Source organism: Magnolia sinica, chromosome 16, assembly GCF_029962835.1.
Source record: "Magnolia sinica isolate HGM2019 chromosome 16, MsV1, whole genome shotgun sequence".
Classification (NCBI taxonomy): domain Eukaryota; kingdom Viridiplantae; phylum Streptophyta; class Magnoliopsida; order Magnoliales; family Magnoliaceae; genus Magnolia; species Magnolia sinica.
The window spans coordinates 67,427,016-67,571,194 of record NC_080588.1 but is presented as its reverse complement, the minus strand read 5'-3'; the positions used below and the strand labels follow the sequence as shown (position 1 = coordinate 67,571,194).

At 39.5% G+C, this 144,179-nt stretch overlaps 2 protein-coding genes and 1 long non-coding RNA gene across 3 annotated transcripts; 1 reads left to right on the top strand and 2 right to left on the bottom strand.

Moving 5' to 3' along the window:
* Positions 1 to 6,832: 6,832 nt before the first annotated feature.
* LOC131229347 (probable 1-deoxy-D-xylulose-5-phosphate synthase 2, chloroplastic) lies at positions 6,833 to 12,613 on the bottom strand. Its single transcript, XM_058225285.1, has 10 exons — positions 12,439 to 12,613; positions 12,113 to 12,268; positions 11,143 to 11,307; positions 10,890 to 11,040; positions 10,031 to 10,302; positions 9,655 to 9,928; positions 9,033 to 9,340; positions 8,217 to 8,498; positions 7,838 to 8,122; positions 6,833 to 7,371 (listed from the first exon to the last, which is right to left on the bottom strand). Exons 1-10 carry the CDS (start codon positions 12,526 to 12,528, stop codon positions 7,225 to 7,227), a joined length of 2,130 nt encoding a protein of 709 aa, XP_058081268.1. The 5' UTR covers positions 12,529 to 12,613; the 3' UTR covers positions 6,833 to 7,224.
* Positions 12,614 to 57,928: 45,315 nt separating this feature from the next.
* Positions 57,929 to 138,141, bottom strand: LOC131229700 (protein SABRE). Its single transcript, XM_058225689.1, has 23 exons — positions 137,797 to 138,141; positions 130,267 to 130,378; positions 119,467 to 119,733; positions 112,103 to 112,365; positions 111,604 to 111,802; positions 104,580 to 104,753; positions 104,397 to 104,474; positions 103,890 to 104,141; positions 97,958 to 100,072; positions 84,888 to 86,760; positions 84,158 to 84,258; positions 83,673 to 84,029; positions 83,341 to 83,459; positions 77,299 to 77,554; positions 73,206 to 73,430; positions 68,165 to 68,304; positions 63,992 to 64,064; positions 61,473 to 61,574; positions 61,205 to 61,387; positions 60,138 to 60,482; positions 59,882 to 60,049; positions 58,874 to 59,258; positions 57,929 to 58,555 (listed from the first exon to the last, which is right to left on the bottom strand). The coding sequence occupies exons 1-23, from the start codon at positions 137,865 to 137,867 to the stop codon at positions 58,446 to 58,448; spliced, it is 7,968 nt and encodes a 2,655-aa protein (XP_058081672.1). The 5' UTR covers positions 137,868 to 138,141; the 3' UTR covers positions 57,929 to 58,445.
* LOC131229701 (uncharacterized) lies at positions 136,122 to 137,637 on the top strand. Its single transcript, XR_009163549.1, has 2 exons — positions 136,122 to 137,089; positions 137,123 to 137,637. It is a non-coding gene; the product is annotated as an uncharacterized LOC131229701 (long non-coding RNA).
* Positions 138,142 to 144,179: the final 6,038 nt, after the last annotated feature.

The following is a 144,179-nucleotide window of genomic DNA, read 5'->3' as shown; positions in this document are numbered from 1 at the left end:
GTCAGAAAATCGACTACTCAGATCTATGCATATTTGGTTGTGAGGCTTACTTTCATGTACCGTCAGTTGAGAGAGATAAGCTAGACCATAGGGCCAAAAAGTATATCTTTGTTGGCTATGACATTGGTGTAAAAGGTTATAGGTTATTCGACAAGGTCACCCACAAGGTCATCACTATCCGTGATGTCAGATTCGATGAAAATTTCCTATTTCGCAAGAATGATCAAAATGAGCAAGAGGAACAAGAAAGAGTGATCGTAGACATCCAGATTGACACAAATAATACTCAAGCAGAGACATATGTAAAGACAGGTACAAAATCAGGTGGAGCAGCCAGTTGTGAGAAGGAATCCACCGCGTGATCGCAGGTTACTGGTAAAATATAGGGATGACTCTAATATTGCATATGTCCTCATTACAGATGAGGTTGACCCGTCCACTATTCAGAGTGTAACACCCTGAAAATCGAGGGTCGCGCATACGCTCGACTCTCGAGTTCCCGAGAGTCACTTTTAATCGATTTCATTAATGCGTTTAATCAGGTTTAGTTGCGCAGCCTGGAAGTTCCTGGAACATGAAACATAACCACACCAGTCTACTGAAATGAGCGAAAAACAAACATACATCCATATACATGTCCAAAAGTATAAAAGGGGCGCATATGACGCTACCCAACAAAATTTCAAAAGAATAGCAAGTCCAAAAGAATAGAACTGAGCCCCCCGCTCAGTGATCCAATCTCGCCAATCAAGCTGGCGGAGAACCCTCCATCAACTGGAAGTAAGATAGCTCGTCCTCCTCGTCCAAGCTCGCCTCGCCAGGCTCCTCCAGCCCCGAGTCACCTGCATCTATGAACGGGTCTGGTTGGTGTTTTAAAACACCGTCCCAGAGTGGGAGTGAGTGATCAACTCAGTGGGTGCTATTAGTCTCAAGTTATCACAGGCATCAATTATAATATGATCTTAATGAAAAGCAGTCAATCATAAACACCTAACTAGTCTTATTAATGCGCATGCATGCAAGATGATATGATGCATGCCCTCGCCACAACGCTCCCTCGAGCGACTCCATCTAACGATCGCAAATGGTAACACTCCCTCAGTGCCACCTCGACTGCCGAGTCGCCACCCTAACTAGTGCGATGCAATGCAATCGTGTTAGCCGAGTTATTAGTTAGATCCGTTCATTCAGCAGATTGGGGAATCTGGTACACCCCACGTATCAACGCCCTAATCTGGTTGCGAGGCCAAGACCCCCCAATGCGTGACGCCGAGACCCCGCGGTCCGTGATCCCGTCGGGTTCCTCATCCCTGACTTCAAGCACGTGAGAAGTGCCAAGAGAAAGGGATCGCTCGCGGTCACTATGGGGAGGCGCGGTACCCCAGCATAGGCTGACAGATCAGACACAGTGTCTCATTCCACCATGTCCAGCTCACGAGGCTGTGGACCAATTTCAAGCAGGTTATTGATGAGCTACCACGGTTGTAGGGTATTCCAGGTTTCATACATGTGTGAGCAAAAAGGGTTAACAATCAAGGTTGGTTAGATAGTAGGCTAGACCGCACGAGTCAGGTGAGCATGAGGCGAGTGACATCGGGCACGAGGGACCCATGTAGTCGAACTACTGCCACCCGAACACACCCGCCCAAACCCACGAGTCCAACCATAGCGTAGTCCTACCGATGGAACTACCGTCTCTCTTCAAGTTCCTGACCAACCCAAGAGGGTGAGGGAACCCATAACATGTCAACTATCCAGGTTATCAACAAGCATAATAATATTATATTCCCAGACATCTCAACCATACAAAAATGGATATTCCAGCAAGCAAGCGAACATTATTAAGATCAAGTGCACGTGATAGTGTGGGTTTGTGAGGAAGTTAAACACTTCCTCCATCTTGAGAAATCACATGTACAAGGGAAATAAATCATACATCCTATAAAGCAACAACACATGGGGAAAATCAAACAAGGCATGAACATGTATCATCCATATACCAAATCATGTGAGAGGCAAGAACAATCATTATAAGAGTCAAACCAACAATTCCATACTATTTCAACAAACCTATAATTCCTAGGGTTCCTCTAGATTCTCCGAATATGACATCCAAGCAATCAAAATCATTAATCTCGTATTAAAATTGGTGCTAGGCCACCTAAGAACAATAGTCCGCACCTTCGGATTCGTTAAAGGCTTGGGAACGACCTGGGAGCGTGGATTTTGGGATCGAATTGTCGGAATCCCTAAAGCATACATTGTATGTTAGAATCTCATGTAAGTCCCTCCTCTACACAAGGGTTTTAAGCAAAAGGGATGAAGGATCATACCTAGATGATCAACGGACGATCCTTGGGGTTGTAATGTTGAGTTTTTCCTTTGGAAAAAGGATAGGAAGATGCAAGATCGGCTTCCTTAATCCCCACCTCGACCTAGGGTCCACCTTGAATCTCATCCTCTCCTCTTAACTCCACTCTCTCTCTCTTGGTGGTTGTGGCAAATGAGGGAGAGTTATGAGAGCTAGGGTTTATTCTGTAGACTTGGGCCATTTGGCTTTAAGTTTCCTCAAATTCCTAAAATAGCCTACTAGGACTCACTTTTGGAGTTGGTGTGGCCCTAACACTCCTTTGGCTACCAAATTTGGTGGGTAGGTGCCCTATGGCCCGATTAGGGCCCGTGTAAAATTTGGGAGTAAACGGATGGACGGTTGTAGGGTTTGAGCCAACGGTTCTGATCTTTAAACGGCCCTGAGGGGTCCATTCTAGTGATTGGAGTGGTTCTGGTGGCTCTCTGGCTATGAAATTTATAGAATAGTTGCTTCATGGCCTGATGAAGGGCCATGCAAAATTTGGGGACGATCGGATCTGGGGTTTGGTCGTACGGGTTCGATTTGTGATCGACGGTCACCGTTCCACGATCGGGTCCCAGAGTTTGTAGACGGGTGTAGGAAAATTTATTAGACCTTCACCGCAAATGTAGAAGAGATCCGACGGTTGAATAGCTTGGTACATCGGTTTCATTGCAAGCACCAGATTCCGGTCTTGGCATTGGTGGAGCGTATTTGGTCAGTGCCAGATCCCACTTCTGGGTGTCCACTGGGTCCGTGTTCCGCGATGGTCTACAAGCCTAGTGAGATTTATGGTTTCCTTCATTTTTATAATTTTCTGACCTTTCTGCGTCACGGTGTAGCCCATATGGGCTGTTGTTAAGTGCAAACGAGCCATCTGGCTTGACGGCCCGCACCGGTCCTATCATGACCCGACCGGTTTATTCTAATGGGCTAATCCTAGGTTGATTTGCTTGTGATACCTCACCGCGCATGGTTTAAATGATCGGTCCTGCGAAAAATCCTACGTGGACGCCCAAGGACACTGTACTGGTTGGACGGGTTGTTACACAGAGGCTCTTGATGAGCCTGATGCAGAAAAGTGGAAGACGACTATGGACGATGAGATGGACTCATTGCATAAAAATCACACATGGGAGTTGGTGGAGCTTCTCGTGGGCTGAAAAGTGATCGAATGCAAGTGGTTATTCAAAAGGAAACAGGATAGATACAAAGCAAGGTTGGTAGCGAAGGGTTATGCTCAGAGAGAAGGAATCGACTTCATAGATATATTCGCGCCGGTGATTAAGCAGATATCTATCAGATTCGTGTTGGCGCTGGTTGCCCAATACGATCTTGAGCTGGAACAGATGGATATGAAGACTGCATTCCTATACGGGGAATTGGAAGAGCAGGTCTACATGAAGCAATCAGAGGGCTACGAAGTTAAAGGGGCAGAGAAAAATGTTTGTAGGTTAATGAGGTCGTTGTACGGCCTGAAACAGTCACCTAGGCAGTAATATAAAAACTTTGATTATTTCATGGTGAGTAAGAAATTTACTCGAAGTGAATACGATCACTGTGTCTATTACAAGACACTGAGTGATAAAAAATTCATCATCCTAGTACTGTATGTTGATGATATGTTGATCGCTTGTCATGATATGTCTAAAATTAACGTATTGAAGACTTAGTTATCAGGGACATTAGAGATAAAAGATCCAGGGGCTGCAAAGAGGGTTCTTGGCATAGATATTCATAGAGACAGGAAGAGGAACAGGCTTTGGTTATCACAGGCAGAATACCTTGAAAAAGTATTGATCAAGTATGAGATGGATCAGGCAAAGCCAGTGAGCGTTCCCCACGCAGCTCATTTCAAGCTTTCCTCAGAACAATGTCCTAAATCCAATGAGGAAAAGCAGGTTATGTCTCATGTGCCCTATTCGAATGCGGTTGGCAGTTTAATGTATGTCATGGTCTATATGAGACTAGATATTTCACAGGCTGTCGGTGTTGTGAGCAGATACATGTTAAAACTCGGTAAGCAACATTGAGAAGCGGTGAAACGGCTACTTCGATACATTCGAGGCACGAAAGACTATGTCTTAACTTTTGAAAAAACAGGGACAAAGTTGGTAGTGTATGTGGATTCTAACTACGCAAGCAGTATAGATTACAAGAAGTCTACTTGAGGATACTCGTTTGTACTAGCGAGTGGAGTAATTACTTAAGATGTCAAAGCTTCAGTCCATGGTGGCTCTTTCGACGACCGAAGCAGAATATATGGCAGTGACGGAAGCGTTTAAAGAAGGTGTTTGGCTCAGAGGCATGATAAATTAGTTGAGACTTCAGCAGGAGGCCGTGTCGGTTAACTGTGATAGCGAGAGTGCTATCAATTTGGCTAAAAATTATATTTATCACTCACGTACTAAACACATTGATGTTCGTCATCACTTTATCCGACAGGTGCTTGAGGAAGGAGGCGTCACATTGAAAAAGATTCACACTAGCATGAATCCAGCAAACATGCTCACCAAGGTCATTCCTAGAGAAAAGTTCAAGTTCTATGCAACTTCTCTAGGCTTGACGATGGCGTAAAAGAAGGACGGAGTGTGCACAAAAAGCATTGATTGAAGCTATGATACGATATAGAGATAAGAGAAGAGGTCAAGGAGCTATATAGTTGAAAATTGAAGGCATGGTGGAGATTGTTGTCAAATGTCTTTAATCTGGGCTTGACCGGTCGAGAGTCTGGCTCAACTGGTTGAGTGAGCCGCTCGACCAGTCGAGCACTACTCGACTCAAAGTCCAGCGTGCTATTATTTTTGGTGTCCGGGCTACTCAACCGGTGGAGGGGGTCCTTCGACCAGTCAAGGCCTTGGCTCGACCAGTCGAGGTTACGCAGATCCTGCACGGACTGCGTAAATTTGAGGCGGTTTTCGGACTTTTCCGGACTAGGTGCGTAAGTGGAGTTTCCAAAACTATAAATAGGAGTCCCTAGGGCTATTCTAAGGAATTCTAAAGCTTTCTAAAAGTTTTCTAAGGGTTCTAGGGTTATCAAAGGGTGTAGCAAGAGTGAGATTCGAGGTTGTTCGATTCGGGTAAGTTCTTTCTATTGTAATTTCTATTTCATAGTGGATTTCTGTCGCTTTGTGCCGTGGTTTTTTCCCACAAGGGTTTTCCACGTTAATTATGTTCTCTTGTGATTGCTTGACGTTATTGGATTGCTATCCTAGATCTAGATCTGTGTGATTCCGCAGCTCAAATTCCCAACATCTTCATATCCTAACTGCACTGATGTAAGCCAAAATATCAGCCGGCGTGTTTGCTTTTTTGTACACCTGGGTTGCCTTCCACCTATTCATTCCTTGCATGGCTTCGTTCGCATCATCCAGCAGATGTACCAAAACTGTCCAGTGAAGGTCGTGCCTTATGATGACCGACACAAGTTTTGATTGGATGGTAAGATCATTCGATAACTGGTTTTGGGCTGTGGTTCATCTGAGAGGTGGTCCATCTGTTGGGACCAATGTGTGTGAACTGGCTGATGGGTAAAGATAATGTATAGATGGGGTTTTGGCATGTAGTAAAAAACTCTCTCATGATCTCCTGAATAGTTAAAGATTTGGTTTATGGAACTGACAAGGAGTTGGACATTTTTTTCTTGCTTCAATGTTTCAGCTCAGTTGTTTTCTACCTACTTTTATTCTTGTGCAAGGTAGGCATAAATCACTGGTTAGAAAAAGGGTGCTTGGCCTTTCTGAGAAACCATGGCAAATTTGGGATGTGATGTTGATCTTTCATGCTGCTCTATGCTCATGGTTTTTTTGAGAAACCATGAGCATAGATTTATGGTATTTTGTGTTTTCCTTGAATCATTTAATGAGGGACACTGACGGGCCCCGTCTTTAAGGCAGCATAGCCCCACCTGATAATACAAGGCCTGTGCCGAGCTTGACCCAAGCCCAAGATGGGTGATGGTTGCTGAACAGATGCTTATGAACAGCCAATTAATGTGATGTTTTGGGTCAGGTCCCATCTACAATGGAGCCTATGATTTGGACAGCTTAGATGGAGATACTGTTTTTGTTAACTGTTGAAATGCACAGGCGATATATTGGACAGCAATAACCCACTGCTGCAATTATAAGCTATGTCTAATCTAAGGGCAACCATCGCTTTTACAGAACGGTAATTGTACAAAGGAGCAAAGAAAATAGTTTGATATATTATCATATCAGATTCTTGAGTCGGCATTACGCGCCATGGACATTTCCGAGGTCGAACATCTGATCTGCATTTGGACACTAGCATCAGTTTCCGCATTTGGACACTAGCATCAGTTTTGATGCCTTGATATGAGCCATTGATGTAGACACATGCATTATGATAATTGGTAGACGGATAAGATCCGTAGGTAGTCTGATGGATGCCATAATTGAACTGAATAAAAAAACCACACATTAAGAGAAAAAACGACAATTAGTGGACCTTTGCTTCCCATTAAAGTTCAAATGCATTGATTTTTCTATAAGATTTCATGTCTTACACAAGGACCATTACAATAAGACAACAGAGAATCTACAAGATTACAAACAAACCCCCATTTTGATCCTTCCCAACCAAACAAACCCATCTATTTTTTATAACATCTTAGTTGGGAAAGGAACATATATATTATCAATCAATCGGGTATTGTTTTAGTTTAATCATTTTCCAATACCCAGGTTCCCACTGCCTGTTTTGGTTTCCTACCCCAAACTCCATTTTTTTTCCCAAAAAGCAAAAAACACAGAGCCTTCAAAGAGGAAGGTGACTAAAAAACAGATGAATGGATTTTACAGTCTGGATACTGCATTCTATTTCCTGTATTCGTAAATACGATTTGGACTGGATCACTTGAACTGAAGAGCTTCCTTGGGCCTACCTAAGAGAGACATTACTGTTGCAGCAATGTGCCTTGAAGACAGGCCTGCTGCTTCCATCTGGTCTTGGGGAGAACCATGGTCAATGTATCTGTCTGGAAGCACCATTGATCTCAGCTGGAAAGTTGTAAAATTGTATCAGAATCAAGGAAGATAAATAGGCATTCATCACAATTTTGTACATGTGCACACAATAACACAGTCCAAACCATTCATTTCATGGGTCCTGCGATGGATAGGAAATAGCCAAAAATCCATGCTAACTGCATAATCCTAAACCTTCAACTCAAGGGATTTCTGGGGGAAGAAAATACATGGTCAATGAAAATTTTAATTCTTTTATCTTTGTATTTCAATCACCCATTTTCTTTCCTCCATGGTCCTTGAATTGAATGGATAGGATGCTCTCATCATTGTCATTTTTGGATGTGGCCCATCCAAGATACGGGCAGCCAGATAACTGGCTTGGGCCTCTTACACATGTGCCATGAGTTACTGATAACTTGAAGGGGTGAAAAAGTGATAGACACTCTAACCTTTGTCACAAAAAGAAGTTTTCAAAGATTTATTAAGGAAATATTACCTTGAGATTTCCATCTAGAAGGCCATTCAGGCTTAGAAAATGAGAAACATGAGACCCAAATCCACCAATAGATCCTTCCTCTGCTGTAATTAAGATCTCATGCTCATTTGCCAGTTTTCTAATGAGTTCTACATCAAGAGGCTTGCAGAAGCGAGCGTCCGCGAGTGTCACAGATATATCATAGGATTTCAGCACATTGGCAGCTTCAACACACTTCTGAACTATTGAACCAAATCCAAGAATAGCGACTCTGTTGCCTTCCATCAGAATTCTTCCCTTTCCAATCTGGTCAAACACCAAAGAAAAAGATTAGACCTTTTGTTGTTTTGTTTCCTTTTCTTTGTAAGCTGATTTCCTTAAGAGTGATTGAGATGCTAACCTCTAACGGGGTGCCTTTGTTATTAGGAGGAAGCGTGGCTCCGATCCCATTACCTCTGGGGAACCTGAAGCAGCTAGGCCGGTCATTGATGGCTGCTGCTGTGGCAACCATGTGCATCAACTCAGCTTCATCGGAGGGAGCCATTACAATCATGTTTGGCAAGCAGGCCATGTATGTGATGTCAAAGGCCCCACAGTGAGTTGGCCCATCTGCTCCAACCAGACCAGCTCGGTCCACTGCAAATCGTACGGGTAGTCTTTGAAGATCCACATCATGTACCACCTTCACAGGATTCATCAAAGTCATTACCATTCATTCCTGTAGATCATGGAAATATTGGCATGTATTGCAGGAGGAATTGTATGATCTTTGACCCGAGTAATATGCATGGTGTCCAGCCTTGAGTTTGTAAAAGCAGTTTGCCTTCCACAGTTATCCAGACCGTTGATATGATGGGACTGAATGTGTATATGCCATTCCCCCCAAAAAGGTCCCAGATTGGGATTCACCTAATCATCCAATCTTTGGCCTCTCTAATGTCACGTGGTAGCTAATCCAAGGGTTAGGAGTGTTCCATTGGGGGGACCCATCAGATAAACAGTCTAAGATATCTAAGGCCACGCCTCCACTTGCACAAACTCTAGCCTCAAGGATAATATGCATTCTTCAGGTCAATGATCATATAATTCATCTATTCACATGTCATTAAAGAAAAAAAGATACGATAAGCTGCATAAATTTGATAATGTGTATAGCGGAAATGGCTCTTCGATAGGAACTATATGAACTCCGTTTCATCTTTTTGTGCTAACCTACCTGATCATAGCCTCGTTGGAGAAACGATGAGTAGATGGCACAGAAAGGCTTCAGGCCCTCTGTGGCTAGACCAGCCGCGAACGTGACAGCATGTTGCTCAGCAATGCCCACATCGAAGCAACGGTCAGGAAACTTTTTTTGGAAGTAATTAAGGCCTGTCCCACCACCCATCGCAGCATGGATGGCTACAATCTTGCTGTCCATCTCCGCTTCCTTTATAAGAGACTCGGCGAAGTACTGAGTGTAGGAAAGAGTGGAGGATTTCGGTTTGAATTGCTTCCCGGATTCTGGGTTGAACTTCACAACCCCTAGAAAAAGAAAAAAGAAAAGAAAAAGAAAAAGAAGAAGAAGATGAGAATACATAAAACTCTTCTAGCACAGGTTGCAGGTAATATACATCTACAAGAGGAATTCTACCATGATGCGCATCCAGATGGTCAGAGTTGTCCACAATTACGAGTAATGGTCTATGACCCATCCACATGGTGGCCCACCAAACAACAACTCTGTTCACCACATTTGCCACATGTATGGTGGTGGAAACGTTACTTCATACAACTTCCATGGCGCATCACAATGACACTTCTCTACATGTACATTAATTAGTACCAGAGAGCCTTACCATGCATTTTGTCAGCTGCAGCTTCTGCAGGAGGATATCCCTTTCCTTTCTCTGTGACAATGTGGATTAAGACAGGCCCCGGGGCAGGCATTGCCTTCACCTTTTCGAATATCGTGACTAGATCTTCGACATTGTGCCCATCCACAGGACCAATGTAATACAACCCAAGCTCCTCAAACAGACATGACCCAGAAGCGCTAATCATCCCCCTTGCGTATTCATCCACCTTAGCTGCGACCTCATGAGTCTTCCGTCCAATCTGCTTTGTAATGCTCTGCAATAAAAGAAAAAACCCAATTCAACCATCTTCAAAACTCTAGACCAAAGACAAGAGATCGACCATGAAAGAAGAGAGAATCAAGGGGCTCTAGCCAACCTTTGCTGCTTCCCGGAGTTTACGGAATTCGGTGCTGGCTTGGAGCTTGGTGAGAGTGCTGCTGAGAGCTCCGACAGGAGTTGCAGGGCCATCAAGTGTGGCAGTTGGTAGAGATACTTGCTTGTTGTCATTCAATACGACGATCAGGTTGGCATCGAGGTAGCCAGAGTTGTTCATGGCCTCGTAGGCCTGTCCTGCTGTCATGGCCCCATCTCCAATCACAGAGATGACATGGTTGTTCTTCCCCAGAAGATCTCTAGCAACTGCCATTCCTACCAAATTAGGAAGAAAAATAAAAGTATGATTAGTCAAAGAGTCATATATCACTCTTGGTTGAAAGAGATGACAGTCGATTGTTTAACCGATCAATCGTATGGCTCAAGTACACCTTCTGATAAACTGAGATGATGATCTGTTGGGCCCCATTATGGAGCGGCCGTGCCCTGTCCCCTTCCAGATGATCCTAGCTATCAGATGCAAGCGGACAATTACAACCAATCATCTACATTGAACGTCCCAATCGGATGGTTAGGACGATCCAATGAGGGAGATTTTTCTGGGTATCCCTCATCCACCACAGGACCCCCTGCCAGACAATCTGGATGCCCAAAAGGTGTGTCCCACACATAAAGTTCATTCGTCCAAGTAAATGCACAATCGAATGTTTTAACATTAGCAAACAAAGGTCCTCATAATCAAATACATACACAAGCATCCACATAAAATATAAAATACACCAATAAATCAATTTTAAGAGTTTGAATCTCTCATCAAAATTTCTATCCATCAACATCAACATCATCATCATCACATGACATAAGAAAAAAAATGCCTAAAGGGTTGAGATTTCAAAGATTACCAAGACCAGCAGATATACTTGTAGAGCTGTGTCCTGCACCAAAAGCATCATAAATGCTCTCATCCCTTTTGGGAAATCCTGCAAGCCCTGATGTCTTTCTAATGGTGTGCATTTTAGACCTTCTGCCAGTCAAAATCTTATGTGGGTATGCCTGCAAATTCATCAATTGCAGTCCATATCTCTCTCTTCAAAAATTTAAAATTCAACCAAAAACAAAAACTACTTTGTTAATTTTCAATCAAGATCTCCTCACCTGATGGCCCACATCCCAAATGATCTTATCATCAGGGGCATTGAATACATAATGTAGGGCTATAGAAAGCTCCACCACTCCTAGGCTTGAGCTCAAATGCCCACCTGTCTTTGATACTGTATGCACAATATCTGCTCTCATCTCCGCTGCTAACTGTTCAAGATCCTAAAACAGGAAAAAAAAAAAAAAAATCACATAAAAGCTATAACTCTATTTATTTAATGGCTATATATATATATATATATATTGGTGAATAGTCCACTCGACCTATCTGGACTGTCCATTTGGTCCAGCAACTATTTCATGGGCTATGATGCAAAAATCAAGCCGATCAGTTATTGATCCTATCCATAAGGTACCCTTTTTAGCCATTGGTTTTCCAAGCTATGGATGGGATGGTTAGGATTGCTTGATAAAAGTAATTTGTTAGAACCGTAAGCAATATGTGATGGGCCTTGATGAATAGATGGCTCAATTCGTTGATTGGACTGTGCGATCTCTACTGTTCATTTTATAGCCCATTAATTGGATGGTTAGAATGGTTAATAGCTATCACTTTCTTTTTTTTATTGAACACATGAAAAGGGTACCATACCTAATGGACGGTCCGGATCAATCAATTTGACTGACCAAATGCCCAGATGCAACTCGGAGCACTATAACTTAATGGTGCTCTAAGAGCACTGGATCATTTCTCTTTACTTACGTAAATATGTTCACTTTTACAATTATTAGAGATTTAGAATAGCACCTCATCTTGGCTAGTATTCCACTACCAAAAAAGAAAAAAGAAAAAAGAAGGTGTATGTATTGAAAAAAATAGGGTGTACATATCATTTCCCTACATGTATGTATGCACATCTGTATGGATATGCATACGTATGTCTATATAAAATTATATATAAGAACACAAATCAAAATTCATCGGATAAAGACCATGATAATGACCATGCATCATGCATGTTCTCACCTGTACTGAAAGATTCTTCATATGGATTGGGAAATTGATTGTATCCAACAAGGGAGTGGCAGGCTTCTCTCCTGAGAAATCAATCTTCCAACCGCCCTTCTCCTTCCTAATCACCACCTTCCCTTCACTATCTGAGCTATTAGCCCTCACACAGCACTGAAACTGCCCACACCAGAAAAACACCAAACCAAGATCAAAAACATTATTTTTTTTCATTGAATCATCAAGCCAATGTACAGATGACCAAAACCCAGATGGGATTTTTTTTTTTAATGGAAAAATGGAAAAAAAAAATAAAAAAATGAGGAAGATTTTGATGGACAGACCCGTCTTTTGGAGGAGGTGGTTGGGCATGGAGTTTGTAAGAAGGGAGAGAATGTTGGGAGCCTGGATGTTAGAGGCCTAACAACTGCCATCAGTCACAAAGATAGATTTCGATGCCTTTGTAATCAAAGCAGAGAGAGAGAGAGAGAGAGAGAGAGAGAGAGAGAGAGTTCTGTTTGGAGATGCAGACAGGAAGCTGGGACGAGGTTTATTAAGCGTGGGGAGGGCTGTCTGCGTGGGCCTGGCACCACGATTATTCGGCAACCATTTTCTCGCGACATGGAAACTGAACGAGAAATGACGGTTTTTCAGATCGCGATATTTTAGAGACGGTGAAGGAAGATCAAATCACTTACGGTCTCTCTCTCGTCTGAGTTTTGCACCATTTAAAAAATGGCGGTGACTCATGAGGCGTTAGACGCTGACGTACAAGCATCCAGACCATCCAAATTGTTGGTCCCTTTGTGGATGGAGTATATTCCTAGAATCATGCTGGTAAAGCTATCGTAACTATTCAATTCATGGTTATCCAATAGACGGTTACAATTTAAATAGTGAAGGGTCCACATTCGAATTGAAAATCAGATGGTTAAATATTATCTTATTAAAGAATTCTCTTTTAGATTCTGTTTCATCCACATTTGGGTTTTAGCTCAGCTGTTTGGAAGGTCTGGATTTTCGTACGCCTTGTCGTGCGTATGTTTGAAGGCCACCACATTTTTAAATGGTGCAAAACTCATACAGAAACTTTCCCACGCATTGCAGCTGTCCCACACGTGTCACGATTATATGACATCCCAGCCGTGAGTAAGGTGGCCACTGCATGGAGATCATCTTGCGCATAAATCAGGACGCTTCGGTAGTCCAGTGAGCCACACATGCACGTTGGATCATTCCATTTGCAGGAAGGACCTCAACCGTCCATGCTTTTGTATGGTGCAGCCCTCTTGATGAACGGAGAGGATTGATCCTTGGATGTTGATGTTCACGGTGGGGTCCACCTCATGCATGGCTCAGATGTACCACATCCATGACATGCAGGTAAGCGAGCTAGGTTGTACATGGATGAATTTCATGCAACCGGCCTGCCCTGCACGAAGGATTCGGAATGGGGACCCCCTGCCTGTTCCTAGCTAGGAATGGACGGCCTCTGAGGGGCTACCGTAATGTATGGCTTTCATCAACACTGTCCATCCATTTTTTCATATTATTTTAGGGTATAAGCCCAAAAATGATGCAGTTCTAAGGTTTAAGTGGACCACACTTTAGGGATTAAACACTTACCATTGAAAACGTTTGTGGCCAATGAAGTTTTAGATCAAGCTGATATTATTGTTTTCCCTTCATCCAGGTCTACGTGATATAATGAATACGTTGGATGGCAGTTAACCATCACCGTAGGCACTAGGAAGGTTTCAACGGTAGGTGTCATTATCACCGCTGATTTCAACGGTGCAGTCCATTTGAGCGGTGGATCTATCTCATTTTTGGGCTTATACCTAAAATGGCATGGCAAAATGGATAGATGGTGCCGATAAAATACATACATCATGGTTGAGAGGGCTTGTACTTTTCTAGCGAGGGACAGGCAGTAACGAACGCGGATTGCGTCCTACACCCGCCCATCTCCAGCTCGAAACGGGCAGGAGGTTTGAGTGGCCACAGTGATGTATGTGTTTTATCCACACCGTTCATTAATTTTTTTTCTTATCATTTTAGGATATAAAATCAAAATTGAGTTATATCCAAGGCTCAAGTGGACCACACAATAGGAAGCAGAGGTTATAATAATTCTCACCGTTGAAATTTTTCTAAAGCCCACTGTGATTTTTATTTTCCATCCAACCAATTTATAAAGTTACATAGACCTGGATGAAGAGAAAACACAAATATCATCTCCATCCAAAACTTCCGTGGCCCCCAAGAAGTTTTCAACAAGAGTTTAATCCACATTGTGTTGTCCACTTGAGCGTTGGATCTGTCTCATTTTTCCGCTTATATCCTAAAATGATACAAAAAAAAAAATAGAAGGATGGTGTAGATAAGACCCATACATCACTGTGGCCACTCAAAGCTCCTGCCCAGCGGGGTAGGACACAATCTGCATCCGTCCGTAACAAGTTTTTGCTAATGAAGTGATGTCACCAAATTCTGTGGGCCCACCACCATAATGTATTTGTTATATCTATACCATCCATCCATTTCAAGAGATCATTTTTGGCATGAGCCAAAGAATGAGTTAGGTTCAAAGTTTAAGTGGACCCCACACAGATAATAGTGATGACAGTGACACCTACTGAAACCTTCCCAGCTCCACTATGATTTTTTAAGATACGGACAAAAGGAAAACACAAACTTCCGTGGCTCCCAAAAAGTTTTTAATGGTCCAGCTATTCCAATCTTAGTAGTGGGCCCACAATAATCCTAGACCTTACAAAAGAGAGGAGCTGTACCGTGATGAGAAAAAGAAAGGTTGGTCTTTTGGCTTGTCCGACAAGACACAGGTTGTGGCCCACCTTTAGCTTCGGTTGGCCGACCAAGACATTGTCTATCTAAAAATAGCCGTTGGATACGCACATAGATGTTCTAAAAATCAGGTTTACAGAGAAGCTCGAACTGTAAGGGAAGTGGATTGCGTCGTGTGCCACACCACGACCTCAATGGTGTGTTGACGTCACCCAGTTCTACAAGTTCCATGGGCCCACCATGATTTATGTTATATTTACACCATTCATCCATTTTTGCAATATCATTTTAAGAAGGGCTAAAAAACGAAGTGGATCGAAAGCTTAACTGGACCACACCACAAAAAGCAGTGGAAACCATGATGTCGACCGTTGAAACCTTCTTAGGGCCCACCATAGTGTTTATTTTTCATCCAAACTGTTCATAAGGTCACACAACCTAGATGAAAGGGAAACACACATATCAGCTTGATTCAAGACTTAGGTGTGCTTAAGAAGTTTTCAATGGTATACGTTTAATCCCCACTGCTTGTTGTTGTGCGGTCCATGTGAGCTTTGGAATTGCTTGAATTTTTAGCCCGTGCTTTAAAATGGTTCTGTAAAATGGACGGACATTGTGGGTATAACACATATATCACACACACACCACAGATGTCAGTGGTGGGTGGCACACTACACAATCGGCTTCCCACTATAATTAACAGTGATGAGAGTGGCAACCACCATTAAAAGTCTTTGGGCCCACAGGTGATGTTTACATGTTGGGTGGCTACGGTGGATCCAAATTGGGCACCGAGTACGTCAATATACTACTGTGTACTTCGTAGATTTTTTGGAGCCCATCATAATATACGTGTTGTAACCATGTTGTCCATCTAATTTTTCATATTATTTTAAGGCCACCAGCTCAAAATTAAAATTAAAGCATATTTAAAGCTCAAATAGGACACATCACAAGAAATAAAATAGAAATTGAATATTTACCATTGAAAATTTCTTAGTGGCCAAAATAGTTTTGGAACAAGCTGGTATTTGTATTTTTCTTTTATCTATATATGTGAATGATAAATAAATACCGCTTTTAGGTCCTAGTAAGGTTTCAACAGTAAAAGTTATTATCCCCACTGTATCCTGTAGTGTAGTCCACTTAAGTCTCAGATATAATGCAATTTTAGATTCATGTCTTGAAATAATCTATTAAAATAAATGGCCGTCCTGGATAACACACATACATCACAATGGGCCCCATAAAGTTTACTCCGTACGATATAGCAGGCACTGAGTAACTCGGCATGCAATCCGCATCCGACAATGGCCGGACTACGGATGAAATTTGTGCCAGTCCTGTAAGTTAAAGTGAAAATTAAAAGGTGATGTAGATGGGATATAATCTAAATGAAGCTTGTGCGTGAAAAGGTTCACATGCAATTAACCCACAAAATCTTACACTTTAATAAGTGCATATATTATCATATATAGAGTTATTTTTACACTTTTTATTGGCTGGCAAGTGGAATGCATATTACCATACTCTGGTTGTGTACAACACTTGATACACAAGAGGGAGGTTAATTCAAATGAAACTTGGAAAACTGTGGAAATTGGTGTCGCGATATCATATTTTGAAAATTAGATTGGTCAACAAATTTTAACCATAGATTTGTGGACATTGGTTTACTAAAATATGATAGATGCATCATTTAATTTTCAATCATCTAATAGCTGTCCACCAATCATGTAGGTAGCTAATCAAACAAGTGGATTTATTTTCATGATACATCTAAATTCAAGTCATGTAGTTTAGAGATTTTAATTTAATTTATTTGTATGGTAGTATGTGATTTCTAAGTAAATTATGAGTGAGCTGTGGACCATCCACATACTATATACATTAGGACCCAAGGATCGGGGCCAGGTCGGGCCGGGCTATTTGTCATTGGCCTGGCCCAGCCTGGCATGGACCCCAGGCTGGATTTTTAGTTTAAGAGGCCTGGCTCTGGCCCTGGCCTTGAGTAAAACTTCAGCCAGCTCTAAGAAGGTTTCAATGGTGTGTGTCACATCACCACGGTTCCCTGTGTGTGGTCCACTTAAGTTCTGGATCGGCCCGAATTTTGGGCTCACAGCCTACCATGACTCGGCACAAATGATGGACGGAGTGGATGTTAGATAAACATCACCGTAGTCCCATGAGGACTATGGCATTTTTATTCCTAGACCACCTTATTTTAATTAAAGAGGGGAACACACGTGGGAATAACAGCAGGAATCGTTCTGGCAAATCACGAGAGACGATGTTCCTTCCATTGAGAAATAGCATGGCTTCAATGCAACTCAGGAGTACTAAGAGTTGGCGAGAATAGCTAATCATTTCCAAATAGGCTGTCAACGGGCCGGGCCTGGGGTTATTCTCGGCCCGGATTTTGAACTGTTTCGGGCCGGGCCGTCGGGGCGGCTTATTCAAAATTATGATTTTGTAGGCCCGAGGCCGGCCCGGTGGGAACAGATTGCAAACTAAGTAAATTGTGGGGCCCACCATGATGTTTTGTGCCTTGTCCACTCTGTCCATCCATTTTACCAACTCGTTTTATGGCATGTGCCCAAAACTGAAGCATATCCAAAGCTCAAGTGAGCCACACCATAGGAAACAATATGAATTGAATAACTACTGTTGAAAACTTATTAGGGCCACATAAGTTCTAGATCAAGCTAATATTTGTGTTTTCCCTCTGTGACCTTATGAACAGGTTGGATGACAAATAAGTGTCGTTGTGGGCTGTAAGAAGGTTTTAACAATGGATATCATTATCCATCTTTCTTGTGGTGTGGTCCACTTGAGCTTTAGATATGCTTCATTTTTGGGTTCATGTCCCAAAATAAATTGATGAAAGGGATGAATTATGTTGATCAGACACATACATCATGGTAGACCCTATAGAGTTTACTAAGTGGGCAACTAATTTCCTTCGAAATGAGAAGTTGATCACCTTCTAGCAGGGGGTGTTAATGGGCTTATGCCAGGCCCAGGCCTGAAAAACCAGAATTTTGAATAGAGCCGGCTTGACGGCTCAGTTCAAAAAATCCGAGTCGAGACTTACCCTAAGATTAGCTGGTTGACAACCCCACCTAATCAAGGTACTGTAATGCCATGAAAAATTGGAATTTAACAGAGAGATTTTGTATCTTATATCCAATCTTATACCCTATATTATCTCTATCTAATCTATATCTTATCTTTATTCCTAATCATTCTCCCTTATATATATATATATATATATATATATATATATATATAGAGAGAGAGAGAGAGAGAGAGAGAGAGAGAGAGAGAGAAAAGGTACTGTGCGCTCGAGCTAATGGGAACGTCCCATGAGGTCGAGCTGTGTGGGCCCCACCGTGATGCGTTTTGAACATCTACCCCATCAGTCAGATGCACCATTCCATCGTGGGCCTAGGTTTCAAAAATCAAGTCAATCCGTGACTTGTGTGAGCCACACCACATACAGAAGTGGGGAGGGGCCGTGCACCATTAAAACATTCATAATCATTTTTTGGGCCCACCGAGATGTGGTTTGCAAATCCAGCCCATCCATTATGTGTGTCCCACTTGGATGAGGGTTCAGACCAAGTTTCAGCAGCATTTAAAACTCAAGTGGGCCCCACCAAGTGCTTTTATATGTTTTTGGCATGTCTTCACATGATTTTAGATGGTATGGCCCACCTGAGTTTCGTATACGGCTGATTTTTAAGATATCCCATAATTTAGAGGGGACCCATCAAATGCACGGTGTTGATGGTTGACACACATCACAGTGGGGCCCACACAGCTCGACCTCACGGGCGCTTATCGTGAAGTCGAGCGCATAGTACCTTTTCCCTAAATATATAATGAATAATTGTATTAGTTATAAGATTTTAAGCATTTGATTGATTTTATTTAATTGAATTGTTCTAGATCTATAGTAAGTATGTAACGTCCTGGATTTTCACTGTTTTGGATTTTCAAAAATCCTTAAATTTTTTTAATGTAATTAACTTATATTATCACTTATTGACCATTGGCACTCAATGTTAGTTTATACACGGGTGGTACCAATAAACAACTGTATAAGTCTGATTAATCAACCGTAGGAAGCCAACGAATCCGCCGTTCACTTGAACATCAAGTTTAGCCCCATGATTTACTCACATAGGACCCAAATCTAACCGACCCGTCGCTAACTAATCAAGACAATCATAATTAAATTAAAGATCAAATCGAAGCTGAGTAAGATAAGGCCCGGATCTTAACTAATAGACCAAATCAACCTCGTTACTCTTTTAGCCTAAAACCGATGGTTTCAAGTAATCATGACCAAATCTTCACTTTCACTAGTTATAAATAGGTCACACTATGAACATAGTTAATCCAAACCCTAATCATTGTCAACGAGAAATCTCAATATCTAATTCATTCCGGAAATGCTCCGATTTTTCGAACAAGCTTTAGACCGCTCGTTAGTGGGTCACTAGTTCCAAAACTATAGAACAATATCCGTCTTACTGGGTTCAACGTCCATCGCCGGAGTCGGACCTGGGTAGTGTCTAAAATCGCTTAACTTGAGCCGAAGGACGAGTGCATGAGAAGTGTAAATACCCTAAAGGAAGAAGCGAAACTTAAGTGAATTGGCTCGTCCACTCTTATGCAAAAGTGAAAATTTTGAACCGTTGGTTTATGACCAAACTTCACACATAGATTAAGGATATTTTCCTGCTCATATCTGTATAGTTGCGGCCCCGATCAAGGGATGATAACCGTTGATCGCAAATCGGACCCGTGCAGTAAAATCCCGTGCCCGTTTACCATCAAACTTTGTACAACCCTTCATCGAGCCATGGAGCATTTATCCTACAGATTTCATGGCCAAGGGGGCATCAAAGTGGCCCTAGCAACCAAAACTGGGCCCTATAAGGCCATTTGAAGATCGGACCCCTATGATAAAATCCCATGTCTGTTTGCTTTAAAATTTTGCAAACCCTTCATCGGGCCATGGGACACTTATACTACAAATTTGGTGGCCAGGAGAGTGACAGGACAGCCTCAACAACCAAAGAGAGGTCCCATAAGGCCATTGGAGGGATATTATGAAACTTAGGGCTAATGGATTTAATTCCTAAGGTAAATATGACCCAACCCTCTCCCATTTGCTGATTTTTCAGCAGGAGAAAATCTGAGAGAGAAAGAGAGAGAGAGAGTAAGAGAGAAAGTGGGAGCCACCACCTTGTATGCACCCCCAGCGGCCGGATCTCGTCTATTCCGACATCTTTTTCTCCTTTTCCCTCAAAATCTCCAAATTTCTTGCTGTTCGAAGAGGGATCTCACCCTAAGTAAGGTAATGTAAGGCCCCAGTACTTCAAGCCTACGGACCTAGCACCGTTAGGATCGCCTCTTCACTCTCCGATCGTAATTAGGTGAGGACCATTACTTTGACGTAGTCGATTATCGCACCTAGTATAGGTTTAACGAACGTACTTAGTGTATGTGGTGCAAGTGAGCTTGGAGCTTAAGATGTTGAAGTAGGATTCCAACCCATCTAAGGTAAGATGGGGTCTTAAATTATATCTTTCCTGATTTTTGCAACATGAATGCATCCTACCACCATTTTCTTGTAACGCAAGGCCCCATCACGTCGAGTTTGCCGACCCGGCGATGTTAGGACGCTTGCAAAGGCTTTCAGTCGATAATAGGTGCGGACCATTATCCTTAGGTGGCCAAGTACCAATTTTAGGATAAATTTAATGATTGTAATTGTTAGAGTGATGTGCATGAGTGATTTGGAGAAAAACCTAGCTAGAAACCTATATAATAGGTCCACCAACATCCATACAACGATAAATTGATGTTTGATTGGTTTTCAATTCTTTTGGGCATGAAATTGGTGTTGCATGTTCATCTCACATCTGATTCTTGCATGATCTTCCTTGTAGCATGTATGATTACATTATTTCTTGATGTATTTATTTGTACTATGAGTGATGTGTTTGCCCTTGGTCTCTTAGGTAATCCAGCACCACACACACATACGTTTGACTTATACTAATAAGAGTAGTTGCATTTATTTTAATATCCTGAAATTTTATACTCGATGTATTGTACGCATGATTCCACCTGTACTAGAAGACGACCTCTTAATTGCTAGATATGTTATTGAATACAACCCACTTTCTGGGTTGGTCAGGGAACTAAGATTTGTGAAGGTGATTCCATTGGTTGGACCGTCTTGTGACTAGTTCGACTGATTTTGATGGACGCGAACGGGCAACGGTAGCAGGACTACATGGGTTGCTTGTACTTGATGTCGTGCGTTGCGTGTTCACCTGAACTTGGGCAGTCCAGTCCACCGACTGACCAACTATGTTTGTTAACCATGTTTGTTCATGCCTGTTTGGAACCTAGAACACCCCTCGCTCACTGACGCCCACTTACAACAGCTAGAAACTGATCCATAGTCTCGTGAGCCGGGCATGATGGAATGAGACATTATGTTTGAGCTGTCGGCCTATGCTGGGGTGACGAGCCTCCCCGTAGTGATCGCAAGCGATCCCGCTTTCTAGCACTCCCTACGTGCTTACAATCAGGGGTGGGAACCCCGATGGGATCAAGGATTGCGGGGTCCTGGCCTCGCGGGTTGAGGGGTCCGGGCCTCGCAAATGGATGAGGGCATTGATATCGTCGGGGTGTACCAGTTTTCTTAACCTGTTGGATGAATAGAATAACTAAATACTTGGCTAACATTATTCATGCATCGCATTAGATAGGATTTGGCGACTCGGCAGTTGAGGTCGCAATGAGGGAGTATTAGTCATACACGACGGTGAGACGAAGTCGCTCGAGGGAGTGTTATGGGTAAGATCATACATCATACACAACTCATGCATACGCATTAACAAATACTAGTTAGTGATTTATAAATGTGTGTTTTTCATTAAATTCATCATGAAAATGTTATTTGATGTAACTTACGACCGATGACACCCACTGAGTTAGCTACCACTCCCACTCTGAGACGGTGTTTTAAAACACCAACCACACCTTTTACTAGATGCAGGTGAGGCGGAACTCGATGAGCAGAGCGAGGTGAGCATGGATGAGGAAGAAGAACTTCTTACTTTCAGCTTATGGGCAGATCATCGCAGATTGTGTGGGTTGATTATGGGTTGCTAAGCTGTGGATTTAGCACACCATTTCTTTTGGACATTTATTTTATAAATTTTTTTGGGCGATGCCTTGTGTAACCTGTTTGATATTCTTATAGACTTGTAGTTTTTAGTCGCATTTATTTCAGTAGATTAATTGTAGTTATGGTTTATGTTCCAGTCGATTCCTTTATTGCTCATTTAAACTGATTTATGTAAAAATCACTATAATTAGGATATAAGTGACACCCGAAAATTTGGAGGCCGAGTTCCTACACGGCCCCTGAAAACTCAGGGTGTTACAAAGTATTCATTATTAAGCTATATTGACAAATGAATTATGCCTAATTTATGCTGATTGAATGTTTATGAATGTTGAGAATGTACAGATGTTGGTGATTAAATCAATTTGTGTGAATGATTGTGAATGAAGTTAGTTGGAATGTAAAAAAGAATATTACTTTTGCTTCTGAATAATTGTATAATGGAATGAGTTAGTAAACTTTGTGTACGAGTTACGACTCGAAACTCGGATTTGAGGGTGCACACTCTGTACTCAAATTTCGGGGAGTGACAAGTATCACAGCTTCTGGTACTAGAGTATCTTTCCCCTCACCATACCACTTGTGTAAGGCAAACATCACCATGACAGTGGGGGGACCCGCCTTAAAGATCTCCTAGCACAAAAATAAGGTAGGTTTACCTATCCAACGAGACACATTGTTGGAGTTGATGGACAATTAATAGTTTGAGTCTCACCGTAATTAGCAACATTTTGTTTTAAATTTCATATTTTTTCAGATAGAAAAAAACTAGTATAATCGATTAAATGTTTAAGATCGTATATTTCGAAAGATAAGCTAAATATCTATAAAAAAATATTTTATTAAAAAAATCAATTTAAAAATAAAGATTGATAATCACTATTCATTGTTAAAATAAGTAGAAGGTGAAAATGCTTAAGAGTAATTGATTTATATGCAGACTAGCGGAAGAAGGATTTGAAAAAAAAAACAAAGAACACCATTCAACAATCAATATATATTATTTATAAATATGAATTTTTTAATTATTTTAATTAAAGATAGTTATTTTAACCTTATTTATATATAATATATACACAAAAGTATGCACATATGTGTCCATTTTTTTCACCCCATTTTTTCAAGTCCCAACTATATTAAACTAGAACTTTTCATTCTTTGAATTTTGATTTTTTTTAAAAAAAAATTTATCAAATTTTTTCTGTGGATAACTAAATTAAACACAAACATTTCTAATATTATTTTTTCCAACAAAAATTTTCTTGATAATTATTGTCATATATCATACTAAAATAGTGGCACATGTGAGATTCTCGAAGATGGATATTAGCACATGTGGAACATGGGGAACACATAATACATGTTTTATTTTAGTGCAATTATTGATAATTATTGGCACATATTATACAAGAATAATGGCACATGTTTTATTGGCATATGTCAAAATAGAATAATGATAGATCGTTTTTGCAACTATTTATAACAGTGTAATCAAGAAAATCAAACAGGCCAAAAAAAGTGGTATGAGACTATATATTTTGAAAGATAATTGATTAAATATTTAAAACTCTGTATATTTTGAAAGATAAGCTAAATAGCTATTTTTTAACCAGATAAAAAAATATATAACATGTTTTATTTTAAGAAAATCAATTTAAAAATAAAGATTGATAATAACCGTTCATTGCTAAAATAAGTAGAAGGTGAAAATGTTTAGTAGAGCGATTGATTTATATGCATACTAGAGTAAGAAAGATTTGAAAGGGGCAAAGAACACCACTCAACTATCAATATATACTATTTATAAATATAGAATTTCTAATTATTTTAATTAAATATATTTATTTTAATCTTATTTATATATGATATATAAAAAATTATGCACATGTGTTCATTTTTATTTTATTTTTCACTCAGTTTTTATAAAGTCCCAACTATATTAAGCATGAATTTTTCATTCTTTAAATTTTGATATTTTTTTTTCAATTTTTTCATCGAATTTTTACTGTGGACAACTAAATTAAACACGAACATTCCTAATATCATTTTTTCCGATGAAAATTTTCTTGATAATTATTGGCATATATCATATTAGTATAGCAGCACGTATAAGATTTTTAAAGATGAATGATAGCACATGTGGAACATGGGGAACATATAACACATGCAACTCATTGATATAAATGGGCTTATGTGGGGTACATGATGTTAGATGGTTACATGTTAGGCACGAGACATATGGGTATTGTTAGACATGTGGGTTGCTTGAAGCTAGATGGTTATCTTAGTTGATACATATGGGCTTACGTGAGGCACAAAACTTGGGTTTGGTCACATGTGTCGGTTGCTAGAAGCTAGATTGTTGTACATATGCGAATTCATATAAAAGAACCCACGGCATGTAGCTGTATGTAGCAATTGAAGATGGATGACCAGTACCATTTTGTCATTGCCAAACTAAGAACATGATTTTTTAGTCAAATGCAGGTGTATTCTAAAGTGGTAAAGGAATTTGTAATCATTTTTTCTTATAATTTTATCGGTGAGAAACTAAATACAATTAACAGTCAAATATAAATATTATTAAGAGATAAATAAAATAATTTGTAATCATTATACATGGTTTTTTTTTTTTTTCCTTTTTAACATTATAATAATAATTGATCAAAAAGATCATGCTTGTGAGATGGGACACACGTATGTAAAGAAATGGATGGCTAAGGGCTTGTTTATTTTCACATTATAATATAAATACATTGTAAAATAGCCGGCATTACTTACACTTGTAATTACCTCCCTTATCCAACTTTGATGCTGACGAGTTCACTGTATTGCGGTGCATAACAGAGGTATAAAAACATTATGGGCACAAGAATTTTAACACCCACCGTAGTGTACATGTCATATATATCCATGCTATTCATTTGTTACATTGGCTCATTTCAACGCATGATCTGAAAAATAAGACAAATCCAAAGCTCAAGTAAACCACACTACAGTAAACAATGAGAATTGAATACCTACCGTTGATAAATTCCAAAGGCCACAGAAGTTTTGGATCAGGCTGATTTTTATGTTTTCTCTTTATCCATGTATCTACTACCTTATGAAAAGGTTGGATAACAAATAAACATCATTATAAGCCCTAAGAAGGTTTTAGCTTTCAACCATTGGAGTCCGTTAAAAGTACATATGAATGTGGTCCACTTAAACTTTGGATTTGCCTGAATTTTAGACTTATGCATTAAAATAAACTTGTGTAAGCAGCGTATACACAACATATTCATCATATGGACCCATAAGTTGGTGAGAAATTATGATGGCTCGTTTGCTTCTATTTACAATGTAATTAAGAAAATCAAACAGGCCGAAAAAATGATCAATGATTTGCACCAGTTACCAAAGTGTGGCCCACCTTATGAACCGCCTGATTTCAAACGAACAGCAGATATAGTGTGACCCACTTATAGAACGGCCACATCGAACAGGCGTGCGATGCTGGTACCTTGAGAGTCGGACGCAGATTTTCCGTGAAAGGGTAAGTTCTTGGGCTGGAAACTTAGGTGGGTCCAACGTCATGCTTTTTAGAAGAAAAAATTAGCAGGGTGGACGCTTACCTTTTACGTGTTTTTTTTTTTTTTTTCTAAATGGCGGAAAACTTACGTTAAGGAGGGTTTTAGATAAAAATATTCCTAATTTTCAAATAAAAGTAGCTGAAAAAGTAGGAGTATTTTTGTTTTTATTGATTTATCCGTACAGGTAGAAGTCTAAATTGATAAGGTAAGTTTTGTTTATGGCTGTTCACGAGTCAAGCTAGCTCGAAAAGCTCGCTCGAGTCAGCTCGAGTCAGCTCGGATTGACTCGGCTTGAATGGCCGATTCAAGCCGAGCCAAGCTAATTATTTGAAGCTCGAGTTGAGTTCAAGCCAAGTTTGACCAGGGGACATTTCAACTCGACTCGACTCGAAGCTTGAACTCGAGCTCGATTGACTCGGCTCGATTAATAAATATATTAAATATTATATTATATATATATATATATATATATATATATATATATATATATATATATATATATATATATATATATATATATATATATATAATATAAGTTTTAAGTTTAAACTTAAAAATAAAAAAATAAAAAACAAATCCTAGAGTCTCTACCTTGCACGCACCCCCTTCCCTTTCCCTTTCTTCTCTTTCTCTGCCCACTGCTAGCCGCGCGCCCACCTCGACCATCACCACCAGTTTTCATTTCAGCTCCACATAGTATGATTTCAATCTCTTGAGATCTACTTCTTAGGCGAGAAACCCAAGAAATTCGAGATGGGTTCTTCTCAGATTTGTTAGAGTTTCAAGGAAATCCAATGATCTGATTGGCTAGAGCTCTTTACTTAAATTTCTAATTTGTGTTCTGCTCTATTTCTTTTCTAGTACTTGGATTTCTGCTGGTGTAAGAAAATCAAGAACAGATTGATTCTTACAGGTTTCCTCATCCGATTTGAAGTTTTGTTTAGTTTTTTCATCGGATTTTGCTTTGATTCTCTTAAGATTTTTGAATTTTTCATTAATAGAGGAGGATCAAGAACAGAATCCATTACTCTCTCACCCAACAAGTTCAAGCTCAACTCGAGGTAAACTCGACTCGACTCAAACCACTAGCTTGACTCGACAGCTTTGGCAAACAAGTCAAGCTTCAATCTTGAGCTCGAGGCCAAGCTCAAGCTCGAGCTCAAACTCGAGTACATTATGGACAAGCCAAGCCAAGCTTGGCCCACCTCGACTCGACTCGGCTCGATGACCATCTCTAACTTTTGTTGAGTAGGAGAAAAGAAAGTGGATGAAATGTGGCGTATATAGCAAAAGTTACTCTTTTTAGAAACCCACCCCACCCATCTGTTTTTTAAGATAATTTATTTTTTTAGAAATCCACCTCATCCATTCATTTTTTAAAATAAGTCACGTCACGTGGTTTAGAAATCCACCCCACCCATCTATTTTTTTAGATCATTTTAAGGCATGCGACTAAAAAGGAGCTCGACCCAATACTCAAGTGGGCTGAAAACGTGAGGATTGAACATCCACAATTGAAATATTCATCGGCGTAAGAAGTTTTGACTGAGGGCAATATTTATATTGGCAGTTCATCCTAGTAGGAATGACAATATGAACCACATGGATGGCATTTAAACGTCACTGTCAACCTCAGCGAGTTTACACTGGTACAAATTTCCCTACCCAACTTTTCCTTTAGTGTGGCCCACTTGAGTCTTGGATCCTGCTTACTTTTGATCTCAAGCACTAAAATTATCTCACAAAATGGATGGACGGGATAGATTTCTCACAAACATCTCGGTGCCCCATCTAAGCTTCCGGTGCACCAACTTCCCGCGAAATGCCGTAGGAAATCCGCGCCCTTGAGAGCGTCTCCAACGGACGCGGATTGCGTCCTACCCCGCCCGGATAGTAATCCATCCGGACAGGATCTATGGGCCTACCGTAATGTAATTGTTTTATCCACGCCGTTCATCGCTTTGATCATATAATTTTAAGAAATTATGTTAAAAATGAGATAGTTCCACAGCTCCAGAGGATCACACCAAAGGAAACTACAGTGATAATGACACCCACCGTTGAAAACTTTCTGAGGGCCACCGTATTTTTTTTTTTACCATCCAAAATATTCGTAAGGTCATGTAGACGTGTATGAAGTGAAAATACAAATATCAGCTTGATCCGAAACTTCTCAGTCTTCAGGAAATTTTTAATGGTGTACGTTCAATCCCTACTTTGTGTACCACTTAAGCCTTTCACAAGCCTCAGGTTTTGGATCATGCATTAAAATGGTCTGAGAAAAACGATGAACGTCGTGGATAAAACACTTACATCACGGTGGGCCTCACAGAGCTCTAATTGTCCGGGCGGGGTAGGACGCAATCTGCGTCCGTCTCCAACCGCATGTATGGCTCCCAGCCCAAACGTCGCAAGCGATTAAAAAGGGACGCTGATTTCCTTTTTAGGAAGTTACTGCGCTGGGAACCAGGTGGGCACACTGTCATGTTTGTGAAAAATCCTTTCCCTCCATCCGTTTTTTGAGTTCATTTTAGGACATTTTGCCAAAAATGAACCGTAACCAAATCTCAAGTGAGCCGAAAACTTGATAATTGAACGTCTACAGTTGAAATATTTGTGGGGTATTTTTGTTTTCAGTTCATCTCAGTAGAAATGACATTATTAACGGTATAGATGGCATCTAAACATCACTGTTGAACCCAGGAAGGTTTCAACTATAAGAATTTCCCTAACCACATTTTCCTGTAGTACTGCTCACTTGGGCTTCGGATACGGATCATTTTGGATAACATGTCCTGAAATCAACTTACAAAACGGAGGGACGGGGAAGATTTTTCACGGACATGACAGAGGGCCAAACTAAGTTCCCAAGAACTTCCTGCGAAAGAGGCTTTCGCAGTAAATCCGCGTCCATTAAAAAGTGACTGCATGGATATCGATGGTTGAAAATACCAGCCCTCAATTGCCGATCAATTGACGATATCATAGGGGAAATCAATTTATCAGGAGATGATAAAACGTCGATAAAATGACGTGAAATTGGACGCGGATAATGAGGTGCCGTTGGGATTTGATGCGCTGTCTTTCATCAGCTAGGGAGGAGGAATCTATGGCATCCACAAAACAACAGGTACTGCCGAGATTGACCATTACAATGTGCGTTTATTACAAGAATACCCAGCTGAGGCAGCTCATCAACGTACTCCTTCAAGCATGCCCGTCAATCCAGATGGTTGAAACTGAGAGGGGCCCATTAGGGGTGTAGTAGCATTGCCCCAAAACACTTGAATTTGGATTGATGGGTGTTTCTCTTTCAACCGTCCATTTAGTGGCCACCAATTGGTCGTCTAGGATACAAGTTCAGTATGTTTTAGGTGTGCACATCCCATCATATTAACGGTTTGGATCAACTACCGGTTGTCCCGCTTGCTCTAAATCTCTGTGACTTCAAGTGGTAGGCCATCTTAGAGAGATAAAAGGTAGATTTGTCTGGAGGCATCAGTCAGCCGGCAGAGAGTTTCGGATACCAATGAGATGGACGTTTGTCCTTTCCATTCTCTACTTTTCCACCCATATCACTGGCCCTTTTCAATTTCTCGTGAAGTTATCATATCACGAGAAACTATATCTTTCATACTCTGGCAGAGTGTGGTGGATGATACACAGGCACTTGGAGTTTATTTATAAATTGCATACATGGGTGGCAATTGGATGTATCATAACCAACGTCATTGTAACTCAGTTATCTGAATAGCGGATTGGTGCCCGTTTATTTGGACGGTTGAAAATGAAAGCATCCAACGGTCAAATAAGCGCCAATGAATCAGCGACGGGATATTTCAAACAATCTGATTTTTTGGGACTGTAACTTAGTGTCGGTGGCTCCCACAATTTATTCAGTTTCATTTGAGTTAATACATGCCACGTGGAAAAAGTCCGGGTGCCTGCGTACCAAGCGTCACACTCTACCAGGCATCAAATAAGAGATAAGCCACAGCAGGATGGTTTTGACCTGGCCGTTATAACGGCCATTTCATGGTTTACAGCCGTCTCCTGGGTCCTGCAATGTACCATGCCTGCTGCACACTAGACAGTCATCCGTACGCTTGTAATGAACTCGCCTAACACGTGGAAACGAGGCACGTGTGTGAGCAGTACGTGAGGCGATCCCAATAACACATGAGAGGCCATATGTAAAATTCGGGCCTAATCTGATAATCATGCGGGCCACACTGGTACGGGAAATAAATGAACGGTTAGGAGAATTCACCCTCATATTTTCAAATTAGACGAGAGTTTGCAATTTTTATAAGTGGAGCCCACGTTTTAAATATCCAGACCGTTGGTCTGTTCGTTCCCATCACGGTTGGACTAGAGAAAAGCTCTGATGCTCTGGGATAGTGTTGGGGTTGATGCGCATGCACTAAGATATTACACAAGCAGTTGATGGACATATTATGAACGGTTGAGATGAAAATTAGTGAATTGTCCGGCATCAATAACCACGTCCATTAATCAAAGTTTTAGTGGATGACCTTTGTACATTGTGTCTAGCAATGTTTGCAGATCCCGGCATACAAATTTTAGAGCCTGTGCATCAATTATGCTCTACAGAGTATTAAATATTTCCACTGTTAGGATTTAGGAAACAGCTTACAGACAAAAGGTTAATACAAATATCACGAGAACTTAGATACTCTGGCATAATGCGATGGATAATCTGCTGGCACTTAGAAACTTTACATTTGTCATAATTCATGTAGTGGATCCAAAAGATGATCTAAATCCCCCGTTCAAGTGGGCCACAAGCCAAGAAAGAGTGGACCATTAAAAGCCACCGTATGATATCTTCCTGCTATGGAACACAGCTGCGCATTGGATTAGTCTGGATTTTGGGGCCACGCCCAAAAATGGGATGAAAAAAAATAATGAACGGATTAGATTTATAACAAGCATCACAAACGTGGCCCCACTTAGGGAGAGGCCGAGGGTGCTGCCGTTAGAGCTGAAGAAGATTGAAATTGTTTGTAAACTCGGGTCAAGCTAACAATCTTTTGGACATCAAGCCCAATCTAATTTAAAAAAGGGTCTGAAGTTTAAGCCCAAGCCCAACCCTGCCTCTATTACTCTATTCAAAGCTTGGCATGAGGTGGGCTGATCTTGGAAGCCCAACAAGCCAGCCTGGCCCATTGACACTCGTATGTGCCAGACAGACTACGACAGCTTTTGGGACTACCGGTGAAAATGTTAGGTGACCTTGAAGATTAATTTAAAAGTAAGAGAATATCAATCCATAGACTAAGCAAAGACGGCTTATGAAAAGTAATTCTAAATTAAATTAAACTAATCAAATTCTATTGAAATTTATTATATTATATGCTGCCTTGATACTAAAAGGGATCGAGTTCGAATCTTCTTGGAAATGGGAAGCCATCTAAGATAGGCAGTCAATATCGTGGACCGCTCATCGGGGCTAAGAGGTGGTAGTATCACATCCTTCACATCCTTCTTAGAGGAATCGTACGTGACCATGGGTTTGCCTCTATGATCTATCAAGTATATTGTCATGCTATGAAATTTGAGTACAGAAAGAGTGCACCCTTAGAGATGGGCTTCAAGTTGTAATTGGTATAATATGTGTACTTAACTTATTCCATTATACAATTATTCGAAGGTAAAAATAATATTCATTTTACATTCCAACTAAATATATTTATAATCATTCACACAAAATGATTTAAGCACTAACATTCGCTCATTCTTCACATGCATAAACATTCAATCAGTATAAATTAGACACAATTTATCAGTCAATATAACATAATAATGAATACTTATTACAGACTTCAAATAATTTAATTAAATAAAACCAATCAAATGCTTAAAATCATACAATTAATACCATCATTTATTATATATAAATAAGACCATCTTAACGAGTAAATTTTCAATTAAATAATCAGTAATAGTCCAATGCGGCCAGTCCCTCTTCTGATAGGTACGATCACGTCTCATGTGAGTCGTTCACCAGTTTAGCCACAACTTGTTCCCGCACCAACTCATGAGTTAATTGCTCATTTGTATGATTTTTTCATCAATAAAAATGTAATTAAGCTGACCAAGCTTAATAAGAAAATCCAGCATAATTCATGCTTATTAAAATGAAGATAGAATATAAACATAGTATGCACAATTATATATATGGATGCATCAAATAGGATGATTGTCCATCTGCTTGACTTGTATAATCGTCAATTTGCATATACTAGTTAGGTAAGCTTCCACCTTTTGGTATGCATGTGCATGAACTATATCTGTTAGTGATTCTATCAGGATCAACATCCTTCTAGAGAGGTCCCCCAAGATCAATAATAAAATATGTTTTAACGATGAATGATGTATTGATGTATCATTTTCATAACTGCTATAGATATTTGTCTTGATCAAAAAATTCACTTGTGAATTAAACATACAATTACTATAATTTATGCAATTTGGCACATGTTAGTATGTGATTTACTGTAACATACATTCACAATAGTTAAATCAACAACATCATAATAAAAATAATCCAAATAGTAAATCAATCAATCAAGTCATCACAAACAATCTATTTTAATTTCAATTAACATGAGACATGATGAGATTACTCGCATGTGTCTAGTAGCAATGAATTCTCACAATAGTTAAATTGATTTGATAATTTAAAACCATATTCATCATATAAATAAAGTTACTATTTGATCCAACTTCAACAGTCAACTTATAAAATTTGAGAGTTTTACTTACTCGACGATTTATGGTCCAATTTAGGCATTTTGAATAGATCTATACCAATCGATGGTTCTCTTTAGATTGATTACAAGGGAGAGGCCCGTTGGTTGGTTGATCTGATCCATATATACATTGTTTAATTCATATTATAAGATTAACGGATTGTGAAGAATCCGATCGGTACAACCCACTAATCGATTAGTTTAATTAGATTTCTAGGGATCTAATATAATTATTCCCAACAATCGATTAAACTTATATGATGAAATCATTTTTCACAAAATTGGAACTAAACATTATTAACATGTCAAAATATACCTATCATATGATTCAAATCAACGTCGCCTGCCTACAAATCTGATCATCCAAATAATTAGGGTCCCAACATGATTTGGCTTTAGAATTTGAATGAACGGTGTGGATCTCATCACATACAACAAGATGGCATATTTCAACCCGCTTCATCAAGGAATATCATTACTTGTGTAAAAAATCTAAGCTTTCCTTATTAAACGTTTCTAGATTGACAACACGATAGTCTTATAGTCGATTTGGCCCGTTCATTGCGTTGTCTAGTTAATTAAATCTCAAAATTATCAAAATTGATAATAACTAATTTACTTTCCACATATGAATTTATCATCATATATAAATAGTAATTCTTTGCGTGAAAACCATAGAGTAATTGTATAGAGAATTGATCATCTCCATTCAAGCGTATATGGTGGCCGAAGGAATAATCTAAATCGTCCATCGTACCCATATGACCACATATTACATCAAGTAAAAGAAGTGTGAGGAACCTCTCTCTCTCTCTCTCTCTCTCTCTCTCTCTCTCTCTCCACGCAAAATTTTTCATGAAGAGATACTAGAGGAGTTAGAGAGATAGAAGGGAGAAAAATCAGGAATAGATAAGATAAAAAGTTAGAATTAAATATGAGACTATAGATATGATTTTGGATAAGAGAGTGAAATCTCTCTCTCTCTCTCTCTCTCTCTCTCTCTCTCTCTCTCTCTCTCTCTCTATATATATATATATATATATATATATATATATAGGCATGAGATATTTTGTGCACTAACCAACACAAGTAAAAAAGGATGGGCTAGGATTAGGCCCCACCATGATGTATTCATGAAATCCACCCGATCATTAGGTTTGTGATAGAAATTTAGTAGTATGTCTTAAAAATTAAGTAGATTCGTGATTCATATCGGTCACACTAAGTGAAACCATTTGAATAGTTGGCATCCCCTACACTGTTTTTGCTCATGTGGCTCACCAACATTATAAATGTGGCCAATCTTTTATCCATATGATTAAATTATTGTCACACATCTTATAGATGGAGTGGATTCAAATAAACATCAAGGTAGGCCAACCCCTAGCTGACTCAATAGTGATTGGGATGCGTCAGAGACGTGGATTACATGCCTACCCTATCAATAACTAACAATCTTGCTGCCGGTTGGTGCTAATGGGCCAAACGATGATGTATATATTTAATCCAAGCTATCCATCCATTTTTCTATCTCAATTTATGGCATGATCCAAAAAATGCATAAGGTCCAAATTTAAAGTGCACCATACTACATGAAAATAGTGGTGATTAAACGGATTAAACACCCATCATTAAAAATTCTTAGGTACAGTTTATCTGCCATCCAACTTATTGATTAAGTCATAGAGACTTGGATGAAGGAAAAACAAAAAATATTAGCTTGATCAAAAGCTTACGTTAGCCTAAAGAATTTTTTAATGGTGGGCTTTCTAGCAATCTTTCTTGTGGCATGATCCACTTGATATTTGGATTTGACTCATTTTTTGGAACATGCCATACATTCAAAAGGAAAAAATAGATGGATGACTTGGAATAAACACATACATCATTGTTGGGCCGACTAGCACCAACCAATTGTTAAGTGGCTAATGGCCATCACAACATCTAATCCATAGCCCAGGACAAAGTCCCAACTAATACTGGGTCAACTGGCGGTGGGCCCACCTTGACATGTATGTAAAATCCACTCCAACCATAATGAGTCAATATGATAATTTAAGGGTGTTGATCCAACATCAGCCACATCTACAATTCTAATGGGTCACATGAAGGAAACCGTGTAGGGAACACCCACTGTCAAAATCACTTCACTTGGTGTGATCCACATACATCAGGCATGGTCTAATGTTTGGTCTCCATGAATTAGCCTCTATGAGGCATTTAATGGATGGAATGGATTTCACATAAACATCATGGTGGGCGTTGTAAAAATTCAAAGGTAAGCTTTTCCTCTCCCACTATTTTCTATTTTGTGGCCTAGTATATCACAAATAAGCCATATGTTTTTGCACGCTACGGTTCAATTGATATCACGGACTGAATTGTTGAAATGGATCACAAGAAAACATTATGGTGAGGCTCACTTACAACATACTTGTTTAAGTTGGTATGGCCGGTGGTAACTTGGTAAGCAAAAGTTCTCCTGTGATTTGATGCGCACACACACATATATATATATATATATATATATATATATAGCCGGCGTTAAAGATATCCTCAGTCAGACAAGGAGACGTCAAGCATAAATACTTTTTATAATCAACAGACGTCATGTTGGGCCGAGCTTGAATCATACCAACCACTTCCACTGTGCACATGTGGTGCATATGGCACGCTTGCCACTCAAATAGAAATCCCAATTCTTCTTGAATCATCAAATGAACAAAATCTAAATTTTTTCATAGCGCCTTAGAAATTAAAAACAGGTTTCAAATTGTGATTTGAAAAGTTAAAAAATGAAGAAAAAGAAGAAGAAGAAGAAGAGAGACTTGGAACTCAAAACACGAAGGGCCCGCTTGGTATGTTGGCTTAAGAGGGATTAAGTTGGATGGAATTGCATTTGGTTCCGTGCAAATTTCATCCTACATTTGGAGACCATAGGAAGGGAATGAGATTAGATGGAATGGAACTGCATTAGGAAGGAATGAGATTAAGTGGAATGGAATTGCATTTGGTCCCATACAAGATTTTTGGTGGATTTTTAAAATCCATTACATTTGTGGGCCCCACATTGATGCATGTGTTTCATTCATGCAATCCATATATATGCATCCTTTACATGTGACATTCGAGCTCTATATGCGTGCAAGTGACCTGTAAGTGACCGACATCAGTTGTAAATCTGCTCCGTTGATTGCAATTCGATGGTCCACCAAACATGAATCTTGCTTAATCTGGTATTTTTACCTACGGAACAATATGATCCCAAACATGGGAATTGGATGGTTAAATACCATGATATTTTCAAACATACAATCATTGTGTAACAATGGTGTTAATCCCATCTAATACAATTCCATTTAATCCCATGAACCAAACAGGCCCAAAGAGAGGCGAATTGGAGCTGAGGGAGATTGAGATTGTTTGTAAACTTTAATGGGCCAGGACAAGCTGATGGGTTTTTAGGCATCCTGTCCAAGCCCAGCCCAACTCTCAAGCTTATTACTCCAGTCCAAGCCCAGCCGGAGTAGGCAGTCTTGGAAGCCTGACAGGCCAGGCTGGCCCATTGATACTCTGTATGCTAGACACTGACAGCTTTGGAGACTAACGATGAAAATTATAAGGGATCTTGAAGATATAATTTTAAAATAATAGATTATCGATCCAATGACTACAGTAGAGGCGGCTTATGGAAAAAAAATAAAATCTAAATTAAATTAAACTGTCCAAATTATATTGAAATTTATTATATTATACATCCTATGAATGGTTATATGATCATCTGACATTGGAAATTTATTGTAATATTGAAAATATCGACGGTCCTATTTTCCTGAACAAGTGTCCAGTAATCGGAAACAGGATTAACCAATCTGATTTTGGGACTGTGATTCAGCCAGAGTGGGTTCCCTAGCTTGGTCAGTTTAATTTGAAGTAATGCATGCCACGTAGATAGTTTTTTTTTTAAGTACCTGCGTATCAAGTATCACTCGTTTGGCACTATGGATTTGGAAGGATTTGAGGGGATTCGAACGGATTTCAAATCTGCTGGTTGTTTGGCAGCATAAAGCACCCTGCGGTTTCAAATCCAGGGGCAGGGGGTTTCAAATCCAGGGTTTTAAATCCCCTTAAAGAGAGGTTTTGGGTTTGTAATCCTGGGTGAGAGCTTGGATTACACCTAAAATCCTTTTAATAGTTGCTTGTGTAACATGTGTGTCACCATACTATTGTTCTATTGGGGACATGGTCCCGTAAGGGCCTGTTTGGCCAGGCAGATTAGAAGGAATTGGATGGCATTGGAAGGGATTGGAAGTTAAATCCCGGGATTGGCCGGGCGTGCTAAACAGACTGGGTGATCTAATCCCGGGATATAGCAATCCCATGGATCTTAAGACAATACACTGACAACAGCATCATTACTTTTAAATCCTATCCAATCCACCCTAATCCGTTCAAATTTGCCTGGGACATGTTTGGATCAAGGGATTGGAAGGCATGGGAAGGTTTAATCCCGAGATTGGCCGGGCATGCCAAACATACTCGATATATCCCGGGATATAGCAATCACATGGATCTTAAAACAATCCACGACAACACCATCATTACCTTAAAATCCATGCCATCCACCCTAATACCATTCAATCCCTTCCAATTCCCCCTACCAAACAGGCCCTAATGATATCTAAAAACAATTAGATTATCAATTGCATGACTATAATTACTTTAATATGATGATCAGCATGGTCCAAACATTGTCCATGTAAATCAAACGGCTAAAAGTCACTAGTTAGTCACTCTAACATGATCTTGAGCTTGTGGCTCATTTGGGACTTAAAATTTCATCATTTTCAAGCAAAGCATATATTTCACCGGGCTTATTATAAGTATCCTATCAAACATTAGATACATCCCTAATTAGAGATATTAAAGTTGATTTAGTAATTAAATTCAAACCCCCAAAATTGTACATGCACTACTTTTGGATTAAAGTTATTTTTCAAGGATTTCAAATCCAGGTTTCCGAATCAACGCTCGCAAACGGGCCCCTCTGCTAAAATGCAGTAAAAAGTGGTATCCGAGAAATTGGAAATAATTCATCTCTTCTTATTTTATCGCGAGAAAATGGTGGTATCGCGCTTTGCGACCACTTCGCGTCCCTCGACATTCATTGCTTTGGATTTTTGCATGATCTCCGGAAAGCCCCAACTTATCACATAACAACAAAACGCACTTTCAAAATGCACTCGTCTAAAACGTGTGAATAAGAACACGTGTCAGATATCTAATCCGTTCATCGGAAAAATCACATTAATTAGATTGTACGTTTCTAAAATCAGATACGTAAGATTATCATGTGGTCTACATTGCAGACGAAGCAGATGACGGTTGATATTAGTTAACCAATGGGCCGAACTCAATGTACAATTGTGGCCCACTTGATGATATCACACAGATAATTATCGTATATAGTATGAACACGATGAGAATAGCTTGACGAGAGGTTCCGATCTATCACACGTGTTTTCAATTAACACGCGTAAGAAGGTTCAGTTTTGATTTCTCATTCTGACGTGGAGAAGGGAATGAATAGGGACCCGAATCATCTACAACGTAAACACCCAATCTCTTTGGGGCCTACCATGCTATATACAAAATCCACTCCGTCTATCAGGTTCCCTGCATGATTCTAGGCCAAGGAAAAGAAACATTATCTAGATTCACGACTCAAGTGGGCCACAAGACAGGGAAGCCAGACATAGGTTTGTGTGTGGGGTCACCATGGTCGATATCTTTCAGCGAACCCGTTGGTCAAGTGCAATCACCATGATGTACGGAAGAGACAACTAAGCCTGATCTGAAATTCAGGTGGGCCACAACACATGAACTTACAAGACCAATTTTACATTCTCCCATTGGTGTGTCTTATCTGCGGTTAACATAATAATTCTCACCTGATGTACGGAGTAGATTTACGTCTCTCTCTCTCTCTCTCTCTATATATATATATATGGCGGGCTCCACATAGCTCTGTGTTTTACCCGATGCGGAAACACAGGTGCCACGGACCGACGCGGATCGTTAGGTGGAGTTGCCCACACCACCCCAGGAGTGGCGCGGTGATGTGGAACCCACGGTGAGGTCTATGCTTTATATCCACACGATCCATTTGTTTTTTAGCTTATTTAGCCCATGAACCAATAAATGAAGGATATCCGAAGCTCTAAGTGGACCACACAATAATAAACTGTGGCGATTGAAACATTTCTAGGTTGTGGTCCACTTGAGCATCAGATATGATTTGCTTGTTTTACTCATACCCTAAACTAAGCTGAAGAAATGGATGTACGGCGTGGATATAAAACAAATGCATCACGGTGACTTCCACGGAGTCCAACACATCACAGGGTAGTGTGGGCAACACTCTTAATCCGCGGCCGTTGTAGACGATTCCGGTCCTGAATGGGCCCGACCCCGGGGGTAATCATTACATATGGCAGGATTGTCCCTGTTATGATGGGATAAGCTTAATTTTATGCTATGTTTATAATAAGGTGGTACATTTAACAGATATACCCACCTTTATTTAAAACTATTGAGAATAACAAATATGTGTTATATCCAAACCGTTCATCTGTTTTGTAACCTCATTTTATTGCATGGGCCTAAAAATAAGGCAGATCCAAAACTTATGTGGCCCTAAAGAAGTTTTCAATAATAGGTATTCAATCCCTACTGCTTTCTATGGTGGGGTTCACTTGAACTTTAGATCTATCTGATTTTTTGGCCCATGCTCTAAAATGATCTCAAAAAATGAGTGGATGGTGTGAATATGGCCTACACATCATGATAGGACCTACACAACCTGCTAACACAAATGTAATTCCATGTAATGTAATTCCAAGCTTTTACATTCTTCCTAAACATGAGTTGAATTGGCAGGGAACAAATGCAATTCCATCCCACTTAGTCCCATGCGCCAAACGCCCCACGAGGGTTGACTGGAAGCGGATTGGCTGGTGTGCCTGTGGACGCCCTACTGAAGTGACGTCACCAAGGTATGTTGTTCTCACCATGATGTATGTGTTTTAACCACACCATCCATACATTTGGAGAGATCATTTTACACGATGATTCAAAGAATGAGGTAGATCCAGAGCTATAATGGACCCCACCATAGAAAATAGTTAGAGAGATTGACACCACCGTTGAAACATTGTTGAGGTCCACTGTGATGTTTATTTGAGATCTAATCTGTTTGTGTAAGTTACCAGAGACATTAAATAAGGGAAAACACAAATATCAGCTTGATCAAAAACTTTCGTGGGCCTTAGAAGTTTTTAAGGGTGAGCGTCACTCTCTCCACTGTTTTAGCTTATACCCTAAAATTTTTTCTTCAAATGGATTGACAGTGTAGATACAAAACATAGATTATGATGGGATCCACGTAATTTGGTGACATTACTTCAGGAGCGAGTTTGGCTACTCAACCTGTCAGTAGCTGATCAGCGTCCGTACGCCGCACCCTCACCGGTGTGTTGACGACGTCATCAAGTTTTGTGGGTCTCATATTGATGTGGGTTATATCCTCACCGTCCATTCATTTTATGATATTATTTTAGGGCATTAGCCAGCCAAAAAAATAAAGCAGATCCAAAGCTCAAATGAACCATATCAAAAGCATTGGGGATTGACGGCCTACCAATGAAAATTCCTTTAGGTGAAGCTGATATCTGTGTTTTCCTTCAACCCGGTCTATGTGACCAGAGGTTGGTGTTGTCTACCCTAGCATTGGATTTCCCTCATTCTCAGGCCCTACCTTAAAATAATCACTTTTGGAGATCGGTGTTGTAGAGATAACACAGATCATGGTGGCCCACTGAATTTGGTAACGACAACACACTACCGAGGTCAGTGGTGTGCTGTGTGGTATATCACGCAATCCTCTTCCGCATAAGCGGATTGGCTGGTGTACCACGCAAACTTAGCTAGTGTCTTGACATCACCAAGTTCCGTGGTCCCTTTAAGAGTTATGTGTGATATTCAAATCGTTCAGTCATTCAGCGAGTTCGTCCTAATGCTTGAGACTGAAAATAAAAATAATCTAAAGATCAAGTGGACCACATTGTAAAAAAGCAATAGGGATTAAACATCTATCATTGAAACCCTCGTGGGGTTATCGAAGATTAACATAATATTTGTTTTTCGTTTTGGTCCAGGTCTATATGACCTGATGAACATACTAAATGGGAAACAAACGTTATGATGGGCTGTATGTATGTTTTAATGATGAGAATCATTGTTCCACCGCTATGATGGTGTGGTTCACTTGAGTTTTGACGTATGACTCAATTTTAAATTCACACGACAGTTACACTCGGGTCGCCAAATCCGCTTCCCTGCCTGAGTGGTCTTTTAAGAGGAATCGTATTTAAAGGGACGCGGATTAGATTTTGAGAGGTTGAGAAGCGAGACTTGCTACTGAAGTGATGTCACCGAGTTCCGTGGGTCCCACCATGATGTATCTGTTGTATCCACACCGTATATCCATTTGGACAGATCACTTTAGGGCATGAGCGAAAGAATGAGTCAGATCCAAAGCTTGAGTGGACCCCACCATAGATAATAGTAGGAAGAGTGATGCCCACCATTAAAATTTTCTAAGGGCTACTAAAGTTTTAGATCAAGCTGATATTTATATTTTACCTTCTTTCATATCTTTTTTAACTTACGAACAGGTTAAGTATCAAATAAACATCACTAGGTTAGATCTCAAATAAACATCACGGTGGACCTTAGGAAGGTTTCAATGATAGTCATTATTCTCCTTACTGTTTTCTTTAGAGGGGTCTACTCTATATTTGGATCTACCTCATTATTTAGCTCATGCACTAAAATGATCTCTACAAATGGATGGACAGTGTGGATACAATACATACATCATGGTGGAGCCCACATAACTTGATGACGTCACTCCAGTAGCAATTTTGGCTACTCAGCGTGTCAGTAGCTAATTTGCGTCCTATTTAAAGACGCTCCATCTTCAAGCTTACAACACAAGCACCACACGTGCCAACCCAGCACATGTGCTAGTTATCTGGGACGTTCATCAGACAGGCACATCAGCTCATGTATCCCATGCCAAAAATAAACTGGCCATACTTCAGGTAAGTGGAACATGCATGTTGAAAATTTCCTCTGGTTGTCATTTTTCAACTGTCCATTTCTTTTATAGTGTGGTTCAAATTACAAGTTAACGGATAATATTTTTAAAAAAATTAAAGTATATTCATAACAATTATCACCTTTTTAACGGCATAAATTTCGCACATATGTTCCTTATCAGCAAGGGAAGAGCGTTTGTGATTCGCGCTTGATCATGACGCGTGGAATTACCATTTCATTGTAATTGAGCAGGGCTTTGTGGAGCCCACCTTGATGTATTAATATTATCTAAGCTGTTTGTTCACTTTTGGAGATCATTATAGGATATGAAATAAAAAAATTTAGGCAGATATAAGGCTTAAGTGGACCACGCAATGGAAATTGAACTCTTACTATTAAAAACTTAACGTGAGCTACAAAAGTTTTGGATCAATTTTATATTTGTATTTTCTTTCATCCACGTATACGTGACACCCTGATATATTTTTACCATCCAACCTATTCATAAGGTCACGTATACGTGGATGAAGCCAAAAAATAAATATCAAAAACTTCTCCAACTCTCAATAAGTTTTTAATGGTGGAAATTCAATCCCCAATTTGTGGTCTACTTAAGAATTTACCCTGCCTCATTTTTTGGATCATAAATTAAAATGATCTTAGAAAAATGATTAACAGCGTAGATAAAATACTTACATCACGTTGGGCCCCACAGAGCCCTGCCCGGATGGATTACCGCGAGGGCGGGGGTAGGACGCAATCCGCGTCCCGGTTAAGCATTGGACCTGCATAATTAAGCCAAGATGATGTAAAAAACTGAAAGGACACTGCGGATAAAATACATACAACGAGGTGGGGCCACAAAGCTCATAACTTAGACGTATTAAGTATTTAATGCGTTTAAACCTTTAAAAATGCTACTGTGATATTTATTTTCCATTCAATCTATTTATAAGGTCACACATACAAAAAAAAAAAAAAAAAGTATTTAATGCGTAGACGTGGGTGCAGACACAATCCGATCCTGCCTAATTTTTATGCTGACAATCCGATCCTGCCTAATTTTTATGCTGACATGATCTGAAAAAATGGGACGCCGATTGTGTCCTACCATGCCCATATCTAGCCATGAACGGATAGTCTTGTGGGTGGACCTTATGACTTTCTATTTATAGCTTGCATACGATCCTCGACCTTCGTTTTATTGGATATTGGTCAGGTACAATGGTTACAGCTGGACGTGGATTACATGCCAAAGCCTTTTGCATGAAGTTCGTGGGCAAGGGTGTTGGATGCGCACACCACGATGTTTGTTAGAAATTCAGCTGGTATATTCGTTTTGTGAGCTAAATTTTGGACGTGCAATCAAAGATGAGGTGGATTTAAGATTTACGTAGGCCACACGAGAGGAATTACTTGGCAATCAGTGAGCACCGTTGAAATATTCTTGTTGGTGCAAAAATTTGATCGCTGGTCCGCCCTCTTCTGACCTTTGAGTACCTGCACAGGGATAAGACAAAAGAGACCCTAACTAGAGTAGAGGACCCTCTGATGCCAAAGTCAGGATAGGAGTCCAGGCCTAATTGTATTAGGGGGTTTTGAGAGAGATTTTGCGTACCTTTCACCCTTAGAAACGTTCCCATTTATAGGAGAGAGAGAGAGGATCCTGTAGTACGAGGATTCTTTCCCGATATTTTGGAGATCTGTTACGATCCAAGATCTTCCCGATATTATAGGATCCCGCGATCGTTGGGATTTGGTATTATCTTCTGGAGATCTTGGAAGAGATCTTTGAGATTTAGGAAGATTCTTCAGATCTATAGCTCGGCTTTAGGTCAGATCCCAAAGCAAGTGCTGAGTCGGGCATGAATGAGGCCGACTTGATCGACAAATTAGCATTCATCATCAGTTGAGCCGGAAGATTCGTGTTTACTTTACCTGGGTGTTGAGACCTTTTGACCTTGTAAGGGGTGTTGTTTAGTTTTCGGTGATCTATGACCGAACTAGGGCCGGTTTGTGATCGTTCTGCAACTGATCTATAACCGATCTGTGGTCGATCTATAACCGAGTTATGGTTGGTCCGTAATCGATCTGTGACCGAGCTATGGTTGATCCATAATCATCCATTCCTATAGATTAGGTCGGTCTCTCAACCACTTGAGTGAGTTTAGAAGCTCTTCGAGTGCCCTTGCATTTCCATCACCCTTCTTGAGGGTCAGCCCACCGTTGTTGGACGTAGAAGCTTTATCAGGTTCGGGTTTTACTAGGCCTGTGCTTGTTTAGTAGAGTTGGTCCATTCCATAAGCCGACTTATTGACTTGTCCATTTTTTCCCTAATAATTCTCATGGATTTAAGATTTAAATAGGCTTATTTTTTTTATTTTATTTTTTCACTTCATTTTAATGGTAATGACTTATAAGTTGTTTGGATGGGCATATAAACACAAACAAGGTGGAGCCCAAGAAAGTTTCAACATGGACATTTCTTTCTCCACTTTTCCCTCTTGTATGATCCACTTGAGTTTAGGATTTGATTTTTAGTTGTGTCTTAAAATAACAGATGAACTGGGTGGATTTCTCACAAATATTGTGGTGGCCCCACCCAACATTCCTATGTAAGAATTTTTAGGGCTTGTTTAATTTTTCAAAGCCCATGTAAGTATCTTGTAATTAGGTAATTATTACTATTTCACTAGTTTGAAAATCTATTAGAATTTATACTTTGGAAATCAGTTTAAAAGAGTTAGTTTAAAATTTTGGACTCCATGATGATGTATATGATACATCCGTTCAGTCTATCCGTTTTTTAACAACATTTTAAGGCATGATCCAAAAAATGAGGTAGATCCAACACTCAAGTGGCCCACATGAAAAGAAACAGTGGCCCTAAGAAGTTTTTAATGGTAAGCGTTCGATTCCCTTTTTCCTGTGGTGTAGTCCACTTGAGCTTTGGATATGCCTTATTTTTTGGATCATACCATAAATTCAACTGGCATAATAGATGAACAATTTGGATAAGCAACATGCATCATGGTAGGACCCACAAATATTTTATAGCTTTTTCGATTTTTGCATCTAAAAAGTAAACAGTAAAATCAAGCATTGGGAAAAATGATGTAAATACCTGAGAAAGTAATTATTACTCATTTACAAGGTATTTACTAGGAATTTTAAAAAATATATATATCAAACGAGCCCTTAGGAAAGGCTTTCCCAAGAAATCCGTTTTCATTACAACTCGACCACAATTCACTAAGAACCTTTCCCTTGTCCTTTTGACAATCCCATCAGCTTTAGATGTTGACTTCGTAGGTAGAATCGTCGTCTACTTGTTAGACAAAGACAATAGTTTCTTAGTGGACAAATTTCTTCTACAGGACCTCGCTGCAAGGTTGTTTGCTTTATCTTTTGGCTATGTTGATTGTCCCCTACAATTTCTAAGGTTAGATTTTATTGGAGTTCGGGCTCTTATTATCTCATACCACTGTGGTGATCCAAGCCACAACAAACCAGATCTACCCTAGATTAGAAATTCAGATCTAACATCAATATTTTCACGCTTTGCGAAATCACATTTAACGAAGATAGAATAATCACAATAAAGCAGAATAACCAAACAATCAAGTAAGCAACTACAGAACACATGATATTTTACATGGATAAACCCTCGCAGGAGAAAACCATGGCACAAAGTGATAGAGATCCATTGTAATCAAAACCTTAGAGTTTACACCACTCACCTTCTTCGATTACAGGATCGCTCAATCTCTCCTTGTAATGTGCAATCCTAGGAAAATCATAGTCCCTTGAGAAGATCCCTTCCCAAGTCTTTAAAAGTATTTAAAAACACTCTCACCTCGCAAATCCTTGCCCTTAGAGAGAAAACACTCATCCGTACTAAGCCCTAATCAATATTAGAACTGATATAACCCAATTTCCACAAATTCGCCTAACTCGTTCGGTCGAATCAAACCGAACCGACTGCACTTTTTGGTCGAACTAAAAATATGTAAATCTTCATAATGTGCAACCTGAAAATCCACCCAATTTTCGGTTGGACCAAATCAGAGACCGGTCGAACGAAACATGGATTCTCTATTCAACAGATTGGAAGAATTCAAGGCATTGTGCATAACAATCGCCACCTTAACTTGCATTCTGCCAAGTCACCCTGAAGACCTCCCATGTAATATCCACCTTGAGTGTAAACCATTCCCTATATTCTTCACCTACAACACAGCTCCATCCGCACTCCTGTGCAAGGTTGCCCAATTTCATCAATGGATGGAAAGATTAATGAAGTCCAAGCATTGCTTGAAATTTTCTGTGGTCACCGACTTTGTTAACATGTTAGCAACATTTTCAATCATATCGACATGCCATTGATAAGACTCGATAGAATTAAAGACAAGCTCAATACAATCGAAAAAAATAGTCCAATAACCATATTGTAAATTTCTGAATTTTCTCGATGGGATCATATACCAATTTAATCCTATCGAAAGCTCGTTCGATCCTATTAACAAAGTCGTTAACTAGCCGTTGCAAACTTATATATATATATATATATATATATATATATATATATATATATATATATATATATATATATATATATATATATATATATATAATAATGTCATGTTTTTGGAGAAAAATATGATTTTTTTTTTCTTGCAATTAGAGTCTAGGTGATTCCCCACTCATTATCCCACTTACAGATTCTAAACCAAAGAGATTCATGGCACCATTTTTGTGATTAATCACTCTAATGAGCATTTCGAGCTCCATTATAAAGGTGTTTATGTTCTCTCCATTTTTTAGAGATTAACAACCAATTTTATAGGTAAATCCATATCTAAATTCTCTATAATACCCATTTAGGTGAAACTCTAATTGAAAAACAACTATCCCACAGTTGTAGGAGATTCAATCATCTTCTCACTACCTTGGTCACCTCATAGGTGTATCAAATGTGAGGTGTTTGATCGTAGAGCTAAAGCATTTGCATCAATGATCATGGGATCAAATGAAAAGTTGATTCAACCATGAGAGAACATTAAAGAAGTATTTCAAGAAGGTGCATCAACGAGATTCAATTCAACAAGTAAGGTTATCATTTTTAGAGTCCACTTACTTTTTCATTGTATAGGATTGAGTATAGAGTTTGCGCCCCAAACTCACGTAGTTCCTTTTATAATATCGATACCAACATGGATGAGTACATGTGTAAGTCCTTGTATAAGCCTTCAATGGGAGTGTACATGTATTAAGTTCTTGTGTAGGCCTCTGACGGGAGTGTACATTTGTTTAGTCCTTATGTAGGCCTCCGATTAGAGTGTATGTTTATAAGACCTTGTATAGGCCTCAGGTGGAAGTATATACTTGTAAAGTTTATGAGTGAACCTATTGAAAACTCCTATGATAGTAAAATCCAGTACACTCGAGGAGAATGCGTCCGCTAGGAGCGGAGTAGAAAATTAACCGAAGCACTATAGATCCTAGTGTTTGAGATTGTTAATATTTGTAATTCTATTTATGCTTATGTGTTTAACTAGTTGAATTATATGAATGCTTGAATTGGATTGTATACTAGGAACTTAACTTGTAAGCACATATAAAATTACCATTTCACCCATAGACTAACAACTCAATTAGTTGAATCTTTTATAGTCTATGAGAATTAGACCCTTATGCCTTAATTATATTTAATTGCTAAATTAGTTTAATTAGGTAAGAATTTTAAGTTGTTCTATTCACTCCCCCTCTAGGACTTAGTCATAATTCTACAGTAAGATTCATCGGGAGCTTTAAAATTATGCCTACTCATAATAGGAGTGTCATCACACGATTACATTATTTTGATGGGTCTAATTACACTTATTGGAAGGTTAAGATGAGGGTATTCTTGAGATTTATTGACCCTATGGTTTGGTCAATTGTTGAATAAGGATGAACTATGCATATAGAACATGTTGTGGTTGACGATAAAACCATTAGCACTCCCAAAGATATCCAATTCGAGTGTTGATGAGAGAGTTAGGTATGCCTATGATGCTAAAGCTCTCAATGCGAAGTATGCAATTTTTTCTAATGAATTTAAATGCATTTGCACATGTGAAACAAGAAAGGAAGCATAAGACATCTTAAAAACCACCGATGAGAGGAGTCTCATGAAATTGCGTGGAATAGTCTACCACAACGCGTGCGGAAGCTTGACAGAGCTATAGAATTATAGCTAAGTCCTAGAGGGGGGTAAATAGGACCAATTTAAAATTCTTGCCTAATATAAACTAATTTACCAATTAAAATTGGTGATGTAGAAATCCGGGTAACCTTCCCTGGACCTTTGAGTACCTACAAAAGAACGGACAAAGGAGACCCTAGCTGCAACATGGGACCCTTAGCATTAGGGGTGCTCCTATTTATAGGCGAGGAGATGTGGTGACGTATAGAGATATTCCTTATTTAGTAAGAGTGTATTGTAGTATGATTCGGATCCCAAGTTGTAGTGAAATTCGTATATGAGAATGCCATTATATCCGCCGAGATCCTAAGCTGAAATCCTAGAGGGGATCCGTGTTGCGCTCGACTTCCAAGATCCTCAGCTGGAATCTCGGATGAGGTTGGTCGGGGCCAGGTTGGAACTAATGGAGGCATGTAGTAGGAAGTCGAGGTGGAGAATCTGAAGTGACCTATATGGTTGTTCCAAAGGTTGGTTCATCAACCTGAATTCTATGGTGAACCATGATCGTGTTTTCCTTTAGCGTTAAGTGGATGACCGATCTGCCATCCTGCCTTAAATTGTTCAGACCGAGCTACTTCATTACTCAGATTGAAGATGTGACCGAGGTCTTTATCATAGTCGGGTCCAAGCTTCCATGTGGTGCACATGGATGTCCGACCTGACCTTATCTTATTAGTTAATCTAATTTTACCCATAATAAAAACATATAAGGCAAATTAACAATGCTTCCAAGCCAAAGTGGGTCTGATCACATAGACTATTAATAATATGTCAATTATGCAACTAGTTTATAAGGCGATAGTGAACTGGTGTGTGCATTGCATGTCAAGTGCCTAGGATACAATCCAATTCAAGCATCATATGATCTAATTAATTAAACACATAAGCATTAATAAAATTATGCTTAAATGACAATCACAAATATAAGCATTTATAGTGGTTATGTTTACTTACTCCACTACTGGCGAACGCACTCTCCTCAAGTATACTGGTATTCAATATTGGAGTTTTAAATCAGGTTCACCTATAACTTTAATAATCTTACATAAGGATCTAGACAAACGTACTCTCTCATGTTGGTGACTCCCACAAGAGATTTTATTTAGTTTTCTATATACTAACCAACAACCACTAGTGGTCATAATCCAATGACCTATTTCACTCTTACCGTAGGCACACACAGAGTGTAACACGTACCAACTTGTGCCCAGTGGACCACGTTCACACCTGTGTTGGTGAATTCGGCCTTCCACAAGAGCCTACGTCTTACACAAGAACATATTAAAGTTTAGGTCATAAATTCTTAGACTTAATCCTATACAAGGAAAGAGTATATGGACTCACACTTGACAACTTGTCGGATTGAGCCCCGTTGATTGTTATGCTTGGGTTGCTTGATTGATGCTATTTCGTGCTTCAATAAGTTTCCCATGTGCTTCTATAACGTCTCGAAAAATCCATACAAAGACTCGAGTACCACCTCAGGCAGAAATCACTGACCAGATCCTTTAGAAATTAGACGAGAAATAGCTAAGTGTTAAACCAGATTTCTTGTGAAATTAGCACTAATCGTGTTAAATATGATCGGTAAGACCCAAAACTTGTAGAATCATGAACGCTACTTTACCCTGAAATCTAGAATCAATTTCTAAACCCGTTTGCTCTCAGGAGCACCTTGAAACTCCGTATCGGACTTGGACCGCGCGTCGACAGTCCGATTACTGCGAAACCATACGATTAGGACCGTATTCCTGGACTTGACAACCACCTCAGAAATCAAGTCCTAATAGTATCCAGAAACGCACAACTTGAGTCCGGAGCGAAGTGTGTGAGAAACGTGAATATCTTTAGAAAATGAACCAGGACTTAAGTGAATTGAGTCGTTTCGCTTGTAGCCCAAATCTAAGGATTCAGACCATCAGAATCTAACCCAATTACACCCTCAAATCAGGAGAAATTTTCAACACATGTCAGTGTACTTGTGGCCCTGATCGAGTATCGGTGACCGTTGAATTGAAACTGGTCCACCACGGTCGATCTGTAAATCCGATCGGACCGAAAACTTAACTCGACCTAGATCCAATGTCAGGGAGCTTAAGTCCGACCACATGCAGAAAATGGGCCTCCATAAGTGCTCCGTTGAGCCAAAACAGATGGGTTTTGGCTGTAACTTAAGTATACCATGGCCCTGTGGCCATTGAGCTCACGTTTGAGCCTATATAAGGGTCTTAAACCCTCTCTCTCTCATTCCATACGAATTTGGAAAACCCTAAGAGAGAGAAGAGAGAAAAGAGAAGGAAAGAGAGAGAAAGTGAGAGAGAGTCGATGTTTCTTCTTAGGATTCAATCCCATTACTCCACGTGCGTATCCATCACTTCCTGTATCGCTCTTTGGGCGATTCCGATCCCGTTCTTAGGTAAGAAAATCTAACCCTAATCTGTTTTAGAGTTTCAAATAGAGTGAAGGATAAATTAACTAACCTATTTCATAGTTAGGTTGCCGTTGTGCCGCAAACGACAAATTAAAGAACGAACTGAATTCGTTACGAGTTTACCGGCGAAAGGTGCGGACTATAAGTGTTTAGGTTATGGTTTTCAAGGCTTTCAATGTCAGTTAATGATTTATGTCTGACTTGATTGCTATCACATGCTTAGAAACGATGTTTCCCGTACTTTACACATGTATATGAACTATATTGAATATAGTGAAATCCATGTGTTTGTTGATATGCTGGAATGAATATGGAATTATGATTCGTGCTTGCCATGACTATTGATTGTAAATGTATGATCGTTGTATGCGGGCATCTCCTTTGTGAGAGGATTTGCTATAATATGTGCTTTAACTAAGTTATTACATGTATGTTATATGTGTAGTCTAAGTGTTTGATAAAATACCTGAATGTGAAAATACTTGTTTAAATGCATGTAATGAGGATGTTGGGATAGGATTCTCAATCCCTTTAACTATGGTTACAGTATTCTTTATATAAACTTATCTTACTACTATGTGCGGTATGGATGAAATGTCTATGTATGGTACTATGTGTAGTATGTATTTATTAAATTACTCAAGTACAACTTACACATGATCTCTATTGTCACATGTTGTTTTGGATTACCATACGTGAATGCTATCTTTGGAATGTGATTGGGGCTACGACGTAGTCCAGGCAATCGGTAATGGTTTACGATAGGTGGCCGTACTACTTAGCCATGACAGACACGCCTGATGAATCCGAGTCGTACGCTGCTAGTCGACAGTGGTTAGGCCACGCAGAGTGCTTATGCACTCCATGTCAATCGGCTCGACGTACGCTCGTACTAGTCGAGCTCGTCAAGTAACTCGATTGACCCAATGTATGTTCACCATGTATGGACGCTACTGCTTGAACCTAACGTACCAAACTCACCAATGAAAACCCCGTTTAATCTTGGTACCTCGATCTGTTAAGACTCATGAGCCGGGTATGGTGGTATGGGACACCGTGGTCGAGCTGTCGGCCTACGCTGGGGTGACGAGCATCCCCGTAGTGACCAGTGAGCAACCCAAACTCGTGAGCTGAATATGGTGGTATGAGACACTGTATTCGAGCTGTCGGCCTACGACTAGGTGACAAGCCATTCGTAGTGACCTCGAGCATATTTTGAGACTGCGCTGAGGTGACGAGCCTTTCCATAGTAAACTAGAGTATAAACTAGGCCTACGTTGACGGTGACGAGCCTCTCCGTAGTGACCTAGAAACCATCTATCGTATGTAGCTACTAGGATTGACGACCCTAGATGGATCAATGTTTGGGTTATGATATAAAGGGAGGTGTCTTAGCTTCCCAATCTTGCTGTATGAAAAGGACTAATAAGAACTCGGTAATCACGCTCATAACATCGCACTGCATGTGCCTTTAGCGTTGGTGTTGAGCACAGAAGAAGCGGTAGCGACCGTAAGAGGAAGATCGCAGAGGGAGTGCAGGTGAGGGCATGCATCATTAATACATATCATATTTGCATTAATCAGAGTACTTAGAGATGTTTGGTTGTATTGCTTTATCATTACTGTTTGATTGAATTGATAACATGTTAACCTTTTATCTATAGCTCCACTGAGTTAATCACTCACTCCCACGTTCTGGGACAATGTTGTTGTCTTAGCTACAGGTGATGGCGATGCTTATGAAGCAAAGCCGGATTATTTCGATGACGAGGAGTTCTCCTATATGCAACTCTCTGGCAAGTCTCTGTAGACCTGGAGTTGCGCTAACGGGGCTACGGGGTTTTAGACTAGATGACATTACACATTACCATCTTGTATATTTTGAGAATTTACATGTAATTATTGACCTAGTAAAATGATCATAATCTAGAGACCTACGATTACTTATGCGTTTTATATACCTATTACAGTCTTCCGCTTGCCTAAATTAATTGTCTTTGGAGTATGATATGCTATTTTAGCTTAATCTCATTCATGTTTAATGTGCTAATACAGACAACATTTAACCATCATTATCTATGTTGCATAAGTGACGCGTTAGAACTCGGGAGTTGAGCTCCTGCTCGACCCCTGATTTTCAGGGCGTTATAGCTTCCCTGATCAATGACACCGATGCTTCAACTCATATGATCATTCGCTTTACATGTAATGTGCCAATAAGGTGACCAAGGCAAGAGATGTGGTTGAATCCCCTACAACTAATGGATAGTTGATTTCCTACGAGATTCACTTATGTAAGTGCTATAGATGGTTGAGAAAATAATTATACATATTTGCTTGGGTCTAATCTCTAGAATATGAATGAGATCAAGTTCATCTTCAAAGGGAGCTTCGCATGCTCATTCAAGTGAGAATCACCTAAGTTCTAATTGTACAAAAAATTCATCAAGATGCCCAAGAATCAAATGTCATTTTATAAAAACTGATTTATAAAATATGTCATGTAGTTGCATATTGTGCGAGGGATTATCTCCGGAATCCTAGACGTTATCCTTAGCATGATTCTCGGTGAAGATATCGGGGAATTAGTCTTCCCGGCATTTGAAGGAAACCTTCCGAAAGTTAGCTTCCTAGGAGATTGCGATGGATGGTCGAGGCCGACCTCCGCGTTGGGTTGGCAAAGGTCCTACAGACGGGGTTGAACTGTCGATCACTGCCAAGGTCCTCTTTAGGATGATTTGGATCAATACTTATGGTCGTTCACTGGTCGTGACAGCAAGAGCTGACCATAGCCTAGCCCACTATTGGTAGCCAATGCTAAGTTGTGTAGGTCTTGTTTGTTCATTTGGATCGAGCTCTTATCCAACCTCTATTTCTCTCGCTCCAAATTCTTCTTCATTCCAGTTGCATTGGTCTGTTAATTTTTACCCATAACATATATTGAATATTTTTGAGTGTAAGTTTTTAAAATAAAAAAATATCATTTATTTTAATTTTAAAAGATATATATTTTTAAAATTTGAAAATGAATTTCCTACCAAAAGTCAAATATGAAAAGTTTATATATCCTTGATATTTTGTCATTCAAATCCACGTGGAACTGTGGTGCAAACTTATGACCGACCAAGGGATCGGGTGGTGTAGAATGATGGGTAAGTGGACCAATCTGCCAACACGGTGCCTAGGTGGCTGTTGGCTTTGCCTATGTGGCGAGTTTAACATTGACCATTGGGTGAATTGCATTTATACTAATTAGTATGAAATTGGTCAGGAATCTTGATTTAGCAAACTCGCATTTAATTGGTTAGTTGGTAGGGAGGCAAAATGGCAAATGCTGACCGGAGAGCGACTAGATAGCACGTCATAAACCTACTTTACCATCACATTCAATTGCCTCTCTATCATTATTCTTATTATTATTATAATAACCGTACAGAGAAATGGTAGAAATGGGCCACGTATGGGAACTTAATTTCTCAACTCCCGTAGAATTGATTCGGTCTCATTTTTAAGCGTCATCCAAACTGTGCCCCATGTTGGACTTTTGGTTCAAAGAAAGCAGCCGACGGCTACGAGAATATATATATATATATATATATACAAAAAAAAAAAAAAAAAACCAAAAGTTGTATCGCAATGTGGCATCGTATAATAAGATCAGGCCTGGGGTTGCGAACTGGACAGCACATAACTTTTATATATATATATATATATATAAATATAAATATATATATATATATATATATATATATATATATACACACACACACACAGTACTTTGAGGTCTCATGGATATTTCCCATGAGGTCGAGTTGTGTGGGCCCCGCCATGATGCATGTCGAACATCAAGATGGGTCCCCTTTAAATCATGGGATATCTCAAAAATCAGCCGTATACGGACCTCTGGTGAGCCATACCATTTAAAATCATGAGAAGACATGCCTAAAACATATAAAAGCACTTGGTGGGGCCCACCTGAAATTTGGATGCGTTTGAACTTGGTCTGACCCCTCATCCAAGTGGGACACACATAATGGATGGGCTGGATTTGTGAATCACATCTTGGTGGGCCCAAAAAATGATTATGAATGTTTTAATGGAGGGTAACCCCTCTCAACTTTCGTATGTGGTGTGGCCCAAGCAAGTCACAAATTGACTTCATTTTTAAGCCCCGGGCCCACCATGGTATGGTGCATTTGACTGATGGGGTAGATGTTTAACACGCATCATGGTAGAGCCCACAAAGCTCGACCTCATGGGGAGTTCCCATGAGCTCGACCGTATAGAACCATTTCCTATATATATCTCTATATATAGGTTGACCTGATGATACTTCCCATAAGATCGAGCTGTTTGTGCCCCACCGTGATGTGGGTCGAACATCAATTCCGTGAAGCCAGATGCACCATCCATGGTGGACCAAGGTCTTAAAATTCAAGTTAATCCATGACTTGGATGGGACACACCACATACAATAGTTAAGAGGGGTTACCTTCCCATTAAAACATTCATAATTATTTATTGGGCCCACCAAGATGTGTTCATAGATCCAACCCATTCATTGTGTGTTTCCCCACTTGGATGAGGGGTTAGACCAATTTGACCCACATCCAAAACTCAAGTGGGCCCCACCAAGTGCTTTTATACGTTTTAGCCATGTCTTCACATATTTTTAGATGGTATGGCCCACCTGAGTTTCGTATACGGCTGATTTTTGGATGTACCCTAACCTAAAGGGACACATCAAATTCACGGTGTTGATTTTCGACACACATCACGGTGGGTCCCACACAGCTCTACCTCATGGGAAGTTGCCATGAGGTCGACCGCATAGTACCATTTCTCTCTTTCACTTTTTTTACAATTCCCTAATATCGTATATGCTAGTTTGTTATGGCTGCCATACGCATCTAAGAGGGACCGCCATTTCCACACCAGTTTTAGTCAGCTGCGTAGAACACCGAAGCTGTGTGGACCACTATTTTATTTTATACATAAATCCACTCCATCCATCAGGTTGGAATGCTTATTTGAACGTTACAACACCGAAGCTCTGTGACCCCACCATATTTTTATACATAAATCCATTCCATCCACCAGTTGGGAATCCTTATTTGAACCTTAAAACACCGAAGCTCTGTGGGCCCACTATATTTTTATACATAAATCCGCTCCATCCATCAGGTGGGAATCCTTATTTGAACCGTACATAGAAAAGATGAGCCTGAACTATGGGCTACACCAACGGGAACAATGTAAAATTTCTCCTAAAACTTTTAAGTTCACACGGTGTGACCCGTTTGATATTTGGATCACGCTTATTTTTGTTTTTTCACTTAGATTTTCCTAGCTGAGTTACACCTGATTAACGGGGTTGATGAAAAATATACACCATGGTGGCCCTTCACGCAAGGTTATGGTTGGCCCAGCCTAGTTGTGGGTCTCATCTATATTTTTCCTGGGGTGGTAGAATCAAGGGTGGAATCTGATGGACGGAGTGGATTTTACGGATAGAACGTGATGGCCCCAGAAGCGTGGGGGGTGGGTAAAACAGGTGTTGTTGAGAATTCATGCACCTTAGAGCAGGCAATGGAATTTGAGAATTGAAGTACTGGTAGTCGGCCTTTGAATTTTGAAGCGAACATGTCGTGAGCTTTGAATGGAAAGAAGGCTTGGTCAGTTTTCTCCCACTTGCTAGTCTAGCCATCATAGTATAATTCATGTCGTTCACATTGATGAGAGAGAGCGTGTGTACGTAGAATCAATTGAAAACCCAGCCATCCGATGAATGGGTAGGAAAATGGACGGTCCGTATCTATTATATGATATTCCTTGTTCCTGACCGTCCATCATGTGGGGCGGACCACTTTTATTTCATTTGCATGTCAGGAAACAATTTAGTTACTTGAGAGAGAGAGAGAGAGAGAGAGAGAGAGAGAGAATTCTATTAGATCATCCTAACCATCCAATCCAAGAAAATGCACGGTCCACATTGACAGTAGCAAGGAGGGTCCAGTCGTTGACACGGAGTTTTTATAATGTGGGGTCAACTCTTGATTGCATGGGCCTTTTGTGAGACAATTCAATTTAATCAACCTAACGTTTTCAATTGAAGGGGGTTCAAAATGATATCAGGAAAAAAGTATAATCATGTGGGCCCCCACTTCGGATTTAGCACACTTGCGACAGTTTTGAAATATGGCGTGGCATGTAAATAGCTGTATCGAATCCATTATGCACGTGTGCTCAGCAATGTAGCTTGCGTGCCCCTATACCTCTACCATATATAGCCAGCAGCTTTAGACAATATTACCCATGTGGTTGCCTTTGTATGGTAAACCATGGATTCTAGAAGTATATTAGAAGAGGCTTGGAACACAAGGGTCTTTATGTAATTTGAATGTTTGTACTTATTCAGTGTATTTCTGCCATTTTATTCATGCGAGTCTTTCATACCCCGGTAGTCAGATTCACCATCGGATACTCTGGTAAAGTATGACATTTGATACTCAGAGACAAGCATCGTTTTGGTTCATGATACATCAAACTGGGTCCCATAATTTGGAGAGTTTAGTCATAATTACTTGTACGCCGGTCTATCATCCATCACTCCGCCAGTGTATCAAATTTTCCTCAGCAGAAAAAGTAGGGCTGTCAATGGGTCGGGTTCAGGCCAAGCAAAATTAAAATGTTCGCACAGGCCCAGCCCAAACAGTTCAAAATCAGGGTCCAAACCAACGCCAGGCCAACCCTGTTGACAGCCTTACAGAAAAAGTAACATAATTGGGTCTTTGTAGCAAGTAAAGTACAAGTGGACTCCGTTGCATACACATGATCAATCTGGGCTGTCCAGTAAATAAATTCACTCATCAGTAGCTGCCTTGAAAAATTCATCCAACTGGATTGATCCAAACCGTAAAGTCAGTGACACGCAAAAACGGATGGGTGAGTTCGTTTGTCCAAGATAGGTCCATTTGCCGGTGTCTACGACCATCAGATTGCAGTGATTTTTGCATAGTAGAATGAACCTAATGGATGGTCCAGATAGGCAAAGTGGATGCCAACAAGTCCTAATGCAACTAGGTGCATGGTAAGGTCAGCCCACTCGATTAGTTATGACGGATAAATAGTGAATCCTGAGAAGTGTAATGCGCTGGTAGGGATGTCAACGGGCCGACTTATGGCCGGGCCAACCCCTACCCAAACCCAGCCCGATATCCGGACCCGTGACAGACCCAAAAAATCCAACCCAAGCCCTGCCCGAACTGTTTCTGCTGGGCCCGAGCCCGCCCTTTCCATCCAAGAAAGAGAGGTTTTTGAGGATTTGAAGAGAGAGAGAGAGAGAGAGAGAGAGAGAGAGAGTTGCTAGGAGTGGAGAAGGATTTTCCAATTTTACCCTAATGGGGTCAGGCTGGGCTGACTAACCGTTCCGCGGTCAAAGCCCAACCCATTTACAGAACCCCAAGCCTGGCACTTCGGCCAGATACCCTCAGCCTAAATCCGCCCAAAGCAGGAGGTATGCACTTTACATTGTAAATTACTGTTGCATGCAATGTTTTGGAGCAGCACCACAGAAACTACATCTCAGTGGCTGAGACTGCAAATCCACTGGACAAGTATTAGAGAAGATAAGCTTGTGGCCTTTTATTTCTCGCCAACAATTAGATATATACTTGCAAAAACATAGAATTCCTGGAGAACCCAAGAATCCCTTCCAGCAGAGGAGATGAACAAAAGGTTTACATATAGATAAGCATAAGAGATGGAAAAAAGAGGGAATAAGCTCCTCTGACGTTGACAAAACATACAATAAATCTATCTGCTCCCATTGATCAGCATGGATGCAGAGCTTAAAGATGCCGAATGCAGGCCATCCTCTACTGGTTCGCCAGGGAGAGAGAAACCCAGGCAATTATTTGAGATCACTCGACAACCATCTCGATTCCACCCATCTTCGATGATCGCCGGGTCGATAAATTAAGATGACTTCTCACCTCTATAAAGCCTCGCAGCCAATTGCAGACTGCTCGGGATCTAAAGAAAACTCCGTGCGGTCCTGTTTGTGCCTTTTCACAAACAAGGCTGCCGCCACAAACAAGAAGCGTTCAAGGAATCCTATCCATGCCAGGCTTCTGCCTACTCATGGAAATCTTCATAGGGAGAGGAGGCACTTGAGGAATCGCTTTGATATGGCGTGGTCTCCCTTGGAGATGATGGTAGTGATTCTCTAGACTGAGATGTTGTACCTGAAAGAAGAAACAGCAAAATAAATAGAATTGGAGGTTATGGACTGAATTGGAGGTTATGGACTGGTTTATGGCCATTTCAGGTACTCTCCCGCAGTTCAGAAGCACCATAAATGTGACAAATTCCATTTTAGTAGAGACTAACCAAAGACCCAGTAAGAAACTCAATACACATGGTAGATCGAAGGGGCAGTTTCAAAATTCTTGGAAAATCAAACAGGCACTAAAAAAAATCAAGTGGACTTTACGACTTCATGGATTTTTATTTTTATTTTTACTTTTCTTTTCTGTAATGATGATGAAGGAAAAGAAATTTACCTGAACCCTTTTGCCCTCTTGAGCGGAATTTCTTTGTGTGCCGCCTAATGAGTTTTTTAGCTTTTGTTATGGTCAGTTGCCTTGCAAAGGGAGAAAAATCAGCATCACTTTCACTCCACTCGCCATGGAACTCGTTGTCTGCCTCACCCCTCATGGTCCGCAAGACAAAGGCCTTGGCCTTGCGACGCTGGGAATTGAACAATCCCCTTACGGACGTGACGAATCCATCACCCGCTCCATCACTTGGCCGCTTGAGCCAAGTTATAGGGTGATCTGATTTCCCTGCCTGACCTCCATCACTCTCACTGGAATTAAGGTCGCAGTCAGGAACAGCAGCCACAATGGCTTCCCTCTGGCTTTGAGCCTTATCTTTGAATTTCTTACCCTAAATGAATTGAGAGAGCACAAGTCAACTGATTGCAATCAATATCAATGACATACCATAACTAAACACTCAACATATTTGGGATATATAAAACTGGAGTCAATGGGAAGCCAAAATAGTCTTCCTCAAGAGTCTCCTTACTGAAAACACAAATATCTAGTCCCTAAACAGCTATCCCACCAAATGCAATCAAGATATGGGAGTACAATTAATTCTCAACCTGGTAAGAACATGATCCACCATTGATTGACACAACTGTCGCTTTCCACAGAGATCTCACATTATCTTTGGAAAAACAAAGATCACTTGTTCCCCCAATGCTCCCCCAACCGGTCATGGTGGACCACTAACCGATCATGGTGGACCACTCTCATCCAATCTCCCTCTTAAGGCCACTGACACACACACACACACACACACACACAGAGATCACTTGTTCACCCAATGGTCCACGTATTGGTCATGGTGGACCACTCTGATCCAATCTCCCTCTTTAGGCTGCAAGCACGCACACACATGCAGAGTCTCCTCTACCAAACACATACATGCATGCATAGCCATCTCCACAACAACAACAACAACAACAAAAGGAAAAAAGAACGGAGCATGTGAGGATAACTTGCCTGCATGCCAGTTACAGACTTCAGGACTCCCCAGATAATATGCTTTTTAACTCGTGAAAACAGTCTCCTCCAGGTGCCAGTAAAGTCAACACGATGGAACGTATCCATCAGTAGTCTTAAATCACTTACTGCAAATCTTGATCCTTCATAAGTAACAAGCAACTCAACCTAGAAGATCACCATGAAAAGAAGGGTCAGTCTAAAGATGATCACTCCAGAATTTGAATATCTGGTCTTTGTGCTGAGTCTCACCAACCTGACTTATCTTGATATTATGAAATTCCATCATCTTTTTTGGAGCCCTAGATCTTTTCTCCTCTTGCACTTTACCAACCTTCTTTTCTTCGTGGGATGAGCGTCCGGGCTTCATTAGCTTGAAATCTTTTGATTTATTTCTGGTCTCCTCATTAACACCGTGCTGATTCTCTGGTGTCACACTAAGGGGGCCACTTTTCGTGGAAGACATGCTTTGTAAGACGAGTTCATTAGCTACAGACTCAGCAACAGTTTCTTCCCATGATCGGTCAAAGGAAGATGTTCGTCGAAGCTCTGTACTTGAACCACAGACAATATTTGCTTTTAGGTTTTGCAACTTTGATACCTGCATGCAGGAGCAACCTTGTTACAAGGAACACAGACAATTTATTATGACTCTATTCTAAACAGTATCATCATCTTGTCTTCTTGAACAACATTCATCATTTGGCATCACTGGAGATGTCCCAGAATGATAACCTACGCAGCTCAACTGGTCGCATGTTGACAAATGAGGACAGATTGGCTTGTTTTCCTTTCTCTAGTCCAATCGGAGCTCGACTAGGTCAGAGGATTGGCCCTATAGAAAAGGGTTGCAGTTTTTCACCAACAAGTGCTCCAGTAAGACATCATGGAAGGGACTCTCACAATCTCACTAATGTGATAAACTGGGTTAGAAGGGTTTCCAGTGATTCATGGAAGCTAGCTCATCTATGTATGAAATTCATCTACTCTCTGAAAGGCTAAACATTCCATTTGGGGACACTGGTAGAGAGGAGAACATAATGACTGATGTTTTAGCTAAAGAAGGAATTGTTGGGAATAGGATAGGTAGTGCAAATTGAGGGTGCAAGCTATGGTATCTACAACAGGAAATCCCATCCATAAAATAAAAATAAAAGCAAATGTACTCTCATTGACTCCTTGATATTCAATCCACTGTCACTTATCAGCTATGTTTCCTAGCAGATAAATCGCAATTTACAGATCAATTTAATTTTGTATACATGTGATTGAAATAGAGGAATTTAACTAGAAAGCGCTTTTAATGCTCCCGCAGAAACTCACTTGGAAAGCATCACCATGAGCAGATTGACCAACTCCAGCAGAAACTGAGGACGCTGCAGGAGCACCTGCTCGGGAGGGAGCCTCAGATTCTCTTATTGGATGCCCGCTTGATGCAGCTGATTCAGAGACAGACGCACTTTTCTTTGGACGTCTTGACCCAGCAGTTGAGACTTTCCAAACTTCCTGCAGGAATCAGAAGGTATTCAAGATTGCAAAATAATGTAGAAGTAACACCATATCAATTAGAAGAACTGAGGATGAAGCTTACCTGCCGTCTTTGTGAATCTTGTTCTTCTTCTGGGAAGAAATAATCCCACATCATTCTATACATTGTTTCAGTCAAATGTATCTTCAATGGATAAATCTCAACCTAAGGTATGAAAAGAAGAAGATGCAATTAATTATTGTAAGCAACAGTTAATTCATCGAATATGTTCAACAAATTCCAAATAAGATTCACAGAGCAAACCACATTATTTCACCAACTGTAACTACTCGATAAATGAGACAACATAGTATTATTCTCACAGCACATAAAAGGAAAAAGGACCCATTGGAAGCTTCCTTGGATGCCAAAACAGGACATTCTGATCCTAACTAATATGTTGCAAGTGATGACTTTCAGGACTTCTGCATAAAAATGATTGTGAAACAAGAACAGCATAGTTCAGGAGATGTGAATAGAAGCAGGGCATTCATTGTTTTCTAGATTTATTTTAACATATTCATAATTTGGTCTCTTAACATATTCATAACTTGGTCTCTCAACAAATTTGAAAATCGATCTTGAAGGTTCTGCAAATCAATCTCATTGTATTGAAGAACTAGTCACCCAAGGTTTGTGGTATGATGCCTCATCATCCTTCTTTTCTGTTTCAATAAAAATTTTGTATCCCTCCAACAAAAAAGGTCCAGAAAAAGGAAAGAACAGTAAGATAGAAACACATGCTTAGATCTATGGGCAACAAATTGCAACATACCAAAGAGAGACCGTAATGCCAAGTGAAAAGTCCAAACTGCTCTACATAAAGACTATCTTCTAGTAATCTTAAGCAAGGGTATTTCCGACCTTAATTCAAGAACACAAAATGAAAGCAATTAATTAACATTATCTTCTTCTTTTTTTTGAAAGATCACTGAATTATATTAAAAGGAAAGCAAAGAAACAAAAAGGAGACGAGGGGAAGCTGAGAAAGCAAGCCCATCTAAACTCCGAGGAACAAAAGATTACAACCCTTGACACTGTCTACAAAAGTGGCCCATTCAATGATCATGCGCTTGGCCTTACTAGCTACACTCTCAGCTGAGTGCGCCCTGTCCTGAAAACATCTTTCATTCCTTTCTTCCCAAACACTCCACCAAGTAGCGATTATAGCTATTCTCCAGATCCACGTTCTCTGTTTATCAAATCTGATCCCATGCCAAGCTTTTAACAGAAGGTCCACTGATTCTGAGAAACACCAGCTTATACCGAACCGGGAGAGAAAATCAGACCAAATAAGATTCATGAATGGACAATGAATGAGAAAATGATCTACCGTTTCTTCTTGCTTCATGCAACACAGGCAAACATTCGCAAGAATCATGCCCCTTTTTCTGAGATTGTCAACTGTAAGGATTTTCTTCCTACCAACCAGCCACCCAAAAGAAACGAACTTGGGGGGAATAGATAATTTCCAAATATGACTGAACACAGGATCAGATAAGGGAGGAGGGCTGCTAACCATCTGATTAAATAGCGACTTTACCAAGAAAGCACTGGATTTATCTGGTCTCCATATGATTTTATCTTCACTAGACAGGTCTGACACTGCTCTGAAGATGCAATCCAGAAGCAAAACGTACTCGTTGATTTCCCAATCTTGAAGGTTTCTTCTGCAGTCCACATTCCGAACAATTTCCCCTCCTGGGATAGAAAAGAAATAATTCACCGAAGCTGATTGAAAAGGACTGAGGAGATAAATGTTTCGAAAATCATCTTTCAATGGCGTGTCCCCTATCCATAAATCTTCCCAAAATCTGATTTTATCCCGTTTTCCGATCTCATAACTGATCCCTTTTATCACCTCCCTGTGTAAAGAGACTATTCCTTTCCAAAGGGCAGAAGCCCTATACATTATCTTTTCCCCCACATGTGTGGCACTTGTGGAGCCCAAATGTGTGACCATGCGATCAAGTGGATCCACATGTGGGGTTGGGGCTTTGCTTGCACTACTGGACACTATGATGTGGCTCACTGCTGACATATACATGAACATTATTGACAGCCCATTGTCCATCTCTTTCGTACATGTGTGGCCTACTTGATAGTTAAACAGCCTGAGTTTTTTGGCCAATGATCTAAACAGTAGGTCCCACAGATGTAGAGATGTCTTACACAAGTGGCAGGTGGACATGTCTGGCAGCATTTAGAGGTTGCATTTGGAAGGAATTGGAGGCTAGCAAACCTCATAGTAGATTATGAGTGTAGAGTGCATGAGAGTCTGTTTGAATGTCCAACAACCTCATCATTTGTATCTAACAATGAGTTGGTTTTTACTCAAACAGGTCTTCCTATATTATGTATCTCTTACACATCAACCCTAGGAGCTAATTGATTCTACTTTGCATGGATCTTATAATGATTCTTTCCGCCTTAACATTGTAGCTTCTCCACTGGCAGTGTTATGTTCTAAATACTTAACAATTCAGGCACTAAACTCTAGGATAATATATACAGATGCATGCTCGTCTTCAAAATAACCATAACTAAAACATAGATTAATTGGAAGCAAGAAAATGGGTGACCTGGAAAAGCTCAAGAGGAGAGTTGCCATCCTTTGGAGCTCCTTGCTTAGCATCTACCCGAAGCATAAATTTTCTGCAACCATACAAATAGAAGTTATGGTTGTGCTAGACAATTGCATACTATATTTTAAGATATCTACTTCATTGCTTGCAATTAGAATCTAGAACCAGAATCCTGGTTTGCATTTTTTTAAAATTTTTTGAAAGGCAAGCATATTATTAATCAAACAAAAACAGAAACAACAGAGGAGACCTCCCGAAAAACTGAAAAAGAAAAGAACAAAAAGAAACAAAATACAAAATACAAAGCCAAACCCAGGCAGCCCTACTCCCACAAAAGTGAATACAATTATGGGGCCCAGTGTCTAAAGAAAACTAAAACCCTAGAGAAGACCCCTGCCTTCGAGACAGCAATGTTCCTAAAACAGCGATTAAGAACATACAGTAAATACGAGCCATTAATCTCCAAGAAAGAGACCATTACAGACTTGATTCTCTCAGCTCAACTTTGTTTGACCAAACAGTTTTCCATGTATCAATGATACAACTGATGACATCAGCTGATATTATTGGCATCACACCTTACCCATGTGAAATATAGGGGGAATAACAATATTGCAAAATATCATGGATAATATGATAATATCGGCCGATACATGCCAATATCTTGCAATATCAGCATGCCAACTTTAATATAAAGACACTATATCCTTGACACATGCCATATTCCTGTCATAACAGCATAAATTCCTGAGTAATTACTGCAGTTATCAACAATAACAGCGTAATTCCAGCCAAAAATCAGAAAATTTAAAAAAAGTATATAAATCCTTCTTTTTTTTAGACATCTCTTCCCATGGTTGTTTTAACTACTCCAATTGCGTTGTTTAACATCAAAACATAATTTTGATGGAGAAATCACTTTTTGATAGTGGCACTGGCCTGGAACTCAAAGGTGAGAAAAAGCTGTTTAAATTTCCATCTTTCCCCCCTAAATATTAGCATGAATCCATGTCCACGCATGATTCTCATGCATTGGTATGTATTTGAGGCCAAAAAAACCATTAATTTTAGAGGTGAGCATGGAGAAAATTGGGATGCTCAATTTTTCCATTGATGGGGATATTGGTGCAATTTGGTAAGGATGAGTACCAGAGATATATTGGAGAGTACATACAGCCCATTATCATTTAGGCACAATATTGCCGATATGTTGAGCAATATTATTGTGGCCACCCCGATGGGAACAAGGATGACGAATTTGAGCCCCTCATAACTCCATGTGGATCTGAGGCCTAGGTATATTTTGGTTCTTTTTAGTTGCCGGTTGTATTGTTTGTGTTTCACTACTTGTAATTACATAACCCATTCTGCATATAATTGCATCACTAATGGTTGCATAAACAATGGAAGACTACTATGCATAGTTTTCTTTCACAAATTTTCGAGTCTTAATTTGTAATCATGTGTCTTTTAACATCTACTATAGTTCCACTGAAAAATTCTACAATTTTCCTAACGTTTCCCTCTGTCCCTCGACACATTTCTTGGTATAAGCAATATTATTAACGATATTGATGCATGTTTCCATATCCCAGGCTGTTATACATACAAGCATAACGATAACAATACATAAAACACTAGGACCAAATACCCAATCTTACCCAGGTAACATCCAATGGCCCTGTGCACAGAAATCAAATGTATGGCATAGCATTAGAATCAATGTTGTCAAATTGCATATGCGATCGCATGCAATCCTTTTTTTCCTTTTTTTGGAAAAAAAAAATATTCTAAAAGAAAAAAAGAGGAAAAACTTGCCTAATTAGTACAAATGATTGGATTAGGTTATTTTACTTATTTCATTGTAGTTTGAATGTTTCATTAAGCTATATATTTAATTACTTATATTATATTATATAAATTTTAACAAAACAATCGACAAGCCACAGTAAAAGAGAAATAATTATTAAAAACTTCGAACAAAGAAATTTTATTGATAAATGGATAACCTGAAACTACTTGCAACTTAATTTACAAATACAATTTACAAAAAACAAGCACAACTTATAAAATATATAATAAAAATAAAATAAACATACTTGAAATAGTTGTAGAGAGATTAGAGTGAGAGAGAAAGAGTAAGAGATTTAGAGCTTTGGAGTAAAGAGTACTGAAAATGGAGGGGATATGAGTACCGATTTATTTCCCAAATTGAAAAAAATAAAAAATTCCTCCCATTCTAACCATTGGGAAATATGCGATCACATATTGGCTATATATAAAAGTATGCCATGACGTACTTGCCGGGATCGTATGGTATATGCGATCCGATCCACAGTATGTGCATATGCGATCGCATATGCGCATATGCGATCGCATTTGACAACAATGATTAGGATACTATTCCATATTTCTCGAATGATGTTGACAGGCTGTGATGTATAGTTGTGATTATGTGTGGCTCGCCTTGTTGGTAGATGATGATGATGAGATGATTTGGAGTGGTTCTTGTAATAAGTGTGTGTTTCTTATGATTATTGTGGGTTAGGTGACTATGAGCATGGTTATGAGAGAACTTGAAGCCATAAGGGTATTTTGTAATTTTATTGTGTACACGAGCTCCCTCACTGTGTACACAATCTCTCCACCCTCCCTCCCATCCTTCCCTTGCTCTCTTTTTCTTCTTTGCTTAATGAACATGGTATCAAAGTGGGATTAAAATCCTGCCTTCTCTTTGATTTCTCCTCATCTACTTAATCCCTTCTCCTTTCTCTTACACATTTTCTTCTTCAAGGTTAAACCCTAAACATTTATGGGCTAATTTCCTCTTTTCTCTTTGATCCTTAGTTCTACCACACCATATGATGGGGTGTGTTCTCCCTTGTGATGGTTCAAAGTGAGCCTTTGTACATCAACAGCCAGATTTGAAGAATACATGTATGCATGGAAATGTTGATGTGTGGGTGAAATCACATGCATCTAATCCAAATTCAAGGAAGATCATCATTTGACGGCATTATTCGTTGAGTTCAAGTTTTCAATTCTTCCCTTGACATTCTATCTTTTGTGGATCTTGTTTGAGTGGAGCAGAAAGGTGATGCCAACAATTGAATATACTCCAAGATATTTAATACTTAAAAAATTTATTGAGAGAGAGAGAGAGAGAGAGAGAGGGAGAGAGAGAGAACTCTAAATGCACATATACATATGAGCCTGTAGTACCTCAATGGATAGGATTTTTACTTCCTCAACTGAACCATACAAATTCCCTTTGAAATTAACACTCGATTTTTCATTTCGGTATGTAGTTCTCCACAATGCTTTTACCTATTTGGTGTTTGCATAACCTTCTATAAGTATAAATTTATTTTAAATGTTTGCTTTTGAGTTTTGCATGTCACCTAAGACCCGATTATAATGACTATTATGTAAGTGAGATGATATTGGCATTACTTAAATCAATTGTTTAAAAAAAAAAAGTATCAGATTTTCAATTTACTACAAGAAACACATAAGAAATGAATCGACTGTTAATGATTTTGGTAAGATTAGAAGCTGCACATGCCCGTGGCAACAGAATTGTGTTGGATGGTGGTATGGCATTACAGAAGGCTTCGATAGACAAAAGAAAATGGAAAGGTAGGTCGGTGTAATTGAAGTAGAGGACGTAGTCAAAGGCACAAATATTTACTGAGTTAATAACACTGACCAACACAAGCAGTAAGGAAAGAGTAATGCGGTGGTGCCGGTAGAGGTTCAAAGTAACAGACGACTACCATAAGACCAAGGATCTGGAATCAGACCAGAAAAGAAATGCCCACCTGGATGCAGCATTAAATCAATGCTGAAGACCATACAGGCTACAGAGTCCTCAGAGAAATCTGCTGCTTGGATGTGGAACAACTTGCTTGAATTGATCCAATAGTAGATGGAACATAGGATGAAGTCAAAAGGCATACATAGGAGTGTAAGAATTATTGATCAGTAGTTGCAATTCCAAGTATAAGGTGCAGATGCCATCATGAAAGTGGAACAATTAAAGGAGATATTCTGGTAGACCCAAAACCACCAGCTTGGGAGTCCTAAAGATATCGATGCTTTATAAATAAACAAAGAATCCATTACAGGCATCAAACAAACACAAAAAACTAGTGAAAGTGATGTTCTTACTTTCCCCATTCAGTAGGAGGGTTCCAGGCTGATAACAGCATATCAGATTTAGCATTAAGCAGGCAGTTTCTCACAACAAATGACTTTGTTGTAAACTGAGCAACACCAACGTCTTTATAATCACGATCAAAATCATAAATCTGCCAAAAGAACTGCATCAGATGAAACTTCCGAATATGATGATAAATTCATTTAGGGAGAATGATTCCTGAAATGAAATATTCTGAAAATTGCATCATCATGGTGGAACTCTCAAGGCACACATGATGCAAACTTGCATAAGCATGGCAATCCAAATATCTGAAAAGCTATGAAAAATAATAGTTCACATCCTCCAGAACAATAGAAATGATTGCCAACAAACAAGTCACCAGTAATAGGGCATAAAGGATAAAGTGATAAAAGCAGGATTATGCATATTTGTTAGTTCTATATTAAAAGCACAGCTCTTACGGAACAAAAGCTGTTCTGGGAACTTTAAGGGATTTGAATGGGAATCATATCATACCCCCAATTAAGCACCACATACAAACAAGGCGGAAGTTAGGGACATTGGAGTGCACATTCATATATCATCCAGTTATTGCAATGTTCGTATTATCACAAGTGTTTCCACTCTCAATTCCTCTCAGTGAAGAGGGAAATTACTGAACCCGGCATCTTGTATCTTTGCACGATGACATCAAGTACTTTTTCTCAAGCATAAAATTCATTTTCCTAGGTGCCTAAGAACTCAATGACGAGGCCATCTAATTAGCGAATGATAGCATGTGGAAACCCTCTCCTTGCATCAAACTATAATCCCTCTGTTGAAATATATTCTGTTATCAATAAAATCTCTTCTTACCCACAAAAAAGGAAAGAACTGTTCAAACATGAGATCGTGCCAGAATGCAGATATTTCATGGTTTCAGTTGGTCCTGGATACATTTATAAAAGCCCATATCAGATACTGTGAATCTCAGCAGCTCATATGCTAGATGACCAGGGTGGAAATTTCCTAGACAGCAGAAATTTGTAACTTGATGAGGGAAACATTGGATGCTTCCAAATTCCTGACAACAGTCATTAATAATGGTATAGTAACGGCAGCAGAACTCTTGTGAGAAAGTACAGAAAGATGAAGGACTATAAAGGCTTGATTTTGTTGTTAATTGTCTACTAATCAAGCTTGAACCAACCCACAGATTCTACCATGAACATGCAGCCTCGCTTTATAGCTCTCTGTAATGTAATCTGAGTGTTCCGTGATTCCTTGCTGAGTGGATGATGCAGTCAATCTAAGGATTAGACATCCTGATTGATTGTCATCTTCAATTACACAATGCTATGGTATAAGTTGTCCATGAATTCCACCACAAATTTAAAGATTGCAGGGTTAATCACTAAATTCAGCAAATAAATACCAGTTTCCAGCAACTAGGTAAAGGAATTGTAAACCAAATCCTAGCAATTGAGAACAGATTTTAGTGATCCAATTCCAAACACAATTTCCAGAAAGAAGAATAATTCAAACCCACACCAAATTCACATGTGTGAGAGATAAGGAGACACAAGTTCTTCAACTTGATATATGGTTCAAATGTCAAAAAAAACATTCTGCACGATTTGTTCTAAAGGAGAAAACATATGATCCTACTATTAAAGAAACTCCTAAGGCTGTAACAACCCTTAAATATTCCTTGAAAGCAACCATAAGACCTCAATCTCATCCTAGGCGTGAGATAACTTCAGATATCATAACTGATTTAAACACTTAAGTAATGACTCTACCCTAACCATAAGCTAAACCACAATTGGCATGGCAACCAAGGGGAAGGTCTAAAGCCCCAAATTTTCGCCGTCCAGCCAATTCCTAAGACCACGTGACAGTAATCCAAGTTTTAATGTGATTGATTTTGGACTTTAATTAGTTAAATCAGCTCACAAGCACGAGAATATAGCTGCTGCAAGAAGCTACTTATATAAATCAGATGCTGGCATTAGCAAGAAGGCTGATGTCAGCATAGCATCTACTTATTTTAGATCTCCAAACAGTCACATGCGTCTCATATTTCTGCTGTTTTGTTGAATTGTTTTGAAACTTGTGTTTTTGATGGCCAAATCTGCAGCTCACTGGTTGGAACTCTACGAAAACTTGCTGGGTCCTCATTTGGGACCACATGGTCCTCCCTGGGGTCCAGATTTACGAAGACACCTGCACCTGTATCTGGTGCTAGGCCTCTTCTTCATGTTTGAATTAGTTGACTAATAAATTAAGTTCAAGGGTTACCATCAACAACGCAGGTAAGAGACATGAGAAAACCTAGAATTATAAAAAAAAAAAAAAAAAAATCCAGAATATTTACACCTTTTTTTAAAAACTTCAGTATCTCTACAAAAACACGACTAATATTCCAATTCAAGTTGGAGATCAGTCATTTTATAGCACAGAATAGAACCAATGTTTTAAATATCGACGATATCTGCCAATATATCTTGTATCCCACCTGTGTGATACGAAATGCACAGGTAGTGCCGATATATCCCACGTGTTCGATCCGGTGAGCATTTTCAATTTCTGGTCCCTTTTCTTTTGTTGAAATTAAGTTAAATCAGTGTCAAATGGTTACAAATTCATTGGTTCTTCATGTTTTACATAAAAAATCATCGAATTAGAGCTTTGATTTCGATATCCATTAGTTCTTCATGTTCTCCATGATTTTATTTATTTTTATTTTTTTTGAATTTTCGTTCAACAAACTGTCAATTGAGACTAATTTCTAAGTATATACGAGTATCTCATCATATATACTCTAATTTCGAAATTTGAGTGTAAGTGTCCAATTTGGGGAAAATTGGGGCAAATTCCAATTTTTCCCAATTTCTCCTCAATTCTTGCAGTGTTGCACTCCAAACATGAAATCAAGCATGTATGAGGGCTAATCTACTAATTTTTTAATTTTTCCAATTTTCGGAAAATAAAAAACATTTTTTAATTAAAAATTAATAAAAAAAAGTATTAAAATAATTTCTTTTTTCATATGATGAGATACTCTTAAATACTTAGAAATTAGTCTCAATTGAGAACTAATATGTACCTGTGTCCCAAGGGTGCAATACATATCGCGATACCGATATTTCAAACACCGAGTAGAACTACCTTGAAATATACAGCAAGCATATGTGTAATCATAGTTAGGCAGATTTTATTTTATTTTTTTAAAAGTGATAATTTCATTAAAAGGCAAAGAGCCAAAATGTACAAAAGAATATTAGAAACCTGATATGCAAAACTCTACTTGTACCCCGACAGAAGTTGAAACAAACTATTCGACCCCGCCTCCCATTCTATAACAAAAGCTTTAGCTCTCCTAAAAACATATATCACTTTCTCACTTTTGTTCTTAAAACATCTACCATTTCTTTCTAGCCATAGAGCCCAAAGACCTGCTAGACGAGAGAGTCTCCATGTCTTTTTCTCTGAGATCCCTATAACCCCCTCCATGTCAAGATAGCAGAAAATCGTCTATAGTATCCGGGAGCACCCACAGAACCCCAGAGAACTGAAAGAAACGGTTCCAAACTTCCCTAGTAAAAGGACGTAAACTGCTAATGTACGTTACGCACGTTACTGGTGGTGAACCTTTGCATAACGGTAGGAATATTTTCATTGCTTATGTTGTCGGTCACTTTTCGAGGGCCAAACGACCTCCAAATGGTAAGAAATTGGATTGTCAATAGCCTATCAAATTATCTTCCCACAGGTCTAGGACACATGACAAGAATTGAAAAGTTATGATTGAATTACCAATAGATTATATGGTTATAACGAAATTTGGGTTTTGTTAACAATGTCATCAAGTGGGCGACCAAGAGTCAATCATGACTAATTCTAACTTTTGATGGTTTATCCTAGAGTTAGAAATTAGCAATGGTTGGATTAATCGTTGGTCCAATCAAAGTTTGTTAAATAGTCTCTAAGTTAGCTGGGTGAGCAAGTTAACTTACGAATCCTTCCTTTTATTGATCAAAGATTTTTTTAGTTTATTTGCAATTTGGATTTGGTTGGTTTTAGGAAAGTTTGAGTTGTCAGCCACTCCTATATCAAACTCTTATCTTTTGGTGTGTAATAAGTTGAAGTCCTCATGTGATAGTAAATTGGGTTTGGAATTGTTTTGTGATTACGAATGGCCGTAAGGGGTGTCATGGATTTTAACATGACTGTTTTTTTTTAAAAAAAATAAAAGTTTTCGTGAGGTGTCCTCTGAGGGGTTTTTATTTTTTTATTTTTATAATGCCAGAAGAGTGATTCTTTATTAGTTCTAGTAGCAATACTAGAAGATTTTTGGACTTTCTCCAGTTATTTGCCTTCAATTTGAGTTTTTGTATCTATTTCTTGGAATCAAGGAGAGGAATTTTCAGCTTCAAATCTGCTACATGGATTTCAGGTTCAAGGTTGTTTAATTTGGGCTCAATTTTTGCTTATTCTATTATCTGCATGCATGCTTAGGTTGCTGTCAATTACTCTCTAGGTAAACTAATGTAATTCTGGTTGCAGAACTCTAAAGCAATCCACTTTCCTCATTATGTATGATGCATATGCCAATTAATGTCTGGCACTCACATGCCACAAGTATACAGGTAAGAACATTGGTAGCCTTCAAGCTTCACTTTACTACATGCTCTTTCCGTGTCCACCTATCTTAGAAACAATAATTTCGGATGTGAGTATGCAAACTGCAATGTATTGTCCCCCAAAAATGACATTAAACATAAGACATAAGTCGGATTGCCATTTCATCAGTTCAGAAAATCCATGGATACGAGTTCTTTATAATCCTAGCTATCACGGTCTTCAAAGATGGCATTTGAAAGCTATTCATTATATGTAAAACATAAATGAAGTGAACTATGAGCACAGTGGAGACACCTTGAAAAGAGATGAGAGCAAGCAATCAGGAAGAATGTTAACTACTCTCAAGCATTAAACGAAATTTTATATTAAAAAAAAAAAAAAAAAAAAAAAAAACCTCTTTTATGCCCATCTCTGGACACTCACCATGTTATTGATCTCAGCTTCAGCAAAAGATTTACCGTCTGCAAGCATGCCCCATACCACTTTGTTAATTCTCAAAGAAATTCTCATAGCATACGAAGGGCTTTTATTCTTCTCCTTCTCCATCAACCGTAGTTGTGCAGCTTTCTGCAAAGCCATCCTCAGAGATGCAGATGCTTCCCTTCTAGACTTACGTATGTTCCCAAGCTCTTTCTTCAGACCTTGCACCTGAAAATGAAGTGGAATCTGTAAGGCTGCAAAATCAATAGCCATTACACACAGCATAATGATAAACAATAAATAAAAATAAACCACAGATAAGCACAGTAGGTCAGGAACAATTTAAAACGCTTGGGTACCAAACTGGTAAGAAAAATAAGGCCAAAAAAAAAAACCAATACTTGCATTTGCACGGAAATTGTATATAACACTAAACGTGAAAACACAGTTTTAGACAGATGGCTTCTCTGTGCATAAGATCAAGTCTTACAACCATAAAGGCCAATTCGAAAAACAGATATATTACCTCAATAGAAGCATAAGATCAAAAGAGAACTGTTGTTGGCACCCAGGAAATTGTATAGTAGAATGTGAAAGTACTACTACTGGAAAGTGGAACTTTAAATAAAAAGTTAAGATGTTTGATTACCATATCAATTAGGGGACTTCAATCCCATCTTCTTGCAAGCACTAAAATTAATCCATGACCTCAAAAGTCCATATCGATTGATTTATCTTGTTATAAATAATTTGGGCAAAATGATAGGATGGTTAGGATCATTATATAGGTGTGATGTTGGCATGGTGGTCCTTGGAGAGTAAATTTGACAAGATGGACAGTCCGGATACAATGTAAATGCTGAATACATGTGACAGTACACCCTTATATGGTGCACACGAGTTGAGCTGGTTCCCTACACACATTCACATAAACTAGGTGGACAGACAGGTAAATACTGAATATTTTGTATATATTATCTGTGGCACACACATGGGTACATATGTAAGTATGGCTGTATGTACTTATATAGAGACATTTATTACATATTGATTTTTGTATATGTGCATACTTTTTGTAGGGCTATGATCCTGAAGAATTCGTTATACCTTACTATACAGTGAATATTTATGCATAACAGACATGGACTAACCAATAATCAAAAAGATTGTTGACCAGGAGGAATCCACCTTGGATTGCACATTAACCAAAAAATAGTAGCACGAAGCATGAAGCAAAGCAGCAAAAGATTGGGCGAGGGAGCAGGGAAGTGCCTGTTTTAAAATGTTAACAAGCATAAATAGCTAAGGACAAAGCAGGAATGTGAGTCCAAAGTGTGATTCAAAGCAGGAGTGACCTCTGGTTAGAAGGATCGTGCAATTTAGCACAATAATAACCATGATTGTATTCAATTAAGGGTAAGAAAAATGAATGGTAAGAGTTAAAATGGTCTTAATGTCCAGCCTACATGGACCCCTCAACCAAATGGTTTACCGTGATCCATGGGCCCAACATAAATTCGCATCTTCTACGAGGTATGAAGAATACTGCATTATGGCTCTATATTTTTATATCTACAAATCATAAATGTCCATCACTTGCTACCTTCTTATCTGCAGAATTATATTCATGACTGCTTACTTCATGGTATCATATAACTTTATAATGGATGAAATCCTATCTGATAATATCATTTCCTATAATCATCGCATAATGCAATGAATGAAAAACGTGGATAAATATTATAACAAAGCAATGTTTTTCAGAGTTCCATTTATAACAGTAAATATATTATGAGGAAAAAAGGGAAAGATAAGGCATGTTGCACATTAGCATACCAGATATAAATATCAAATATTAGCAAGAAGCCATAGAGTCAAGATCCTAAAGGCATAAACGAGTTGCAGTGTCAACTTAACAAATTCAGATTTTGTTCAAATAAACTAGGATTCAATGAAAAGTGTCCAACTGGTCCAGAGTTTTCAAAATGAAGGATAACCGAATATTTCACATCAATGAAAACCAACAGGTGACATTTGAGAACCCTATCCACCATTTTTGCAAATTTTTATGGACAGGTCCATGCTTGTTGAGCACATTGTTCAAATTATCCCCAATATTATCGAAATATCCTCAATATTATCGTTATCTCCAGCTCAGCGATACCGATAACACTGGTAGCGATACCAATAACACCAATAGTATCATAAATTCCAGGTATCAGCAAAGTATCGACAACGTATCAATATAGCCAATATTTTCAACCGTGTAAATTTCAGGTGTCACTTGTATTGCCAATGTATCGATATTGCCAATATTTTCGACTGTGTAAATTCTAAGTGACGCTTGTATCACAAGTGTATCAACAATATTTCAATAATATCACCAACATGGAGATATCACCCAAAAAAAAAAAAATCTTTCTTAAAAAAATTCCATTTAAAATTTTTTTTTATGGGCATATGGTTGTCTGTAGTGTTCAACTTGTTGTTGATAATATTGATAATATCTCGATATTATCGTTATTGCAACATGCACAATATCAAGACCTAGATCTTTCGTTTCCTTTCCAGTTGTTGATGATTTTATTTTTATTTTTGGCAAAATAGCGTTAGTTATTGATATTCTACAATATCGTTGGATGTTTGGATGGATGGTTAGATGGGATGGATGCGATGGTTAGATTGTTTCTTATGACAACACATGTTTTTAGGCCCTTATTAAATGAAAACTTATTATGTATACATTCTTTTTGCAAATTTTTATTCCTAAATAAGCAAATGTGCATTTTAGCTCTCCTGAAGTTTCACTGACAATTACACAGTCTTTCCCATATTTCTCCACATTTCCGTTATCAGTGATATTATCGGTGATATCGATATTGTTTTCGTATCCCTGGCCAGCGAAATTTGTAGCGATATCAATACTTTGAACACTGGTTGAGCAAGCTCCAATTACCAAATGGCAAGTTTGCAAATTCAGCATGGAAATTGGACCTAAGTAGAAAAGCCAAGCACCAGAGCACCTCAACAGCAAGATAACAAAAGCCTTTTCATTTGGTACATCTACAATCTTCAATATTCAATGTAATGTTTCCTGCCACTAAGAAAAACCATCCATAAGCTGCTACAAAAAACACTTTGATACTCTCTGGTGGAATGTGATGGATAATACAAAGGCCCTTGGAAATTTCTTAAAAAATGCATGTGTGGCATACAAGTAATTCAAATTAAACTGTCCAAATTATGGGATCCAGTTTAGAGTCATCATAAACCAAATGAAAAGGCTTACATTGGACTAGTTGACATTTATTATTATTTTACTTTATTTTCTTTTCTTTTTTTTTATATTCTTTTATTTATTTACTTTGAGAAATGACTAGTGGACATTTATTGGATAGTTAAATTTGAAAATTATCAATGGTCGTACTTCAATAAACAAGTGTCCACGATTCAAAAGTTTGGAGTGTTCAAGAAATTCAATTTTGGGGCTTTGACTTGGTGACAGTGGGTTCCACGATTTAGTCCGCTTAATTTGCGTCAATGTACGCCAAGTGTACAATTCTAGGTGCATGCATATCAAGCGCCATACATGCAGAATATCAAATAAACTCTTCAAGCTGCAGGGGCGTCAAATTAAAAAAGAAAAAAGAAGTAAATGTTCAGTTAGAAAACTACATTTACCTACTGCAGAGAGAGAGAGAGACTCTTGGGTGCCGAGAGAGAGAGAGAGAGAGAGAGAGAGAGAGACTCTTGGGTGCCGAGAGAGAGAGAGAGAGAGAGAGAGAGACTCTTGGGTGCCGAGAGAGAGAGAGAGAGAGAGAGAGAGAGACTCTTGGGTGCCATTCAATTTCAAAGTTATGCATACAGTAGATCGAGAGACAAATACTGAGGACTCTTCTGAAGTCATGCCAAATGGACTAAATGTATATCTTATCTATTAATAACTGATGAACAACCTATACAAAGCCACGAGGTGCAATCCAAGAATTCAGAAGTTTGATTTTCATTTCTGTAATGAGATTAAGGTATCCAAAACAACATAACAATTTACAGAAGCCTTTTCATTTCTAAATATTTCATGGAAATAGAATCTCACCAGCGTGGTCTTTCCACCAGTTACCATCCAAAAATCACCATCCTTTTCTGCGGATGGACATAGATCTCCAGAAATATCACCAGAAACAGACAAGTTCCTGATGTCGTCAAGAAGCAACTTCCGTTCTCTTTCTGTATGTTCCAGGTCAATTCTTGCAAGTTCCACCTCTTCAACACCATCAGGAACCACCTCATCTGCCTCCTCTTCAACATCTTCATCATCTTCAGAAGCATATGATAGACTACTTTTTCGGGGCCTGTGAAAATAATCATTGTAAATTGAAAGATACTAAAGAGCATGTAAATGATGGAACAAAATTCAATTCCCTGAATTTCTTTTTTCTTTTCTTCAGCAAAACGCCTAAACAATATCTAGGTTGTACCAAGTCAGCATGTATCATCAACAAGGCGGGCAATGGGAGTGTGTAAATGATTGTGATATGAGGATTCTGCAGGAAGGTGATCTGGAATACTCATTAGAAGGAAACCAAAGTGACTGCATTGATTCCAGCATGGATGAGGAGACTTGACCTTAATTAAATGAGAGTTCTAGAATTTGGACATGATCGAGTAGTACAACTATTCTTCTTAATCTTATTTTCAGGTGCTTCTTCAGAAGGTCACCTGTGCATTGATCGGAGAATGTTGACACTACCACAAGTGGAGGCTTTTTATTGGGTGTCAGTGTTGAAAAATTCTCCATTTTTACCACCTTCAATTACGGACCCTAATTTTTATGGCCAAAGAGGAAGAGGATTATTTGTGTGTGTGTGTGTGTGTGTGTGTGTGTGTGTATTTGATGACTTTATTAGAGGAGGAAAAAGCAACAGCAAACAGTTCATCACAAGTGACCCTCTTGTCACTCAGCGACCAAGGGAAAGCATGAAAAACACAATGGAAATAGGGTAAATGGTTTTTTTCCCTTTCGGGTAGATAACGACAACTTTTTTTTAAAAAGAGATTGTCACGATCGTTATGGGGGTCGTAACAATCATTACAAGCCATATCATAAAGGTAACAAAGGTGGCCATTATGGCCACCGTTACCGTTACGGAATACCTTAATCCGGACATTTTTCAGGGGGAATGACAGCTTGACCTTTTAAGCCAAGAGTCGAACTTATCAAGTGCTCCCAATCTGTAAAGATCTAGGTGGGAAAATTACTTAGCTCAGAAACCTAGCTTTTCTGGTACATCACATTCACATGCATGTGTTTACAATCCATGTGTCCATATTAACACTACCAAAAGGTGTTCTATTTGCTGGTAGCTCACATTTTATACCTAATAAAGCAAATCATGGGTTTTTGTTTCTTTTTGACGGACTTGAAAGTGGGGGGACATGTCAAGTGTTTGTCTGGGATCATTTCTTAGGTCTATTCTTGATGATAAATGCCATTTCAGGAGTATATTCCATTTCAGTTGGAATATGCAGTCAGATGTTTGGGGTAGCATTAGTTGATGCAGGACAATTAACCACTTGATCTTAAAGCTTAAACTAATAGAGCATGGCGAATTAATCCATTTAATCTCATAGCCCACGCCCCACATCCATGGGTTAGGTCATCGGTCGGACGCTCCCCGTGGGCCCCAAATCATATGGGTTCCACCTCACACGGGCCCCAAATCACATAGGTTTCGCGGGCTGCCCACCCCGAGTGTGTCCCCGCATCCCACAGGCCACCTCACTTGAGCCCGATGTGAAAATGCCCCCACATTATTAGTGATTAGGGGGCGGTAGCTCATATAATGGGAGGAAACTTTTAACGGAGTTCTATTACTATTAATGGGTGGCTCCATAATTTCTCACGAACACAGGCATCTTAGGTAATTCAAGGCTCCTTTGGCATCTCTATTCTAATCTAATGAGAGCTTTTCAAATAAGAGTTACTCTAATAAGCACTTTTATTCTAGCTCTTGTTTAAATAAGTTCATTTGGTAAAATCAGGTTTTCAAAATCCAACAAAGCTCTTATAAGAAATAAGCATGTTTGGAAAAACGTTTAAATAAGAACTTTCAGAGGTAGTTGATGTCAATTTTAAAGATTACAACTCCATTATAAGAGCAATCCAGACAATTGTTTTAGTGGATCTCATCATAGATTGATCATGCCCCAAATGGCAAAAGAATGGATGGCTACAACCTTCATATTTTAATACATTTGTGTTGTCCATTATGTCTAACATTGGATGTGGATCCTCCATCATACGGAGCCCACCTTTGATGTGGATCATCTATCGTGTGAGCCAAACCTTCAAAGTGAACCATCCATCATGCGAGGCCTGTCTTGGATGTGGACCATTCATCATTAGGGGTTGACCTTTGACATGGACCATCCATTATGTGGGGCCTACCTTAATGTAAGTCATCCATCATGTGGAGCCCACCATCAATGCTAATTGTCCTTTATGTGGGGCTCCTTAATGTCCACTAGCCATCATGTGGAATCCACATTTGATGTGTCCATTGTGTGGGCCCCACCTTCGAAGTGGGTTGTCCATGTTGGGCCACTTTGGATATGTCGTCCATCATGTGAGACCTTAGATGTGGACCGTCCATTAGGTGGGTCCTTGATGGGGACATCATGTGCACGCCCCCCACCCTACGCACATATTCAAGGAGGAGGGCCCCACTTTCGATCTGGATCGACGACGACGACGACACCTTTGGAGGGCTTCACAGTTATGGGTTGTGCTATGGAGCATTGGAGTGGACCCGATCATCATATAAATTCTACCATCGGATCTCATGATCGTGGCCCACTACCCTAGATGATCTAAGATTTTGAGTTGTGACTATTCTCGTGATTAGAAACATCATGAACAGTTTTGATTTCGTAGATTAGTTATTATTTTATTTATTTCAGCTTTTAAGTATTAGTGTGCGCACATGGCACAAGGGTAAAGTTGTCTTTTGGGGTTTAGGGTTTTCTTATAAATAAGCAACCCCATGTAGGTATTTTTCAATGAAGTTTATAAATAAAAATTTTGCATTTTTCTTCTTATCTATTTCTTTGGGTTGAAGAATCAAATTGGGTGTGAAACCCTCCCTTCCTCGAAGGGCTAACTGGTGCGAAGCCACAACCGTCCCAAATCATCCCCACTTCTTTATACCCTACATTCATCATCTTCTATAGCCCTCTTATCTTCAGATTCACCCTTTCTCATACCCAAACTATCTTCTACAACAGATTTTCATATTCTGGCCCGTCAGAGGGGCTGAAACTTCGGCGGAACACCACGCACAAACCGTGCATCGAATCAACACGAAATTTGGCATGGAAGCACTCCTACCCTGGTTGATCCTAGCCTAGGAGTCGCTTTCCTACTTTGTGGGCCCCACACACATGCGGACGAGTGGACACGCACGTCCGCCCAGGGCTTGCTGCTGTCCATGCACCTGGCCCATCTCAAGTTCTATCTTTCCTCTATTTTCCTCCTCTTTAGCCTTAAATTTAGGTCCTTAACCCTAGAGAATCCCAAATCCCAATTATCCCCAAATTTGATAACCCTAGATTTTCCCCCGAATTGGAACATGGTGAATCTCTTGAATTGGGGAACAAGCCTTTGCAGAGTAGATGAATCTTACACTCCTTTAGGCTTGTTTGGTTTATAATTTTATTTGATCCAGTCCTAAATTTGTGTAGGCTTGGACCCCTATAGATTCCCTTTTTTGAATATTTGATCGTATGTAGGATGTGGAATTTTGTGATTGTTTAAAACTGGTATAATCTAAAGCTTGAATTCTTGCATGTCATATTTAATTTCATGCCCTACATCAGGCCCACTTGATGTGGATTGTCCATCATGAGAGGCCACGCTTTGATGTGGGTCATCCATCACGTGAAGCCCACTCCATCCATTATGTGGGTAACCTTGACGAGGACCATTCATTATGTAGGGGCCGACCTTTAATATGGATTGTTCAAAATGTGGGGCCACCTTTGATGTCAACTATCCATCAAGTGGGCCCACCTTTGATGCCCATCATCCATCATGTGGGTCCCCACCTTTGATGTGGACCGTCCATCAAGTGGGGCCCACTTAACATGGATGGTCCATCATGTTGGGCCACACTTTGATCTAGCCATCCATCATGTGGGGCCCATCTTTGATGTGGACTCACCTTGATGTGGACCATTCATCATATGGGAGGCACCTTCAATATGGGTCATTCATCATGCGGGCCCACCTTTAATGTATACCATCCATCATGTGGGTCCCACCTTTACTATGGATTGTCCATCACGTGGGGCCCACTTGATGTGGATAGTCCATGCAAGGCCACATTTTGATGTGGGCCATCCATCATGGACCCACCTTTGATTTTCACCATCCATCATGTGGGTCCCACCTCTGTTGTGGATTGTCCATCATGTGAGGCCCAACCTTCAATATGGGTCGTTCATCTTGTGGCCCACCTTTGATGTCAACCTTCCATCATGTGGTCCCACCTTCAATGTCCACCATCCATCATGTGGGTCCCACCTTTGATGTAGGTCATCCATCATGTGGGGCCACACTTTGATGTGGGTTATCCACCATGTGGGACCCACCACCTTTGATGTGACCGTGCATTATGTGGGCACCTTAATGTGGACCATTCATCATGTGGAGCCCCACCTTCAATATGGGTTGTTCATCATGTGAGTCCACCTTAGACTTAGAGAGATTGTAATGAGAAGAGAAGAGGGCAAGATGGGAATTACTTAAAAAGTTTTAGGGACAAACTTCTCCAAAAATTAACAAAAAAAACATGTTTACTCGCTAAAGCCAAATAAGCTCTTAAAGAAAAAGCTACCTCCTTTTATCATTTATTTTTTAAGAGTTTTTTGGCTAGTTTCTTAAAAATAAATAAATTAATAAGCTCTAAAATTACAACATACCAAACAGTCTATTTCCAAAATAAGAGCTTATTTTTTTAGAATAAGCAAATAAGCTCTTATTAGCAGAGATGCCAAACGGCCCCTCAATCTTATGGTTCTTTATTATCTACATATGGTGGCCTTCTCCCCTAGATGCTCATTCTGTCAAGACTTTAGTTTATGGGCGGTTTGATTTTTAATTTCCCTGGTAAATACATGGAAATAAGTAATCATGACTTACTCCACCTGTTTGAAATTCGCCAGGAATTACGTTTTGAAAACCGGTCCATAAAAACCCTTTTATTACTGATTTAAATATGTGGGCCCCATCACGATATATGTGAGCTATCCACACCATCCATCCTTTTTAACAGCATATTTTAAGGCATGAGCCTAAAAATGAGGAAAATCAAAATCTCAAGTGGACCACACCTTAGGAAACAATTATCATAAAGATGTCAATGGTTGAAAGTTGTTTTCTCCCTAGGGCGCACATTGATGTTTATTTGTCATCCAACCTGTTCATAAGGTCACACAGTCATGGATAAAGGGGAAACAAAAATATCAGCTTGACCCAAAACTTCTGGGGTCCTCAATAAGCTTTCAATGGTAGGAGTTCAATTTCCATTGTTTCCTGTGATGTGGTCCAGTTGAGCCTCAGTTTTGCCTCATTTTTCGGCTCATGCCATAAAATGAGCTGCCTAAAGGGATGGACGTTGTGGAAGACACACACATCATGGTGGGCCCCACGATTTAACGTTTTTCTCCTCAGGTGACGTGAGGAGTGCTATAAATAAAAGGTGGCAGTCAACATCACCTTGAATATCCAACTAGCAATAAAAAGGTAAATAATTATTACCCAATTACCTTAGATTACCACTGCAATTAGAAAATCAAACAGCCCGTTAATGTTTCTGTTCAGCACCCTTTTATGGGCAAGAACTCATTCACCCCAGGACTTTAGCCTATTAAGCTGTGTGTAATATTTAGGAATGGTCGTGTGAGAACCTCATGATTTATAATTACTCTCAACTGTAATCGACAGAGTAAAAAAGAAGATCCATGTATTACATGTCTACAGGAATTTAGTTCGCGAATGGAATGGAAAAGAACAAAAGCATCATGAAACAGAGGACGGGAAATCATAAAAATAAAATAAAATAAATATAGGGGCACTCACTTGGGAAGCCTAGCAAAGAGAAGATTGCTTAATACATCCAGCATAACCTGAAACTGGCGTGACGTCATTGTTGCTGCAATGTTGGGAGAATTGAAAGTTAGCTCTTTTAATGGCTTCACCTGCAAAAAATCAATATGGCTTAAAGTTAGAAGAAAAGGATTTATTTAAGAATTAATGTAATATGGCTTTCCAATAACTCTCTTGTATTAAAAATAAGATTATTATAAGGTGATAAGTATGGTGTGCAATCAATAGGCAGTTAACAACTGATACATCTGATAAGTATTGAGTGTTGAAGTTTTAGGACAAATTTCACAATAGCAGTATGCTACCTTCAAATCTGCAGTTCCACTTTTGTGCCTTGTGTAGCGGAAGTACATTGTACAAGGCATAAACACCCTTTCAAGTAAGGCCCCAGTACGCTTTACTTTTGGAGAGCTTCTAAGAATTTTTGGCAGCCACTGCAATCCGGCTCCTGGATCAACATCAGTTGGTGCAACATGAGCTTGCACGTGCTCCAACATCACAGACAACTCCACACGATTCCATGTCATTGCAGGTTCAGACTCAGGAATTTGAATGCCTTCAGTACCAAGTGCTTTTTCAATCATCTCATAACCAACATGAAGAACTGAAAGAAATGAACGTGCTAAGATACGGCCACTGGCTGCAGCAAGAAGAAACCTACCCTGATAAAGAAACAAAAAGTTAATGCTGGCAAACAATTTCAAACCACTTAAATATGTTAGAAACAAATAGAACTATGCTGGCAAACAATTTCAAACTGCTTAAATACGTTAGAAACAAAAGAACTTACATTAGCTTCTTCTGAGTGAAGATTAAATTGAGGTTGAATAACATTAACCATGAAGTGTCGCGTTCCTTCCTCCTCCAAGTCATCAACGCTTCCATGCTTTGCTGGTGGACAAACAAAATCGATCCTCATTTGGAATATCCAATGCATAATCATATTTATTGGAACAAACAATGTCTAATATTAATTATTACGATTAGACAATTATCAAAATGAATTTTCATTAAGTCGATTGTTCCACTTTGAATGTGCAAAAGATGGTAATAATGCAAGGACAAAGGATTGCATACAAACTGTAGCATGCCAAGCTATTATGCAAACCCCTCTTGCCACAAACATGCAACATGTGTAAGACATCTGAACTGTGCAAAACAAAGGACTCACCATGAAAATCAACCCAATCGACACATCAGGTGGGCAACACCTCTACAGTTAGATCAGATCATAGGCCATCCATTGATTTCATTGGTGTGGCCGCATGATGTTCATGGGAGAGCCCACCTTTTGCACATCTCAGGCATCCAATGTTACATCTTACATGCTAACTTAGCAAGCTATGGGTTGCATTCAACCTGATCATTAACTTAACATGTGTTGGTGAATCCTATAACAATGTCACCATACATTTTAGAGAACCCCAAATGAGACTATATGAGTAGATTGACACGAGTTCTACAAAGCCATATCCATCCTAAAATTAACATATCCGGATAATGTAGCCATGTTGTGGCACAGAACTTACCAACTCCAGTGGATGAAGATTCCACTTTAGCTGAAGGTGACCCCAAGTTCTCCACATGCTGTGGAGATGGGAGACTAGTAGATTGGTTCGTAGCAGGTGATGGCTTGGAATTATCTTCTTGAAGGGTTTCAGCCCCATCGACTCTCTGTTGTCCCTCCAGCAATTTCCTCTGCGCATACTGCCGAGAAGGAGAAGGCTTCGGAGGCTCAAATGCTTTGGATATCCCACCAACCCAGGACCAAACAACATCTCTATTTTTTATAGTCCACAAAAGCTTAAGGCCATAAACAAATACACGCTGGCAATTGTCAGCAATCACCACATTAAATCCATCATCATCACTTGGATCTGAACGTGTATGATCACTGTCACTGCCATTTTCAAACTCTGACCTAACATATGTCATCTCAACATTCCTCCTTCCAGCTTCTTGCCATGCTAATAATCTTGCAGGATCAGCCTTTGGTGCTTGCCTTCTTATTGTAAAATAGTCAGAAGATAAAAGAAATCCATCATCCTGATGCTTCTCTGAGCTACCACCCAGGAACTTGCATTTTTCATGACCTACTCTGTCTGTTGATGCAGCTTGTGAGCTTCTCATTGTTTGAACATCTTGAGCAGCACAGGTGCAGTTTTCTTTATCTACATATGACTTCAGAAGGTGCAGATCAAGACCTTGGTAAACAAGATCGAGAGGATCACGCTTGCAATCAAAAGTATAGTGCTGCTTACCACGACTATAACCAAGTTCATATTTCAACCTTGCTGTTCTAAATGTCAATCCACTAGCAGGATCATCATCTTCTAACGCCACATGTTTGATACAAGTGGGTGTTGCATCAAGACGGAGCATAAACTCCGTCATCACTTTGTCTAAAGACAAGTTGCCTGACCGAGCAACTCTGGGAACTCCAAAACGTGGCCATCGAGAAAAAGAACGCAACTTATGAGGAGGATTGTAATACATGTTCCAAAATTTGAATACCCAAGCTAAATCATGAGCGCCAACATTCATGGTAGGAGACTTGACGGAAACATGCTCTGACCTATCTTCCATACTGGGGGATGGAGTTTGTTTCTCAGATGGAGGAAGAGAGGGTCTGAGCGAGAAGTTCCAACGGAGAGAGAGGGAAGTTGATCTAAACGGGTCATAAACCTTCTTTCGAGGTTCCCCTTCATTGGGAAGTGCATATAGGTAATGATTAAGGGGGTTACCAGAATCACATTCCCAATCCATGGTCACTTCAAGGACAAAGGCAGGGCACTCAAGGAAAGCCCCAGATACACTAGGTGGAAGTTTTAAACTGCAACTGTTGATTAAACTCTCCAAACTTGTCACGGAAATCTTGAAGTCCATTGCAGAAACAAAAACACGACCATCCGATTGCTGGATCTCCATGTAACCAGAAACAATTTGAAGCTTGTCACGTTTTTCATAAGGGTCAGTTGTACCAAGCAAGTTCCATCTGGTTTCAGCAAAAGTCAAGCTAATTTTCCCATGAATGTAATTCCGAACTTCATCCCACCATGGTAAGCTGCGTTCCTTTTTAGGCTGTTGATTGTCTGAAACATTAACACTTGAAATTTGCAAACCATTTGTGGCATTATCACCCTTAATATTGGGATCACAACCCCTAACACTTAAATTAGCCCTGCGGAGAGCTACTGTGAATGCATAGCTTATATCAGTAAGAACAGGTTCAAAACCCACTCCGAAGGCAACTTCTGCTTTTTGAAAATGTAATGGTAGATCACAGTACGTTTTCAATGGTGGAGTGGTACCACTTGCTGAACGCAGCATACGCACCTTCCTCCACCTGCCAACAAAAACTTCTTGTTGAATTTGGGGTTGGAAACTTGTTGCCTGCAATCAAGAGAGAATGCAATACAATGCCAAGTAAGGATAGACGGAACCAACAATGACCCTGAAATAAAATAAAAGGCAAGCCTACTTACAAAGTCGAAAAAGAAAGAAGGGGGGAAGAAAAAAGCATCAGACTTTCACATAAAACATTCATGCTTTCAAACATAATATACACATAATCAAAGATCAATATGGACCGCCAATGAAGATCATACAATGATCTTTTTTAAGAAGGACAGGCAATCAAGGGCGTGACCCACATGACGGATGGTCTTGATTAGCAATTGGACCATTTGAAGCATGATCAATGCCACCTGTGATTCCCAAGTATACTTGAATAAGAGGTAGGTATTAGAAGTTCTGTAATCACAGTCACCTACTGCAAGATGTTATCCAAATGTAGTGATGATAATTCCCAGCAACTGCAATACCCAGGTACTGCAATTACCTAGTTACTGAAATATCTGGATCATCCATATGCCCCCAATCCAAACGACCCCTTGGTGCCCAAAAAGTGGACCGGAGGTAAGTGACAAAAATAACGGCACTCAAGACTTTTTATCAACTATTTGACTCCAAATACCAACAGGGCCCACCAAATTGACCAAACAGTCAAACGGTGCACTCAGGGGGCTGCACCATGCTGGGTCCATTTGATGGGTCAAGCTGAAGTTATATTGCTATTCTGACGATTTTGATTAGGGTTTGGTGTCTGTGTCATGAACTCATGATCCAGTTTAGTGTCCTACAAGGTGTACACAAGTAACATGCATGAGGTCCATGCAAGTTGCAACCAATATTTTTCAAGGGTAATAATTACAAGAAAGGAGGGATGCAGCACTTTTTAGGAGTTTACGTGAAGGGTCCAGTATTCTTGTTTTGGAGGGGAGATATTTTTGGAGTTTGGAATGCTTTTTAGAGTAGCCTACCGTTACATGTGTCCCAAGTGGAATCCGGATATCTTCGTTCAACTTTGGTTGTTTTTAAATAAGAAATTATACATGAAGGGGGATCTAGTATTTACTGAACTAGGTAACTAATGTGCTGTTTTTTTGTTTTTTTTTTTTAAAAAAAAAAAAAAAAAAAAAAAAAACTGAAAATATACCAAGAGATAAAATAGGTAAGGAAGGATAAGTGTATGCATGGGAATTTCTTGTGAATAATAGGATAAACAGTGGGAGACTGAGCCATGCAAGTGCCTTGCCATGTAGCCAATCATGAATAACAAGAACTTTTGTTTCCTCCCTTTTCCAGCAACTTGAATTATAAGTAAAACTACCTTGAGCCTAAAACTTTTGTTTCTTTCTTTAATATATTTGTGCTACCTTTCAAAAAAGTCACTCGAATAAAACTACAAGTGAGATGCATCCATGTGTTGTGTAACTCCATGCAAGTTCTTGGCTTGAAGGTAGTTTGGGCCAGTTATTTCTCCATCCTTCCATCTTTCTTTCTTCAATTTGTTTCAGGATACATCTACCTATAGGATAATCAATTTATTCCCTGAGAATGCCTGGTAAATTTGCAGGATTTCAGCTGTCCATGCCTAAATTGCATAACAGTTGGAGTTTCAACTTCCGCAACCTCCCTGCATCATGGGGCATTGTTTCAACTCCTAGCAAGGAATTATATGATCCCCGAATGTGGATATGCACAATTTCCTTGAGCCTCGAGTCTTTGTTAAGTGGTTCCCTTTCGGTTGTTTGCATCTAAATCACATAATGGTTCCTGGTATTTCAACTTCCGCAACCTTCCAATATAATGAGGCATTTTTTCAACTCCTAGAGAGGAATTATATGATCCCCTAATGGGGATATGAAAAATATCCTTGAGCCTCAAGTGTTTTGTAAGTGTTCCCCATTGGCCGATCATCTAGACAATTAATCCAATGTGCTCCACCACAGATGGGGGTTCCCCACTGTTAGAGAAGAATTTCTCTCTTTCTCAGGTTTGATTATGTTAGCCCTTGTTCTAAGCCGGGCCTCATTAGGATGCTCTAGCTTGAGAGGGCGTGTTGAAAGATTAATGGTTGAATAAAACCCATTAGAGCCAAGTCCATGTAACAAGGCCCATTCAAAAGTCCATGTCACAAGGTCCATAGGGCCCATTCACGTTTTTATTATTATAAATAAGAGAGGGCTGGGGTTTCAATACATCCTAAGCATCTCATGCTCTCTCTCCCATCTTTCTTCTTCTTCTCATTTTATCTTCTCCCATCTTCTTCTCATTTTATCTTCTCATAGGCCCTAAAGATTAGAACCAAATAGCTGTTTAACACCCACAAGCCCGCCCGCCCACCCCCCCCCCCCCCCGGTATAAACATCCCAACCCATCATACAATGAGCAGCAAATAGATGGTTGTGCAGAAAATACACCAATCATCCACATTGAATAGAAAATTGCAAAAAATTACATAGTTATGATCTTCCAATTTTGGGGAGATTTTTATTGAATTCCCCATCCACAGTGAGCCTCATCGGACCAACTGTCTAAATCACTAAGCTATGGGCTCACTTGTTTAAACTTAAGAAAGATGGAAATAGGCGGGAAGCCTCAGTGGAAAAGCAGGGAAACTCTCTTATTGTCAAGGTTGACCCAGAAGCTAAAAGTGGCTCAAAATTTTCTGTAATGGAGTGTCGTAGCATCTAGCAATGTAGGCATGTCCACTCAAGAGGTGGAGGGATGGATGGTGGATCAAGGGGTTTGACCATAGGACATTCCATCATCAAGGAAATGCTCAGATTTGAGTTTTAAGTTCCAGTCCGACCAAACTCCAGTATCGATGGCATCTTAGATGTGGGGAAGTTAATATCAAAGTGATCCAATGCCAGTCAGAGTGGTTGCCTATGGGAGTGGAGCTGTGGATTTAGATATGGGGAATCCTCATGGAAATTTGGACGAAAGAGGTGCTAAGGTTGACTGGGGCATGCATGGAGGAAGTGATAGCTAAGGACCATAAGTCAATCAATTAGGAAGAAGTTATGTTTGTGAGACTACTGATAACAAGCATATAACCAAAATCCCAGGCTTATCGAGGTGCAGATCAGCATTCTGGTCAACATTTGTTGGGAAGAACAAAGTAAGCCTTGTGTTGAGGCATGGAATGGTTCATCAAAGGAGAGCTTCAACCACAACTGGGGACTCTCAAGAGTTAGTTTTGCAGAGGGAAGGAATGGTGTTTTTGGTACACCCAGTGTTCGAGTTGTCAGTATCGCTACAAGTTTCGCTAGCCAGAGATAAAGATATAATATTGTTATTGCCGATAATATCACCGATAACCGGAAATGCAAGGAAAAAGGGGGAAACATGGAGAAAATGGAGGAATTTTTCAGTGAAACTTCAGGACATGCCTGAATACACATATTTACATATTTAGGAATGAAAAAATTGCAAAAAGAATACATTACATAATAAGTTTTCATTTAATGAGAACCAAAAAGCATGCGATGACATAAAAAATCACTTTAATAGCAACCAAAATGAGTTTATATATTACAAATGCAGCTAGCATACAGTAATTAAGACATGTACAAGTAAATGAACTCAAAGATGCCAAATCAAGGATGGATTGGATTATCCAATCAGTGTCGTTTTTGCATGATAGAGATGTACGAAATCCACTCCTACCATCTGTTTTGAAAGGTCACAATAGGACAATGTTCTAAAAGTTAGGCAAATCCAAAACTCTAGTGGTGGGCCATACCAACAAAACTGTGGGAACAACAATGCGTTGAAATCTTCCTGTAGGCCGTAGCTAACCATGTGATGTTTATATGCCATCCAAACCGTCAGTACAATTATACCATCCTGATACAAAACTTTTGTCACTACCATACGTTCAATCCCCATGTTCGTGTAGTATGGCCCCCCTAGGGCTTTGGATCTACCTAATTTTTAGAATTTTGTCTTAATCTGATCTTTCAAAACAGATGGGCAGAGTGGATTTGTGACGTACATCTCTATGGCCCCACACAGGGGTCACATGCAATCCGCACCCAGTTTCATAAGGGCGCGGATTAGGTGTTACCCAGGCAACAGCTAAGTGGGTGTTACCCTAACTATAGGGCCCATCTTGATTATATATTGTATATCCACTCCATCCATCCGTTTTTACAACCCATTTTAGGACATGCATCCAAAAATTAAGTGTATACAAATCTCATATGAACCACACCACAAGAAAGAGTGGTGATTGAAGGGTAACCATTAAAAATTTCCCAAGGCCCAATGTAAAGTAGATCTGTGATGGGGACATCACGGCACACGCGCACTCACGCCGCCCCCCCTACGCACGTACGTACGTAGAAGGAGGACCCCACCATCGATCTGGCTCGATGACGACGTCTAGAGAGGGCCTCCTAGCTAGAAGACAAGTTTTGGTTCAGAAAAGTGGCCCGATAGTCAAGAAAAGCCGACCATGGGATCTCATGATCGTGGCCCACTCATCGGATTGGTTTTATATTTTAGGTTTTGCTTATTGTTATTATTTAGAACATCGTGAACGCTTTAGATTTCCTTATTTGGTTTTTATTTTAGTTTACTTCATCGCCAAGTAATAGGTGTCGCACATGGGGCGAGTTTTTGGGTATAGGGTTCTCCCTATAAATAGGCACCCCTTGTAATTCTTTTCATTGATTGAAGTTAATAAAAAATTCCTGCTTTATTTTTCTGCTCTCTTCGTGAGTTGTGGAAGAATTCAAAAGTGGGTGCGAAGCCCTCCCTTTTCGAAGGGCTAACTACCGTGGTGCGAAGCCACATCGATCCCAATTCACCCCCATCTTCCATCATCTTTTTTTTCCCATCTTCCCCCACCATCCGTACTTTGAATTTGTCCTTTTATTGCATCAGATTTCGGCCCGCAGGCGAGCTGAAACTTCGGCGGAGCACCACGCACAAACCGTACATCGGATCGAGCTGAAATTTGGAGGTTTTGGAGTCCATCCCTGGCCGACCAGGGCCAAGGTGGCCTTTTTCTGAATAGTGGGCCCCACACACGTGCGGCCGGGATCACACGCACGTCCGTTTGGGCCATTGTTGTTGTCCACACGCGGGATCATCTTTTGGCTCAGGTTTTTATCCTCTTTTATCCTCTCATAGCCGTTTTTCATGAATCCTAACCCTAGATTACATGATCCCTAATTGATTTACCCATTTCTATCACCTTAGGGTTCCTTGAATTGAAATTAGGGAATCCCTTGGATTAGAGACTGATTTTTTATGCATGAGTAGTTGATTTTATTTCCCTTTGACATTGTTTGGTTTATAATTTTATTGGTCCAGTCCTAGCCTGTGTCGGCTTGGACCAGCATAGATTCCCCTTTAATTGAATGTTTGGATTTTCATGTGGGATGTGGAATTTGTGTGATTGTTTCTGAATTGGTGTGATCTAAGCCTGCAATCTTGCATATCATATTTAATTTTCCATGTCCTGCATCAATCTGTAATGCTTTTTTGCCATCTAACCCGTTGATAAGCTCAACCAGAACTGGATGAAAGGAATATACAAATATTAGCTTGATCCAATACTTTTGTGGCCTACAAAAAGCTTTTAATAGTCATTCGCTACTTTTTCCAATGGTGTGGTCCACCATAGATTTGGATCTGCTCAAGTTTTTGGATAAGGTCCTTGAATGAGCTGAAAAAACGGATGGGCAACATGGACGTGGAAAACATTTATCAAGGTGGGCCCCACACGGTAAGGGTAACACCCAATAAGTTGTTACCTGGTAACAGTTAATCGGCTTCTGTTTCATAAAAGGAAGGTATTTGATACTCTGGCTGCGTATGACACTTGATACCTAGCATTTGAAAATGGTACATGTGGCAAATTCTAACATAATTTAAACCGTGTTTTCGCTTCATCAAGATCTGTGTGACCTAATCAAGAGGCTGGATAGCAAAAAAAATACCATTACAATGGCCCTATGAAGTTTTTAATGGTGGGTACTTAATCACCACTGTTTCCCTTAGTGTGGTCCACCTGATATGCAGATCTATTTCATTTTGGACTCATGCCTTAAAATTATCTATGAAAACAAATGGATGACATTGATAAAATATTTATCATTATGATGGCTCCATAGAGCATTGACCCATCAATCCACAGATACAAACAAGTGACACGTGCGCACCATGTAAATCAGTACGCTTATCGTACTGAGTCAACAGTGTGGGGCCCATTGTGATTTATGTATTTTATCCACCCCTTTCATCCATTTTACAAGATAATTTTAAGGCTTTGATCCCAAAGATGAAGCATATCCAATGCTCAAATGGACCACACCACAGGAAACAATGTGAATTGAACATGCCTATCGTTGAAAAATCATTAGGGGCCACCAAAGTTTTGGATCCATGTCATTGTTGTATTTTACCTTCATCTATCTCTGTATGATCTTATGAACAACTTGGATGACAAATACACACCACTGTGGGCCATAGCGCCTAGGAAGGTTTCAACGGTAGGAATCATTGTCCCCACTGCCTTGGCGATGTGGTCCACCCTAGCTTTGGATCCGCCTCATTTCTGGGTTCACTATCTAAAATGATCTCGTTAATTGGATGGACCATGTGGATATAACACATACATCATGGTGGGGTCCACAGAACTTGGTGACGTCCACATGCCACTGACGTTCACACCCGCACACCACGCAAATCTACTCCCGTAAAAGGAAGCGGATTGCGTACTGAGTAACTCAGTAGGCTATGCATACCGAGTAACTCAATAGGCTAAGCGTACTGAGTAAACTCTGTGGGGTCCACCGTGATTTACGTATTTTATCCACTCCGTCCATCCATTTTAATAGATAATTTTTGGGCTTGAGACTAAAAATGAAGTATATCCAAACCTCGCGTGGAACACACATGAGAAACAGTGTGAATTGAACATCTACCGTTGAAAATTTCTTAAGGACCATAGAAGTTTTGGATCAAGCTTGTATTTGTGTTTTCCCTTCATCCATGTATGTGTGATCATATGAACAGGTTGGATGAGAAATAAACATCACTGTGGGCCCAAGAAATGTTTCAATGGTGGAAGTTATTATTCCAACTGTTTCCAATGGTATGGTCCACTTGATCTTTGGGTATGCTTAAATTTTGGTCTCAACCCCTAAAATAAGATGGAAAAACGGATGGACAGTGTGGATAGACTAGATAAATTCACGATGGGCCTAACAGAGTTTACTCAGTACGATAAGAGCGTACTGAGTTACGGATGGACGGCGTGGATAGACTAGATACATTCACGATGGGCCTAACAGAGTTTACTCAGTACGATAAAAGCGTACTGAGTAACTCAGTATGCAATCCGATTTCCCCGTGAAAACCCATCGTGAGGCCATTTTCGAAACGGAAGAGGGTTTCGGAAGGGAACCCTCAAAACCCTAAATTTCCAAAAGAAAATCTCTTCAAATCCTTACTCTTCAGCAAATTCTTCGCCAAAATCATCTTTAGGTTTGAAATTTTTGACATATTCGAAGAAAAAAAAAGTGGAAAGTAGAGATCAGATGGCACTTACAGCACACCGATCAATCAATTGGCCCACCGCAATTTCCTTTCACCGATCATCTTCTACGATTGGCCCTCCTCTTCTACAGGTACAGAAATCCACAAGTTTCCCCAGTTTTTCCCTTTTTTTGGGGATATTTTGCGTATTTACGCAAAACTCCAATGTTATCGGTCCTTTTATCGTTGAAAATGGGTTGTTTGCAACAGTTATCCCGTGACAGGGTAAGTAGATACAATGATTTCTCGCTGACAACTGGACTTTTCACAAAAAATCGATAAAATCGCCGAAAAATCGGCGATATTAGGAAGAGAAACGAAAAAAGGGAGTTTCAGTGTCACAACTCCAACGATACCGAAATTATCGGCGATAATTTGATAATATCGTCGATAATTTAAACACTGGGTACACCATAAGCCACCGGAAGAGGGGTAGATTAAGTGGCATGAGGTGATTGAGAAGCAAGGAGGTAATGTTGACCTCTCACTGGCTCGGGAAGCAAAAATGTCGACATCTGCATGCTCTTATTTGAATAAGGCAACTTGTGTAAAGGGGAATGTGGAGAACCTTAAGTTTTCAAGTGGCGTGGCTTTGGGTCCTAAGGATAAGACAAATGAACAGGAGCTAACTGACACAATTAACGATTAGCAAGAGAAATCGGGTTGCATGCTTGCATTTCTCACCATCGATGACCACATTGAAGTTAATGCCTCCAATCACGCGATGGTGGACCATGCTAATTTGACCAATAGACAAGAGCTTGTTCAATTGGGCTCATCGGGGTTATCTTCATACATCATTTACCATCATGCTCATCTTCTAAACTCAAATGTACTCCATGATGGCAGTGCATGTCCTCTACAGCAGCAGGAACCAACAGTTGTCTTCCTTAGTTAATAAAGGTGAATGGGTGGCTTGATAGGCCGGATCCTTTCGCAGTGGGAGGAGCGAGAGGTGCAGAAAAGGCTTCGGGGGACTGGGTGAAACGGATTTCAATGTCCATCGTTTCAAGAGTCGAATAATCCATCGTACACTTTTAGTTGAAGGGAAAATCATCTACAATCTAAGATGTAATGAATCGTCGCAACTTTCATCCAAGCTCTTAGATTTTCACCATGCATCCAATCCAAGTCACCTAGGACGGGGGAAGTAAGCATGCACAGAAGTGATAACACTCAAAAGTACTAGAAACATCATGCCCAATAGTTTCTTGTAGGGTTGTGTGCCCTAGAAATCCAATATGAGCCTTTTTCAATGGCAATGCATATCTTAATTGATAAAAGATCTTAATCATAGACCATAACCCTTCGTGCCGTGTGGACATTATTATTGCCATAATTAATGTGGGTTTAACTTAACCACATACCAAAACATGGGTTAAAGGAAAGGGTTCCCTATATTGTCTTGCAGAAAGTTAGTTTGGGCACAACTATCATTGGCCAAGGGAGTGTTGTGTTTCCACACTCAGTTTGCCGATAATACTCTACTTTTACGTGACGCTAAAGAGGCGTTTGTTGAAAACCTTCGAAAAATTGTTCATTATTTTGAGGCTATCTCTGGTCTTAAGATAAATCTTTCCAAAACGTGAAATGCTTGGCATAAATCTCTCTTCCTCTACCCTCTCTCATTTAGCAATAGTTTCCTTACCCTACTCGAAGCTTGGCCTTCCACATCCATTTCTTGATAGACCACTGGATATCAGATAGGACTCTCCTTTGGTTTCTCCAGCTTGGCCTGAGTCGCCTCAAACAGGTCTATTTCTATAGCCAATTGTCTCTATGACGCGAAGTATGCGATCCAGTGCCCTCCTTGCAGGAGAAACCCGTTGGATTCAAAGACAAAAGACTCCATCAGGCTTCCAGAGCTTTTGAGTGGCATCCTCCTCTCCCCGGGAGTGAAAGACATGCTAATGCAGTCCCTGAATAGCTTGGCCAAGTTCTCGGTCAACTTGATGTTCAAGCTTCTCAATGGATCCCTCTAGCAGTCAATGCTACTTTCCTTCCTTTGCTTGGTCTTATAGAGACCCCTCGATGCCATTGCATTCGTCTAACTTCTTGCTACAGGGAGAACTCTCACTATTGATAACCAGCATAAAAGAGATGGTTTTTCCCAACGTCTGCATACTCTGCATGGAAAACGGGGAATTGATCAACCATCTCTTCATCCATTGCCCCTTCACCCACATGGTGTGGTCATGCATTCTGGCTTTTTTCCATGCCTCTTGGGTCATGCTTTTCGCCGCCAAGGATCTTCTCTTTGCATGACATGGGGGAGATGCTAGAAAGGACCACAAAGCTATCTAGTGTATGATCATCCTGCCTTTCCTTTAGGTCATTTGGAAAGAGAGTAACAATTGTTGCTTCCAAAATTCCTCTTTTATCTCTCAAGTGGTCACATTCATCACAAGGGATGTTGTGGAGTGGTTGTCCTATCTCTTGATTTCTGACCCTTGTATTCTTTCTTCCCTCTTTGGGTTTAGCAGACCTGCCCCCTTCAGGTTGTAGCAAGCCAACCCTGCTTCTTTGCCTTAGGCTCGTTTTGTTTTACTTCTGTTTTTGTTTTGTTTATGTTTTTTTTGTTTTCTTTGGCTTGTAGCAAGTCCTACTTGTTTCTCTTTTCGCCTTTAGCATTCATCTTTAATAAATTTTCTTATTCTTCGAAAAAAATGGAACCCTATGGTTAGTAGAAAGGATGGTTGGTTTGGAACCAAGAGAAGTCAAGTAAGTTTTGGTTCAATCATATTATGATGTTATTCGATCCTCTTAGCTGGGTGAAGAAGGCGTACTAGCAGAATTCATTTGATCATATGAAGGGCCACCAAGGGTGATTGCTTTTTGCTCATTTGATGGATAGGATCAAGGTCCTCATGTGAGTCAATCTTCAAAAGAGACATTCACAACCATGATTACATCTCCTGCCTCTAGTTGCCAAATCGGTGGACCAACCCTTCACGCACTGCCTTTTCACAAAGTTGGTTTGGGAAGGATTCTTCATGATCTTCCAGGTCCCTCGGGAGATGCCATCCTCGATTGATGATTTCCTCCTTTCTTGGCATGGGTCTGCCCTGGTCCCAAATGGACCATCCTTTTGAGTGGGCGTATGCCTTTAAACCTTGCGCCCACTCCCCTTTCCTTATTTTGGTTTCACGTACTTTCTGTTTTCCCAGCAGTTGATCCCAAAAGGACCATCCTTTTATGTGCGCCTAAGCTCTTAAACCTTTCGCCCATTCCTCTTTCCTTATTTTGGTTTCAGGTACTTTTTGCTTTCCCAGCAGTTGATCCATCATCATTCTTTTCTTTTACTACAATTATCTTTCAAAAAAAAAAAAAAGGTCTCTTCAGCTTCTCGTATTCACAAGAAAAGGGAGAATTGTGGATAGATTGCAAGGTGAAAGTTCTATAAGTTCATTTAACTCTTGGACATGCTTTGCTTAATAATGTGCTATTTTCATTATCCAAAAGATTAAAATGAAAAAACTAAACTAAACTAAAGTAAAAACCATTAAGAGAGGAACCATTCAAATCAGACATGGATCTGAGGTCAACTTTTTACCATAAAAGAGCTGGGCTTTGTAGAATAATAAATAATAAATAACAGCCAAAAGATAACAGAGGATCTAGCAGACACCGAAAATAAGCATATTCACGGAGTGTGATAGTGCAGCAATAAATTGACAAAGTTGAATCTGACCTGTTGCGCAAGCACAATACGACCTTCACATTTACCAGCAGTTGCAGAAAAAATTGGAAATGTGTAGTTTCTAATATTGGCAACTAGAGATCCAGCATTCAGAACAATATTTCGCCCAAGCATCCGAGAGAATGGTATCTCATGCTCGAGACAAACAGGGTCAAGCTTCTTTATAAAATCAATCATTCCAGTATCACCACCTTCAATTTTAGTCAAGGTGACATCCAACTCCGTAGCACAAATGGATAGAAGAGATGTTCTGGCAGTACTCGGCTTAAAGCCAGCTTGGAAGCCTGTCCTACAGGCACCTGATCCTTCCGAAATTACCAACTTCTTACATGCCTCGTAATAGGACTGAAATGCCTGCTTGTGAACTTCTTCTCGCAATTTTTGAACAGCCAAACTATCATGTACATCAATCTCAATTCCATTATGGTGTATCTTCCTTTCAGAAGACAGTTCATTGGGTTCGGCAGTCCCTGAATCCTTGTTAACTTCTGAAACAATATCATCAAGAAACTTCAACCGAACAGCTAATTCTCTGGCCTCATTCTTAATCAAATGATAATGTTCATCAAGCCACCCTTGTATTGGCTCTTCCTCAATATCGGCTGTTAGCTTGCGTATGCTGAATCGTACGCGTCCTACTTTTGATGACTTAACTTTTGCCTTCTTTGAGCTTTCTTTTTTTACAGGAAATATCAGACTAGTCTTAGCAGCAGAGATAAGCTTCAAACCTCGCAACATTTCCTCAACAGCATCTTCAATAGCACGTAACTGCAACCTGTAAGGCATGCAAATATGAACGTCAAGGCCTTGAATCACCCAATCCCATGTGGTCACTTTTGCATCAAGAGAACTATGTGAGGTAGACACTTTAGGAATGCGAGAAATTTGCATCCGGCTACTCTTGAATACTCTGGCTTCATTAAAGCTAAGCATAAGCCCTTCCAGTAGTATTCCTATCCTCGCATTCTCAGAAAAGATGGACTGCACTTGAACCATTGCCTCTACTCCGTCTCCAACTTCAGCAGATATTGTCAGCATTTCCACATCAACAGCAAAAACGGATTCCCTTTTTTTCAGTTGTTTATCAGGTCGCACTGGGTCTAGAGTAGCTCCTTTCTCTGGTTCCATATCTTTTCCATTGAAAAGCTCTCCCTTTATTTCGTTATCAGGTCCCCGCAGCTTCTGAGTGTACAAAAGAACCCTCACGCGCAAGATGAATTCATATAGTGACAAATGTACATCAGGCTCCCACCTGACCGCAATATCAGTTGCACTAAAAAGAGAACAAACAGCAATCTCATTATGCCCACCAGAACGCCGCACAAATTTTGCATTCTGCATATCGAACAAAGTTACTTTTGCATCAGGCCTATGTTCCTCAGTATATTCCTCATAGATAGATCTAGCTCTTTCTAGTTCCATCTGAGTGGACTGCTTTTCTTTGTTTGCACAAAGACTGAAATGAAAAATTTCAAGAGACATCGAGTATTTCAGATTCTTGCATCCATTGGAGACTGTAGACATTACATCTGCTTTACGTGGGGTACCATCAGCAGAGACACTAATTATAACTTCACCACCCTGTGATCCAAAATTAACACGCTTAGGATCTGCAACAACTGCATTTTCCACTCCCACGTCACCACAGAGATTTACTGAACACCGTTCAAGATTAAATTTCAAGAGACGAGTCCCTTTTGATGACGGTTTGCTGGAACGGCCCACCCTGTTTTGTGTCGTTCTTTTAGCAGAAGCAGAAAGGCTCTTTAGAAGTGCTTGAAAGGACATTGCCGTTGATATAAGTGATTCAACACGCTGGAAGCTAAAGTATACACCCATACCAGTTACATCAATGGAGAACATTAATTTCCACCTATTGGTATCATGTTCGTCAGGTGATTCCATTTCTTTGTGCCCCCAATCTAGACTAACCCGTGCTATATGCATTAAGGAACCGGAATTTGTTTCAACACCAAATAGGCTTTCCTTCAAGCATTGTTGATATTCATGTGCCATGTGCAAATGTAATTCACCCAGTTCAACGTGTACTGCAATTCCCATACTTGCTATATTATTTGCAAACAAATGTGACGACTGTGAGCACCCCTGCATCAAGAAACTAGTAAATCAATACCATTCACTTGATATATCAATGAGCAAGGGAAAGGAATCAGTCGTATCATTTTCTTAAAATTTCCCCAAAGGATCCACATGTTCATTAATATTGCTTTTCAATAGTGTGTGCAAATATTATTTCCAGCCTACAAATTGAGTAACTGCTTTTGTCACATCAACAAAGACATCACAAAAAACCATAATAACAAATAAATAGATGGATGGATGGATAAGAACGCCACAAAATAGTTTTTTTAAGAGCAACACTAATTTTAAAGGACCAAAAAGATGGCAAGTCCTCATCCCAAATACAAAGATAGAAAACACCCCAGAACCCATTGTTAAAAGGTCAATGTGCTACGACAGCCCTGAAACTCTAGGAAATATGAATCAACCAAGGCCAAGAACAATCCATTCCACTACTTGAAAGCACCAATATGGCAAATGACAACCTCCATGAAATCAACCATACAATATACACCCATTAGATATTCATAACTAAGCTGCCTGCAGCATTCTGCTAACAGAAACTTTTGTCAATCCAACAAGGCATTTACACTCAATATCAAGAAGCACCAAAGAAGATCCAATTATAGCCTTCTTGTATCAAGAGTCAAGACCTCAGAAGTTGCAGGTTGGAATTACTGTTTGAACTTTGAAGTTAGAACACATGATCAATCATTCTTACATCCTAAACAAGTGTTCCTTTGGGCAGTTTGCAGTTTGCAGTAACACGGCTTATGAGCATGCACAGCATTGAGTACAGAATAAATAAATAAATAAATAAAAATAAAAATTGCATCTCAACAAGAAAAATCAACCTTTCCATCTGTATCCAAACCAACAGATAGTAATTTGATGAATCCATGCAAAAATGGCTGAGCAAGTCTAGTCTCAATACAATGATGCCTAGTGCTTAGGAGTTGATAAGAAATATTGAAGTTAAACCCTAATGAATTTGGCTAAGTTGCAAAGCTTAAGAACATATCCAATACATTTTTCCAGACGAGGTGTCTAAAATTTGACATCCTTATTCATCATATCACGAAGCTATGGCATAAGTTTGATGCCGGCTGCCAACCCGACACAACCCTCCTTTATCCAGGCTTGGGACTGGTAATGAGAACACAGAACTCCCACAGGCGTAATTTAACAGACTATTACATGGGTTGATTACAGTCAAGTGTTATCTAATAGTCTAGTACATAGGTTGATTACAATCAGCGAGCGTCCCCAGTTTTTTGCTCAAGACCTAAAATACACGGCTGAAAAGTGCAAACATTAGTAACATATTGAGTGTCCCTAGTTTTTTGTTCTATTTTCTAAAATTAGTTGGTGAAACTTATTATATTAATATATACAATATTTGAGAAGCCATGAAAAGTAACCACCTCAACAATATCTAATCCAATTGTCAATATTACTTCCTGTAGTCATCCTCGTCAGCATTGTAACATTTTAACAGCATCGTGCAAAATACAGTGATATAGGATGAAAAAGCATATAATTGTAATCTCTTTTTTTTTGGGATATATAGTTGCAATCTCTTCGACTCTGTATTCACAAATTTTTGGACTGAATTGTCTCAGTGGTCCAGGAATTAGAATCGTCCTCACACATTGTAGAGCAGTGTTCACGTTCACATCTAAACCTTAACAGCTGACTAATGTAAAAAGAACATTAAGTAACACCCACACTCACACCCATCATGTGGGAGAGTCGAAGCGTCGTTCAAGACTTCTCATCATATCAGTATTGGCAGGCCATGATGCAAAAACCACACTGATTGGATATTCTGAACCTTCGAATGTTAATCATTTTGTTATCAAATAGATGTTTCAAGATGATGGCTTTTCCCTGCTGGATCTGACCATCCATTTTTGCATGATAATATCAAATGGTTAGTATCGTCCAATTTGTATGATTTTGCATTTTAACCTGCCATTAGAAGTATGGGAATGAGAGTCCAGATAGATGAGTCATTTAAAAGCTTTGGGCAAACACTAACATGCCCATGAATGTAGGCACATTAGCATTACCCTACAAAAATATATTGGTTCATGGATCCTCGTCCGTATAAAGGAATCCAATCTGCTTCCATTTTTATTATGTTATTCAAGATTACAACCAACATGAATTTTTTTTGTGTGTCCGTCTAAGACTACCATACTAGATTACATTATTTCACTGTGGACAATTCTTGACACCTTTCAAATTCCTACCAAATGTAAATATTAAGCCATGCCCACAGGAGTAAACAATCCAGATAACATAAAGCAAAACTCTCGCAAGATCATCCATTTAAGACAAGATCCCTCCATCTTTTACGGTTAGAAATTAAGAAGCTGTTAGCAACATATCAGGTTGCAGCTTCACCGAGTCTTTGCTCTTGCTCCGGTGGTAGACTCTTAAGAGTTTCAACACCTGGTCAAGGGTTCGAGTACCCATAGGTGGTGAAATCCCACTACGGCGTGAGTGTGTGCATGTGTTTCTAAAAATATATAAAAATATATTATTTAAAATTTAAAAAAAAAAAAAAAAGGTTGCAGCTTTACCCCTATCAGAGAAAAGAATTGGAGAGGCACAAATGGGAGAACAACCATTTTATGTTCCTAGGTATTTCCAAAGGTAAAAATGCAAAGAGAAGAGTGCGTTGAATACGAGTCAAAAATGCCAATAACATCAGAATGCAGTAAAAGTAAATACAAATTCATGCACTTGTCAGTAAAACCCGCGAAACAACAAAAGATAACTAAGTGTAGAACTCACATGGTATAATGGCAAAAGGAAGTTATTTGAGACATTGCCAGAGTATTAATACTTGATATACATGTAGTTAGAAATTGCACTTCAACTCATATTAAACAATCAAAGTTATGGGACCCATATGACTGGGCAAAATAGGCCATCATCCAAAAATCATATTAATTAAACTACTCTAAACCTGATTAGTGGATGCAGGTTTACCTTACCACTATATATCTTTTATTTCCACTGTCCATTAAATGTCCATCAATCAGCTAGTTTGGTAATCAAGTATTACTTTTGGCTTATTGTCCATCAGACACAAATTGCCATGTCAACAAGAAGTTCCTGTAGAAGGAAGCTATGTAGGGCTCACCACACCATGCACGTGACATTCACTCCGTTCATCAGTTTTGCAAGCTCTTGTTAGGACATAAGTCTACAAATGAAGCGGGTCCAAAACAGGATCATTACTCTTGCTCCGGTGGTAGACTCGTAGGAGTTTCAACACCCAGTCAATGGTTCGAGAATCCATAAGTGGTGAAATCCCACCAAGGTGTGATTGTATGGGGGTGTGTGTGCATGGTTAAAAAAAAAAGAAAAAAAAAAAGATCCAAAACATCAGTTTTTCAGCTCATCCCTGTGGGAGTAACTTATGAATGGTTTGAATGGCATATAAACATCATGGTGGGCCACAAGATAGTTTGAATGGTGAGCATTTTCATCCCCACTATTTCTTGTAGTGTGGCCTACTTTAGAGTAGTTTTTTATATATTTCTAAAAATATATAAAAATATATTATTTAAAATTTATAAAAAAAAAAAAAAAAAAAAAAGGTTGCAGCTTTACCCCTATCAGAGAAAAGAATTGGAGAGGCACAAATGGGAGAACAACCATTTTATGTTCCTAGGTATTTCCAAAGGAAAAAATGCAAAGAGAAGAGTGCGTTGAATACGAGTCAAAAATGCCAATAACATCAGAATGCAGTAAAAGTAAATACAAATTCATGCACTTGTCAGTAAAACCTGCGAAACAACAAAAGATAACTAAGTGTAGAACTCACATGGTATAATGGCGAGCCACTGAGACTGTAAAGCACAATAGTCATCTCTGGAGCTGAGACAGTACATGTCCACATTATGGCTTTTAGATCAGATTGCTGTGACCTATCAATGCTGGGAGTTTCCTCACGTAGCACCATTTTCTTCTTTTTTGACATGTGAAGCTGCATCCATGGCTTCAATCTGCTCATAATAATATTGAACTGGGTACCACCAAGTTTGATATCGGTTTCAGCTCTGACAGGTGCTGTGAGCTGAAAGCAAAGGCATGCTGGAATAAGTGTAACCATAGAAAGGCTTGCCAAGTTGGATATAAGTGCTAGAAACCTGAATTTTTCATATCAAGAAAAATATACCAGGAGAATATTGAAAGAGAAGAAAAAACCAAGTGTGAAAACTAATAAGAGAAGATACATTGTAGTGCTAAGAGATAATAGGAATAATGATGATTTGTGTAACAGACGTACTCTGCTTCTGAAAATAACCTTAATAAAAGATTAAGGGTTTACTTGCAATGGAACGTCAAATGAAGAAATAACAGCAACTTTCAGTATCTCCAAGACAGATGTGCCACCTTCTCTAAGAAGCTGAAAAGATAACAGAGACATTATTAAAGAAAAAACACCAAAAAGATACTGTATCAGGAACAGTCTAATATAGATGGAAATTTTTAAGGACAGCCAATGAGGTACATGAATTTCGCTGAAATCCATCTGAACATCAAGGCGGGAAGTAGTTTCTCCTGATTCTTCGAAGGACTGTGACTTGCTGCTCCGTAGATGAATACCCGTTACATTATTCTCAACAAAAATATTCTGCCCCCGGTGAACAAACTTCACATCCAGCTTTGGCAAATTGAAACTAACCTTCCAAAGAAAAATAACTTTTGTTAATTAATTTTAATAATTGTTTTATGAACTGTTGATACTTGGCAGAAGTTCCAACATAATATCAAATTATCAATAGAAATTTCCAGCACCAACGGAACAAAACAGCACTAAAACAGCACACCGCCCAAGAACCATCAAAATCAGCATAGATGAAAGGTGGAACAAAATATGTACCTCAGTATCAGCACTAAAGATTCAGATGGATATCTAAATATGTGTGTGTACACATCATTCATCACTATAATCATCATCATTATAGCCATGTCACAGCTATTTGAGCTATTTCAACAAGCATCCCTACCTGCGGCCCTATTCTTGGCAAGTGAACAAGCTTCGACATCCCTTCTCACTGCCTCTATCCACATCCTTTAGCCTTTCTCTCATCCTTTTTTCGACGCCTTCTACCTTAATAAGCGTTCCCATCTGTACTGGAGCAATCTCCAGTCTTCTTTGCTCGTGAGTGACCAAACCAACTCAATCAACAATGCATCATTTCTCTTTTTTCTTTTTCAGAGAAGTGGAATTTTTTTTTTTTTTTTATTTTTGAAGAGCTTTTGGGAGAAGTGGATTGTTTTTATTAAGACAAAAATATATACAAAAGGTGAAAATGCCAATAAACACAAAATAAACAGCTGACTCCCACGGACCATTGAAAATTTTGGCTACACGAGGAAATCCCAAATCCTTAACGAGGACCCTAGAGGTCACCTGCTACCCTCCGTCCGAAATCCAAAAGGAAACACTAGAGGCACCTCTCTTCACTAGGTTGTCCTTGTTAGTGGACCAATCCACATGCCAAAAGGTGACCCCTAGTCTATAATTGATCTCCTAAATCTCTTCTAAAAAGTTGATGAGCCTCGACGGGTACTTGGTGTCCATTGCCTAGCCAATGACATTCCTGGAATCCCCCCTCTGTGATAATCTAAGTTGTGGCTCTCCACAATTCTCAATCCATGCAAACAAAAAAAAAAAACTCCCTCTCTCAACGAACAACAAAATCCAAAATCCCCCACCAATGTTTCCCCTCTACAATTCCGAATGATCCTGTTGATTCCTATAGCACCCATCCGTCAAAATTCATCTTCACATATCCTGCCAAGGGAGTCTTCCATGCTACATGATCTTTGGGGAAGCCAACGTGCATTTGATGGCCTCATCCCAATTTGAGGATGGAAGCACAGCCTGGAATTTCAACACAACCCAGTTCTTCCCACTCCACTATGCCACCAGAGCCCATATGGAGCATATCACCCCTACCACAAATTTCTCATTCCCTTCAAATATAGCACATTTCTCTCATACCATATAGCCTTGCCAATTGGCCCCCATGGGCAAGCTATCAACATCCCACTATTTCCTTGATGAGATCCGCCAGCTGAGCCCAAATTTAGCCAACTCCATTTTCCACGGACTGCGAAACAATGGACAGTGCAAGAATAGGTGTGGTACATCCTACCCACCCCCGTTGCATAGTATGCATCTATGTAGAATCATCATTCCTCTATGCTACGAATGAGGTGACTCGCCATCAGCACCTTGTCCAAGCAGATTAGTCAGATCAATGCGTTGACTCTAGCATCTCTCCCAAAGCACTGACACCCAATCAACAATAACATTTTGTAAGATTCCCCTTATCTTTCTGAAGGAAGAAGTAGAGAATATGCAATTCACGTCCAAACACCATATTCTTCTATTTGTACTTGTATTAGGAACGTATACCATGTCAAGATGAGCTAGCAAATCAACCAAGCTCTGGATCTCCTCATCCTTCAATTGTCTATTGAACAAAGGATCTCAAACCACTCCATTGGACAATCTACTAATATCCTGGTTAACGTAACAATCAGGATCGATCACCACTCTAAACATGCCCTGAAACTGCACTGCCATAGGAAGCTCTAAACACCACCTACCTTTCTAAAAGTGAATCTTAAAGTCATAGTTAACTCTGGCGTTCGAAATGAAAGAGTTGTATGTTTCTTAGATTGCCTTCGAGATCACTGAGCATGGCATAGGACAACTAACCACTTACTCTAAAAGCTCGAAATAATAAAGCATGGCTAATCAATCCATTTATCTCATAGCCCAAGTCAGGCCTTCGGCCGAACCCCCCTTGTGCGCCTCACTTCACATGGATCTTGCCTCACATGGGCCACCCATCCCGAGTATGCCCCCGCTTCACACAGGCCACCCCACTCTAACCCGATGTGAAAATGCCCCTATATTAGAACCCCTGCTGGAGAATATTCATCTCGCATCCCACCCATTCGCATTCAACCCATACTTGCCAATCAAAACTTATTTTAGCAAAAGAGCCTCCGCCACCACTTAGCGACCAAGGCTTCATTGAATTACCATATCAAGATAATGCCCAAAGCTCCCTAATTATGTGGCGTACAACCCTCTTGTCACACCTACCAAATGATACTTTTTCATATCCTCCTAATTATTCCATAAGAATCTTTCTTTAAGGGATTGCAAGCAATTTATCACCTTCATGGGACATTTAACGAGCAAGGTATTCCGTAATGGTAATGGTGGCCGTAATGGCCACCACCATCACCTTTACGATATGGCTCGTAACGGCTGATAAGGCCCCCATAACGGCCGTTACGAACTCTTTTTTCTTGAAAATAAAAAACCGAAAACTTATATCTACTCCGTAATGTTGAAAAAAAAAATTAGAAAAATCTATATATGTCCTATAACAGACCGTTACAAGGTTGTGTTATGACCTCTACAGAAGGCATAATGGGCCTTTAACAACAGTTACAGATCATTTTTTCCATAACGGTTGTTACGGCCGTTATGACCCCGTAACGTGTAACGGTTGCCACCATTACTTTTACGTAGAGGCCTTTACGACACCATGTTAAAGAGTCACGTCATGAATAGTGAGGCATTAGTATAAACAACCTTTATCAGAGTAATCTTACCACCCAAGGATAGGAGTTTCCCTTTCCACTACACAAGCTTTTTGCGGCATTTCTCGATCACCTCATCCCAAGCTACAAACAAAGTTGCCAACGCCCAACAACATACAGAGAAGCATGATTAGAAGCGAGCTCTAGTTCACAGCCAATGAAATCTGCCAAATCCTTCACCTCCCCGTCTTGTATATTCACCTCTAAGATGGAACTCTTTCCAACAATTGCTTTCAGACCGAACACAATCTCAAAACATCTCAAAGGCTTCTTTCCTCCAACCATCTCCCAAAAGAATGGTGTTGTCTGTATAAAGGATGAGAACAAAATGCCCTACTCAACCAACCCTGTCATACATCTTATGAAGCCACATTCCCTAGTCTTCACCAAAATTCCATCACGGGCCTACCACCATAATGTAAAGTAGAGGAGAAAGTGGATCTCCCTTCCAACCCCCTCTCCCCCTTTTAAAAACCAACCTGAATTTCATTCAGAATATCAAAGAAGTGCAACAATGAGATGTAAGCATGAATCCACTTTCTCCATCCTCTACTAAAGCCAATCTCTCCAACAACAAATCAAGAAATGACCAATTAACATTGTTGTAAGCTTTTCCCATGTTTATCTTAATATAAAGCCTTTTCTACCCTTTTTTTTGAAATCCTCTATCACATTATTAGTGATGAATGGTCCATTTATGATAAACCAGCCTAGGATGAATGTTGACTAAGCCCACAATATGATCTGCCTGAGAAGTGAGAACTTTGGAGGTCCTCATAGACAAAAGCTTGACAAGGATTTTGTAGCAGCTACCCACCGAGCTGATCAGATGAAGAACCTTAATGTCTCCTGCATCAGACTTTCTCGAAATCAATGCTATGAATGTTGTGGTCATGTTGTGACAAATGGATGCTGGTAAAACTGAAACTACCTAAAGACAACAAGAAAATCATCCCTAATGACCGACTAGCATCTTTAGTAGAACACAAAGGAGAGGTTGTCAGGACCAGAGGCATTGACACCTCCCATGAGGGAGAAAAAAAAAAAAACAAAAAAACAACCTATTAAATCTCCTCCACCCTGAAGGGAGCAAAAGCACTGCTACCTGGTTGGTTAGAATGCTATCAAACTGAACACCATCCTATAGGCATGCTGACGAATTCTTGCGCAAACAATCCTCTAAAATGGTCAACTATAGCTTTAAAGAGTTCGTCCTCCAATTTGGTCCCCCCATCTTAATGGTCGATATAATGTTCGCTCTCCTTCTTGCAATCGGCAATCCCCCCTTCAATCTTCTTAAAAACCAGAGGGAGGTCAATTCGGACTAGTCTAGGTCCTAACCGGGCCACCATGTCAAGGAACACCTATGATTCCTCCTTGCTACCCATATTGCTTAGTCACTGAGCATCTGCTTCATTTGTCCTAACTCTGTTGCACAACATTCAATATGCTTTCGATGCCTCAGCCTAGATACTTCCTTCACCCAACACATCCAGCTACATCATTTTATCTTGTATCCACTCCGCATCAATTTCTCTCATTGGGGTTGTTCTTGGGCTGATTCAGATTATCTAATTCTTAATTCATATAGTTCTTAGTCTTCTCACACATCCATCTAAACATCTACATCTATGCAAACACTTTACCTCTACTCGTGTTGGCTTCTAACTGCTAAACACGCGCCATATAACATAGTAGTTAAATAGTTGTCTTGTGTAATTTCCACTTAAGTTACATAGGCATGTAGCGATCCCAACACTACAAAGAAACATCTTCACCTCATCCACCCAGCTTTATTTTTAAAGGAAACATCCCCATTGATCTCACCATCCTTATAAAAAAAAAATAGAGCCAAGTTAACCAAAAAAAAAGTTTTGAGGAATCTCTTAATCACCAAATTTAACCAAAGGCACACCTTTATAACAACTGCCTAATAAAATTACATTACATTACAAATGCACTGTCATGGTTCTGTTAATTTTTAATATTCAGAATGAAAAGCCCTTCCTTGAAACTAGAGCTGTACACAAGTCGAACCAAGTCGAGCTTGGCATAGTTCAACTCGACTCGGCCAGTAGCCGAACCCAGCTCAAACTCAGCTCGGCTCGGTCCTCGAGCCTAACTGACCAGCTCGGCTCGGTTCGGTCAGCAGCTCGGGCCAGTTCAAGCCTGTGCGACATTTTCTCAAACACATGAAGTGCACCTTCAATTTCTCACGGTATGCAAAACAACAGTAGCAGTTTATAGGTATTTCATCAAACACTCGGTAGGCAACATCAAAATTAAGATATGGGGGTAGTTTTATCATGTAAAGTTCTTGTTTTTTGTAGTGATTTGTTTTGTATGCATACCTTCCTTGCCACCAGTCGATCCCGTAGAGAATGTATGCACCCGAAACAACACTTTGTTGAGTCATTTCATCAAACACTTGGTGAGCAACGTCAATATCAAAATAACCGAGTCACTGAACTGTTTTGATTCGAGTCAAGGTTCGATCCGAGTCGATTCAAGCTTGGACAAGCTCGAACTCGCCTCAAAATTTTTTCAAGCTCCAAAAATCAGCTCAACTCGGCTCGAACTCAATTCTGAACCGAGTCAAATCAAGCTTTTTTGAGTCGAGTCGAGTGAGTTAACCGAGCTAACTCGGTTCGTGTACAACTCTACTCGAAACCTATAATATAGCATTTCCCCCTCTCCGATCTCTAGCTAAACGATGCAAAGGATAAAACCCAAAACTGCCATTTCGGATGATATGAACAACAAAAAGAAACAAGCAATATACTCAATGATGACGCTTTTGGAGATTCTGGAGTTTGGGATTTTATTAGCAATTGCTGTCCAGCAGAATCCCTTTATGATGTTACTTTCTGGAACATTGGCAAAGACAGACGATGTTGACGCTTTTGGAGATTCTGGGGTGTTAGGATTTTAAGAGCAATTGCTGTCCAGCAGAATTCCTTTATCACATTACTTTCTGGAACATTGGCAAAGACACAAAAAGACAATGTTGACACAAGCAATAGCTATCCAGCAGAATCCTTTATCATGTTGCTTTTTTCTACGAAACACAATTGGTAGCAAGAGCAATTGCAGACTAATGAAAACAGATCGTTGACGTTGGACGGAAGTTGCAGACTCATTAATAATTCCTTAACCATGATCTTGTTTTATATGCAATAAAATTTGGCATTGTAAACAGCTCAAATGCTAACAATTAAGCCATAACTTCCTGGTAGTGCTTGAGATCAATTCTCTGCCTATAAAAGAGCTGACCGGCGATACAACTATTGAAAGAACAGACTACCAAATCCACATCAAAGTAAAATTTAACAAATATCTCTCAGATGTTGGAAAACGTCCTTGAACCGAGTCAAACCTGGATCTTGCAAAATAAGAGCTGGCTAGCATAAATTTCCTTTCAATGTCAATATGAGATGTCAGACTATCAGGCACCCAGCACTCTTCTGAAAGTGGCAAGCTATGTAATATCCACTTCCACTGCACACCAACTTACACATATTGCCAATCTAATACCAACAACACTGCTGAACTGATAAAATAAGGGTGCAGTTGTGAAATTTGTTCAGAAGCCATTATTTAAGTGGCAATTAAATATAACTATTAAATGGCACATGCCAATTAGGTGGTGAAATTCCACTAGCATGTGTGTGGGGTGTGTGCGCGTGTGTGTAATAAAAAATAAGAAATAAATAAATAATAAAAATGGCACATGCCAATTGAACATTGAGATTTCCCATCCTAAAAATAAATAAAAAATCAGCAGCTGCAACATGTAAAACTGCATGAACAGAATCCAAGATTCAATAGGTATGAAATACAAGTACAAAAGAAGAGAGAAACTACACAAGGTACTGTATAAGCCCACACTAAAGCCCACTAACCTTTTCTGGAAACCCAAGAATATTCTTCTTCAGTGATTGAAGTGCATTTTGCTTCTTCTCCAATTTCCTAGCATCTGAAGAGTCCAAAGTAGCCCCTTCAACAGCATCTGTCTTTTTTTTGGGAAATAAGTCCTCATTTAGGTTAACAGTGACTTCTCCACTGGTGATATCCACATTCTTGATAACGATACCTATTTCCCTGAAAATTGTTGGAGAAAAATGAAACATCATCAACAAGCTATGGCACAGACTTCGGAATCTTGCTGCAGCATGTCTTACTATAACCAAATACCAGCAAATTGAGAATGTCCTCCATAACATTCCGTATTTCAATTACACAAAGAAAAGCATTAATCTTAAGAAGGTAATATTCAATAATCTCTACTAGGGCAACATTCTTTTCGCATGCCTTCAAGCCAGAAAACTTAGGTTTGCATCTGGATTGCCTTGAAAAAATCAAACAGAGAAAGAACTTGAGTTCTCTGAACAAGAACCTCACCTATCATGACTGAACCCACAAGAGAGTGACAATTCCTCGCAAAGGAAAGGAGGATTCTTTTCCATCAGTGCTGAAGATTCTTGTCCAGGGGACATACTTGCTCCTTGACTAAAATTTGATGACTGGTCATAACTAAGCCGTGAATCACCCAAGTGAACAAGAAATGGTAGAAGGTGAAGCTTGACAAGCAGTGTTGGCAATGATCTACCATCTTTAGATATGTCCACTTTCAGATCTTTAACTTCAATAGTAGCTTTTGGCACCTGCAGCACTCAAGAACATAGTTGCAACATTTACTAATTACCAAGACACTAATTACACATAAAGGCCGAGTATAGTCAGCTGACAAAAACTGGAACACCTGTATGAGCCTATGAGATGGCTGATTCCATCACTAGGGATGGAATGGCGAGAGAATCACTTCTCCGGAAACTCATTGTCTAGTACACAATTTGTTACTTTTTTCACATAAATTTCATTATTCATGAAAGAATTTTCATGCTTGTTACTCGCCACTAGAAAAGTGAAAGAAGAAAGCCTAGTGAGGGATTGTCCAAGATTATTTATTTATTTATTTATTTATTTTGAAAGGCAACGCTACCAGGGATCAAGGTATTCCGTAACAGGAACGGTGGCCATAACGGCCACCACCATTACCTTTACAATACGGGTCGTAACGGCTGTTACGGCGCCATAATAGCCATTACAGTCTCTTTTTTTATTGAAAAAAAATAAAAAACCCAAAAAAACTTGTATCTACCCTGTAACATTTTTTTTTTAAAGTCCGAAAAACTTGTGTTTGCCCCATAACATACCATTATGAAGTTGTTATGGCCTTTACAGGGGGCGTAACGGGCCGTTAATGGCGGTAACAGGCCATTTTTTTTCCATAACAGTTGTTACGGCCATTACGACCCCGTAACGTGTAACGGTTGTCACTTTACCTTTACATAACGGCCTTTACGGCCCTATAACGACCTTTACGGCACACCATGCTTGGGATTGAAGCCTCAATCACTCACACACTACACTCTCTACCAGCTCATCTAACAACGGGAGACATCCAAGATAATTTGTGATGGGTGACTGAAAAATAGCAACGTTGGGTCCTGAGGAATAGTCTGAGACACTTAAAGAGCTAAGAAGCTCTCCTTGCTCATGTAAATATACACCAAGTAGGACCTATTTGCCTCATGGAGGAGCCTTTGGGCATAAGGAGAGGGTTGAATCATGTGGACTGAAAAAAAAAAAAAACTGTTAGAACCAAACTTGGAAGTGGCAATCAAACACATTAATATGAAAAATAAATGGTTGGGAGATCAAGAATGTGTCTTGACCACAACTGCATTAGGACACAAAATTGGGAGGGAACGATTATTGAAGTGTAGCTGATTTAGTGGCTAAAAGCTCGACACTTATCAGGGCCAGTGATCGTAGTACCAATAATGCCGGCTGATATCTGCCAATATTATCATTATTGGTAACCAGCGAGACAATAATACCACAAACTTATTCATCACGATATATCACACAATAGCATACCACTCCAAGTATAAAATGTCAATCTACCGTACTATCGTCAATACTTGCGATATGTATCAACAATACATGAACCACGACCCGTGTCCCAAAAAACCGGAAAAAAAAAATGAAAAATCACAAAAAGAAATACCTATTTCTCCAATTTCTTTGTTGGGGTCTGTTCTAGAGTAGATTCAGGCAACTCATTTCAAGTTGTTGCGAAAGAAATCACCTTTTTCAACAGGAAATCAAGATTGAACGTGGAAAAGGGTCAAAAACCCATTTGGTAAGAAATTGTGTTTTTGTTCATTGTTTACTAAATTTCTTGCTTATAACTTGCTGAAGGATGCTTGTCATCCATAATTATGCATGACTTAGATGCAAAAACATGGATTTTAAGCTCCGACTTTTTAATTTGGGGAAAATCGAAGAAATTGGGAAAATCCGTAAATCTTCCATTTTCGCACATTTAAAAATTGAAACTGTGGTGTTAAAAAATCACAACACCCTGGTTGTAAGCTGATTCAGAGATTTACGACAATTTCTATAATTTTCAGAAAAAAAAAAAAAAATTTAATGTAAAAATACAAAATCAATTTTATAACAATTTTAAAAACAAAATATATTGATTTATCATTATAGGATGAGTTATATATAAGTTAAAAAGTGCAGCCTGCTGAAAGTCACCAGGCACACTTAGTGGCCACTTATGAAAATAGAAGTATTATTTTAATTAAAAATTTAAAAAGATAATTTTTAACTATTATTTAAAAAATACAATTCATACAAATAAGTGTAGTTGATTTATTAGTGAGTTAGTGTAAGCGTGTAACAAACATTAGTGCATCAAATAAATATTAACGAAACATTTATTATTAAAAAATGAAAAGATCTAAAAAATTAAAAATACTTCAAAATTTAATCATATGACATTAGTTGTTGTTTTTTACACTTAACTTTCATGTATTGCAACCATGCAGGTTATTAAAAAAGAGAAAAAAAAAAAAAGTGGATAAGGGAGGCAGGTAGACATAGGTTGGCAGCATAGGACCAAATACTTCGAAATTTAATCAGATGACGTTAGTTGTTTTTGACACTTAACTTTTATGTATTACAACCATGCAGGTAAAAAATATAATAAAAAAAAGGTGAAAAAAAATGAGGCGGGTAGACATAGGTCGGCAGCACGGGACCCACTACCTGAAATGGATTCAGGTCAAAATGAGAATATTGCGGGTGTATATCAGTGAGTGGTGAGGTGTCCCGTTTGAAGGAACACTTGGCGGACAGGCATCGGAATGTTGTTCATTGCCCAAATCTAAAGGAGGTGAGGGCTTTGATGAAGGAAGTAGTAAATAAAGGGGTGAAGGTGAGGCAAGAATAGGCTTTGCATAAAATAGAGTACAAGAAGGAGCTATCATGTCCTATACGAGGCCGGGGGAGAGTAAAGGAGTATGATGATCCTCAGTACAAACATGCGATTCATGAGTCAAAGCTACACAATGTGAAATGGACCATAGGATGCGGTAGGAGTCAAGTAGGGCTACTTTCCAAGGGCCCGTGCAAGAGGCTAGTGGGAGTAGTGGTGTGGTCAATAGTAGTAGGGGTGAGGGTGGTGGCAATGGAAGGGAGGATGAGAGTAGCAGTGGTAGCAAGGAGGTTGGGGTATACACCGCTTATAGAGTGTGAAGAAGCTAAATCCACCACCATATCTGACAGTTTATGGGGAAGCAGGGGGTACACAAAAGCAGTTGAAGGACGTTATCTAAAGAGATTCGAGGAAGAAAATGGGCAAGTATGTTGCCCCATGGTTTATTTATGACCTCATGCCTCCCCATAGTACAAGAGCCCTCACTTTAAGAACATGATTACTGAGCCACAGCATGCACGATCAAGTGCAAAGCCGCCCTCCTTACAGAAGATTATGGGCAAGTAGATGCTAAGGTAGTGGAGACGAGGCGGTACATTGATACATAGTATGGGGTCACATTAATGTGTGATGAAAAGACGACTAACTCGATTGTCCCCTATAAATTTTATGGTTTGCTATAGGGGGGAGACCATCTTCCTCAAGTTTGTTGGTGCATCAAATGAGATTAAGGATGCAAATTATATATATCAACTGATTAATGACGTGATGGAGAAGGTGGAGAAGAAGAATGTTGTCTAGATCGTCGCAGAGAATGGGAGCACGTCTGTGAATGGGGAAAAGGAGTTGATGAAGAAGTACAATGCGCACTGGATTCCGTTCGCTACCCTTGCATGGACTTAATGTTGGAAGCGATAGAAAAGAGGCCAACTATTTAGGAGTGTCATTGTTGATGGGAGAGCAATCACAAAATTCATTTACAATCATACTTGGCTTCTTACCAAGATGGGAATGTGTAATGGTAACACAGTGTGGCCTAGGGCGACATGGTTCACTACTAATTTCATCGCCTTAACACGGACTCCAAAAACATAGACAGGAACTTGGACACTTATTCTCCTTTACTGAGTGGGGTGAATGGGATAAGAGTGATACTCCAGTAGGGAGGAGGGCTTTGGGAATTGTATTGAGTAGGGCATTTTGGGATCGCGTGCATAATTTGTTAGGGATTCTAGAGCCCATTTATTGTCTTAAGGATGGTGGATAATGAGACATTTGTTGATGGGTTTATGTACAAGTCGATGCGCTCCATGAAAGATGCGATTAAAGCAAAACCCCTAGTTCAAAAAAATGGGTGCACACAATCATTGACGATCAGTGGGAGAGGCCTCTTTCTCACCCTCTTCATGCAACCAGTAAGTAATTAGGTTTAATTTTCTACATATGTCATTGTTTTTCCAAAGCGAACTAGATTATCTCCGGAAGCGAATTTGCCCATCGTTCATTGCTTCTCGCTTTCCAGAGATGAAGTGATTCGGTCTCCCTTGTGCGAAAGGAACGTGAAGGATGAGGAAGCAAACACGTTCATTTAGCTCTTAGCGTAGTTGCATCATCACTATCCTTCTTTAGGCGAGAGGGATGCGTTGGTGTGGACTAAGGAGAAGTCAAGGTTGTTTCCAGTTTTCATCCTTCTAAGGTTGTTACAAGGGCCCTCCTCTAGTGAGGTATTACGGCACCCCTCCTATGATTGTGGCTTTTGCTTGATTGATGGGCAAGATTAAGGTGCTTCCTATAGATAACATTCAAAACAGGAATATGGTGATTCCAAATATTTACATGATGTACATGCAAAATTCAGAGTCAGTTAATCATTTATTTATCTATTGCTCCTTCACTAGAGAGATGTGGGTGAGATTCTTTGAAGCTTTCAAAGTGTTGTGGGTGATGTTGAGGTCCATTGAAGGATTATTTCTAGCTTGGCATGGGGGTAGGGATGGGAAAAAAGGAAAGGTGGAAGTTAGTTCTTCTGGCAGACATATTGGCTCCATTGGGGAAAGGAATAATCAGTGTTTGTAGAATCAAAGTGGATCTGTGTTGGAGGTCTATGGTAGGGCAAAATTATATGTTGTTCTGGGTTCGGCCTCTGACATAAAGGTCATTGACACATGTATCCTTCCTCTTAGTAGTGGTATTCACCGATGTAAACTGCCTTAGATCCTTATCTTTAGCTCTCTTTTCTAAAAGAATTTCATTGTCCTTCAAAAAAAAAAAAAAATACAATGTTCACTTGATACTTATTAATTCAATCAGATCTAACATACTTCCTGAACCCCAACTACCACTACAGTAGGAGGTTGGGCGATGAGAATGACTTAAAGACGATGATGCACGACGTGTATAAGAAGTTATTCCTGAAGTGTTCGAGAAAAGCAGACTTTGGGAATAAGGTATAAGTTGTAATTTTTATTTTTTTTTTATTTTTTTTTTGTTATTAAGTTCTATGATTTGTATCATATAAATGTTCAAGAAAGTATGATCATTTTGTTAGATAGAATGTGATGTTCAGAGATGAGAGGAGCCTATTTCACAAAGAATATGCATTCAAGTCCAGGTCGATGATTCCATGGAACTGACGGACGGTCAAAATCAATTTGCAAGTGAGTGATTGCCTTTTTATTAGAGCAACTATTGAACCCTACAATCAAGGTGTACCGTTGTGGTAATGATGGGCATAACGGTGCCCACAGTTACCGATACAGTTACGAACTGTATCGGCCCCGTAATGGCCGATACGCCCCTGTAACGGTCAAAATTTTATTTGTTCTTAAAAAATCAACAAAAAAAAAAAAAAAATCCATTAAATCCAAAAAAAATCTAAATATTCCAAATATGAATTCATTTATAATTTTAAACGTGTTTATGGTGGTGTAACAGTCCACTCTTGGGTGAGAAAGTTGTATCGGGTGGTTTGATGATAGACATATTAGAATGAATTTAATATCAAAATATCTCACACATGTAGGTGTTTGCTAATTTTTAAAAATTGAACAAAAATAGTCCGAAAATTATTTTTAAAAATAAAATAAAATAAATCAGTTGCATAATCTGTAAAATGCACATTCATATGTTCTAATTTGAATAACGCATCATATTCAACCATAACAACATAAATTCAAAAAAAAAATTTATATAAATACCTATTTTTAAAGATTTTTTAGAAAATGGCCCACGAAGCTTAAATTCAACAAAATATTTGAAATAACTTGTTTTCATCATCAAATTCAAGCTAAGAATGGTCAGAATTTGCAATAGAATAGTTTAGGAAAGAATTTGGACGAGAAAAGTGCCAAAAAAGAGAAATCACGACTTTAAAATAATTATTAAAAAAAAAAAAAAAAAACCTAGTGGTTTGTGACCATTACACCTTGACCGTTACAGCCCCTATAACGGCCGATTCGAGCCAAAAACTAGGGGGTCACCATTTCGACCCCTATATCGTGCAACCGACTCAGCGGTTACCGTTATGTATCTGCCGTTACGGCCGATACGTAACCGAGACAACTCCACTCAAAGGTTTTCACGGCAAGGTGAGAAATCACAATGCAATAGCAGATTTGAACCAAAACCCTAAAGGTGAGAAAAAAAATTTAATAATTTTTTTAACATAGCAAGAAAACAAGTAGAGACCCATTTCTATGCATGTATTCCATACATTGACATGGATTTCAAACAACAAATTTTTATTTTGAAGGTGAAAACGGAAGAAATTCAGATTTCACCCTTTAAAATCACAATGCAAGTATGGAAAAAAAAAAATGTCGATATCTTGAGTTTTATTGCTCTATTGTATGACATTTGAATGATATGAACTCAATTTTTTTAATTGCATCACTTATGGCCAACAGCATATTGTTTTCTCCCCTAAACAATGGAAAACTACTATGCATGGCCTATTCTAATGTTTTGAGATCTTGTGTAACCAAGTATCTTAACATTTCGAGTTACACTGAAAAATTCCACCATTTCCCTGAAATTTGCCCAATGTTTCCCTCAACCTGACATCCCCAATGTTTTCCACAAGACTATTCATTGGATTTGTGTATTTTATTACAGAGTTTCATCCGATGCTTTCCTAATGGTCGGAAGAAACTCTGTTCCTTCACTTCATTGGATTCGTGTGTCTCATTCAACTTCAGTATACACTCTGCCTTTCGTACACAGAAATCTTATGGAGTAACACAAAATGCTGAGTATAAACCCAAGTTGAACGAAATAGAAGTCCAATGAACAGAATTTCGTCTGAACTTTAACTGTTCTATAATGGTTTTCAACCGAGGTGTATGGAAGTCATGCATCTAGCAAGAATTATCCAAACTGATCCTTACAAGTAAAAAAGATGAAGTTTTAAATGGGTGTAAACAAAAGATCAAATTAAATGATGAAAGTCACTAGATGCAACTCAGCAAGTGCTTACCTTGACAACTAATTCTGTCACAGAAACTGATAAAAATCTTGCCATGTTAGCCACAACCATCCACTTTCCTCTGCCTGCAGAACGTGGTCTCTGAGTCTTAGGTTTACCCTTCCTCATTTTTTGTTCAGAAGGCCTGATTACAACTTCCAACTCGCATATTAACACCTGCAATTTTGGGTCTCTTGAAATAAAACTGAACCCAAGCTTGACCAAAGACTGACGCAGACTGAGTTTGATTTCACCGATAGATACAGATTCAACAGCACCCTGAGAAATGTCACAAATCATCTTCATGATTGGCATGGCTGGTAGAAAAGGGGCAAAAGCTGTAACCATAACAGACATGCGATCCTGCTAACTCTCAACCTCAAAATCTTGGAGGAAACAAAATAAATGATACAAATTGCAACAAATGAAAATAGTTTCCAAACCTGGGGCATAATAGTTAAAATCAGTCTATTTACACATAGAAAGCAATGCTGACTAAAAAGATCCCACCTAAAAGTAACTTCTGATACAATCTTTTCTGATTCAGAACAAGATTTAAAAGCCTAAGACCATCAGAGATAAGGTTGGAAAGGAATTGAACAAATATTTAAAAAGGAAGTGACACAGACTTCAAAACTCACTGACAGGCTGCCAAAAAGCAACTAAATCTAGCAAATGCCATTTCAACAAGCTTCAAGGTGATCTTCTATAACTTGAAAGGACATCCTGAGAAAAGCCAATAGGTTTAAAGAAACTGCATACTAGTGCTCTAGTCCCGTGTCTTAGGTGAAGAAATTAAAGAATGCTGAGTGCAAAACTTTAGACTGCATTTGGATACAATATATTTAATTATCTAGGGAAATTTGTGATCTCTCTCTCAGAAACATCTTACTAAAATTAAAATAGACTTCACAAATGGACTTTTTCACAATTCTAGGCAAAATTCATTACAGCCACAGGACCTGACTTAAATTGTGATTCGATAGGTTTCTACTCCCACCGGGGATAAACCTAACTACTCATTACCATTCTCCTCTTCTGGAACACAGAAAAACTTATTTACTTATCTCACACACAAAAGATCCAGGATGCCTTATTACCTTGTAGAGGTATACGAATCTCGGAAAATGGCCTCCGTTGAATGTATGCACAAAAGATCCATCGTATCTCTACCTTGTAGATGTCTCCAAATATTGAAAAATGGGCTACTTCGCAGGTCTTGCGGAGATCTTCTGAACAAGACCCGTTGTACCATACGTGACCCATAAGGCAGGCAGACATGCTCCTTTAGATAAGGCTAGGGTCTGGGCCAAGGCAAGAAAAACCATAATATAAATGATCTCTTGGAGTCAGATAATGAGATTTTTGAGAATTCTAAGAATACTTTAGGTATTATTATCAACTGAATGTCTTTTCTGAACTAAGGATGTTTTAGGTTTCACCAACTTAAGTGGATGTCTTTTCAGAAGAGCATCTCAAGTAGTCAGCAACAGTTGTTGTTGGAAAGATCTTACATCTAAGACAAGCCCTCTTGAAAAAACTCACAAATGGATATCCCTACCATGAAAGAGCACACCTTGGAATCACCTTCAATAATAAGCTGATCTAATGAACCCAGATAAGCCTCTCAGACAAGGATAAGCCTGTCTGGTAGCTTGTAGTTCATCTTGATAGGAGTCACCCACCCCAGAAAGCCCAGAAAAAACAAGTGTGATAGTTTCATTTGAGTCCTTGACAACTACCCTGGACCCTAAAGGACCCAGGCTCCCCATTAAGCACCCATCTACATTAAGCTTCCACCAACCCAGCAGGGCAGGGACCCAAGAGTCTGAGTATATGATCCTCCAAAATCTCTTCCCAACATCTGTTAAGATCCTATGGCAAGACACGTCGGATCATTTCAGATGCACATCTCCTCTCCACAAAGAGCAATTTGATACTTCCCTTCAAACTATTGATAGAGAATACCTGTTTTATATAATATATACATTTACATATATACATACATATAGATATTCTTCCACTGGATTCTTTCCTTATGTCACAAAGAACCACATGGGGAGCATTCTTTGGACAAATCTTCCTCTAGGTTTGGAGAGAATGGTGCCCCACCCTTTGAAGAGGTCAGACATTGTGTCAGCATTCCCAAGATTATGCGGCATATCTCTCTAGCCATTCAGAGTAGAGAAGAAGATGGCCGATGGTTTCCTTGTCTTACCTCTACATAAAATGCACATATTCGGCAGAGCAAGATTCCTTTTCTACAAGTTATCGAAAGTGAGAATTTTATATGCAACCACCATCCAACAAAAAGCTCCAACTATAAGTGTGCAGATGAACCCCCAAACTTTGGCAAAAGAAGGCTTAGAGGACTCTTTGGGACTATGGCCTTGAAGAAAGCTTCGAGGAGAAGGTTTTGTTTGATGAGGAAGTCCACATTCATGTGCCCCTCAGGGGAAGAGAATCATCTTCAAGCACTGGTAGAAACTCTTCCGCCAATGAGATTTCATGGTCCCACAAAGTTCCTTCTAACTAAAGGACTCAACACACTCTTCCAGCTGATGAATTTGAAGCATTTGTTGATTTGTATCCCCTTCAATGACATCGAGTATGCACTCGGGAATTTTCTCAATAAAAGACGAAGTTCCCACTTCCCACCCACTAATCTTCTTTGATTAGAATTCTTTCACCAGTCCAAACATAAATCATGAACTATCCTCAGTAGCTTCCTACCCCAAGTCTCCAAAGAACAAAATGGCTTTCCAATTTGTGACCCTTTTCCTCTTGTTACTCTTCCTGGCTCGCAACCTTTCCTTCTAACCAAGTTTTCTCACTATGACTTCTCTCTAGAGATTCCATTGTTCTAGCTCAAACTGCCACCAGCACTTTAATGAGAGAGCCTAGTTTTTCTTACTCTTCCTATAAGAATCCCTCCTTTACGTTTTGTCTTCAACATCCTCCCATCTTTTCTTCTTTTTAAAATTACAATTAATATTATTACCCAAAAGAGAGAGAGAGAGAGAGAGAGAGAGGGATTATACAAGGAGTCTCCAACTGCAAAAGCCTGGAGGACAGCCCTTTTTTTAATCCAAATATTCTGCTACAAAACAGATCTCCTTACAAATATGAGAAAAGCAAACCGAGTATCCTTTGTCTCTCTAATATCCTCCACCCAACGGGAGAACCTCCAAGGACGAACATCAGACAAGGATGCCCATCTAGTGACATTAGCCCAATCACCCTCTATGCAAGGGGGGTTTGAAGGTATGCAAGCAACCCTCTATCGTCCCATCTTATAAGATGAAATTTAAAACCACCTGCTCTACCTGCCCAATGAAAGTCCGTCTGAGTTTTCTCAAGCCTTCTAGCAATTGACCCTGGAATACGAAATAGAGACAGATAATAACAAATGGAAGATTAGCCAAGCACATTGATGAGAGTAAATCTACCCACAAGGGACAGGTATGATGTTTCCTAAGTTGCCAAACATCTCTCAAATCTTTCCATCAGCAGGTCCCAAATGGAGGCCGAGGTTGGCTCCAAGAGGAAGGTCGAGAAAAGTTATGGGGAGGACCAATCCTTTACACCAATTCTGCAGCAAGGGAAGTAACTAAAATCCTTGGGGCTGCAACTCCAGCTATCATGCTCTTTCTCAGATTAACCCATTCATCTGATATCGCTTCTAAATATCAAAAAATGAATCCAATTGCTTGGGTTGATCCATATGCATGTTGCAAAGAAGGATTGTATCATCCACAAGTTAGAGGTGAGATACCACAATAGACTCTACCCTGAAACACTGAAGAATGGCTTCTCTCCCTGCTGCTTGAATAAGCTTGCTCTAGCCTAACCTTCTACCACAATGGACAACAAACGGGGATGATGAAGCAATTGAAAATAACAGTAGAACTCTCCCTATTCCTCCAAAACCACCCAATCAAACCAACGAGATGTCTGATGACATCAGCAGGGAGCTTAATGGATCAACTGAGAAACAATCCTAGAATCCTCCCTATTCCTCCAAAACCACCCAATCAAAGAAACGAGATGTCCGACAACATCAGAAGGGTATGGAGCTACCCAGGCACAATGGTAGAAGTATAATGGGATTGAGAACCAAATAAGAGATGAGCTGAGACGTAAACCTCAGAGAGTCCAACCCAGGCAAAGAGGAGAAGATATATCCTTCAGAGATGCACTAGAGGCTAGCAACTCTGAACAAATTGAGGAAGAGGAAATTATAGACATGGGCCTAACTTTTTTTCTAATCAAAAACAACAGAAAATTTTCACTGAAACGAGCAAAAAGAAGAAACAGATATCCATGAAGAGCATCTCCGATTACAAGAGACATCTTACGAACTCCTTTAGCAAGAACATCCAACAAGGAACTAAAGGAGAGTAGCTGTGTGAGCAATGGATGTTACCCAATTTCAGGGTTGCGAGCTAGAAGAGATTTCAGGTTTTGTTGGAAGCCTCAACTTCCTGTAGTAGTGGGTATGTGAGCTGATTTATCATCAACCCTATCTCCATGCTTCTCTTTTTTTTTCCACTTTTTGCTACTAAAATTTTCATTGCCATTCAAAAAAAAAAACCCAAAAACCTCCCACAAAAATGACCCTTGCACATGCCGGAAATGAGCAAAGGTAGGAAAAAATAGCATGATCAGAAAATTCAATGGAAGAAGAGGTCACAATGCCATCATAAGAAGAAGAAGAACAACTCAAAAGCATTATGGGGCATTAAAAATGTAAATATTACCAGATTGGAAAATGATTATACATCTTTAGCATTGCTAACAAAGAATAATGTAAATTTGTCTTGAAAGGCATCCCGTGGTCCATACAAAACCAATTTCTAATTCTTTTCTTCTTTTTTTCTTTTCTTTTTAATTTGAAAGGAAACAAAATTTTATTAAACAACAAAAGACTGAGAAATCAACTTAAGGTTACAACGATGATGATGAGAGATCATCCGAAACAAATTGGCCCACACCCGAAATTTCAATTCTTTGCTCTGGAGTAACCCTAGAATGCTTGTACACCTAGTTCAGACATTGGCTTGAGGCATTTCGTCAACCCCGCCCTGAAAAAGCAAGACAATTCGGCTAACCTAGCTTCCTCCATCCCCCAGGACCAACAAGGGATAGTACAGGAATATTCACCTGTTGTCCATCGACTACACCTTTTGGCCTGATCTTAAGCCCTAATTCACCCTCCATGGACGAACCTTGCGAAGGAACCATTAGGCTTTCAGGGCATTGGATTCTCACTAATGTTTTCGTTACTCAAGCCGACATTCTCGCTTCTACTTTGTCCACACCTGCTTGCACGGGTTGACTAGCAAAGAACCCTATTCTATGCCGTTCAAAAAACAGTCTCATGCAACTCTGAGATATTACACCAATCTCTCATTCTTAATAGATGGACTCCAACCAAGGTAAAAATCACCTCAACACCCATCTAGATAATGAGGCTCCACAACCTTCGCATGTAGTGTCAAGAACAAGTAATCATTCCCTAATGGTGAATCCATAGCTAACATGCCTCTCAAACTTGATTTTGACACCACATAAGGAATGAAAAGGGAAGTATGCACGAATTTGTGGAAGTAGATATAGAAATACCCTAAAAAAGGAGTCTTTAGTTGCGTTCAAAAGACTACTTTTGGCAAGAATCTAGATATGAGGCCATTTCCATAATCTACTTCCTGTGTGGAAGACCACCCCATCTGAAAATGAATCCTAGCGCAAACCATTAGATTTAGAGCTAAGGAAAAGACAAGCCCGAAGGAAAAAGAAAATAGCAATAAAGGAGAAAAGGCCAGGAAAACAATGCAGAAAAGAATTGAAGGGGGAGGGGAGAGCTATGCACATGGATCTAGGTGCAACATTGGAGGAATACACTCCCTAGAGGAAAATGAGAAACTGGCTTCAAGCAACCAGGAAACCACTCTATGGCAGAGGCTTGAGACTCGAGGGATTGGATTCAACTAACAAGGACTACAAACACCTTAATCAAGTACAGGATACTTACAAAGACCCATACCACAAAGATCATGAGGAGGTGAAATACTGGGGAAAAAAAAGAGAGAGGGAGAGAGAGAGAGAGAGAGAGAGAGAGATTCTTTTTTTAAAGGATGCTGAAAAAAGGAGTTGACTTGGGGAAGGAAACATTTATTTCACTATCTTTGGCTACAACAAATATAGGTAAAACGAAATATAAAAATAAAAAATTCTAAAGACTCCACAAGTGTCAGATAAGGATACCTAAGCTGAAGTTAAACAGTACTCTACGGACATATTGAGAGTGTATGAATACCAATCAATAATAATAATCATCATCTCATTAATATCAACCAGTCTAGAGTTGCACACATTATTAATGCCACCCAAATCACATTCCCAATGTCATGCCACCCAAAACCATAAACACACACCCCGATTGAGGAACAAGTTTCCCTCTCACCCCACAACCATACCCTCACATATTCAAAGCCCAGTAACATCGCCTTCAAATTGTCCACCAAACCCTCCAGTCCAGGCCATCCTCAATCCTATCCACAACAAACAACAACAACAAAGTTCAAAAATGGACAACCAGAAACATGAGAACAACCCTAAACTCCACACTTCCATTCTAGACACCTTATCCTATGGACATCTCAGCCCAAATACAAGTTAATGCCCATACCTCTAAACTATATTCTCCTAGACACTGAGAAGCTACCTTCCCATTTTGCAGCTAGCCAAACTCACGATTGAGGAAGTAGAACAACCAAGAAGAGTAAATAGCCTACGTGCGTGATGCAGGCCCACGGCCCACTGTAGGGCCTAACAATAGTGTAGGCCCACAGCCCACCGTATGGCCCAACATGTGCTGATTTTTTTAATAGATTTGGGAGTTTAAATTGAGGATTTCAATTTACTATGTTCGATAGATATGAGGGCTGATTTAAAGATGTGATTGAAGATATAGAACTGATTTAGAGATGTAATTAAGATTTCTATATTTGTTTTTACTATTTTAGGTAGACTAGACTGATTTGAAGCTAACTATGATTGAGTTGAAATCAATCTCTTAGATGGGGGAATTCTCATTAGGGATTCACTTAAAGAGTCTATAAGGGCTGATTTAAAGATGTGATTGAAGATATGAGGGGGATGTGATTGAAGATATGAGGGGAATGTGATTGAAGATATAGAATCGATTTAGAGATGTAATTAAGATTTTCTATATTTGTTTTTACTATTGTTAGACTTTTACTATTTTAGGTAGACAAGATTGATTGGAAGTTAACTATGATTGAGTTGAAATCAATCTCTTAGTTGGGGGGATTCTCATTAGGGATTCGCTTACAGAGTCCATGAGAGAGAGAGAGAGAGAGAGAGAGAGAGAGTGTGTGTGTGTGGGTGGGTGCGTGTGCGTGTGTGTGTGTTGTGGGGGGGGGGGGGTAGGTTTCTTAAATATTGTAAGAGAAAAAGTTTGATCTCTAATATTCTTGTGGGCATACTCTTGTCCATTTCTTTGTGATTCGGGTGTTGCAATCTCATTGACTCGATAACCAAGTTGCACCATTTTGGTATCAGAGAGAGTAATTGTTGGGGAATGCCAACCCTACAATCTCCTAATGGCTTCGAAGGGGCTGGCACAAAAAGAGTTTGTGCAAATAATCCAATTGATCCATACACTTGCACTGCAAGTAGATCAACTCACGCATGTGGTAGGCAATCTCACCAATCAAGTGGAGGAGCTACAGCGAGGAAGGAATACAGAGACTAATGCTAAAGCACATGGACACGTAGGGGAAGCTCCCCACCAAGGGCCCAAGGCCCTAACCAATAACTGGCAGCCCTGGCTTGTGAAGACACCAAGGATCAAATCCTTCGATTGTTGGAAGTGACAAAAAACCCAGAATTGAGGCAGAATTTTTGAAAACAACAAAAAGATATACGGAGTCAAAGGAACAATTGACAAATGAAGATATCGATGCACATTGATGTTGGACTTACATACGAATTCACCAATGGATCAGTCGAGGGATCCACTGATAGAGGCAATCAAATTTATAGACATGCCAATGGGTCTCAACTCTCAACCCTCGAATTAAAGCACCTTTTCAAAAGATGAAAATGGCATGAAAAACAGGGCAAATGTTGCAAGATCCATGAAGAAGTTTTAAGGTTACAATAAACAAGTTGGAATCCACAAAAGCACAAGTAAAAAAGACATCATCTACAGCGAACTCCAAAAAAGGTTATGCTGAGCCAACGCTCAATGTTGCACTACCAGCTTCCACCAAAGAAGAAGAAGATTCATGGTAGAGTTAGTACAAGTCCAAAGGTTGAGATTAGTTTCCAATTTGAGGACAAGTTCTTACAAAGCCAAGAATATTTGAAGTAGGCCCATGGCCCAGTGTAGGGGGCCCAACAATAATGTAGGCTAGCAGCCCACTATACGGCCCAAAATGTTCTGATTTTTTAACTGTATATTTATAGATTTGTATGGATTTGGGAGCTTAAATCGAGGATTACAATTTACTATTTTTAGAAGATATGGGAACTTATTAAAATATGTAATCAAGCTGATTTAAGATATAGGGTTGATTTAGAGATGTAATTAGGATTTTTTTTATATCTGCTTTTACCATTGTTAGGCTTATACCATGACGCAGGATCAATGCATGAACTAAGTAACGTGTGAGATCAAATAACCGAATTAAGATATTTAACAAAAAAACACAAACGTCGCTATATTCATCACAAATATCATGAAAATCAAAAGAAAATCATGCATAATCCTGACCTAAGCTACCAACATCGTAACACAAGATCATTAAATAAAAAAGAAACTAGGATCTAATGTATGTAGGGACATCCAATTAGCATAAAGTATAGTCTATTTCAAAATAGTAAACTTAATACAACCGAGGGTGAAAATTAGGTTTTGCGTAATTTTGGAAAAGTAGGAAAATTGAAAATTTTAGGTTTAGAGTTATGGTTTCAAGGATGGAAGAAATGGGTTTTGATATAATGATAGTGGGAAACCAAAATGGGCAGGTGGGATCCACACGTGTGGTCGTACGGTCATACGTGTGGCGTGGAAGGATTAGTTTAGGTCGGTTAGGATTTGGATTGTGTATGGGTATGGGAAAGTTGGGTTTGGGAAAAGACGAAGACTTGGGATGAGAGAATTAAGAATCTGAAGAAAATACCTGGATGGGAAAGAAAAGAAATAGTGTGGGCATAGATGGGGACCTCGCACCTCCGTTGATGAAGATTAGCCTCGCACCAATCTTCCTTCCAAATCGCATGGAAGTATCTACAAATTGTATGAAGATGGGAGAAGAAAGCAAGAGCTTTTCTTATTTTTTTTTTCACAAAATTCAGTGGGAGAGAGGTCACACACCCCCCTCTTTTTATAGATCCAAGAAGTTTCAAAAATTACAAAAATCCCCGTCTTGTGAATTTTAACGAAAATAGCCCTAGTCTAAATAAAATCAACTAAAATACTCATAATGTGTCCAAATATAAAATAATCAAAAACTAAATCTTAAAATATGATAAAGTCTACAACTAATGTGGACGATCAACGATCAATAGCTCGATCATGTGATCCATGCGATCCAATGGCCCGATCGTCGCGTCCCTCCGATCCAACGGTCTAAATCACTCCATAAAGCAACCCATGTGCATCTTCTCAGTGTGGGGTCTTCCAGACGCTCGCACATACACATGAGGTCTTCAGCACAATCACGGTTACTCACCTAGCCACAGGGAAATTGGTGCAACCTGCCTCCTCTGATACATACGTAATGTGTACATGACGTGATATCCTCATCATTCCATCTTTGGTAGATTAGATTGATATGAATTCAACTATGATCGACTTCAAATCAATCTCTTAGTTTAGGGGATTCTCATTAGAGATTCACTTAGTATAAAAATTTTGGGGGGGAGGGGGTGGATTCCAACATCTTCCAAGTGTGAGTTTTTCTTAAGTATTGTAAGAGAAGAAGTTTGATATCAATAAAGTCATCTCCCTCTCTACTCCAATATTCTTGTGGGTGTACTCTTGTCCATTTCTTTGTGACTCATGTAACCAGATCTCTTTGACTCAATAACCAGGTTACACCATTACATGCCAGCAATGAGACTCAACTAGTATCTAAGGGCCAAAACCAGCATTTTTGAAAAAGGTTAGAATATGAAATGGCCAAGGAGAAAACAAGACTAAAAGATCTTAGGAGGAAGTTTTTCTAGGAGCATAAACAATGGAAGGGACCAGCACTGTAAGGGATGGGCAGCCCCATCCCTACAAGGCATCGAAGGGGAGCCCAACTCCAGTTCTCCCCAAAAGAGGATTTAATGTCCTTTTCTATTTTAAATATGTTTCCCCAATGAAAATCATCATATAACATAAGTATAGAGGAGTCAATAGAAAAATTCTCTTAACAACGTCTAGTCAATTAACCAATGATCACAATACCCACATTTTCATCCTTATTGAAACGAGATTTCAATAGCCTAATGCACAAGATCACGTTAAAAAGTTTGATTGAGAGATTTCATTCTCATGTGTGAATTTAACTTCTCTCCTGCCAATGCAAGTAGATGGACAAATCATGGAGGCAAAAAACAAACAAACACAAAACAATTAATTATTTAATCATGCCAAGCATTCTCCCACAAGGTTAAACCAAAACTACAACAATAAGAAACATGTTTTCATATCATTTTGGAGGTTAAAATCATAAGCATATAAAACATTTGCACAACATAAACTCAACAAGAAAGCATAGAAGAAAGAGGAACCTTCTTGAACTTCAAAACAACATCCCTTAAACAGTTGCATCCAGCAACCCGGAACCCAACGGATGCTCCCATATTCCGGCTGAGAAACCAAGCCAGCAACCTTGCAGCAAATCTGTAAAAGATGGATGATTAGAAAAATAAAAACACAGAGAAAGCCATTTCTTTCCAAATCCTAAAATAAAACAGAATTTCACATCATATCTACAAAATTTACTAAAAGCAAGCAAGACGACTATTGTAGGCAACCTCTAGAAAAGGACATTTTTCAAACAGTAGATCATGAGTCAGGAATGCTTCATAAAATTCAAACCAAAATGAACATTGTTTAACTGAATAGCAAGGAAATTAAAGCTCTAAGATCAGCATTTTAATTAGCCACATTATGCAATAGAAAGTTGGCATCTAGCACCATGTGAAGGAGCAAAACATCCTAACTTACATTTTTTGTGGATAACTATAAGTTTTTAGAAAGAATGAACAAGGCAATGATTTTTCGAAATAAAGAAGCCCACAGCTAGCACCCTCTTTAGCAATAGTGTATGCAATTACCTTAGCATCATTAGAAATCCATCCTCAATCAAAAAGAAAAATCAAAGAAAACAACATGTTTAACCTCAAACCCCACAATCTATCTCACAATACAAAAGTTAAGCCTCCAAGGTTAATTGTGCCCGTGATAAGCCCAAAAGAGAATCCCAATAGAGATGGCTTTTGCAGGACACTTTGAGAGTGCCTCCCACCCCAACGTAATGGAGTTTGTCAAAATGTCCAATTCACTCGCTCATGGAATGGCATCAATCCCATCAAAATATATGACCATCGAGTTTGGAGCTATTTAAGGATATAATAAGAGGCACGGAAATTACATTTATAGCTAAACTATACATTCTGATACAACTACTAGACAATCATTCATAAAAGTACCAGAATTGCACATCCCATTGGGTTTTCAAAACATTCTAATTCAAAAACAGACTCTAGATACAAGCCAAGAAAATCAAACTTGGACTGAAGGAAGCCAGGCAAGAAGAAGACGAAAAGATAACGTAATATCTTCTTCTTTGGGGTTTACAATCAATTGAAGGAAATAAATGAAGAAGAAAGAAGTGCGGAAAAGGAGTGAGATTTGCAACATTTTTAATAAATATGAAGTAAAAAGGAACAAAGATTTTTGCAATATTTTATGTTTTCTTTCTCCATACTATTCACCCAAGTTTTCTTTCTCCAACTTGGACCAAAGGAAGCCAGGCAAGAAGAAGGCGAAAAGAAAACGTAATATCTTCTTCTTTGGGATTTACAATCAATTGAAGGAAATAAATGAAGAAGAAGTGCAGAAATGGAGTGAGATTTGCAACTTTTTTAATAAATATGAAATTTAAAAGAAAAAGTATTTTTGCAATATTTTTTGTTTTCATTCACCATTCTATTCACTTAAAAAATGGAAAATTTATTTTCTAAAGAATGTCCCATTGCAAATCCTATTTGGTTTTTTTCTCATTGGCAAGTAGAATCTTATCAAAAAAACAGTAGTGGAATCAAAACATTGAGAAACTATTCTTGAACACCAATAGGAGCCCTCGAACCCCTTTATAGGGCAGAACAACAACCTCCACATTACCACCCTAAAAACATGATGGAACGTGGGGCCAAGAAGAACACAATTTGCTAATCTACTTAATCCAATTGGCTAGTCCCAATGGCAATCCCGAAGATTATGTAGTTGTCAAAGCATTCAATCAACTCATTCAATTCATGCAATAGCAACACTATTGTTGAAATATATGACAGTCGTAGGATCAGTTCAATTCTTCCAAATTTTGGAGCTATTTGAGGAGAAAAGGCAAGGAAATGATATCCATAGCCAAATTATACATTCTAATACAACTAATAGACACTTCCACGAGAATAGCATTCATCTTGCCAGAGGTGTTCCGTATCCGTTATGTTACACCCGTAAAGACTGATACGTATAACGGCCATGACCGTTACGCAATGCAGGGGTGAAATGGGGTGGTTGGTTTTTTGGGACCATATCAGTCATTATCGTGGCCATAAACGATGTTATGAGGCATAATGACCGTTACCCCCGTAATAGTCAAAAAACCACAACTTTTTTTCTATTTAAATTCATTTTTCTCCACATTTTTTCACTTTTATCATTCCAAAAACCCTCTTAGATCATTTTACAACAGATTTCAACCACTCTTACTATAGTTTTTAAGATTAAAACCGTAGATAAAAGTAATTTGAGCGAATAGAAGCTCCGATTTTTTTTTCTTTCAAAAAATTGAAAAAGTAGAGATTATGCCTTTTTAATGATTTCTAGTTCTAATGCTTGATTGCAATGTGTAAACATTAGAGACATATAATCATGTTCACAAATTCACTAAACAACCTGATACAATACTCTCACCAAAGAGTGGACCGTTACACTACCATAAACTTCTTCAAAACAAAAAATGAATAAATATTTGGAATATTTGCATTATTTTGGATTTTCTAGATATTTTTTCAAAAATTTTCAAACAAAAGAAAATTGCCAACCGTTATGCGGTTCGTAACAGTCGTTACGCCCTTGTATCAGCCGTTACAGCCGATTGTCGTATAGGTAATGGTGGTGACCGTTACGGCCACTGTAACCGATACGGAATACGTTGTTGCCACATGGAATAAAGAAACATTGACAGGCAAGAGTGTGGGGTTCGCAGATACGATGAAACAAAGGAGAGTTAGCATAGCTTGCATTCAAAAGAGCAAGCGGAAAGGGGCCAAAACTAGAAAATTTGATGGATATAAACTTTGGCATGTAGGAAAGGAAAGTAACACAAATGGGTTAGGGATAGTGGTAGATAAAGGTTAAAAGGATAAAGTTAGATGTTGCGAGAGTAAGTGATAGGATTTTATTTATAAAACTTGTGCTAGGAAAGGAGATAATAAATATTATTGGTGCATATGCGTTGCAAGTAGGGTTATAGGGTAGAATCAAGAGACAATTCTGGGAGGATATTGATGGACTAATGCAAGGAATTCTGAACAGAGAAAGGATATTTGTAGGAGGAGACTTAAATGGTCATATAGGAAAAGAAAGTAGAGGATCAGAGAGCATACATGGAGAGCATGGTTTTTGGGAGAAGAAATGAGACGGAGGATGCTATGGCATACAATCTAGCTCTTGCAAACACGTACTTTAAAAGGAGGGATATTAATAACTTTCAAAAGTGGATCATAAACCAAATAGATTTCTTTCTTCTTAGGTAACTAGAACAATCAAGATGTAAGGATTGCAAGGTTATACCTGGAGGCAGTGTGATAGTGCAACATAGGTCAATAGTTATAGATGTTTACATTAAGAGATGAAAGAAAGGGAGTGAAATTAATAGGTCTCCAAAAACTAGGTGGTGGAATTTAAAGGGAGAGGAAACAATATGATTCAGAAGTAAATTAATAGAAGAAGGAAAGTGGAATGTCGAAGAAGAAGTAAACGTTATGTGAAATTAGATGGCCGCACGCATTAGGAAAGTGGCAAAAGATGTTTTAGAAGTATCTAAAGGGAAAAGCCAATCACGCAAAGAACTTGGCAAAATCATGTGAGGAGCTTGGTAATGGGATGACAATGTACAAGAAGCTATTCATAGAAACATTAATGTTTTAAAAGCCTAGGAAGGGACTGTGAATCCTAGTCTACCATTCCACTCTATCAAGGGCCAGACCTTCAGTTGGACCATAGGTCATCAATTGGGGTTGGGCCTTCCCCTTGCACTTTTAGAGCCTTCAACTCATACCACCTCAATCCTTCTAACCAGCACAGTTCTTGATCTCCATTGCACATGACCAAACCATCTAAGTCTACTTTCCCCCATCTTGTTACCAAAGGTGCTACTTGCATTTGTCACCCATCAGTTTCTTTTCTTTTTTTTTCTTTTTCTTTTCTTTTTCTTTTTTTTTTTAAACCGTGAGTCACCCATCAGTTTCTCATGTTATCAACAAGCAACAGTTTTGATAGTGGTTCCCAAACACTAACATGACCTTCTTCTTTTTTTTGAAAGTTAACACTACCAAAATTTGAGCCCTGGATCACTCACACATACACTACACTGTCTCCACATTACCAAACAGTAACATGGCCATGTGTTTCAGCTAATTGAAAAGCAATTGAACTTTAAATACATAGAATAGGTACATACCAATAGCGCGTACGTGGCCATTTTTTCCGTTACGATCGTTAAAACCCAATAGCGCGTACAGTTGCCACTGTTACCGTTATGTAACAGCCCTTATGGCCCTGCAATGGTCGTTATGGCACACCTTGCTTCTACTTCCTGCCTATATGATGAGCAAACAATCCCAAAAGTCCAGCCTGCAAGATGCTAAAGCCATGCAATCCAGCAGATCATACTCCACAGCAGATCAGTAGAACGTGCACGTTCCATCGAGGTACACCCGAGTTATCCTAGGATGTTCCTACAAATCCACCTCCCCCTCACATCCAGCACCCACTTATCCACCACCACCAACACAGCCTAGCCATGCTCAGTCAACATCGCCCTTCGCCTCCAATATAGCTCATGTACCTTCCAATATGCCATCGCCTAACAGTCAAATTAAATTCAATGTCTGGCTTGATGAAGCCCTTAACTCGTCAAGTCTGCAATATGAAGCACCCTACCTCCATCCCTTCATGTCCAATGTCAAGTCCTATTGTCCGAACCATACCCCATAAGATCCATATAACCACAAGACAAGGATTAATGTCAGGCATTACTTTGCAAGTTTGAAGCCTAATGCAATAGTCTAATGGGAAAATTCCTAACTGTTAATGAAGGAATTTTTGCACTCCCTGGGCAAGACTGACTTTGATCAGTTCTTATCACTTCTCCTCATTCTCTAATTCAGCAAGACTAGAACATCAAAATTCAAATCCTCCATCTTCACATCCTTAACGCAAATGAATTTGTTGGGGCAAGATCAGTCCAACAAGATGATCATCCACATTATCGCAAATGAGACGAACGTCTACGTGGGTCTAGTAACATTGGGCCTTAATGCAGCCCTAGGTCAAGCAAGCAACATCAGGTTCGGGGGTTCGGAATGCCATTTGAGCCCAGGATGCACACTTTATTGAGGTCATTTGGGATCCTACGACAATGGAGGTTGAGGTCTTGGTCCCTTCCCCTCCGATGGTGTTAATCAAGGAAAGAGAGAGATGGTTTTCCATCCAAATGGCATGGCAGAAACCCCTTTTGCGTATTGCCTCACCTCAAGCCCCAATCACCAATGTGAACCAGCATCAACTCTACTCTTGCCTTTTGAAATTTTGTCACTTGCGCAAGGGCTCCCACCAATCATCGCTCAATTGCTCGCAAACCGTGGTGATCTCTCCAACCTCTCTTGTCTACTATGAATGAGGAATGTCTTCTACTTTGGCATTGTAATTACAAGCCAGGTCTCTCACACTTCTCATCTCATTAGCCGGCCTTAGAAAGTTGTGTGAATCTCCTTGCAACACCATAACAAGGCATTGTAGCTCCTAAGCAAGGAGGCTTGATGTCCTTCTCCCTTGCCATCGCCAAGTCCAATGGTTTTGCCCATTCATCATTTCATCATCATCTCCCCATCTTGTTCACACGTCAGCCTACTTCTCATCTCAACCTGCTAAAGAACATACAATCGGATGGGACCATCCAGCTCTGCCACTTATAGGAAGGCCAGTATGGGCACCAAACCCCTGTCAACCCACCCATCAAGCCACTGTCTCCTTGACCCATGGGGCAAACCTCTATACCAACTAATCAATGCCTTGTTTGAAAATGTCTATCACATGAAGGTCACAAGCATGAGAGGTCTTTTGCTTGCCCTTGAGTATTTCAATGGGGCCAAAGCTAGAAATGGGCAAGCTTGTGCATATGGAAGTAGGGGATGTTGATAAGCCCCAGCTTGTTTCTGTTAGTTTCAAGTTACAAGATGGGACTACTTACATTGCATGCCCACTACAAGAATGCATGGCGGTGTGGACCTAGGTAATCACCAAGATGCCCAGTTCACCCATCACTCCTGTTACTCATCAGTTCGTTGTCCAGCTTGGCAGTCAGTCCATTAAACAGGGGCAACGGAAATTCGCACCTAAACTTGAAAAGAAAGTGCGGGAAGTCCACAAACCTTTGACAGCCAAATTTACTACTCATCCAACTTGGCTTGCAAATATCATTGGCATATACATAAACTTTCACTATTTGAATAAAGCTTGTCCCGGTGATGAATACCTCTTGCCCAACATGGTGGTTCTGATTGGCAGCACAACCAGTTTAGTAATGCTCTCCTTTATGGAAAATACAGTGGCATAATCATATCCCCATGGAACCCCTCCGAATTCTGAAATGCCTAAAACTGCCTTCTACAACCTGATTGCCACTTATTATTACTGTGCCATGACATTGAAGCCAAAAAATGCCAGGCCATTGACCGGTGGGCCGTGATGGCAATCTTCCATTATATATTTCATGTTGAGCTGGAGGATTATGCCCATGATGTTGCGGACCCGTGGTAAAGTCTCGAGTGAGCTACTTTCACGAAGAGGTGCTCAAAGAGTGTTTGATTGATGTCAACAGTTTGGATTAAAAATGAATCCCTTAGGGGGCAACTTGGCATGCGTGCAAAGAAGTTCTGGGGCTATTTCACATGGGAGCACTTACGTCCCCTTGTACAAAATCACGTGTGGTCATTGCACCAAAATTCATTTTGCTTTCTTTTTCAAATTCTTGCGAAACCATTGTAACAAGGCAATTTGCCAAGGGACTGATGTGATCACCTAGACCACTATACCAAGGTCCGACCCCAGCCAGATACAAAAAAAAAAGAGGTCCCACCCCAGCCATGGCCGCCCAGCCTTTTATAAGCCTAGGTTAAAGCGTGAGAGAATGTAACTAATCTGCCTCGAGCAGTCGCCCAGGAAATGTGAACATTAAGTCTCTCTATTACTTGCTTGTTTGCAGTATCGTGTTCCTATGATGGTTTGTATGATTTTCAAATTTTTGATGGTTGAATGGTTCATGTGCCACTGCCTAGACGCTTGGTCAACTGTGTTGTTTTAGGTGTCTCAGCTGGCCTTGCACAAAATGTTATCTCAAAAGAAGAAGAAAAAAAGAATGAAACTCCACGAATTCTTCGATCTCCATAGTTATATCGAAAATAAAAATTTAAAAAAAAAAATCAAAAGGACATAAAACCAGCCCTTGAATCAACACCAATACTTCCAATATAATTACATGCCAAAACCCATGAATTAAAAAGCCAAATCAATAAAAATACTCCCAGCAAAGATTTCAAATCTCCATAAGCCTAGAATCCAAGCACACCAATTCAACACAAGCAAAATATATATATATATATATATATATATATATATATATATATATATATATATATATATAAAATCATAATTCCATCAATCGAGATGAATTCCAACAAAACCAATCAAACAACCAGAAATTCACATCCACAACCATCAAAATCAAGATAAATTCAAGCCCTTACATGAAAATGATCCATCCGAAGACGCTGACAACCAAGAGCATGAACAGGAACCTGACTGGCGACAATGCCATTTCCAACCACGGCAGCGAATCCCTCGATCTCGAAGAAGAAAACACCGATCTTTCAAACAAAACGGGTCGGAATCAAGGGAACGGTTGCCCTGGGAGGGCGCCAGATGCGGTTATGGAAGAAACCCTAACTACAAACTCCCGGTCTCCAAAATCCATCTCCTGGAAACTAATTTCAGAGAAATCGGATGAAATGAAGGGGATATTTATAGGGTGGGAGGGTCGGGGTTTGATCCGCGATCTGCAGAGAAGAAACTGTTTGGAGCAGTCGTCTGTGGATCTGATGGAGTTCGCGTATAAATAACATCCGTATTTCGTTATATTCAATGTCGCAGTCATGCCCCTGATCTTCTCTCAAATGACGAACATGTCAAGAGGGTGTTGGATCCTCCGCGGGTCGGGAGCGGATTGCCTGTGATCCCGGGCACAGAGATATCTTGCCCGGGGCTATATGGGGTCTACGGATATGTCCGTGATAAATCCCTTCCGTCCATCTGTTTTTAATGAATACAGTAGTGTAGGATTTATAAAAATAAGGAAGATCCATAACAAAAGAGGGTCACACCAATAAAACAGTGGGAAAAACAAAGTCCACCGTTGAAAGCTTCCTGGAACTGACCAGATGTTTATATGAAATCGTAACCGTTCAAAGAATTATTGCCAATCAGATAAACTGTAGGAACGAATATTATCCTTATAGAAAACTTCTGTCAACTTCCCGGCATTCAATCCCCACTGTTTCTGTGGTATGGCCCACATGAGTTTTTGATCTGCCTGATTTTTAGCAAAATGTTTTATTATAGTCTTTCAAAACAGATGGACGGAATTGATTTGTCACGGACATCTCTATGAGCCCTGTGGCAGGGGTCCCACGCAGTCCGCTCCCGCCGGTCGGCACCTGATTCGTTGACCAAGGTGAGTCGGATTCGGTAGTGACGCCTCCAGTACTCTGGTCGGTACTGGCCAAAGCACTGTGGGACCACCATGATATATATGAAATCGGATTGCGTACTAAGATACTCTGTACGCTTTTATCGTACCGAGTAAACTCAGTTAGGCCCACTGTTAATGTATGTGGTTTATCTATACCGTCCATCCATTTTTACTGGTAATATTAGGGTTGATATCAAAATTGAAGTGAATCCAAAGCTCAAGTGGACCATTACACAGGAAACATTGTGAAATAATGATTTCCACCGTTGAAATCTTCTTAGGGTCTAAATTAATTTTTATATGTCATCCCACCTGTTTATAAGATCACAAAGATATGTATGAAGAGAAACCATAAATATCAGTTTGATCCAAAACTTCCCTGGCCTCCAAAAAATTTTCAATGATAGAGGTTCATTAAAACTGTTTCCTGTAGTGTGGTCGGCTTGAGATTTTAATTTACTTCATTTTTATATCTAGTTCTAAAATTATCTGTTAATATGGATTAATAAAATAAATAAATAACAGTGGGCCCCACACATTTTACTCAGTACACTAAGGGTACTGAGTTACTCGGTACGCAATCCGCTTCGGATATATATGTTTTATCAGGTGACCAAAAATTAGGCAGATACAAAACTCATATGGACCACACTTAGAATGTTTCAACGGTAGCCATCACTATCTCTACTGCTTCCTATGGTATGGTCCACTTGAGCTTTGGATCTAGCTCATTTTCTGCGCTTCCAATAGAAAAATGATATGGAAAATTTAATAGACGGAGTAGATAAAATATATACATCATGGTGGGCCCACGTAACTTTTCGAGTACTGATCTCGGTACTGGTGGGATCGCTACCGAACCCAAGTCCTGGCAAAAACAAACTTTGATACTCCGGCAGTGTGTGATGATGATACACAGTCACTTAGAAATTGCATACGTGGGATTTAAGTAAATCTAAATTAAACTGTCGAAATTATAGGGCGCGGTTTAGATGTATCGTGAAACGAAAATTAAGCTTGTTTGGTTATCTAGCTATCTGATTGGTGAACATTTATTGGACGGTTAGAATGAAAAATTAGCTTATGGTCCACGAATCAGAGGTTATGATTGTTCAACCAAGCTGATTTTGAGGAAACTAATATCTCAGTTTACTTGAAATCAATGCATGCCATGTGTACAATTTCTGAGAGACCGAGTATTAGGCGTCATACGGAGTATCAAGTAACTGCCATTTGCAAATTGGATTCGGCAGTCTGGATAACTTTTCCGTTGCAGCCTACCTCTGGAAGTTTTTCCCGGATTGGAATATCCTTGCCGTTAATCTTTGGAAGTTTATTTCTCATCTTAACCGTTGATTAGTAAGTTGTAATTGAAAGGTATTTATTCATGCAGATGATTTAATCTTTCTGGGTTCGTCCATCCAGATTAGGACTCGACAGATGGATGGTTAAGAATACAGTTGGAATTGAAAACCTACACAAATTGTGCATAGCCAAGTGACATGTTTATCTTGCAATTCCAGTCTTTTACCATTGATATGTTGTGCCCGCAAAATATTTGTGATCAGTTGATCCTAACCCGTTTGATCAGTGTCCTGAAAATCCATTGCTAAGACGAAAAAAAAACTCAACAACGGTTAATACACAGCAAAATGAGTGTATAAGCCTAAGCGTGGAGAGAGCTGTTAAATCAACGGTGCGGATTGTCAAGCAAATGGCCCAATTTTACCAAATCAGGATTTGATGGCATTTTATGATGTACATATTCTCATATTTCGTCAATGGACTATCAAAAAAAAAAAAAACAGTCATCGTTTCAGGTATCTTTTTCATCACATGCATGCTTAGTTTCAATTCCATCTTGATGCCTGTTTTGAATGGGTAGAAATTCTCTTTCCTACTTTAAAAAATAATTTATTTCTCTAATTTATGATGAATTTTTGTAACATCCTAGATTTTTAATGCTTTGGATTTTCAGAAAATTTTTGAATTTTTTTTATTAATTAACTTTTAATATCACTTAATAATCATTAGCACTCAATGTGAGTTTATACAGTGATAATACCAGTAAAGAACCGCACAAGTCCGATTAATCAGTCGTAAGAAGCCAACGAATTTCCCCGATCACTTGAACATCAGGTGTAGCCCCATGATTTACTCGCATAGGACCAAAATCTAACCGACTCATCACTAACTAATCAAGACAAGCATAACTAAATTAAAGATCTAACCGAAGCTGAGTTAGATAAGGCCTGAATCTTAGCTAATAGACCAAATCAACCCGTTGCTCTTTTAGCCTAAAACCGACGGTTTAAAGTAATCATGACCAAATCTCCACTTTTACTAGTTATAAATGGGCCACACTACGAATATAGTTAATCCAAACCCTAATCATTGCCCATGAGAAATCTCATTACCAAATTCATTTCAGAAACGCCCTGATTTTTCGAAGAAGCTCTAGACCGTTCGTTGGTGGGCCATTAGTTCCAAAATTATATACTAATGTTCGTCTTACTGGGCTCGACGTCCATCGCGGGAGTAAGACCTGGGTAGTGTTCAGAACCGCTCAACTTGAGCCAAAGGACGAGTGCATGAGAAGTGCAAAATACCCTAAAGAAATGAGCTGGAATTTAAGTGAATTGAGTCATCCACTCTTATGCAAAGTTGGGGATTTCAGACCGTCGATTTGCGACCAAACTTCACACGTAGAGTAAGGATATTTCTCTGCTCATATCCGTATAGTCGTGACCCCGATCGACCATCGGTGACCGTTAAACAGACTTCTAATCATATCTATCGATCGGCGCATCCAAATGGCGGGCCGATCATGTTCATATATAGATCATTATTAGGGCTATCTATCCTACGGTGTATATCAATATGTACACCCCATAATGGGCCCTAGAGCTTAGAAAGACCCTCTCATAAGTTTAGTATAGTAAAAATCCAACACTTGGGGCCATTTCCACCAAATCTGGCATTATAAAAGGGCCTCATTTGGGCACCCCCTCTCCCCATACGATTTTACCCTAGAAGAGAGAAGAGAAAAAGGGAAGAAGAGAATGAGGAGAAAGAGAGAGGAAGAAGAGAGTGAAGGAGGGTGTTGTTGATGGTGGAGCCTAAGGAAGCTGAACCCTGCAACTCTCTACCTCTTCTTTAAGGAAACTCTCTACCACAACCGTAAGAACCACTTCCGTTGATTATGTAGGTAAATCCCTCATCCCTTTTTCCTTAAAACCCTTGCGATGAGAAGAGATTTCATGGATTTCTAACATGCAAATGGTTGTTTTAAGGAATCCGGTCGTCCGACCCCAAAAGCCTCATTCTTAAGTCGTTTTTCAAGTCTCAAACGATTCATAGGTGCGGACTATTATCCTTAGGTAGCCTAGCACCAATTATAGTAGGAGTTTAATGATTTTTGTTGTTTGGGATATTGTATTGAAGAATCTAGAGGAAACCTAAGAATGGCTTGTTTGTTGGAATTGCATAGAATGACATGTTTAGTTCTCTTTGATATTAATCTTGCCTCTCACATGCTCTAGTGGATGGATGATTACATGCTTATGTTGTTTAATTTCTTTTTCTGATATGCGTTGCTTCATATTATGTATAATTCATTTACGCTTATGTATTTGATCCCTTGAGGTGTAGAAAGTGCTTAACTTCCTCACCAACCCACACCACGCTCACACACCATATTCGTGATATTAATAGTTTGCTTGCTATGAGAAATTTGAATTGTATAATGAGAAATATGAGAACATGATATTATTTATGCTTGATGATACATTGGTAGTTGGCATGCTATGAATCACTATTCATACCCTTGGGTTAGTCAGGAACATAAGAAGAGAGAAGGTGGTTCCATTGATAGCACCGCCTTGGGGCTAAATTCATGGATTTGGGCTAGTGCGTGTGGGCGGCAGTAGTTAGACTACATGGGTCGCTTGCACCCGATGTCGTTCCGCCACGTACTTGCCTGGACTCGTGCGGTCTAATCCATTGGCTGACCAACCTTGCTTGTTAACCTTATTTGCTCACATATGTTTAGAAACCGGGATACTCTACCACTGTTGTAGCCCATCGATAACGAACTGAATGTTGATCTACTGTCCTGTGAACCGGGCATGGTGAAATGGGACACTGTATCCGAGCTGTCGGCCTATGCTGGAGTGATGCGCATTCCCGTAGTGACAGCGAGCGATCCCACACTTCAGCACCCCCCATGTGCTAGAAGTCGGGGATGGAGGAAACCCGATGGGATCAAGGATCGCGAGGACTCGGCCTCACACGTTGAGAGCTTTGGCCTCAACATATCAATGCTCTAGTTAGGTTGGCGACTCGGCACTAGTTAGGTTGGCGACTCGGCAGTCGAGGTCGCTCTGAGGGAGTGTTGACATACGCGATTATTAGACGGAGTTGCTCGAGGGAGAGTTGTGGCGAGGGCATACATCATATCATCCACCATGCATGTGCATTAATAAGATTAGTTAGGTGTTTGTGAAAGATTGTTTTTCATTAAATTTATATTATAACTGATGCTTGTTACAACTTATGGTTAATAGCACCGACTGAATTGATCACTCACTCCCACTCTGGGATGGTGTTTTAAAACACCAACCAGATCATTTTCTAGATGCAGGTAAGGCAGAGCTCGATGAGCCGAACCAGGTGAGCAAGGTTAAGGAAGAGGAGCTTATCTGCTTCCAGACTTTTGACGGATCCGTTTAGTTGAGTTCAGGTTACCACATGGTATGGATCAGGGCCCTAGTCGTTTTGGGTCATGTATGGGTGACACTAGTTCCCTATTTAGATGACTTTATATTCATTGTCTGGATATTTTTATAATTAATAGCAATTGATACTACTTATGACGTACTTTTGCTTCATGCATTGCTAAATCCTTCATTGCTTATGAGATCATTCAAATGTAATTAAAATATGAAGCCCATTAGGGCACCCATGACACCTGGGAATTCGAGAGCCGAGCTCTTACACGGCCCCTGAAAACCCAGGGTGTTACATTTTTGTTGTTTGCGAACTAATTATTGAAATCAAAATCTATTTTTATTGTTTTATTGAAATTGTAATTTTTTAATTGTCAATTAAAAAACAAAAAAAGTACAATTTTTTTTTTAAAAAAAGAGTACTTTTTTGTTTTAATTATAAACAATAAATATACAAATTTTTTTATATTATTTTTTTACTATTTTTCTAATTACAACTTTATCATTCTCAAGTCAATTTACAAGATTCCACCTATTTAAACACGCTCATATCATGAAAGTTCACTCCTTAAAAACTAGAACATTGGGCAAGATTGCCGTCCTTACTAAATTACGTACCATCCCTGTAACCGATGGCCCACCCACAGTTGCCTTA

Excerpts from the sequence above, each read along its gene's own strand:
- LOC131229347 (XM_058225285.1), bottom strand. The coding sequence starts at position 12,528 with ATGGCAGTTGTTAGGCCTCTAACATCCAGGCTCCCAACATTCTCTCCC. Across the intron at positions 9,929-10,030 it reads AACTCCGGGAAGCAGCAAAG|AGCATTACAAAGCAGATTGG; the intron begins GTTGGCTAGAGC and ends CTTTTATTGCAG. Across the intron at positions 8,499-9,032 it reads TCCAACGAGGCTATGATCAG|GTGGTACATGATGTGGATCT; the intron begins GTAGGTTAGCAC and ends AATCCTGTGAAG.
- LOC131229700 (XM_058225689.1), bottom strand. The coding sequence starts at position 137,867 with ATGGCATTGTCGCCAGTCAGGTTCCTGTTCATGCTCTTGGTTGTCAGC. Across the intron at positions 100,073-103,889 it reads GTGGCTCGCCATTATACCAT|GGGTGCTCACAGTCGTCACA; the intron begins GTGAGTTCTACA and ends TTCTTGATGCAG. Across the intron at positions 86,761-97,957 it reads GTATTGTGCTTGCGCAACAG|GCAACAAGTTTCCAACCCCA; the intron begins GTCAGATTCAAC and ends TCTTGATTGCAG.